At 38.7% G+C, this 144,179-nt stretch overlaps 4 protein-coding genes and 1 pseudogene across 6 annotated transcripts; 2 read left to right on the top strand and 3 right to left on the bottom strand.

Moving 5' to 3' along the window:
- Nucleotides 1–36,968: 36,968 nt before the first annotated feature.
- RNF113A (ring finger protein 113A) lies at nucleotides 36,969–38,217 on the bottom strand. The gene has a single exon (XM_077146668.1). The coding sequence runs from the start codon at nucleotides 38,049–38,051 to the stop codon at nucleotides 37,026–37,028; it is 1,026 nt and encodes a 341-aa protein (XP_077002783.1). The 5' UTR covers nucleotides 38,052–38,217; the 3' UTR covers nucleotides 36,969–37,025.
- Nucleotides 38,218–38,245: 28 nt separating this feature from the next.
- On the top strand, nucleotides 38,246–42,848 carry NDUFA1 (NADH:ubiquinone oxidoreductase subunit A1). Its single transcript, XM_077146669.1, has 3 exons — nucleotides 38,246–38,454; nucleotides 39,332–39,421; nucleotides 42,689–42,848. The coding sequence occupies exons 1-3, from the start codon at nucleotides 38,353–38,355 to the stop codon at nucleotides 42,707–42,709; spliced, it is 213 nt and encodes a 70-aa protein (XP_077002784.1). The 5' UTR covers nucleotides 38,246–38,352; the 3' UTR covers nucleotides 42,710–42,848.
- A 33,808-nt stretch (nucleotides 42,849–76,656) lies between these two features.
- AKAP14 (A-kinase anchoring protein 14) lies at nucleotides 76,657–94,939 on the top strand. Of its 3 annotated transcripts, none has more exons than XM_077145968.1 (6): nucleotides 76,657–76,785; nucleotides 79,514–79,677; nucleotides 79,767–79,858; nucleotides 90,994–91,173; nucleotides 93,404–93,456; nucleotides 93,993–94,200. In XM_077145968.1, exons 2-6 carry the CDS (start codon nucleotides 79,560–79,562, stop codon nucleotides 94,072–94,074), a joined length of 525 nt encoding a protein of 174 aa, XP_077002083.1. In that variant the 5' UTR covers nucleotides 76,657–76,785; nucleotides 79,514–79,559; the 3' UTR covers nucleotides 94,075–94,200. The 3 variants fall into 3 exon arrangements, with proteins under 3 accessions (XP_077002083.1, XP_077002084.1, XP_077002082.1); XM_077145969.1 differs by lacking the exons at nucleotides 76,657–76,785; nucleotides 93,993–94,200 and adding exons at nucleotides 76,867–77,026; nucleotides 94,858–94,939; XM_077145967.1 differs by lacking the exon at nucleotides 76,657–76,785 and adding an exon at nucleotides 76,868–77,026.
- A 1,158-nt stretch (nucleotides 94,940–96,097) lies between these two features.
- Nucleotides 96,098–139,913, bottom strand: NKAP (NFKB activating protein). Its single transcript, XM_077145966.1, has 9 exons — nucleotides 139,409–139,913; nucleotides 136,756–136,836; nucleotides 109,561–109,631; nucleotides 109,226–109,366; nucleotides 107,043–107,106; nucleotides 105,770–105,879; nucleotides 105,597–105,672; nucleotides 100,055–100,204; nucleotides 96,098–96,977 (listed from the first exon to the last, which is right to left on the bottom strand). Exons 1-9 carry the CDS (start codon nucleotides 139,795–139,797, stop codon nucleotides 96,803–96,805), a joined length of 1,257 nt encoding a protein of 418 aa, XP_077002081.1. The 5' UTR covers nucleotides 139,798–139,913; the 3' UTR covers nucleotides 96,098–96,802.
- Nucleotides 121,561–122,794, bottom strand: LOC143670455 (transmembrane protein 106B pseudogene; annotated as a pseudogene).
- Nucleotides 139,914–144,179: the final 4,266 nt, after the last annotated feature.

Genomic DNA, 144,179 nt, shown 5'->3' with positions numbered 1-144,179 from the left:
ATTAATTAACGGAAAAAAAGAAATTAACCCAACATTTAGAAATCATACCATTCTATCTACATATGCAATCAATAATTCTTAACATCATCACATAGATGCATGATCATCGTTTCTTAGTACATTTGCATCGGTTTAGAAGAACTAGCAACACAACAGAAAAAGATATAGAATGTTAATATAGAGAAAAAAATAAAAGTAATAATAATAGTAAAAAAAAAAATTTTTTTTAATTTTTTTTTGCATGGGCAGGCACTGAAAATCAAACCCGGGTCTCTGGCATGGCAGGTGAGAACTCTGCCTGCTGAGCCACTGTGGCTCGCCTTGGATGTTACTTTAACCCACTAAGTTTCCATTAATTTGTTGCACAGAAATTAAAAAAAAAAAACTAATACAGAGCTGATTCTATAAATACATGTAGATAGTATGTGGCTATTAACTTTTTAATGTAATTTGTGAAAACTAATATCATAAATTTCAAACTCAAAGAGCAAAAAAGTAATTGTTTGGGAAAAAATTTACTCTCCAGGAAAAGATGATATTTTAAAGCCATTTGTTGTATTTTGCCTTCTTTAACTATATAACTCAAGTTATCAGTGTAGAGCATTGTATAATATACAGCCATGATATTGTAACTCATAAATGATTGTGACCCCTAATACCTTTTTCCCAGGAGACCTAGAAAAAATTGCAACAATAGCTAGTGATTATAAGATAATTATATTAAGCTATTATGAAAGGGATATCACGAATCTTTATTTAAATGTAAAAATTCATATATAATTTAGACTTGTACAGTGACAGACTACTTGATAAAAATAGTTTTAATTAAGATTGGGCTACAATATTTAGTATTACATACCATACAAATTAATCTAAACCCTTATGGTAAAATTGCCTATTTGTTCATCCATATTTTATGTATTCTTACATATTAAATGCCTTTAATTAACTTTACCAACTTTTCTGTGTAAAAATCTCCTGTTGGAAATTTATGCTCCTGTCCCTCACTAAATACTGATAGTTTGACAGCCAGCAGCTGTGCTGTCTTTCTTTTGCTATGAAATACAAAATGACATTCATGGGCTTATACCCCTGAGATTGATGGTATTATTATTCAAGATTTTCTGGAGTATTTCAGAATATGAGTCCTTAAGATATAACCCGGTCTATTACCTCAGTACATGTTTTTACAACTATAAAATCATCATGCTTTTCATTTGTGGTGGTTGACGTGACAAGCTGCGGGGTATTTTCAATGATGTTTTAAGTTCCATTTTTCAAGTACTGAGGATGCCTTTCGTTTTAATAGTACTTTTTTTTCCTTTTCTGTTCCTTAGATGGGTAAGGTCAACCCAATTTTAAGTCTCCTTTATTTTATTCTGTGAGGGCTACTCAACTAAGAACACTTCTTACTTTGAGAGATTCTTTTTTTTTATCATTCCATTCTACATATATAATCAGTAATTCACAATATCATCACTTAGTTGCATATTCATCATTTCTTAGAACGTTTACAACAATTCAGAAAAAGAAATAAAAAGACAACAGAAAAAGAAATAAAACAAAAACAGAAAAAAAAAGATTATACATACCATACCCCTTAACCCTTGCCTTCATTAATCACTAGCATTTCAAACTAAATTTATTTTAACATTTGTTCCCCCTATTATTTATTTTTATTCCTTATGTTCTACTCATCTGTTGACAAGGTAGATGACAGGAGCATCAGACACAAGGTTTTCACAATCACACAGTCACATTGTGAAAGCTATATCATTATACAATCATCTTCAAGAAACATGGTTACTGGAACACAGCTCTACATTTTCAGGCAGTTCCCTCCAGACTCTCCATTACACTTTTTTTAATTTTTAAATTTTATTTTTTAAAATACCAAAAAACACCCAAAAATGCAAATGTTCCTATTCTGATCATTCCATTCTACATATATAATCAGTAATTCACAATATCATCACATAGTTGCATATTCATCATCATGATCATTTCTTGGAACATTTGCATCTACTCAGAAAAAGAAATAAAACGAAAACAGAAAAAAAAATTATACATACCATACCTCTTACCCCTCCCATTCATTGATCACTAGCATTTCAAACTAAATTTATTTTAAAATTTGTTCGCCCTATTATTTATTTTTATTCCATATGTTCTACTCATCTGTTGACAAGGTAGATAAAAGGAGCATCAGACACAAGGTTTTCACTATCACACAATCACGTTGTGAAAGCTATATCATTATACAATCATCGTCAAGACACGTGGCTACTGGAACACAGCTCTACATTTTCAGGCAGTTCCCTCCAGCCTCTCCATTACATCTTGGATAACAAGGTGATATCTACTTAATGCGTAAGAATAACCTCCAGGATAACCTCTTGACTCTGGTTGGAATCTCTCAGCCATTGACACTTTGTCTCATTTCACTCCTCCCCCTTTTGGTCAAGAAGGTTTTCTCAATCCCTTGATGCTGAGTCTCAGCTCATTCTAGGATTTCTGTCCCACGTTGCCAGGAAGGTCCACGTAAACAGAGGGAGGGTGGTGAGTTTTCTTGTTGTGTTGGCTGGAGAGAGAGGCCACATCTGAGCAACAAAAGATTCTCTTAGGGGTGTCTCTTAGGCCTAATTTTAAGTAGGATTGACCTGTCCTTTGTGGGGTTAAGTTTCATATGAACAAACCCCAAGACTGGGGGCTCAGCCTATAGGTTTTGTTGTCCCCAGTGCTTGTGAGAATATCAAGAATTCAACTTGGGGAAGTTGAATTTTCCCCTGTTCTCACCATTCCCCAAAGGGGACTTGGCAAATACTTTTTTATTCACTGATCAGATGACTCTGGGATTTATAGGGGCATCACTTTGGACAAACCAACAAAATCTCATGTCCTACTCAAGGTTCCATGTACTTATGGTGTTCAATTAAGCTGTCTGCATAAGTTGTATTAGGAAATGCACTAGTCAAAATATAAATTTTGTACCAAATAAACATTTTTGCTTTAGTGCTTTGAGAGATTCTTAACATTTTTCTGAATATACATATTTCGGTATAATAGTTTATAACAGTTATAATTGTATTATTCCTTCCCTCCACTAAATCTTGCTTTGATGGATTAATATTGATAGTAGAAGGCTGGAGAGTCTCTGGTTGGTTGTCACTTGTGTTTCCTCCCACATTCAAAATGTATTTCTGGTGTGCATGGGGGTTCAGTGGTAGAATGCTCACCTTCCATGAAGGAAACCTGGGTTCGATTCCCAGTCCATGTACCTCCAAAATATGTATATATATTTCATAATCGATAATAGTAGATTTGCGTATGTACTGTTAAAAAACCTAGTTCTACAGATTTGTTGAATGGAATTTATATTTGTAAATAAATAAGTTTTTAAAATAAAAAAATTTTTAATTAATTAACAAAAATAGTAGAATTAGGGTGCATGGGTAATTTGGTGGTAGATTGCTCACCTTCCATGTGGGAGACCAGGGTTCAATTCCCAGACCACCCTACCTCCCCGCATCCCAAAAACAGGGTTACAGAAATAGTGTTATCATCAATTGGGACTAGTTTTCTATACCAATGCAAGTGTTGTGGTGATGTGGTATATGGGAATTCTCTTTTTTATGCAGGACTGTACTGTAAACCCACAACTTCTCTAATTAAAAAGAAATGTTAAAGGCTAAACAAACAAACAAATTAATAATGGTGAGTTAAAAAATGAAATCCTTTAGATTCACCAGCTAAGAACAGGGTATTCAAAATATGAAAGCTTTATTTTGATATTAAGATCAATAAGTTTAGATTGAAAGGGATTGTATAGACCTATAGGTCAGATTGATTAACACTAGAAATATAAATAAGTTCTTGCACGAACTACTTCAATGGTCTGATTCTTGTACGAAGAGTGTTTAAGTTCAGGATATAAGGGGAAAACTGCTGTTGCATGCTATGGATATGTTTAACAAGAAAATATCAGTAGTACCACAGCAACACCAGGAGTAAATAATGGGGAGAGGGAGAAGTGTTAAGGGGAGGTTTAGATTTCCTATTTGGTGGATGTATGTTTATTGGTTCTTTTTCTCTTGGGTACAGTGAAATTATCTAAAATTGAGAGTATTGATGGACTGTGGACTTTGCACATTATACATGATGCCTAATAAATGCAGGTTGGCTCAAGGATGCACTGACTGAGAAGTGATTGGCAAATGACGGTATATACATATGATCGAATATTGTACTGCTACAAAAAGGAACAATATTGTGAGGCATGTAACATTGTGAATGAACCTGTGAGACATTTGGTGAGGCAAAATAAGCCAGAAACAAAAGCAATTATTGTATTGTCTCATTTAGAAAATGCTTATTAGAAAACAGGGCCTAGATTGTAAGCTCTTGTAGCAATCAATTTTGTTCAGAGTGGTAATTATTATTTCTGGAATTTTAGAGGTTATTCTATACATGTATAACCTGGTATTGCGAGATAAAAATGAAGGTGATCAGGTCAGGATTAAGGTAATTCAGAACACAGGTGTTAGGAAGATATTGTGTATATTTTAGAACTTCACCTACTCTTTGAAACCAAAGGACAAAAGGTTTATTTTGTCCAGAACCTTAATTTTCTGTAGCATATAATCTAACTCAACCTGTCTAGATAGCTCATTTAAACAATTGAAACTCAGGAAGCCCAGAAGAAAAATAAGGGCCTTTAATCCTGTATGGCTTAATGTAATGCCTGGATATATCCCAGAATATATTAAGCAGATAATCAAAAAGTATTGGCAAAGTTTCTTGAGGAATGGGAGCAAAAATATGGAAGTATTAAACTTTACCACCAGGGAAACCCCTGATACTGTGTCAAGCATTAGGGACACCCAAATTAATAGGCCAAGCCCTTGATCTTGAGGCTTGCTCTTGTGAAGCTTATGTATGTAGCAGAAAAGCTTAGCCTACCTATAGGTATGCTTAAGTGTTACTTCTGCAGGACCTCTTTTGTTGCTCAGATGTGGCCTCACTCTCTCTAAGCCCAACTCTGCAAGTGAAACCATCGCCCTCCACCCCTACATGGGACATAACATGCAGGGGTGAAAGTCTCCCTGGCAATGTGGGAGAGAAATCCCAGGGATGACTCTGGCCCTGGCATAGTGGGATCAGCAATGCTATCCTGACCAAAAGGGGGAAAAGAAGTCTAACAAATAAGGTATCAGTGGCTGAGAGAGTTCAAATAGAGTCGAGAGGCTACTCTGGAGGTTGCTTTTATGCAAACTTCAGTTAGACATTGCTACCTATCATAACTTGCCAAACCCCAACCAAAATCATTGCTGCCAATCCTAAAGAACACCTAGGGCAATATATAAGATTCTGCAAAGGTTCCATGCACTAGAGTAACTTTCCAGAAACCTACTACCTCCATATGGGTTCCTGGACCAGATAAGTTCTGAAACGTAGAGGGACCGGCCCTTCCAGAATATCAGCTAGTTCCATCTCCCTACCCCTTATTATTGACAGCCTTCCAACTTGAATAAGTTGGAATGGGCATAGCCCAAATACCTCTAAAGAGTGGGAGAAAGATCAAAGGTGATGGTGGAGTTACACAGAGATGGTCGGGTTTAACAAATGAGTAAGATTGTTGAATCATTATATTGATCACTCTTTTAGTCTCCAATATCTTAGAACAGCTAGAAGTCAAAACCTAAAATTATGAAATTGTAACCCATACCAAATTCTTAAATCTTTTCTACAACTAATTGTTGTACTGTACTTTGAAACTCATTGCTTTTTTGTATATATGTTATTTTTCACAAAAAAAAAAGGAAAAAGTGATTGTCATGGTCAGGTTCATGTGTCAACTTGGCCAAGTGGTAGTACCTGTTTGTCTGGTTGGGCAAGCGCTGGCCTGTCTGTTGCAATGAGGACATTTCATTGAATTAAATCATGATCATGTCAGCTGCATCCACAGCTGATTCCATTTATAATCAGCCAAAGGGGAGTGTCTTCTGCAATGAGTAATGCTTAATCTAATCATGGGAAGCCTTTTAAGCAAGATTCAGAAGAGACAGGCCCTTCCTGCTTCGGCTGGCAAGCCTCTCCTGTGGAGTTCATCCAGACTCTCCATTGGAATCGTCGGTTTCACAGCCTGCTCTGCAGATTTTGGACTCTGCATTCCTGCGGTCACGTGAGACACTTTTATAAATTTTATATTTGTGAGTGTTCCCTGTTGATTCTGTTTCTCTAGATAACCCTAACTAATACATCTTGGTACCAGGAGTGGTTCGTTCGTTCCTTCCTTCCTTCCTTCCTTCCTTCCTTCCTTCCTTCCTTCCTCCCTTCCTCCCTTCCTCCCTTCCTCCCTTCCTCCCTTCCTCCCTTCCTCCCTTCCTCCCTTCCTCCCTCCCCCGTCCCTCGCTCCCTTCCTCCCTTCCTTAAAAAAAATTAACAACAAACGAACATAAGCATTAACATATGATCATTTCGTTCTACATATATATCAGTAATTCACAATATCATCACATAGTTGCATATTCATCATTTCTTAGAACATTTGCATCAATTCAGAAAAAGCAGTAAAAAGACAACAGAAAAAGAAATAAAATGAAAACAGAAAAAAAATAGATTATACGTACTATACCCTTTACCCCTCCCTTTCATTGATCACTAGCATTTCAAACTAAACTTATTTTAACATTTGTTCTCCTATTATTTATTTTTATTCCATATGTTCTACTCGTCTGTTGACAAGGTAGATAAAAGGAGCATCAGACACAAGGTTTTCACTATCACACAGTCACATTGTGAAAGCTATATCATTATTTGATCATCATCAAGAAACATGGCTACTGGAACACAGCTCTACATTTTCAGGCAGTTCCCTCCAGGCTCTCCATTACATCTTTTTTTTTTTAATATTTTATTTTTTTAACTGCTGAGTAGTTTTCCATTGCACCACGTTTTATTGATATATTTACTTGTTGAGGGATATGTGGGTCATTTCCAGTTTTCAGCTATTATAAATTTAGTTGCTATGAACATTCATCTTTGTGTGGCTCCTTATCTCATTTCATCCTTACAGTAACCCAGCAAGGTATATGAGTCCACTCATTTCTTTTTGCAGGTGAGGAAGCAGATGCCCAAAGAGGTTAAGTAACTTGTCCAAGATGCAGTGGTATGAGGTGACAAGGTGAATGCAGTCTAGATCTCTCAGTCCTTAAAAACTACAGGGTATTAGACAAATAACACCAAATAATGCACCCTTGTTAGAAAACTAGTGTTATCATGTGGAAGGGCATATGAATATTTCTCACCGATAAGCTTTGGGCCACGGTCAAATTAAAAATGTCAAATAAAAATTTGATATGTTTATTTTTCATGAGAAGATGCTGTTTTGACTCTTACGCAAATTACTAGAAAAGGAAAGTGAGTTGGCCTGCTTCCGTGTGCTGGCTTAGGTGAGACCACCGGGACTTTAGAATAATCAAGATCAGAGTTAACCACTTTGTTTGTCCTGTGCTTAAAGCTCAGTGCTGTTGTGGATGATACTGGAAAATGCAACCCCATTTTGTAGGCTTGGCAGAGGCAAAAAGCAGCAGGGATCTCACGTAAAGCATGTAAGCTGCCAAAAATCTCAATTCTCTGTGATTTTATTGGGTCTTAAATTTTCAATTAATTCTGGTCATTAGGGGCTGAACCTGCCCTTTGATGGGTTTCATCACAGGCGGAGGCCCATAAAGCATCACAGTTTCTGCAAAATGGTGCCTTACTATCCCTTTTTTTTAATTTATTTTTTTATTAATTAACGGAAAAAAAGAAATTAACCCAACATTTAGAAATCATACCATTCTACATATGCAATCAGTAATTCTTAACATCATCACATAGATGCATGATCATCGTTTCTTAGTACATTTGCATCGGTTTAGAAGAACTAGCAACACAACAGAAAAAGATATAGAATGTTAATATAGAGAAAAAAAATAAAAGTAATAATAATAGTAAAAAAAAAAACAAAAACAAAAAAAAACCTATAGCTCAGATGCAGCTTCATTCAGTGTTTTAACATGATTACTTTACAATTCGGTATTATTGTGCTGTCCATTTTTGAGTTTTTGTATCTAGTCCTGTTGCACAGTCTGTATCCCTTCAGCTCCAATTACGCATTATCTTACCCTGTTTCTAACTCCTGCTGGTCTCTGTTACCAATGACATATTCCAAGTTTATTCTCGAATGTCGGTTCACATCAGTGGGACCATACAGTATTTGTCCTTTAGTTTTTGGCTAGACTCACTCAGCATAATGTTCTCTAGGTCCATCCATGTTATTACATGCTACATAAGTATATCCTGTCTTAAAGCTGCATAATATTCCATCGTATGTATATACCACAGTTTGTTTAGCCACTCTTCTGTTGATGGACATTTTGGCTGTTTCCATCTCTTTGCAATTGTAAATAACGCTGCTATAAATATTGGTGTGCAAATGTCCGTTTGTGTCTTTGCCCTTAAGTCCTTTGAGTAGATACCCAGCAATGGTATTGCTGGGTCATATGGCAATTCTATATTCAGCTTTTTGAGGAACCGCCAAACTGCCTTCCACAGTGGTTGCACCATTTGACATTCCCACCAACAGTGGATACGTGTGCCTCTTTCTCCGCATCCTCTCCAGCACTTGTCCTTTTCTGTTTTGTTGATAATGGCCATTCTGGTGGGTGTGAGATGATATCTCATTGTGGTTTTGATTTGCATTTCTCTAATGGCCAGGGACATTGAGCATCTCTTCATGTGCCCTTTGGTCATTTGTATTTCCTCTTCTGAGAAGTGTCTGTTCAAGTCTTTTTCCCATTTTGTAATTGGATTGGCTGTCTTTCTGTTGTTGAGTTGAACAATCTCTTTATAAATTCTGGATACTAGACCTTTATCTGATATGTCATTTCCAAATATTGTCTCCCATTGTGTAGGCTGTCTTTCTACTTTCTTGCTGAAGTTCTTTGATGCACAAAAGTGTTTAATTTTGAGGAACTCCCATTTATTTCTTTCCTTCTTCAGTGCTCTTGCTTTAGGTTTAAGGTCCATAAAACCGCCTCCAATTGTAAGTTTCATAAGATATCTCCCAATATTTTCCTCTAACTGTTTTATGGTCTTAGACCTAATGTTTAGTTCTTTGATCCATTTTGAGTTAACTTTTGCATAGGGTGTGAGATATGGGTCTTCTTTCATTGTTTTGCATATGGATATCCAGTTCTCTAGGCACCATTTATTGAAGAGACTGTTCTGTCCCAGGTGAGTTGGTTTGACTGCCTTATCAAAGATCAAATGTCCATAGATGACAGGGTCTATATCTGAGCACTCTATTCGATTCCATTGGTCGATATATCTATCTTTATGCCAATACCATGCTGTTTTGACCACTGTGGCTTCATAATATGCCTTAAAGTCAGGCAGCACGAGACCTCCAGCTTCGTTTTTTTTCCTCAAGATGTTTTTAGCAATTTGGGGCACCCTGCCCTTCCAGATAAATTTGCTTATTGGTTTTTCTATTTCTGAAAAATAAGTTGTTGGGATTTTGATTGGTATTGCATTGAATCTGTAGATCAATTTAGGTAGGATTGACATCTTAACTATATTTAGTCTTCCAATCCATGAACACGGTATGCCCTTCCATCTATTTAGGTCTTCTGTGATTTCTTTTAACAGTTTTTTGTAGTTTTCTTTATATAGGTTTTTTGTCCCTTTAGTTAAATTTATTCCTAGGTATTTTATTCTTTTAGTTGCAATTGTAAATGGGATTCATTTCTTGATTTCCCCCTCAGCTTGTTCATTACTAGTGTATAGAAATGCTACAGATTTTTGAATGTTGATCTTGTAACCTGCTACTTTGCTGTACTCATTTATCAGCTCTAGTAGTTTTGTTGTGGATTTTTCCGGGTTTTCGACGTATAGTATCATATCGTCTACAAACAGTGATAGTTTTACTTCTTCCTTTCCAATTTTGATGCCTTGTATTTCTTTTTCTTGTCTAATTGCTCTGGCTAGAACCTCCAACACAATGTTGAATAATAGTGGTGATAGTGGACATCCTTGTCTTGTTCCTGATCTTAGGGGGAAAGTTTTCAATTTTTCCCCATTGAAGATGATATTAGCTGTGGGTTTTTCATATATTTCCTCTATCATTTTAAGGAAGTTCCCTTGTATTCCTATCTTTTGAAGTGTTTTCAACAGGAAAGGATGTTGAATCTTGTCAAATGCCTTCTCTGCATCAATTGAGATGATCATGTGATTTTTCTGCTTTGATTTGTTGATATGGTGTATTACATTAATTGATTTTCTTATGTTGAACCATCCTTGCATAACTGGGATGAATCCTACTTGGTCATGATGTATAATTCTTTTAATGTGTTGTTGGATACGATTTGCTAGAATTTTATTGAGGATTTTTGCATCTATATTCATTAGAGAGATTGGTCTGTAGTTTTCTTTTTTTGTAATATCTTTGCCTGGTTTTGGTATGAGGGTGATGTTGGCTTCATAGAATGAATTAGGTAGTTTTCCCTCCACTTCGATTTTTTTGAAGAGTTTGAGGAGAGTTGGTACTAATTCTATCTGGAATGTTTGATAGAATTCACATGTGAAGCCGTCTGGTCCTGGACTTTTCTTTTTAGGAAGCTTTTGAGTGACTAATTCAATTTCTTTACTTGTGATTGGTTTGTTGAGGTCATCTATGTCTTCTTGAGTCAAAGTTGGTTGTTCATGTCTTTCCAGGAACCCGTCCATTTCCTCTAAATTGTTGTATTTATTAGCGTAAAGTTGTTCATAGTATCCTGTTATTACCTCCTTTATTTCTGTGAGGTCAGTAGTTATGTCTCCTCTTCCATTTCTGATCTTATTTATTTGCATCCTCTCTCTTCTTCTTTTTGTCAATCTTGCTAAGGGCCCATCAATCTTATTGATTTTCTCATAGAACCAACTTCTGGTCTTATTGATTTTCTCTATTGTTTTCATGTTTTCAATTTCATTTATTTCTGCTCTAATCTTTGTTATTTCTTTCCTTTTGCTTACTTTGGGATTCGTTTGCTGTTCTTTCTCCAGTTCTTCCAAGTGGACAGTTAATTCCTGCATTTTTGCCTTTTCTTCTTTTCTGATATAGGCATTTAGGGCAATAAATTTCCCTCTTAGCACTGCCTTTGCTGCGTCTCATAAGTTTTGATATGTTGTGTTTTCATTTTCATTTGCCTCGAGGTATTTACTAATTTCTCTTGCAATTTCTTCTTTGACCCACTCGGTTAAGAGTGTGTTCTTGAGCCTCCACGTATTTGTGAATTTTCTGGCACTCTGCCTATTATTGATTTCCAACTTCATTCCTTTATGATCTGAGAAAGTGTTGTGTATGATTTCAATCTTTTAAAATTTGTTAAGACTTGCTTTGTGACCCAGCATATGGTCTATCTTTGGGAATGATCCATGAGCACTTGAGAAAAAGGTGTATCCTGCTGTTGTGGGATGTAATGTCTTATAAATGTCTGTTAAGTCTAGCTCATTTATAGTAATATTCAGATTCTCTATTTCTTTATTGATCCTCTGTCTAGATGTTCTGTCCATTGATGAGAGTGGTGAATTGAAGTCTCCAACTATTATGGTATATGTGTCTATTTCCCTTTTCAGTGTTTGCAGTGTATTCCTCACGTATTTTGGGGCATTCTGGTTCAGTGCGTAAATATTTATGATTGTTATGTCTTCTTGTTTAATTGTTCCTTTTATTGGTAGATAGTGTCCTTCTTTGTCTCTTTTAACTGCTTTACATTTGAAGTCTAATTTGTTGGATATTAGTATAGCCACTCCTGCTCTTTTCTGGTTGTTATTTGCATGAAATATCTTTTCCCAACCTTTCACTTTCAACCTATGTTTATCTTTGGGTCTAAGATGTGTTTCCTGTAGACAGCATATAGAAGTATCCTGTTTTTTAATCCATTCTGCTAGTCTGTGTCTTTTGATTGGGGAATTCAGTCCATTAACATTTAGTGTTATTACTGTTTGGATAATATTTTCCTCTAACATTTTGCCTTTTGTATTATATATATCATATCTGACTTTCCTTCTTTCTACACTCTTCTCCATACCTCTGTCTTCTGTCTTTTCGTATCTGACTCTAGTGCTCCCTTTAGTATTTCTTGCAGAGCTGGTCTCTTGGTCACAAATTCTCTCAGTGACTTTTTGTCTGAGAATGTTTTAATTTCTCCCTCATTTTTGAAGGACAATTTTGCTGGATATAGGAGTCTTGGTTGGCAGTTTTTCTCTTTTAGTAAATTGAATATATCATCCCATCATCCCACTGTCTTCTAGCTTCCATGGTTTCTGCTGAGAAATCTACACATAGTCTTATTGGGTTTCCCTTGTATGTGATGGATTGTTTTTCTCTTGCTGCTTTCAAGATCCTCTCTTTCTCTTTGACCTCTGACATTATAACTAGTAAGTGTCTTGGAGAACGCCTATTTGGGTCTAATCTCTTTGGGGTGCACTGCACTTCTTGGATCTGTAATTTTAGGTCTTTCATAAGAGTTGGGAAATTTTCAGTGATAATTTCTTCTATTAGTTTTTCTCCTCCTTTTCCCTTTTCTTCTCCTTCTGGGACACCCACAACACGTATATTTGTGCGGTTCATATTGTCCTTGAGTTCCCTGATACCCTGTTCAAATTTTTCCATTCTTTTCCCTAAAGTTTCTGTTTCTTTTTGGAATTCAGATGTTCCATCCTCCAAATCACTAATTCTATCTTCTGTCTCTTTAAATCTATCATTGTAGGTATCCATTGTTTTTTCCATCTTTTCTACTTTATCCTTCACTTCCATAAGCTCTGTGATTTGTTTTTTCAGTTTTTCTATTTCTTCCTTTTGTTCAACCCATGTCTTCTTCATGTCCTCCCTCAATTTATCGATTTCGTTTTTGAAGAGGTTTTCCATTTCTGTTCGTATATTCAGCATTAGTTGTCTCAGCTCCTGTATCTCATTTGAACTATTGGCTTGTTCCTTTGACTGGGCCATATTTTCAATTTTCTGAGCGTGATCCGTTATCTTCTGCTGGCGTCTGGGTATTTAGTCAGATTTCCCTCGGTGTTGGACCCAACAGGTTGAAAGATTTTTCTGTGAAATCTCTGGGTTCTGTTTTTCTTATCCTGCCCAGTAGGTGGCGCTCGTGGCACACGTTTGTCTGCGGGTCCCAGCAGTAAAAGGTGCTGTGGGTCATTTAACTTTGGAAAACTCTCGCCGTGGGGGAGGTTCGCCAGCCGAAGCGGCTTGGAAGAGTGCCAGCCGGCCCAGGGGTCTGAACGCGGGGAGGGTCGCCGGCCGCCGCAGCCTGGGAGAGCACCCGTCCGAATTTCCTAGTCGGCCCGGGGCGCCAAGCGTGGCGGGAGGGCACCAGCCGCCGCAGCCCGGGAGAGTGCTCCATTCCCAGCCGGATCGGAGAGTCATGTGTTTGGAAGGGACCCCCCCCAGTCACCGTTCTCCGCGGTCTGGGGATTTCCGATCCAATTCTCTCAGTTGGTCTGGGGGGCCGCCAGCCGCCGTGGCTTGAGGGGACCGCCTGTCCAATTCTCCCAGCCGGCCCGGGAAGGAGGAGGGGAGGGACTCTGACTGCTTGCCGCCTCACCCGGGAAAGCCCGCGCTCCTCGGCGATCTCACCGGAGCTGGTTCTCCCATACAGTCAGCCATTCCAGGATGGGGTACGCTGTCTTTTTGATCTCTGTCATGGCTCCAGGAGCTGTTCTGTATCGTTTCTGCTCCCCTAGTAGCTGTTCTGGAGGAGGAAAGTTGAGGATGGCAAGGCTGTCGAGGACGGTGGCGGAGGAGCTGGTAAAGGTGGAAGAGGGCACGGTGGTGGTTGGAGAGCCACTGGAGTAGGAGTCGTCTACACTTTTGTTCTGCGTGCCTCACAGCCCTGAAGCAACACTTACCAGCAGAGGCTGCCCAGAACCAGCCACCGGGGCCTGGTGGTGCTGCCCAGAGGAATAGGGAGACACGAGCACGCAGCAGCTGTGAGAAGCAGCTCACCTGATAAAACTCCTGCAGCCGGTTCTTCTACAGGTTTTCTGGGTGGTCCAACGGCGAGCCCACTTTGGTGGCGCCCAGCAGGACCGCGGCACCCCGATGGCCTCTCGGCCCGCCACGGTTCTTCGGCGCTGCCCGGCCGGTCTCGGAGGCAGCCGCTGGGCATCAGCCGCTCCTGGGGGCGGCCCCGCAGCGCATCGCGGTGGACGGAGGGCCGGCACGGAGCCGTTAGATTCCTGCCTCTCAATTCAGAAAAAGAAATAAAAAGAAAACAGAAAAAGATTCATGCATACAATACCCCTTACACCTCCCTTTCATTGATCACTAGCATTTCAATCTACTAAATTTATTTTAACATTTGTTCGCATAATTTATTTCTTTTTAATCCATATGTACTTTTAAAAAATATATTTTTACTGAGAAATCTTCACATACATACAGTTCATCCATAGTGTACAATCAGCGGCTCACAATGTCATCACATAGTTGTGTATTCATCACCATGATCCTTTTTAGAACATTTGTGTCACTCCAGAAAAAGAAATAAAAAGAAAAATTAAAATACTCATATATCTCATATCCCTTACCCCTCCCTCTTATTGACCATTAGTATTTCAATCTACCCAATACTTTTTTTTACCCCTTATCCCTCCTATTATTTATTTATTCATCCTTATTTTTTAAATCATGTGTCCATAACCTGGATAAAAGGAGCATCAGACACAATGCCATTTACTTTTTAATAAGTTTAGAGTTAAAAAGTAACTACAGGGAGAGACAAGCTTCCCAGCCAAGGCGGCCGGCGCCACACTTTTGCAGGCGGCTTCGAGTCCGCGACTACAAGTCTCGGATCAGAGGGCTATCCAAAGTCTGGGCTGGCAAGTCTGATTCCGAGTCTTGGCTGCGGCGAGACCCCCGAGCGGCCGCAGCTGCGGCGGTCCGAGCTAATCCCTCCCTCCTTCCAGGGCTGGCTGAGAGACTCGGAGAGACAAGCTTCCCAGCCAAGGCGGCTGGCGCCACACTTTTGCGGGCGGCTTCGAGTCCGAGACTACAAGTCTCGGATCAGAGGGCTACCCAAGGTCTGGGCTGGCAAGTCTGATTGTGAGACGTGGCTGCGGCGAGACCCCCGAGCGGCCGCAGCTGCGGCGGTCCAAGCTAATCCCTCCCTCCTTTCCGGGCCGGCTGAGAGTATCGGAGAAGTAAGTTCCCCAAGCTGAGGCAGGCGGCACCCTTCTTTTGCGGGCGGCTTCGAGTCTCGGCTTTAAGTCCGCGGCTACGAGTCCCGGATCAGAGGGCTATCCAAAGTCTGGGCTGGCTAGACTGACTGCGAGACTCGGCTGCAGTGAGACCCCCGAGCGGCGTGCGATCTCCCGATCAGCGGCAGCTGCGGTGGTCCGAGCTACTCCCTCCCCCCTTTCCGGGCCAGCTGAGAGTATTGGAGAAGCAAGTTTCCCAAGCCGAGGCAGGTGGCACCCCTCTTTTGCGGGCGGCTTCGAGTCTCTGCTTCGAGTCCGCGGATACGAGTCTCAGATAGGAGGGCTATCCAAGCCGCGGAAGCCCCCCCCCACGGGAGGCTTCCTGGTCCGGTGGGGAATCCCCCAGGCCCGCTGCGGCCCGCAACCAGCCACAGGGTCCCCTCAAGCCGCGGCAGCTGACGCCCCCACCACGCGCGGCCCCTGAACCAACGGAGAGATTTGGATCCGAAAGCCCCAGGCCACAGAGATCGGTGACTGGGGGAGACCCATTCCAAACACTTGAGACAAACGTGTGCCACGTGCGCCACGTACTGGGCAAGATAAGAAAAACAGATCCCAGAGATTTCACAGAAAAATCTTACAACCTTGCTGGGTCCAACACCCAGAGAAATCTGAATAAATGCCCAGACGCCAGCAGCAGAAGATAACTGTCCACGCTCAAAAGATTGAGAATATGGCCCAGTCAAAGGAACAAACCAATGGCTCAAATGAGACACAAGAGCTGAGACAACTAATCCTGAATATACGAACAGAAATGGAAAACCTCTTCAAAAATGAAATCGATAAATTGAGGGAGGACATGAAGAGGACATGGGCTGAACATAAAGAAGAAATAGAAAAACTGAAAAAACAAATCGCAGAACTTATGGAAGTGAAGGATAAAGTAGCAAACATAGAAAAAATAATGGATAGTTACAATGATAGATTTAAAGAGACAGAAGATAGAATTAGTGATTTGGAGGATGGAACATCTGAATTCCAAAAAGAAACAGAAACTATAGGGAAAAGAATGGAGAAATTTGAACAGGGTATCAGGGAACTCAAGGACAATATGAACCGCACAAATATACGTGTTGTGGGTGTCCCAGAAGGAGAAGAGAAGGGAAAAGGAGGAGAAAAACTAATGGAAGAAATTTTCACTGAAAATTTCCCAACTCTTATGAAAGACCTAAAATTACAGATCCAAGAAGTGCAGCGCACCCCAAAGAGATTAGACCCAAATAGGCGTTCTCCAAGACACTTACTAGTTAGAATGTCAGAGGTCAAAGAGAAAGAGAGGATCTTGAAAGCAGCAAGAGAAAAACAATCCATCACATACAAGGGAAACCCAATAAGACTATGTGTAGATTTCTCAGCAGAAACCATGGAAGCTAGAAGACAGTGGGATGATATATTTAAATTACTAAAAGAGAAAAACTGCCAACCAAGACTCCTATATCCAGCAAAATTGTCCTTCAAAAATGAGGGAGAAATTAAAACATTCTCAGACAAAAAGTCACTGAGAGAATTTGTGACCAAGAGACCAGCTCTGCAAGAAATACTAAAGGGAGCATTAGAGTCAGATACAAAAAGACAGAAGAGAGAGATATGGAAAAGAGTGTAGAAAGAAGGAAAATCAGATATGATATATATAATACAAAAGGCAAAATGTTAGAGGAAAATATTATCCAAACAGTAATAACACTAAATGTCAATGGACTGAACTCCCCAATCAAAAGACATAGATTGGCAGAATGGATTAAAAAACAGGATCCTTCTATATGCTATCTACAGGAAACACATCTTAGACCCAAAGATAAACATAGGTTGAAAGTGAAAGGTTGGGAAAAGATATTTCATGCAAATAACAACCAGAAAAGAGCAGGAGTGGCTATACTAATATCCAACAAATTAGACTTCAAATGTAAAGCAGTTAAAAGAGACAAAGAAGGACACTATATACTAATAAAAGGAACAATTAAACAAGAAGACATAACAATCATAAATATTTACGCACCGAACCAGAATGCCCCAAAATACGTGAGGAATACACTGCAAACACTGAAAAGGGAAATAGACTCATATACTATAATAGTTGGAGACTTCAACTCACCACTCTCATCAAGGGACAGAACATCTAGACAGAAGATCAACAAAGAAATAGAGAATCTGAATATTACTATAAATGAACTAGACTTAATAGACATTTATAGGACATTACATCCCACAACAGCAGGATACACCTTTTTCTCAAGTGCTCATGGATCATTCTCAAAAATAGACCATATGCTGGGTCACAAAGCAAGTCTTAACAAATTTAAAAAGATTGAAATCTGACACAACACTTTCTCGGACCATAAAGGAATGATGTTGGAAATCAATAATAGGCAGAGTGCCAGAAAATTCACAAATACGTGGAGGCTCAACAACACACTCCTAAACAACTAGTGGGTCAAAGAAGAAATTGCTAGAGAAACTAGCAAATACCTCGAGGCGAATGAAAATGAAAACACAACATATCAAAACTTATGGGACGCAGCAAAGGCAGTGCTAAGAGGGAAATTTATTGCTCTAAATGCCTATATCAGAAAAGAAGAAAAGGCAAAAATTCAGGAATTAACTATCCATTTGGAAGAACTGGAGAAAGAACAGCAAGCTAACCCCAAAGCAAGCAAAAGGAAAGAAATAACAAAGATTAGAGCACAAATAAATGAAATTGAAAACATGAAAACAATAGAGAAAATCAATAAGGCCAGAAGTTGGTTCTATGAGAAAATCAATAAGATTGATGGGCCCTTAGCAAGATTGACAAAAAGAAGAAGAGAGAGGATACAAATAAATAAGATCAGAAATGGAAGAGGAGACATAACTACTGACCTCACAGAAATAAAGGAGGTAATAACAGGATACTATGAACAACTTTACGCTAATAAATACAACAATTTAGAGGAAATGGACGGGTTCCTGGAAAGACATGAACAACCAACTTTGACTCAAGAAGACACAGATGACCTCAACAAACCAATCACAAGTAAAGAAATTGAATCAGTCATTCAAAAGCTTCCTAAAAAGAAAAGTCCAGGACCAGACGGCTTCACATCTGAATTCTATCAAACATTCCAGAAAGAATTAGTACCAACTCTCCTCAAACTCTTCAAAAAAATCGAAGTGGAGGGAAAACTACCTAATTCATTCTATGAAGCCAACATCACCGTCGTACCAAAACCAGGCAAAGATATTACAAAAAAAGAAAACTACAGGCTGATCTTTCTAATGAATATTGATGCAAAAATCCTCAATAAAATTCTAGCAAATCGTATCCAACAACACATTAAAAGAATTATTCATCATGACCAAGTAGGATTCATCCCAGGTATGCAAGGATGGTTCAACATAAGAAAATCAATTAATGTAATACACCATATCAACAAATTAAAGCAGAAAAATCACATGATCATCTCAATTGATGCAGAGAAGGCATTTGACAAGATTCAACATCCTTTCCTGTTGAAAACACTTCAAAGGATAGGAATACAAGGGAACTTCCTTAAAATGATAGAGGGAATATATGAAAAACCCACAGCTAATATCATCCTTAATGGGGAAAAATTGAAAACGTTCCCCCTAAGATCAGGAACAAGACAAGGATGTCCACTATCACCACTATTATTCAACATTGTGTTGGAGGTTCTAGCCAGAGCAATTAGACAAGAAAAAGAAATACAAGGCATCAAAATTGGAAAGGAAGAAGTAAAACTATCACTGTTTGCAGACGATATGATACTATACGTCGAAAACCCGGAAAAATCCACAACAAAACTACTAGAGCTAATAAATGAGTACAGCAAAGTAGCAGGTTACAAGATCAACATTCAAAAATCTGTAGCATTTCTATACACTAGCAATGAACAAGCAGAGGGGGAAATCAAGAAACGAATCCCATTTACAATTGCAACTAAAAGAATAAAATACCTAGGAGTAAATTTAACTAAAGAGACAAAAGACCTATACAAAGAAAACTACAAAAAACTGCTAAAAGAAATCACAGAAGACCTAAACAGATGGAAGGGCATACCGTGTTCATGGATTGGAAGACTAAATATAGTTAAGATGTCAATCCTACCTAAATTGATTTACAGATTCAATGCAATACCAATCAAAATCCCAACAACTTATTTTTCAGAAATAGAAAAACCAATAAGCAAATTTATCTGGAAGGGCAGGGTGCCCCGAATTGCTAAAAACATCTTGAGGAAAAAAAGCGAAGCTGGAGGTCTTGCGCTGCCAGACTTTAAGGCATATTATGAAGCCACAGTGGTCAAAACAGCATGGTATTGGCATAAAGATAGATATATCGACCAATGGAATCGAATAGAGTGCTCAGATATAGACCCTCTCATCTATGGTCATTTGATCTTTGATAAGGGAGTCAAGCCAACTCACCTGGGACAGAACAGTCTCTTCAATAAATGGTGCCTAGAGAACTGGATATCCATATGCAAAAGAATGAAAGAAGACCCATATCTCACACCCTATACAAAAGTTAACTCAAAATGGATCAAAGAACTAAACATTAGGTCTAAGACCATAGAACAGTTAGAGGAAAATGTAGGGAGATATCTTATGAATCTTACAATTGGAGGCGGTTTTATGGACCTTACACCTAAAGCAAGAGCACTGAAGAAGGAAATAAATAAATGGGAACTCCTCAAAATTAAACACTTTTGTGCATCAAAGAACTTCATCAAGAAAGTAGAAAGACAGCCTACACAATGGGAATCAATATTTGGAAACGACATATCAGATAAAGGTCTAGTATCCAGAATTTATAATGAGATTGTTCAACTCAACAACAAAAAGATAGCCAACCCAATTACAAAATGGGAAAAAGACTTGAATAGACACCTCTCAGAGGAGGAAATACAAATGGCCAAAAGACACATGAAGAGATGCTCAATGTCCCTGGCCATTAGAGAAATGCAAATCAAAACCACAATGAGATATCATCTCACACCCACCAGAATGGCCATTATCAACAAAACAGAAAATGACAAGTGCTGGAGAGGATGCGGAGAAAGAGGCACACTTATCCACTGTTGGTGGGAATGTCAAATGGTGCAACCACTGTGGAAAGCAGTTTGGCGGTTCCTCAAAAAGCTGAATATAGAATTGCCATACGATCCAGCAATACCATTGCTGGGAATCTACTCAAAGGAATTAAGGGCAAAAACTCAAACAGACATTTGCACACCAATGTTTATAGCAGCATTATTTACAATTGCAAAGTGATGGAAACAGCCAAAATGTCCATCAACAGACGAGTGGCTAAACAAACTGTGGTATATACGTACGATGGAATATTATGCAGCGTTAAGACAGGATAAACTTATGAAGCATGTAATAACATGGATGGACCTAGAAAACATTATGCTGAGTGAGTCTAGCCAAAAGCTAAAAGACAAATACTGTATGGTCCCAATGATGTGAATCGACACTCGAGAATAAACTTGGAATATGTCATTGGTAACAGAGTTCAGCAGGAGTTAGAAACAGGGTAAGATAATGGGTAATCGGAGCTGATGGAATACAGACGGTGCAATAGGACTAGATACAAAAACTCAAAAATGGACAGTACAATAATACCTAATTGTAAAGTAATCATGTTAAAATACTGAACGAAGCTGCATCCGAGCTATAGGTTTTTGTTTTGTTTTGTTTTGTTTGTTTTGTTCTTATTATTATTACTTTTATTTTTTTTCTCTATATTAACATTGTATATCTTTTTCTGTTATAATGCTAGTTCTTCTAAACCGATGCAAATGTACTAAGAAACGATGATCATGCAGCTATGTGATGATGTTAAGAATTACTGATTGCATATGTAGAATGGTATGACGTCTAAAAAAAAAAAATGGTCAGCACAATACTGCCTAATTGTAATGTAATTATCTTGGAACGCTGAATGAAGCTGCATCTGATCTATAGGTTTTTTTTTGTTTGTTTTGTTTTTTTTTCTCTTATATATTTTTGTACTTTTTATTTTTATTTGTGTTTTCTCTCTGTGTTATCACTTTATTTCTTTTTCTGTTGTAGTGCTATTTCTTTCTCTAAATCGATGCATATGTACTGAGAAATGATGACCATACACCTATGTGATGATATTAAGAATTACTGATTGCATATGTAGAATGGATTGATTTCTATTGTTCTGTTAGTTAATTTTTTTAATTAATAAAAAAATATAAAAATATAAAAAAAAAGTAACTACAAATTACTGCAATGTGCTTTGAAATTTTTTACTTTTTTGTATATATGTCATTTTTCACAATTAAAAATATATGGAAAGGGAGAAAACTAGAATAAACCCTGAAATGCTGGCTTAAAAAAAAAAGTAACTATAGCATTCTCCTAAACTATATATGGAGTTTTCAGTGCTTCAATTTTTCCCATCATACCACCTACTTTTCCTCATTATTGTGTGAGATATTTGGGTTTCATTTTTTGAATCTCCTCTTTTTGTGTATTAAGAGTTTGTACTCTTTCAGTTTGCCAACATAATTAGCAAAGTCTTTGCTCACCATTGCTGTTTTTTGCTCTCTTCCCTTTGAGGTTTTGATTTCCTTCTTGCTAAAATATTTGTTATAATTATATCTGTGTGCCTATGAATAGTAAATACCCACATTCTTTATATATCTAAAAATGTTTATATTTCTCATTTTTAAACAAAAATTTAGCTGACTACATTTAGCCAAGTATCCATCAAATCTTTCCTGACAATCCTTTAAAATTTTTCCAGCCATTTCCTGCTCCAGGTGATCTCAACCCTTTTACCTATTCTGTCCCCATAGCACATACTGTATAATTCACCTATTTATTATGCTTAATGTTTGTTTCCTGACTCCCCACAAGAATGTCAATTTCATGAGGCATGCATTTCTGTCTGTTTCACTCACTGATATAGTCTAAGCATTTAGAAAAATGCCTGGCACATAGTAGGTGCTGAGATTATTTTAAGTGAACTTACTGCACTTTCTGAATTTGTTAAATAAATAACTGTAGAATTCTTGAGTCTATATTCTATATTTTTATTTTCTTCAGTACTTTGAAGATATTATTCTGTCTTCTGATATCTTGTTTTTATGTAGTAGTAGTCTTTCTTCTATTGTTTTTTTGTTTCTAATCTACCTTTACTCTCTTTTAGCTTTTAAGGGTTTGTTATTGTTTTTTATGCTCTGTAGTTTCACTACAATGTGTCTAGGTGTGGATTTGTTTTTACTTATCCTGCTAAGTATCTGAGATAGCTTCTTTAGTTTGAAGACTTCCTTTACATCTGTAAACTTCTCTGTCATTATCTCTTCAAATAGTTTCTGTTTCCCATTCATTCTATTATCTTCTTCTTGAATCCTTATTAGAGACTGAGCTTTTCATTCTCTCTTCCAAGTATCTGGGTTTTCTTTTACTTTTTCTGTTCATTTCTTGGCTGTGTTCATCCTTTCTACTGGTTTTATATTTTTCTTAAATTTTTTTTTAGATTTTTTAAAAATTTATTTTAAAAAATTAACTAACACAACATTTAGAAATCATTCCATTCTACATATGCAATCCCCTCATTTTCTTAAATTTTAATGACACCTTAATTTCTAGAATTTCTGTTTGGATATTTTTCACATCTATCTTTTTTTAATGCTTTGATATTGTTTTATGGTTTCTATTTCTTCCTTTTTCCAAAGACTCTTTCGATTGCTCCATTATCTTTGGTTCCTTGGGTATAAATGATCCTTTTTGTTGCCTCTTCTGTCTTCTGGCTCCCCTTCAAGGCAGTTCACATCCTGGCGTGGTCTGTAATCGTTTACTGTGAGCTCATCTTCAGTGGGGTGTGCTCTCTGCAGGAGTCCCATGTGCTGCGTATGAAATGTTCTTACCAGAACAATTTTGTGTGCATCTATTGGGCCTCATGGTTCCTGCCAATTTCAGAACTGTTTTAATATTGTTCTTATTGTTACTGTTATTTCTCAGGTTGAATGACTCTGCACTTTGGAAGTGTGAGGAATTTGGACCCTACACCCAAGCATCCTTTGGCAAGGTGCATCCTTGGTGTTGTACCCACCTTTTGCATTGCTCTATTCTTGCACAAACTACCTTGTGGCATCCTGGGCTTCTGTTTTGTTCTTTAATCCAATCTTTTCTGTTTTTGGTCTTCCCAAATCAAACATTTATGATTAAGTTCAGGTGTATTTTAAATAAGATAAAAGATAATTCTTTCTCCATATATAAAGTCAGAATACATGAAGTCAAGGATAGCTATGGTGGCTTCATGCTCATCAGGGACACAGCCTTTTTTTATTTTTGCTCTGCCATCCTCAGCATTAGGCTTCTGCCTCATGGTCCAAAATAGGTGCTTGAGCTCCAGCCATTGCATCTGCATTCTAGCCAAAAGGAAGGTGGAAGGCAAGAAATACATGCCTCCTTTCTTTAAGGACACACACTACTTCTACTTGCATCACTCTGATAGGACTTAATCTGTAATGGAAGCTGGGAAAGGTAGTTTTTAATCTAAGCAGACAGCAAATCTCCTTTTATTTAAGACAAAGGACAGGAAGAAATATGGGGGGAAATTAATAGGTTCTGTCACATTCACTAAATTTTAAAACTCTTAAGAGTGTGGAGATCAAGCTTTATATTCTTTATGAAGTACATTGCTCACAAGGAGCTAAATAAAAATCTCTTAATGATCATGATGAATCCTTTCAGGAAGCATTTATGCAGTACCTATTTTATACTAGATATCATTTTAGGCATTGAGGTTGCAAAAATGAAATGAACACAGGAAGCAAAGACTTCACTCAAGGGATGTTGCTTTAAGCAGTTATTTGAACCATTAACAAAAGTTGTCAGGCAGAGGAGGGAGGGGGAAGACATTCCAGGCAAAGGAAAAAGTTCATGGAAATTTGCAGAGGTATGAAACAGTAAGACACATTAGGAACTGCAGGTATCTGGTATACCTAGACCAGTGGTTCTCAGCCAAGAGTTATTTTGTTCCCCAATTTAAATTGGGCTAAGCCTGGAGACTTCAACAATTCTCAAAATTTTTGCCAATCTTGTTTATTCTATTACTGAAGGACTTTAAACAGCAGAATTACATGATGAAATTGGCGTTTTAGAGAGATCCCTCAAGTAGCAGTGGCCTGGATTAATAGAAGAGAGTGAAACAGTGAGGATAGAAGGGTGAGCTAGGGTGTTCTCAACTTCTTCGCATCACATTGTCTCTTTAATCCATTTTGGTAATATTCACACCTCCATTAAACCTCAGAATCCATACTAGCCAAGGTCGGCCATGCCCTCCCCTTGCATTGTCAAATCCAGTGATCAGTTTTGAGTCATCATCCTGGGCCTCTTGGCAGCATTTGACATAATCAAGAGTTGCCAGGCAAGAGTTGCTGGGAGTTGCCAAGAGTTGCTTCCTCTCAAGAGTTGCCAGGAGGACAAAGTAACAAACATATAGTCCTTCTGGAAACTCTTACTTTCCTTGCTTCTGGAACACCAAGCTCTTTTATCTCACTAGCCAGTCATTCAGTCCTCAGAGCCTTTTGCTGGCTCCTCCTTTCTCCGTCCTCTAGAGGTTGGAGAGCTACAGGGCTCAGATGGCCTCACACTCTGCGCTCACTCCCTTGGGTTCTCATCTGGTCTCAGAACTTTAAATGGCCCCTCTATACAGACATCTGCTGCTCTTATCTCTGCTCTCAGTTCCAGACACACGTATCTAACTGTTTCCTTAACAGCTCCCCCGGAGGTCTAATAGACTTGTGACTCTTAGCATATCCCAAATTAAGTCCTCCTGAGCTTCCCCTCCAAAGTGGCTTTCTGTCTTCACCACCTCACTTAATGGCAACTCCATCTTTCCACTTGCTTGCGTGAAAACCTAGGAGTCATTCTTAACTTCTCTCTCTCCTCTCACACTCAACATGTAATCTTCAGCAATCACTTCCCATCCTACTTTGAATGAGATCTCCACTCTTTGCCATGACCTACAAGGCCCTGCTGTCTCACCCACCCCATCCCCTACCAAACTCCTTCTACCCTCCAAACCCGTCAGGCTGCTCCAGCCCCTTCCCCCTCCTCCAGCTTTTTTGTTCATTGATTAAGCCAAGCAAGCTTCTGCCACAGGGCCTTTGCACTTGCGGTTCCTTCTTGGCGGGATCTTTCCCCATTCATCTGTGAGGTTTGAGGTTTTCCCCCTCAGTTCGTTCAGTTTTGTGTAAATGTGCTTGATAAGGTAGGTCTTTCCTGAGCCGTCACTGCATCTAAAATAGCCCCCTTTGGGCCCTCTCTGTCCTCTTCCTGTGCTTTTTTTTTTTCACCCATAGGCATACCGTAGACATTTTTTCTTCCATGTCTATCTTCCCAACTGAAACGCGTGCTCCATGAGTTTAGAGACTTGGTTTGTTCACTGCTTTCATCCCAGCCACTTAGCACAGGGCCTAGAACATATATGCTGATTCAAAGAATGAATCAGTCTGATCATGCTCCTCCTCTAGTTTATAATCCTACAGTGCTCCATCATATGTCTGTGCCTTTGCCCATCCTGTTCCCTCTGCTTGGAATGCCCTTCCTCCTCCAAGTCTGCCGGGCAAACTCTTACTCATCCCTCAAGATCTGGCCCAGCTGTCACCATCTTTGTGAAGTCCCCCATGTCCCCAGGCAGAGTTAGCCAGTCTTTCCTAAGTGACTCCACATCATCCGCTACATGCCTCTATTAAAGCCCCTCGCTCAGGGGGGTTGTCTATCTGTCTCCTGTGGTAAATTGTGAGCTCCCTGAGGGCAGGTGCCATATCTTCTCATCTTTTTATCCCCAGTGCCTAGCCATGTGCCTGCCCAGATAAAGTAAATATATAGCAAAGTTTTGCTGACTGAATTAATAAGTGAACCAATAGATGAGGGCAGAAGGATGGAAGAAGGGAGAGAGAGAACCATCTCTTTCCTCAGGAAACCCCTCACTAGGGAAGTTCCCCTATACTCTAAACTGACCCTGACAACCTGCCCCCTAATTCAGACTTTCTAGAAACAAGTGCTACCCTCTCAGCCACAATGACTTGTGTTTTTTGTTTTTTTTTTCACATGGGCAGGCACCAGGAATCGAACCCAGGCCTCCGGCTCAGCAGGTGAGAACTCTCCCTGCTGAGCCGCTGTGGCCTGCCCAATAATTCATTCTTCTTTTTTTTTTTTTCATGAGCAGGCACCGGGAATCGAACCCAGGTCTCCAGCCTGGCAGGTGAGAACTCTGCTTACTGAGCCACCGTGGCCTACCCAGACACAATGACTTCAATTTCCAAATTCCAAAATTAAGACAAACAATCTGATAAGTTTGACTGTGTTTTTCTATTGATGAGATCAAGTAAGGCAAATACTAAATATATAATTTGGAGCTGGAAAGCAGAAGGTGAATTTAGCAAAAGCCATAACAATGGAATGGTGTATTTGTCAGGATAGGTTAGGCTATGTTGCAATTTCACACAATACTATAAATCACATTGCTTAAAATAAACTCCAGCTCACCCAATGTCTGCAGGAGGTCCAGGCAGAACTCTTCAAAACAACCTCTTCTGTGGATGAATTAGTAATTGAATACGCCCCAATATTTTAGCTTCATCATCTCAACTTGATTTACTTCAGCTAGGGAAGAGAGAAACTGGAGAATCACATCGGGACTTTGTGTAGGTATTACTTCTGTTCACATTTCATTTGTCAGACCTAGTCATGGGGTGCTTTGTAATGCAAGGATATTGCATAGTTTACTCTCCCCTGTGCCCCAGAAGGAAGCAGAATAGGATATTGGTAAACATTAATAATGTCCACCAGAAGTGGTAAGGCCAGAAGATGATCTATGGTGAACTAAAGAGTAAATGAGATTGTTGGTTTGTCTAGGTTAGTGTGATGCCCCAATATATTCAGGGTAATTTGGGCAGTGAATAAAGAAGTATTTGCAAAGTCTCCTTGGGGGAATGGGGAGAAAGGAGGAAATATTCACTTCCCCATTTGGAGAACTTCTGATATTCTCGTAAGCAGTGGGGACAACCAAATCAATATGCCATGCCCTTGATCTTGGGGTTTGCCCCTATGAAACTTATTCCTGCAAAGGATAGGCTAAGCCTACTTAAAATTATGCCCAAGAGTCACCCCCAGAAAACCTCTTTTGTTGCTCAGATGTGGCCTCTCTCTCTTAACCAACTTAGCAGGTGAAATCACTGCCTCCCCCCACCCCCCATGGGACATGACTCCCAGAGGAGTTAGTTTTCCTGGTCCTGTGAAACAGAACTCCTGGGATGAGCCAGGAGCTGGCATCAAGGGATTGAGCAAGTCTTCTTGTCCAAAAGGGGTAAGAGAAAAATGAGGCTGAATAGTTTCAGTGGCTGAAAGATTTCAAGTAGAGTTGAGAGGTCATTCTGGAGGTTATTCTTATGCATTATATAGATATATCCTTTTTAGTTTATGGTGATTTGGAGTGGCTGGAGGGAAGTACCTGAAACTGTTGAGCTGTGTTCCAGTAGCTTTGATTCTTGAAGACTATTGTATAAAGGTATAACTTTTAAAATGTGACCATGTGACTGTGAAAACCTTGTGTCTGATGATGCTTCTTTTATCCAGGGTATGGACAGATGAGTAAAAAATATGGATAATAAATAAATAATGGGGGGATAAGGGGTAAAAATGGGTAGATGGAAATACTAGTGGTCAATGAGAGGGAGGGGTAAGGGGTATGGGATGTATGAGTTTTTCTTTTTATATGTTTCCTTAGAGGGATGCACATGTCCTAAAAAAATGATCATGGTGATAAATACACAACTCTGTGATGATATTGTGAGCCACTGGTTGTACACCATGTATGGGATGTATATGTGTGAAGATATGACATAAAAAATATAGAAAAATAAAGAGTAAATGGGAGGAGAGATGGATTTACAGCATGGCAGCATGCGGAGCTCCACAGACCCATTTCCCAGTGAAACTGGTGAAAGTTATTTGAAAACAATCATTTAAAGTCTCTGGAAATGGTCCTAAGGGTATATACCAAATGAATAAATATATATTCAAGAAAATGCACTAAAATTCAGTAAGACATAAGAAAAAATAATTGGTAAGACAGCAAGAGTCTGTGGTATTTGAACCAAGACTACTCTCTCCCTTCCCCTCCCCTGCTCAGTAAGACAGAAGCTCCTTTCCAGACCTGTACAGCCAAAAACACAGAGTTCCTTCTTTCCCCACTCAAAGTTGGAAGGCTTTCTTCCCAGTAGGGTGAAGCAGGACGTTAGCATTCAAGCAAAGTACTGAAGAATAAATTCAGCTGGTAGGCGCGGGCTCCCTTCTATCCACCCATTACTGGTGGAACAGAGGCTCTAATTTGAGCATGTTGCCTGTGAGAATAATAGGGCCCCAGTGCCCCATGCCCCAGCTCATAAACTGATGTTCTACCACAGGAGAGGCAAACTGAGAGGACATGGCCACCACACCAGGTACTCAACTCCTAAATCTGGGTGTTACTCACAGAGAAGCATGACGTTGTCCCCAACTCCAGCTGCAGAGCCTTGTCTCAGACAGTTTGCCTGGGACAAGTAGGCCTTAAAACAGATAGTACCTTAGTCTCTTCCCCAAAGAACTGGCTTCATTTTCTACAGAGTAGACAAGTTCAAGCCTCGAATTGCCCTCAAAAACAATGGAGGTCATGATATTTGTGGATTCATTGGAGATAAAGGCTAAATTATAGGTCAGCTAATTTGTGAGAAAGAACTGGGTAGAGACCTGGGATGAGCCTTCTTGGGGTTAGAACAAATCAATACTGCCTTCAGGAACTTTTCCTTCAAAGGAGACCTAATTTGATCCAGTTATTATGTAGAGCAATTTATGCATGAGGGCATTCTTGAAAGCAACAGAGGAATCAGCCTGCAATTAGTGAATTTTAACATCCAAGACTTGCCCATGGAAAAAGAAAGGTGTGTGTGTATTAAGGAATAGACTTCTCTAAAATAATCCAGCCAGTCATTAAGCAGATAAGCATTAAATAGGATCAAGCTCAGGATGGGGGAGGGAACCAAATCTAGAATTGCTTCAAATATATTATCTAAAATGTCCATTTTCCAACAAAAAATTATGAGACATGCAAAAAACAAACAGACAAAAAACGGGAATGTATGACCCACTTCACCACATACACTAGGGTGAAAAGCAAGCAATGGAAACTACCTATGAGAGGAATCAGATGTAAGATTTAAAAGCAAAGACATCAAAGTAGACATCAAAAACATATTAAAATAACGAAAGGAAAGCATGATTAAAGAAGTAAACGAAGGTATGTGACAATGTTGCATCAGATAGAGAATTTCAGTAAAGAAACTGAAATTATGAAAAAGAACTAAGGGCAGGTATCAGTGGCTCAGTGGCAGAGTTCTCACCTTGTGCTGGAGACCCAGGTTCGATTTCCCGGTGCCTGCCCATGCAAAACAAACAAACAGACAAAAAATTAAATGGAAATTCTGGAGTTGCAAAGTACAATAACTAAAATGAAAAATTCACTAGAGTGGCTCAACAGTAGATTTGAATTGACATAAAAAAGAATTAGTTATCTTGAAGACAGATCAGTTGACACTGTGCAATCTGAAGAATATAGAAAAAACAGAATGATGAAGAACCTCAGAGAAATGTGTGACACCATTACACTGCACAAATATATGTGTAATGGGAATACCAGAAGGGTAGGAGATAGAGAAAGGAGCAGAACAAATATTTGAACATGTTCAAAGTGCTCAAATTAAAAACAGCTAACCATGAATCCTATATCCAAGAAAGGTATCTATTCTAGTTTGCTAGCTGCCGTAATGCAATATACCAGAAACAAAATGGCTTTTAAAAGGGGGAATTTAATATGTTGCTAGTTGTGCTGGTTTGAAAGGATGTATGTCCCCTAGAAAAGCCATGTTTTCATCAAAATCCCATTTCATAAAGGTAGAATAATCCCTATTCAATACTGTATGTTTGAAACTGTAATCAGATCATCTCCCTGGAGATATGATTTAATCGGGAGTGGTTGTTAAGCTAGATTAGGTGATGACATGTCTCCACCCATTTGGGTGGGTCTTGATAAGTTTTTGGAGTCCTATAAAAGAGGAAACATTTTGGAGAATGAAGGAAATTGAGAGAGAGCAGAGAATGCTGCAGCACCACGAAGCAGAGAGTCCACACCTAACGACCTTTGGAGATGAAGAAGGAAAGCGCCTTCTGGGGAGCTTCATGAAACAGGAAGCCAGGAGAGAAAGCTAGCAGATGACGCTGTGCTCGCCATGTGCCCTTCCAGCCGAGAGAGAAACTGTGACTGTGTTCACCATGTGCCTTTTCACTTGAGAGAGAAACGCTGAACTTCATCGGCCTTCTTGAACCAAGATATCTTTCCCTGGTTACCTTTGATTGGACATTTCTATTGACTTGTTCTAACTGAGACATTTTCTTGGCCTTAGAACTGTAAATGAGCAACTGATTAAATTCCCCTTTTTAAGAGCCATTCTGTTTCTGGTATATTGCATTCTGGCAGCTAGCAAACTAGAACACTAGTTTACAGTTCTAAGGCTGAGAAAATGTCTCAATTAAAATAAGTCTATAAAAATGTCCAATTTAAAGCATCCAGGGAAAGAGACCTTGATTCAAGAAGGCCAGTGAAGGTTAGGGTTTCTCTCTCAAGTGAGAAGGCACATGGCAAACAGTCAGGGTTTCTCTCTCAGCAGGAAGGGCATATGGCAAACACGGCGTTGTCTGCTAGCTTTCTCTCCTGGCTTCCTGTTTTATGAAGCTCCCCAGGAGGCATCTTCCTTCTTCATCTCCAAAGGTTGCTAGCTGGTGGACTCTGCTTCTCGTGACTATGTCATTCTTCTCTGCTCTCTCTGAATCTCCTGGCTTTCTCTCTTGTTGTTCTTTTTTATAGGATTCCAGTAAAGTAATTAAGACCCACCTGGAATGAGTGGAGACATGTCTCTACCTAATCCAATTTAACACCCACTCTTAAGCAAGTTACATCTCCATGGAGATAATTTAACTAAATAGGGATTTTAAAAAATGGCTGCCTTTACAAAATGGGATTAGGATTAAAACTTGGCTTTTCTAAGGTACATACATCCTTTCAAACGGGCACAGTATCTTTCAAAAATGAAAACAAAATAAAGACATTCCCAGATAAACAAAAACAGATAATTTTTTGCTGGTAGAAATTCTTCAGGCTGAAAACAAATGACCCCAGATGGTAATTAGGATCCACAAAAAGAAAACAAACAAAAAAACCAAACCAACAGAGAACATGGGTAAAGGTGTTATATAATTGTAAAAGACCATAAAGAAAGACTCCTTTTTTTCTCTTAATTGATTTTAAAAGCACTTTTTAAAAACAATGTGCATATAGTGTATTGTTGGGCCTATAACATAGAAATACAATATATTTTCCAATAACAGCACAAAGGAGGTAGATGGGAGTAAAGCTGTATTGGGCTAAGGAAATGACTCTACATGGTAACTAAAATCTGTGGGAGCAAATGAAGAGAATCACAAATGAAAAATAAGATGATTAATATAAGTAAATATATAGATGCTTCTCTTTCTTCTCTCACGTCCTCTAAAATAAAATCACACTGTGCCGGTTTGAAAGGATTATGCACCCTAGAAAAGCCATGTTTTAATCCTGATCTATCTTGTGGAGGCAGCCTTTTTTTAAGCCCTATTTGGCACTATAGGTTGGAAACTTGATTAGATTATCTCCATGGAGATGTGGTACACCGAATTGTGGGTATTAACCTTTGATTATAGGGAGATGTGACTCTACCCATTCCAGGTGGGTCTTGATTCGTTTATTGGAATCCTTTCAAAGAGGAGACATTTTTGACAAAAAGCTTGAGGGCCATGAGATCCATGAGAGCTACAAACCACGAGAGCCCACGCATGCAGCGAGACCTTTTGAGATGAAGGAAAACGCTCCTGGGGGAGCTTCATGAAACAAGAAACCTGGAGAGAAGGCTAGCAGATGTCGCCATGTTCACCCTGTGCCTTTCCAGTTGAGAGGGAAAAACCCTGAATGTCCGTTGGCCTTTCTTGAGTGAAGGTAACCTCTTGTTGGTGCCTTAGTTTGGACATTTTTATAGACTTGCTTTAATTGGGACATTTTCGTGGCTTTAGAACTGTAAACTAGCAACTTACTCAATTTCCCCTTTTAAAAAAGCCATTCCATTTCTGGTATATTGCATTCCAGCAGCTAGCAAACTAGAACAGTATCTTTTCCTGGATGCCTTAGTTTGGACACTTTCACCTCCTTAGAACTGTAAACTTATAACTTATTAAATCCCCCCAAAAGCCATTCCAGTTCTGGTATATTGCATTCTGGAAGCTTGCAAATGGACACATATACAAAGTAACAATTATAACAATGTACCATTGGGTTGATAACATTTGTAGACATAATGTGTATAACAATAATGCCACAAAAAGAGAGAAAAGGGAATAGAGCTATATGAGTAATGTTCTATATTTTACTGGAATTAAGTTAGTATAAATCTGAAGCTGATGCTGATAAGATGTATATAGTAGTCTCTAGAACCACTATTAAGGAAATAACTGTCTGTGGAGTTTGATTATTTTAATAAAACCTGACCTCACCATAAGAATCAGAACTGCATTCAGTAAAGAAACACAGGAGGATTCAAGAAACATAAGTTCCGACTCAACTACAAAGAGACCAACCACTCAATTTAAAAAATGGGCAAAGGATATGAATAGACATTTTTCCAAAGAACATAAACAAATGAACTGTAGGTAATATGGAAAGAATGTCAACATTGTTCTTTATCAGGGAAATGCAAATCAAAATCATAATGAGATGCCACTTCATACCCTCTAAGATTTCTATAATCAAAAAAGGGATAATAACAAACTTTGATGAGGATGTGGAGAAATTGGAATACTCATACGTTGCTGGAGGGAGTGTAAAATGTGCAGCCTCTGTGAAAAACAGTTTGGCCTTTCTTCAAAATGTTAGACATAGAGTCACCATGTGACTCAACAGTTCTATTCCTAGTTATCTCCTCAAGAGAAATGAAAACATGCGTGCACAGAAAAACTTGTACAGGAAAATTCATAGCAGCATTATTCACAATAACCAGAAACTGTAAACAACCCAAATGTCTATCAGAAGATGAGTGTATAAACAAAGTGTGTTCTGCCATATAATGAAATAGTTTTTGTCTATATTAAGGAATGATTACTGATACATATTATGACATGGATGAACCTCGAAAACATTATGGTAAGTGAAAGAAGCCAGACACAAAAGAACAAGTATTGTATGATTCCATTTACACAAAATGCCCAAAATAGGCGAATCTGTAGACACAGAAAATAGATGAGTGGTTGCTTAGATCTGGGAGGGATGGGGTTATTAAGGGGGGGTGATTGCTAAAAGGTATGGTGTTTCTTTTTGAGGTGATGAAAATGTTCTAAAATTGACTGTGGTGATGCTTGTACATCTGTGAGCATACTAAAACGTCAGAACTGTGCACTTTATATATATATATTTTTTTTTACATGGGCAGGCACCAGTAACCGAACCCAGGTCCTCTGGCTTGGCAGGCAAGCATTCTTGCCTGCTGAGCCACCGTGGCCCGCCCTGAACTGTGCACTTTAAATAGGTGAGTTGTATGGTGTGTTGAAGTATACCTCAATAAAGCTGTTTTTAAAATAAAGAGTAAATGAAAGATGAGAAGACATAAGTATATAGTTGTTGTTGGTTTGGTGAGAGGGAAGGAGAGACAAATAGCTATAAAATCAAGCTGTGTCAAAGAAAAAACCAGTGAAGTGGTTACTGTAAAAGTTAGCAGACTGATTACCATTGTGTGTGTTGTGGGGTGAAAGGGTAGAGTCTAGAGAAGATATATGAGGGGCTTCTGGAGTGTTGCTGGTTTTATATGTCTTGACCTGGGTGGCAGTTATGCAGGTGCTCCTATATAGTTATCTGTAATAGTGCTAAAGTGTGTTTTCTGTGCTTTTTGGTACATGTATTGTGTAACACCAAAATATTAAAATAATTCACCAGGGTCTTTCTATCTCAGTAAATGGCACCAACTTCCACTGGTTGCTCAGGTCAAAAATCTTGCAGTCTCCATTTTCTTCTATACCCCACATCCAACTCCAAGTAAATCTAGTCAGTTTTACCTTCAAAATATATCCAGATTCTGACCACTTCTCACCACCACCTGGTCTGAACCATCATCTCTCACCTGGATGATGGCAGTAGCCCTCTAATTGATCTACCTGCTTCCTCCCTTGCCCTCCCACTCCCAGTTTATTCTTTTCATTGAAACCAGAGTTTCTCTTTTCGTCTCTGAGTTGAAGATATTTCTTAATGAGATATAATTCCAGATAATGAAATCCACATATTTAAAGTATGCCTTTCAATGAGTTTGAACAGATGTAGATGCCTATGTAACAAACACCCCAATTAAGATACCCCCAAGCATTCTAGAAGAATCCTTTTTTAAAGTCATGTCAGATCATGTCAGTCTTCTGCTTTAAACGTTCCAGTGGCTATCTAATAAAAGTGGAATTCTTAAAATGGCTTATACAGATGCAGTTTACCCCCTCCCTCCATTACTTCTCTCACCTAATCTTAGTCCTTTCCTCCTCTTTTAGTCTACTACCTTCCTCACCATTCCTAGGACATGTCACGCACTTTTCTGCCTCAGGGACTTTGCACTTGCTGTCTGTCTGGAATGCCCTTCTCCCAAGCTTCACTGATGTCTCTGCTCAAATGATACCTCTTTGAGCACACTCAGCACCACTCAACTCTTATCTCCTTACCCACCTTTATCCTTTATGTTTATCACAACCTGATATTATATTCGTCTTTCTGTTATTTGTCTCATGTAAGTTCTCATGGGAGCAGGGACTTTAGCTTTTGTCATGGCTGTATCTCCAGTGCTTAGCACAATGTCTGGTATATAGTGAGTACTCAAAGAAATAGTTATTAAAAGAATGAATTCCCACAGTCACAAATGTAGTTCATTCTACAGTCATCTCTCATCTTGAAATGTGCAAGAGTCTCCTGATTCCCCTGCCACAAGTCTGATTCCCCTTCTATCCATTTCTCACACTGCAGAATCATCCTTTTAAAGTTGAAACCTGATCATATCACTTCCCTTCTTAAACTCCTTTAATGGTATATCCCTTTGCCCTTCAGATAAAGTCCAAAGTTCTTAATGTGGGTAGCAAGGTGTCTTCTCTCTGGCCCTGTCTTAATACCTGGCTACTTTGTCTCTTTCTGTCAGCCATCCTGGACGGCTTTGAGTTCTTTGCTGAAGCCAATCTCTCACATCAGGTCCTTAGTGTATGCTTATCCCTCTGTCTGGGATACTTTCTCACATCACCTGTCAGGTCTTAGTTTGAGACATTTCCTATGGGAGCCTCCTCTGAGCTTTCATATTAGGTTAGCTCCTTTGAAGTCCATCTCTGATCTCATCTCTGCTCTGATGATTTTTTAGCCCTTTTCTCAGTAGGCAGTTTCTCATGTATCCCATCTTACTTTATGTATTCATTGCTATAGAATGTATCACATTGCATCAAGTGAAGTTTATGTCTCTGAACTCCTCCAAGGCTGAGATTGGGTTAATCCTGGGAGATCAGCCCACTGCACTCTTATTCTACTCATCACACTTGTCATTGCTTGTTTAATGTCCAGCTTCATATGGACAGGGCTGTGCTAACACCCCCTAAGCCAAGTGTAGTGCCTGGCACAGAGTAGCTGCTCAAAGAATATCTTTAAATGGATTAATGGATGTGGATAAAAGATTCTGTAACACAGAATTTCATGACATGAAATACATGTCATGTATTGAATTGACAATAAATTAAATAAATCAATTTACTGATCTAACCCAGATCAATACCTCTCTGGGTTTATTTATTAAGTGCTTATTGTATGCCCAGCACTGGGCTAGTAACTCAGGCAGTTCACAAACAAGCTGGGAAGACAGGTACATTGACAGGATGTGATCAGCTCTATTACAGTCTATAAGAACACAGATAGTTTCCGATTATAAAATATTAGGTTTTTGCCCCCTGCAGGTTCACAGGTTCACATGTGGCTATTACATCAGACAGACCACTTCCATCATCTATGGAATAGGGGTTAGTTACCTATAGGTGCTTCAAAGAGAGCAAGGACCATTTCCCGTGCACTAGTTCCGTGGTCCTAGCTATAAGTCCCCCAACCCAATTGTCCCCTCATCCCACCCCCCAATCACACACCTTGGCTTGGGTGTATTTTGAAAAAAGTACAGACTTCCAGGACTCCTAGCAGAGAAAATGTGTGAAAGCACTTTGTAAACTACTAAGTGATACAGAAATATGTTATAATAAATAGGTTCAGTTCTTGCTTCCAATCACAGCTTTGGTTACTTCAAGCAAATTCTAGCTCTTTTCTCAGACTTCAAACCCGCAACTCTGCAATTTATGCCAAAGGGTTCTGAAAATAATATGCTACACACAGGTAAAGTGTTTATCACAGGGCTAAAAGTCCATATTATACCTACCTCCATGCTTTTACAACAAGCCATTCAGGACACTAATTCACCACCTGCCTCCTCCTCATAGTCACTTTCCCTAGAAAGGAAGGACACTAATTAAGATTTCCAAACAGCACAAAGTATTTATTTTGAGATTTGAGAATTAGGAGAAACCTAAGTAATGGGAATTGGATCCTCATTGGGGTCTTCTGGGAAATCGGAAGCACCACCCTCTCCCGCAGCTCGATGCTTCTCCAGTTTGGCAATCAATTCTTTCGCTGGATTGAAGACGCCATTGGTCTGCTGGTCACACACATAGCAACGCGGGGTGGTGCGGAAATGCTGCAACGCACAGGCTTCGCAGAAATAATGCCTGCACTTGGTGACAACTGGATTTTGGAAGGACTGGCGACAGATGAAACACTTGAATGGTACTTCCTCATCATCGCTTCCCACTTCATAGTTTTCATCCTCATAGACACCATAGCGACCCTCATCAAGCTCACGTTCGATCTGCCACCCATGCTTGTAATCTGAGCGATCATGGAGGAACTTGCAGCTGTCTCCGAAGCCGCAGAAGCCAGTCTCCTTGTAGTCCTTACAGATGTCGGGCTGGTAATCCCAGCGCACGGTGGCACGTAGATGCTCTGGAGCTCGGATGGGGCCCTTCCTCACCATTCCGGAGGAGGCATTGCCCATAGACGTGTCTTTGGGCTTCATGTATTTCTGATAATTATTGATTCCCCGATAGATTTTGTCATCTTCCTTGCCTCTCCGCTCCTCCTGGATCTTCTGGCTACGCTCAAAGATGGCTTGTGCGTCATGCTCCTTTTCGGTGTCTAGCTCGTAGACCGCAGTCGCCCCCATATCCTCTGGCCCCACGGGTTTCGCAGAGCGGGTGGACTTGTAGACCACGCCGAGACTCTCGGGTTCATTCTCCTCCTCACTACTCGTATCGCCGTAAGCCTCCTTCTGTTTACTGCTGCCACGAGTCTTCTGTATCATAGGATTGTGGATTGTCCTCTTCTTTTCCGGGCGAACCACAGTGCTGCCTTCATCACTACTGCTGCTGCTTTCTCCCGGCTCTGGGTCGCAGACTCTGCGCTTTCTGCGGCCTGCGGCACCTTTACGTCCAGGTTTTTTGAAGAGGAAAGTGCACACCTGGTCTGTAGTCTTTCCTGGGGAAAGCTGCTCTGCCATTTTGGGGTCTCGAGTTCCTAAACGGCTGCGGCTGCTGGGTCGCCTGCGGCCTCCTCGGCACTGCACGTCGTGCGCTGGCAAAGAGACTGGTGAAAGCGGATTGCCGGAGCTGAAAGCGCGAGCGCGTGAGCGCGTTCGGACGTCCCACTTGAGCCCTACCGGACTCCGTCGCTTCCTTCGGAGACGTATATGACGCAGCGTCGCTCCCAGACTGCCGCGGAGCTTATTGGGAAAGGATCCGAGACCGGGTCATTCTTCAGTGGCACAGGAGTTGATTTTTGACTTTGGTAACCGTACTGCGATGTGGTTCGAGATTCTTCCTGGACTCGCCATCATGGGGGTGTGTTTGCTTATTCCTGGAGTGGCCACTGCGCACATCCACAAGTTCACTAACGGGGGCAAGGTAAGGCGGCTTCTCCGGCCGCCGTTCCAAAATGGACGGCGGGGTAGGAAAGCCATTAGGATCCAGGGCCTCTGTTCGAGGTCGGGAATTCCAAAGTTGGCTCTCCCGGATTTTGCTGTTGCCTAAAAGCCGAGGCTTGGGGACTGAACCCCTACAGAAGCCATATGCTATTCAATCAAGAAACAGCTAGTTACTGTGTGGAGAAAAGTGGTCAGAAGGGCAGAGCAGAGATTTGGGCCTGGAAGGACGGGAAAATAGAAGAGGTAGGTCCAAACTCCTAGGCAAACGGGAGATGTCAGTTAGTGTTGTCTCCACTCCCTCCGACTTCTAATCTCTATCCATACTTGCTCGATTTTTATTTTAATTTTGCACTCACTTCTTGGTAGCTTCTCGTTCTTCTTTCCTACCCTTAGGTTTTTCCCTTGACAGTTTTTTATTCCCTGCATTTTCTTGCAAGCCTATAGGAAGGCACTCCCAAGATCTTACTTTTTCACGTCAGGTTCTCAATTTCCCTCTCTTCGAGTTCTTCACATTATTTTTAGAGTACTGTCAGGGTATAAAACTATTTGTTTTCTGGTTTTGTGATTGCTCTTCACATGTGATCTACCGCTAGTTAGGATTCCAAAACGGCGTCAAGTAAACATTTCTTTAAAAAAAAATTTAGAAACATTGTTGCTGGTTAAAATGGATGGGTGTAAGAAGGCATAATTGCTATCTTAATTCTGAAGTTTAGTGGCCTGATTTTGGTCTTGTTAATTTGATTTTTTAATTCAATGACTATTCCATTTTTAGTATGTCATTCTTTTAAAGTTCTGACATTCACCTATTGGGTCACTCATCTTCATTAACTTCAACCGTAATTGTCTTTTATTTGTAGGAAAAGAGGGTTGCCCATTATTCCTATCAGTGGAGTTTGATGGAAAGAGATAGGCGTATCTCTGGGGTGAATCGTTACTATGTATCAAAGGTAAGAAGAGCCTGATACTTGTCACCTGCAGGGTTGAAGTAGTTCTGGTGATGTTTTGCCCAAGGTCATACAGTTATGAGGAAGTGAAGTTGAGATTTAGACTACAGCCCATGCCTTTACCCCCTATACTGTAGTTAATCTGTTCACTTGGCAGTTACATTGTTAATGACCTCATTTGTCAAAATAAAACCCTAGTAACTGTTGTCAGTTTGCAGATTTTTTTATTTGTTTATTTTGGGGGGCATGGGCAGGTTCTGGGAATCGGTCTCCAGCCTGGCAGGTGAGAATTAAATTATTTGTGAGATATTCCTGGTCTGTGTAATCCAGGAGACCGGGAGCCTTTGACATAGAGTGGTTGGTCACTGTTTTTAAAAAGATATGCAAGTGGGTTTTTGATGACTGTTTCTCTCTATAATGGTGTATAATTTTAAACACTGTAAATCCTGAGCACCCCAAAGTTTACTTTTAAAAATGTCACCTACCTTACAGTGGTGTACGTTAGTTAAAGGTACCAGAGAATCCATTAAAAGGACTCATTTGTGCACCCTGGTGGGAAATACACACGATTTAAAGATGAACAGGCTTGGATTTGAATTTCTGCTCTTCTTAGACAGGTTGGTTGGCATCTAATCCTCTGTTTCCTCATTTGTAAAACACACAAAAAAGACTATCTGATAGGGTTTTTTTTGTGTGTATGTAGGGGCAGACACCCGGAAACGAACCTCTGATAGGTTTTTGTGATGTGACAGTATTTGATAATCTGTATGAGGAACAATCAGTCAATGTATCCCTCCATTGTTAATTTCAAAGTTGTCTTTAAGTTTATTTGGTTCGGGGGCTTCAGACGATATGGACTACAAGTCAATGATAATAAGTCTTAAAATCTGTAAAAATGCTGAAATCCCAGAAACAGTACATTTTACCATCAGTTTACTGATAGCAGTTGATAGCTGTTTCTTTCCATTTGAATAATCTATCTAGAGTAAAAAACCTTTATAACCCAACACCTAACCATAGTATATTTTATGGAAAAAAATATGTCCTATTGGAAGCCAAAAGCTAGGGAAAATGCAGATTGATATCTGAGCAAACTTTTTTTTTACAAAAGAGCAAAGGATATGTGTTTTAAAACCAAGCCAAAACACTGTTTCAGTAGGCTTAAGATCTCTGGATTTTTGCCTTAAGCTACAAAGGAAGTAGACCCACCACCTTGAGGGGGATGGGTGTATAAAACAGAGGAGGCAGTATTGATAGAGGAGAGGAGGGGTTAAGATGGAATTTGGTGAGTAGTTTTCAGTCTGTGATATTGAACTTGATGGTCAAATGATTTTAATTTGACTTGAGCTGAGCCTAGTGCTGCTTCCTGGGATTTTGAATTCAGACGAAGACTAACTGAATGTACCTTGTAAATAACAGTGAAAGAATGACCTTACCCTAAGAATCCTGAGACATTATAGTAGATGTAGATGATAGCTGAGTATAAGGAGAAATAGTATCATTCTGATCCCTAAGAAATTGTGCATAGGTACTTGTTTGAGGATTAAATCACAAGCTGAGTGCAATCAAGCACCTGTGCAAATCTCTTTTGGCAACTGTCACAATAATGATAATTTAGATTTGTTTGTTGCTTTGTCTGTAAAGTGCTTTCCACCAGTTCACTTAACTTCTTTTTAAAATTACATAAGTAATTTATGAATGCAGTTTATAAGAATTTTGAGAAAACAAATAGTAAAAAGCAAAGGCTTCTCTTAATAGTCTCCCACCCCACCACTGTTTTCAACTTGATACATATCCCTCTGGACTTTTTCCCTGTATGTTCCCATGCATATGCATGCTACAAATACATAAACAGTTTTTTAAAAACTTAAATTGGATCATCCTAAACATAGTATTCTAATAATTTTTTTTATTATTTATTTACTACACATAGGTCTACCTCAGTGGTCCTCATCTGGGGGTGATTTTTCCCTCCAGGAGACATTTTGCAATATCTAAAGACATTTTTGGTTGACACATGTGTGTGTGTGGTGGGTGCTACTTAGCATCTAGTGGGGAGTGGTCAGGAATGCTGTAAACATTCCTTCAGTTTGTAGGAGAGGCCTGCACAATGAAGAATTATCTGGCCTAAAATGTCAGTATTGCTGAGACTGAAAAACCCTGATCTACATTCTTTTTACCTTAGTATAGTTATTCCATAGTTGTCCCATAGGTATTCATAGTTTATTCTCCTATGGATGACACTTGGGTTATTTCCTTTGAAAACAATTGCAGTGGAAATTCTAGTACTTGCCCTCTTTAGGCACGTGTGTGGGTATTTTTGCAAGATTAATTTTGTAGAATTAATTCCTATGAGTAGAATGCTTGGGACAAAGGTGAAGTGCCTTTTAAATGTTGATGAATACTGCCAAGTTGCCCTTTGAAGGGTCGAATCAAATTATACTACCAAATGAATTAGAATTTCTAAGAGAAAGGTTCTAAGAGTATGCAAGCTTAACTTCTCTGCAGGTGATTCTCTCTGTAATAGTTAAACAAGGTACCTGGCCTGTGTTATTTTAGTACCTGGAATAAATATCAGTGATTAATCTTTTAAGGTATAGCTTCTAAAGTATTTGGTTGTAAACTGAATCTAGGTTGTAATGGAATATTGGTTCTGGGTCTTTTGATTAAAAATAACATAGTGGCTATGAGCCTGGGCTTGGATTCTGGCTCTCTACTTTACTCATTTAGGCTAGTGACTTTGAACCTCTCTAAAACTTCATTTCCTCATCTGTAAAAAAAAAAAATTGAAATGAGGATAATAAAGTATCTATTTCATGTTAGCTGTTACTTTATAAAATGGATTTTATCTTATTTTTCTCTGACCCATTTAAGGGTGCTTTAAATAAACATCCAGTGGTAAATTGTTGCTTTTTATGTACAGTGATAGGTTTGCTCCTATCAGAAAATGAAAACTGGAAACATTATAAGTTTTTTATGTTAGTGATTATAGCATTGACTCCAGTTTATTGTTCCAGTTAGAGAAATTGAGGATGTGAAAGCATTTCTCTTCCTTTTAGGTTGATTTGGTTTTATTTTATCCTTAAATGTTTTACTGTGTTTTTCACATCTGTAAATTTGTAAATACCCAAGTACTCCTTCAAGTCCTTTGGTCATATATATATATATATCTTAACTATAATAACAGTGGATAACAATGGAAATAAGAGTACATATACTTACTTGAAGGGAACAGAATTCTCACACTGTCCTTTTTAAATTGTTTTTTAGGGTTTGGAGAATATTGACTGACTCAAGGAAGCATTTTCCTGATTGATGAAAAATAACTCAGTTATGATCACCCTCCTGGCTGAAAGCTTATACCGTGGTGTATTATGTAGCATGCAGTGTATTATATAGTGCTTAATAAAGATAAAATGAAAAAGAAAAATCAGGTTTCTTTACTTTTTAAAATACTCCTACACAAAACCAAGTAATCTACCCAATGTAGCTTTATCACTTTAATTCATATACAGACTTTTAAAACTGGAAGGCAACTGAGACTTGTAAAATTACAGACGTAATATACACCAAACACCTAACACTTTATACCAGGTAGTTGATACCATTGTTATAGATGTTAATATATTAAAAAGCATTGTTTCTTTAGAAATTACTAGGAGAATACAGGAAAAGTATTTTTTTTTCCCTAGTTCCTTTTCTGAATGAATCCTGCAGTGTTAAAAATTCCAGTTGGGACACTTTTGAAACTGAGATTGCACCTTCAACCTTGATGCATTCTGGATGGCATATGACAATATGAACTTAAACAGTGATTTTGTTTTAATGTAAAGCAGCTACAGCAGCCATTCAGTTCATTAAAATGAGAGTATACTGGCTACTTGAAATAAAAATTCCAGGTTGAAAGTAGCTAAATAATATGAACATCTGGAAAGGTATAATTGCAGTGAAGATAGTGATAATACCGTGTGTATCCATCAACACCCCAGTTGACATCAGGCCCTGTGAGTCCATGAAATTGTTTCTAGCTTACTCTTTTATCCAGATTAACATTTGAGCTGGTGAGGGCCTTAAGCAACCTGCCCTGTGTGATTTATTTTGTTGACCTCAGAAGGCACGTTTCCAGAAGGAAGGATGTGGCATTGACACTTGGAGAAATACTGTGTATCGTGCCACCTGTAATAATTAGGTGGTGACTTTTTACTATTCAAGGAAAACCCTGTTCGTGATTAAAAGCTTATGTAACACAACCATCTAGTCTTTATTAAGTGTGTCACAGACCTCATTTAGTCGATTAAGAGAACTGTCTCTGGAAAGGAAGAAAGGACAGCTAGTTGTATTTCCATTACAGAAAGGGAGTCAAGGATATAGAAGTCTTATTAACAACACTGCTAAGTCTATTACTAAATCTACTGATGTTTAGGTCTGTTATCTCCATTCTGCCTGGGCAGGAGTGGGGGTTGGTTGTGGAGGTCATCCACTAAGTTTATGTCCTTAGATGAATTGCAGGGCTGTATGGTGAGGGGCTATAAAATGACAAGTAAGAAAGAGTTGGTCAGGTTCAGTGGTAGAGTGCAAAATCTTTACTTCCTTTTTTGGGGGGGCATCTGCTAAGGAAAACATCAGGTCATGTGCAAATTGAGCCTGAATTTTTACTCTAATGCCTAGAATGAACCAGATGAGAACACTTAGAGGTTAGAAGATTATAGTATTGCTGGGTACCCTGGATGTCTTGATTTTTGGCAAGTGCAGATAGCCAAAAGAGTTTTGTTAGACCTAGTTTGACTGATCTGGTCCAGCCACCTTGAGGGCCACTGCACTCACAACCATCTGTCACCAGCTCGGAAAGCCTGTTGAAATGCTGCTTGGGATATTGTGCAATTCATTTTGTTTTACTATCTTTAATTTTTTAAATAAATACTGTATTCACATAGCTCAAAAATCCAACCATAAAGGGTATTCTGTGAAAAGACTTGCTGTAGTCTCCTGCCCCATAACCTGTCCAATTATCACATCACCCCAAAGTGTTTTTTATACACATGTGAATACAAATGCATGTCCTTGTATCATTTCTTTGTTACACAAAGGTAGGTAACAGAAGATGTTCGTCTTTATGCCACTTGTTTGGAAGAATACTGTTTGAAATTCCATCTACCAGGCAGCTACAATTATTTCTAAAATTAAACAAAATGGTCAATAGAAAAACCTTTGAATAAAGATAAAAGAAACCATACACATTCACAAGGGAAGAGATGGCCCTGCCCTTTGTTTGGGCTGCATTTTTGATGGAATATTTATTTCCCCAAAAAAGAAAAAGAATTATAGCCATTCAAATTTCAAAGAACCTTTAGATATTTAGTCCAAATTCTTTATTCCTCTGATAAGGTAACAAATGTTCAGAGATGGGAAGTGATCACTTAGCTAGTTAGTGGCAGAAAGGACTAGAATCCAGGGGTTCTGATTCCCAACCTAGTGACCCAGCCTCGAGATTTGAGGGAAAAGGGAAAGTGTTCAGTGTTAAATTTCCAGCTGATGTCTAAGCTGACTCATGAAGTTTGGGAAGGATTTAAGGAACCAGCAACTGGAGGACATTCCAAGCAGAGGGAACAGCAGGAGTATGGAGGATGAAATAGCATGGCTGTGTGGGCAAGATCTACAAGCAGTTCTGCCGAAGAACAGAATGAGAGGCAGGAAGAGGAGAGGGAAGGGACTGGAGAGGTTGGTGGGGCCCAGAGTATAAAGGGTCCTGTTGGTGTCCAAGAGGAGCTTCGAATTTCTTGAGGAGCCAATGTGGGTGGAAAGCAGAGGGGTGACAAAATTTGCATAAACCTGGCTGCTCCTCATAGGATGAATTTAAAGCAGTGGTTCTTAATCTGGGCGGCTTGCCCCCAGGAAACATTTGGGACTATCTGGAGACTTCTTTTTTTTTTACATGGGCAGGCACCGGAAATCGAACCCGGGTCCTCGGGCCTGGCAGGCAAGCACTCATACCTGCTGAGCCACCGTGGCCCGCCCTGGAGACTTCTTTTAAACCAACATTTTTTTTTAGCCAACATTTTTATTATGAACAATTTCAATTACACAGAAAAGTTGATATAACTGTATAGTAAACATCCATTTGTCTATCACCTATATTCTACAATGAACATTTTGCAATATTTGTTTTCACATCCATCTCTTCATCCCCCCCTTTTTTTTGATGCATCTCAGTGTAAGTCAAAGACATCAGTATACTTCACTCCTAACCCTAACAACTTTAGCATGCATATAATTGACTAGAGATCAACATTTGCTTATGTTTTTAAAAACAAAATTTACCCACAGTAAAATGCACAAATCAAGGGTACCATTGGATGAGTTTTGACAAAAACATATCCCTATATAATTCAAACTCCTCTCCAAATACATTCCAATTGGATTTTTCTGTATCTTCTTCACAAATTGGGAAAATTTTGTAGACTTTCAAATTTTACACAGATTGGCTATCTGGAAATTGTTGTTGAAGAAAATGTAGCTAAATTAATACCTGTTTCCAAAATTCTGTACACTGTCCCAGGCACTTTAGAAGAGTTCACTTGTGGCCCAGGCTCAAAGATGTGGGTCTGAACCAGAGTGGCCCAGGGAGATGTGGCCCAGGCCCAAATTATCCCTGACTCAGGACAATTCAGATTAACCCCAAGGTGGGCCTTGCACCTGAGAATCGGAAGAGATGATGATGGGCACTCACTGTATGGCAGGCAAAACCGCTGGAGGCAGATGTAATTCCTGCCTGCAGTCCTAGTGTGAGGAAGTGGCTGAGCTTGAATCTGCACTGGTGGTGCCTCTGCTATGGCATTTTCCGTGGAGTAAATTATGACTGTGATTTACTTTCGTTTTTAAACCATCTGAGACATTGTTCTCTCTCATTTTTAAGGCTTCTATGTGGCAGAATCTTCAGTTTTTCATTGGTTAGTTTGTTCCTATTTTACCACTCTAGAAATGCATATGGTTTGCTTAACTTCCTTGTTTCAGTTTTAGTATGTAAGTTTATAGTTTATGCCTCCTAATCGTTCCTCCTTAGAGACCCTAAACTGTTGTAGGAATTATGCAAAGCTAGTATCTTTTCTGGTAATTGGGAATTCACCAGTAAAATCCTGGAGTTAATGTGCTCAACCTAGTTCCTTAATAGGAAGTCCCTCTCTAGGTTTATAGACGGCCCTCTTTTTTTTTTTCTTAATTTTTATTTACAAAACATAAACATACAAACACGAACATTCCTAACATATGAACATTCCATTCTTGGTATATAATCAATGACTCACAATATCATCACATAGTAGTATATTCATCACCATGACTATTTCTTAGAATATTTGCATCACTCCAGAAAAAGAAACAAAAAAAAGAAAAAACTCATACATACTATATCCTTACCCCTCCTTCTCATTGACCCTAGTATTTCCATCTACCCAATATATTTTAACCTTTGTTTCCCATTTGTTTCCTATACCCCTTACCACTCCCTTTCATTGATCTACTCAATTTATTTTAACATTTATTCACCCTATTACTTATTTATTTTTAATCCATATTTTTTACTCATCTGTCCACACCATAGATAAAAGAAGCATCAGGCACATGGTTTTCACAATCATACAGTCACATTGCGAAAGCTCTATCATTATACAATCATTATAGAGGGCCCTCTTGCCACTTCTCTCAGAGTAACTTGAATAGGGTCTAAAGACTGTATATCTACCTACGCATGAGTCAGGATTTGAGTTAGGGGTTGCCTACAGCTCAGAAACTTTCATGCCACAGTTAAAAAAAGGCGGTCCATATGTAGAGAAAATTTTGTGCCTTCTAATAACCTTTTGCTTACTTGAATTTGGTTATTAAATTACTCTCTCTGAAGACAGAACAAACTCAAGTCCTTTAATTTAAAAGCAAATTAAATGAATCTTTCATGACTGCTCTATTAAATAGCTGCATTGATTAATCTCTGGTATCCCAGTGCTTTTCCAGGGAGTTATAGCAGGTTGATTTATTTTCTTATGGACAGGAGTCTTAAATACAACTGTGATTATCAAAGCCAACTCTTCCCTTTATTTAAAGACTGGCCCTATTTTCTGTCTTTAGGGCCACTCTGACTCTTTATCTCAGGATGTTTCTTAGTTATCACATAGACCTGGCAAGTCGCAAGGCAGGTTTTCAATATTCAGTACTGTTTCCAGAAATGCCACAGCATTTTCAGAATAAAATGAACCCTGTTTAATTTATTTAAAATTCATAGCACTTGTCATAGATTGGAGACTAAAGAGAATAAATAAATGTGATATGGGACCCTGGATTAGAGCCTAGAACAGAAAAAAGAACATTGGTGGTAAAATGGTGAAGTTGGAATAAAGTCTGTATTTTAGTTAATATTATTGCACCAATGTCAATATCCTACCATGGTACTGGTTATGTAAGATGTTAACATTAGAAGCAGCTAAGCAAAAGGTAAATGAGAATTCTTGCAACTTTTTTTGTGAGTCTAAAATTATTTCAAAGTGAAAAGCTAAAAACAAAACGAAACACTGTTCTAGGATCATCTACTGTTTGAGACCAAAGGAAGAAAGGTTTATTTTGTTCATAAGCAAAATTTTCTGTAGCATGAAATCTAACTCAACCTGTCTGGCTAGATCATTTAAACAACCCAAACACAGGAATCCCAGAATAAGAACGAGGGCCTTTAATCCTCTATAGTTTAATGTAATGCCTGGATACATCCTAGAGTATTTTAAGCAGATAATCAAAAGGTATTGATAAAATCCCTTGAGGGAGCGGATAAAAATATGAATTATTAAACTTTACCACCGGAGAAACCCCTGATATTGTGTCAAACATTTGAGACACCCAAATCAATAGGCCAAGCCCTTGATCTTGAGGGTTACTCTTGTGAAGCTTATGTATGTAGTGGAGAAGTTTAGCCTACTTATGGGTATACCTAAGAGTTATTTCCAGAGGACCTCTTTTGTTGCTCAGATGCAGCCTCACTCTCTCTAAGCCCAACTCTGCAAGGGAGATCATTGCCCTCCCTGCTACATAGGACATGACATCCAGGGTGAAAGTCTCCCTGGTGGTGTTGGAGAGGAATCCCAGGGATGAGTCTGGCCCTGGCACCATGGGATCAACAAAGCCATCCTGATCAAAAGGGGGAAAAGAAGTGTAACTAATAAAGTATCAGTGGCAGAGAGAGTTCAAGTAGAGTCAAGAGGCAACTCTGGAGGTCACTTTTACAGAAGCTGTTGTTAGATATTGCTACCTACCATAACTTGCCAAACCCCAACCAAAACCATTTCAGCCAATCCTAAAGAATACCTAGGGTGTTATTTAAGATTCTACAAAAGTTCCATGCACTAGGTAACATTCCATAAACTTACAACCTCCAGATGGGTCCCGGGACCAGATAAGTGCTGAAATGCAGAGGGCCCAGCCTCTCCAGAACATCACATAGTTTCATCTCCCTACCCCATATTAGTCACAGCCCCTTCCAACATGAATAAGTTAGACTGAGCATAGCCCAAATACCCCTAAAGAGTGGGAGAAAGATCAAACGTGATGGTGGGGTTATACAGAGAACATAGGATTTAACAAACGAGTATGAGTGCTGAATCATTATATTGACATTTCTTGTAGTCTCCAGTATCTTGGAGCAGGTAGAAGTAAAAACCTAAAATTGTGGAATAATCCATACCAAACTCTGAAATCTGTTCTACAACTAATTGCTGCAATGTGCTTTGAAATATATTGCTTTTTCTATATATGTTATTTCTCACAAAAAAAGAAAAAAAAATTCTTCTAGCCTCCAGTGTTTTGGAGCAGTTAGAAGGAAAAATCTGAAATAGTGGAAAGGTAACCCATAACATACTCTGAAATCTGTTCTGTAACTACTTGTTGAAGTGTACTTTGAAAATCATTGCTTTTTCTTTCATTTCTTTGTATATATGTTATATTTAACAATAAAAAACATTTTAAAAATACAGTTTCAAATTGTTGGGAATTATAGATTTGGCCCTTCTTGAAGCTCCTTGAGACGATGATGATGACATGGGATGTGTCAGCATACTAACTGCCTGCAGGAACCAGTCATGGAAATCATCTCACTTGTGTGTCCATTCTAACACTGCCCGTTTAATGTGATCTAGTAAGGTCCATAGAAGATAGCAGGTTCTCTTGAGAAGAGGAAGGAATTTGGGTTCATGCATGGATTTCAGTGCCTCTTTTAAATTTTCTTTTTTTTTTTATCTTTATTTTCAGTGCCTCTCATGCCACTTAATAGTGGTTTCAATTTGGTCAGTCAACTTGAATTTTCTGAGTCTTTCCTTCTTCAACTGAATATTGAGAGTATAATACCTCACCCCACAGGTGATTTTAAGGATTAAATGAGGTCCATGTATGTGACTGCACTATGCAAAATGTTGATTTTGAGTATTATCATAAAGAATTACTTATAGCAAAAAGATTCCCCAGGTTCAGGGATTATATGTTAGGCTGTTTCTCCCTAGGTGATTTTCTCTAGGTTAATTGACTGTTACATTTAGTGCAGTCAGATCCATAGGTGATGTATTTAAAGTTGTGTTTGTATCATATCAGGTCTTTTATCATTAATGTCTTCAATCTGAACTTGGGAGGCTTTTTTAAAAAGTTTTTTTTTTTGTATAGTATAACACATATACAAAGCAAAGAAATAAAAAAGCAATAGTTTTCAAAGCACTCTTCAACAAGTAAGTTACAGGACAGATCCCAGAGTTTGTCATGGGCTACCAATCGATCTTCTCAGATTTTTCCTTCTAGCTGCTCTAGAATATAGGAGGCTAGAGGGCTTAAATATTTTTTTTATCACCACAATCGGCTTTTTTTTTGAAAAATAACATATATACCAAAAAAAAGGAATAAATTTCAAAGCACAGCACCACAATTAGTTATGGAACATACTTCAGAGTTTGGTATTGATTACAGTTCCACAATTTTAGGTTTTAACTTCTAGCTGCTCTAAGATACTGGAGACTAAAAGGGATATCAATTTAATGATTCAGGAATCATATTCATTTGTTAAATCCTAGCTTCTCTGTATAACTCCGCCATCACATTTGATCTTTCTATCCCTCTTTTTAGGGTGTTTGGGCTATGGCCATTCTAACTTTTTCATGTTGGAAGGGTCTGTCAATAATATGGGGTAGGGAGATGGAACTATCTGATGTTCTGGAGAGGCTGGGCTCTCTAGGTTTCAGGACTTATCTGGACCAGGGACCCACCTGGAAGTTGTAGGGTTCTGTAAAGTTACTCCAGTGCATGGAACCCTTGCAGAATCTTATATATTGCTCTAGGTGTTCTTTAGAATTGACTGGAATGGTCCTGGTTGGGGGTTGACAGATTATGATAGGTACAAAGGCAGTTTTGGCACTGATATAGTGCAGAAACTTCACTGGAAGTTGAAGAACCTGAGGACAAAGGTTATGTGCTTCACATGATCACTACTGCAGCTGAATGGTCCATGTCATTTTCCTTCTTTGTTTTTTTCCTAACTTATATCTGTGATTTTCAGAAAATATCTTTACGGGTGGAAGCCAGGATAACCTCTTGACTGTCTTAGCCACTGACACTTTATTTTGTCTCATTTCTCTCTTCCTCCTTTCAGTCGAGAAGGTTTTATCCCTGCAAAATCTGCCTGAGGCTGTCTATTGCCTAGCACGTTCAGTTTCATGGCTGTTTACCATGTATTGGTGTTTTATTTGTTTTTTTTTTCTTAAATCCTGCTCTTTTCCAGTGACAGTCCTGTCATTTCCAACATCTGCTTCCACAAACTCTCTTGGTTTGGATTTTTGGGTGTGCATACACTGTTGCTATGCAAAGAAAGTACAGCATAAGGTGGTCCAATTTGGGGGCTTTGTGAAAAATCACTTAACTATAGTTTTGCTGGTCTATTTCTGCACTCTCGATTCAATTCCATTGGTCAATGCTTCTATCTTTTGCCAGTACCATGATTTTATTATTATTAATAAATTTTGTACCAAATGAACATTTTTTTGCTTTAGTATCACACATAAATTGAAATTTTAAAATATTAATTACCATCTATTTTCAACACCCTGCAGTAATTACATTCCTTTGTTCTTCCTCACGCAAAAACATTTTTAAAATTTGTACATTTAGTCACTATCATTACACACTCTAGGCATTCTTAGAGTATACCATCTCAGTCTTTATTGTCTATCTTTCTTTCTGATTTCATTTGTGTCTTAGGCCTAATTTTAAGTAGGCGTAGCCTATCCTTTGCGGGGATAAGTTTCATATGAACAACCCCCAAGATTGAGGGTTTGGCTTATTGATTTGGCTGTCCTCGCTGCTTATGACAATATGAGGCCTTCTCCAAATGGGGAAGTTGAATTTTCCCGCTTTCTCACCATTCCCCCAAGGGACCTTTGCAAATACTTTTTCATTCACTGTTCAAATCACTCAGGGATTTATCAATACATCTCTCTGGATTATTGTGGTCTTGATCTGAATTTCCCTTATAGCCAATTAACATGTCTCTCTTCATTTGCTTTTGAGCCATCTGTATTTGCTCTTCAGAAAAATGCTTATTCATATCTTTAGCCCTTTTTTTTATAGCTCAGATGCAGCTTCATTCAGTGTTTTAGCATAATTACATTACAGTTAGGTATTATTATGCTGTCCATTTTTGAGTTATTGTATCTAGTCCTGTTGCACAGTCTGTATCCCTTCAGCTCCAATTACCCATTATCTTACCCTGTTTCTAACTCCTGCTGGTCTCTGTTACCAATGACATATTCCAAGTTTATTCTCGAATGTCGGTTCACATCAGTGGGACCATACAGTATTTGTCCTTTAGTTTTTGGCTAGACTCACTCAGCATAATGTTCTCTAGGTCCATCCATGTTATTACATGCTTCATAAGTTTAGTCTGTCTTAAAGCTGCATAATATTCCATCGTATGTATATACCACCATTTGTTTAGCCACTCGTCTGTGGATGGACATTTTGGCTGTTTCCATCTCTTTGCTATTGTAAATAATGCTGCTATAAACATTGGTGTGCAAATGTCCGTTTGTGTCTTTGCCCTTAAGTCTTTGAGTAGATACCCAGCAATGGTATTGCTGGGTCGTATGGCAATTCTATAGTCAGCTTTTTGAGGAACCGCCAAACTGCCTTCCACAGTGGTTGCACCATTTGACATTCCCACCAACAGTGGATAAGTGTGCCTCTTTCTCCGCTTCCTCTCCAGCACTTGTCCTTTTCTGTTTTGTTGATAATGGCCATTCTGGTGGGTGTGAGATGATATCTCATTGTGGTTTTGATTTGCATTTCCCTAATAGCCAGGGACATTGAGCATCTCTTCATGTGCCTTTTGGCCATTTGTATTTCCTCTTCTGAGAGGTGTCTGTTCGAGTCTTTTTCCCATTTTGTAATTGGGTTGGCTGTCTTTTTGTTGTTGAGTTGAACAATCTCTTTATAAATTCTGGATACTAGACCTTTATCTGAAATGTCGTTCCCAAATATTGTCTCCTATTGTGTAGGCTGTCTTTCTACTTTCTTGATGAAGTTCTTTGATGCACAAAAGTGTTTAATTTTGAGGAGCTCCCATTTATTTATTTCTTTCTTCAGTGCTCTTGCTTTGGGTTTAAGGTCTCTTCACCTTTTTGACAACATCTTTTGAGGTGCAGAAGCATTTGATTTTGAGGAGTTCTCATTTATCTATATTTTCTTTTGCTGCTTGTGCTCTGGGTGTAAAGTTTAGGAAGCTACCTCCTATTACTAGGTCTTAAAGATGTTTCACTACATTTTCTTCTAGACGCTCTACAGTGCTAGTTCTTATATTTAGGTTTGTGATCCACTTTGAGCTGATTTTTGTATAGGGTGTAAGATTGGGGTCCTCTTTCATTCTTTTGGCTTTTTTTTTTTTTTTTTTTTTGGTATGGGCAGGCATCAGGAATCAAACCTGGTTCTCTAGCATGGCGGGTGAGAACTCTGCCACTGTGCCACCATCGCCTGCCCTCTTTTGGCTATTGATCTCCAGTTCTTCCATGCCCATTTACTGAAAAGACTATTTTGTCCCAATTCAGAGTATTTGGGGGCCTTGTGAAAAATCACTTAACTATCATTTTGGTGGTCTATTTCTGCACTCTCGATTCAATTCCATTGGTCAATGCTTCTATCTTTTGCCAGTACCATGATGTTATTATTATTATTATTTATTTTTTTAAATACCAAAAAAAACCACCAAACGCAAACATTCTTAACTTATGATCATTCCGTTTTACATATATAGTCAGTAATTCACAATCTCATCACATAGTTGCATATTCATCATCATGATCATTTCTTAGAACATTTGCATCAATTCAGGAAAAAGAAATAAAAAGACAACAGAAAAAATTTCATACATACCATATCCCTTACCCCTCCCTTTCATTGATCACTAGCATTTCAAACTAAATTTATTTTAACATTTGTTCCCCCTATTATTTATTTTTGTTCCATATATTCTACTCATCTGTTGACAAGGTAGATAAAAGGAGCATCAGAGACAAGTTTTTCACAACCACACAGTCACATTGTGAAAGCTATATCATTATTCAATCATCCTCAAGAAACATGGCTACTGGAACACAGCTCTACATTTTCAGGCAGTTCCCTCCAGCCTCTCCATTACATCTTGGATAACAAGGTGATATCTACTTAATGTGTAAGAATAACCTCCAGGATAACCTCTCGACTCTGTTTGGAATCTCTCAGCAATTGACAACATGTCTCATTTCACTCTTCCCCGTTTTGGTCGAGAAGGTTTTCTCAATTCCCTGATGCTGAGTCTCAGCTCATTCCAGGATTTCTGTCCCACATTGCCAGGAAGGTCCACACCCCTGGGAGTCATGTCCCATGTAGACAGGGGGAGGTTGAGTACCATGCTGTTTTGACCACTGTGGCTTTATAATAGGTTTTAAAGTCAGGGGCTGTTAATCCTCCCACTTCATTCTTCTTTTTAAGAATGCTTTTAGCTAATCAGGGTCCCTTTCCCTTCCAGATGAATTTGGTAACTAGCTTTTCCAAGTCTTCAAAGTAGGTTTTTGGAATTTTGATTGGTACTTCTGTAGATCAATTTGGGTTGAATTGTCATCTTAATTATATTTAGCCTTCCTATCCATGAGCAGGGAATGCCTTTCCACCTATTTAGATCTTCTTTGATTTCTATTAGCGATGTTATGTAGATTTCTGTGTACAAGTCCTTTATGCCCCTTGTTAAGTTCTTGATTAATCCTAAGTACTTGATTCGCTTAGTTGCTATATATATATATATATATATTATTTTTTACATGGGCAGGCACCGGGAAATGAACCCGGGGCTCTGGCATGGCAGGTGAGAACTCTGCCTGCTGAGCACTGTGGCCCTGTTGCTATTTTGAATGGAATTTTTTCCTTACCTGACTCCTCAGTTAGGTCATTGGTTGTGTAAAGAAATGTTACTGATTTTTGTACAGTAATTTTATATCACACCACCTTGCTGAATTTGTTTATTAGCTCAAGTAACTTTGCTGTAGATTTCTCAGAATCTTCCAAGTATAATATCATGCCATCTGCAAATAATGAGAGTTTTACTTCTTCTTTCCAATTTGGATGCCTTTTATTTCTTTGTCCTGCCTGATGCTTAGCTAGAACTTCTAGCACAATGTTGAATAATAGTGGTGAAAGTGGGTATCCTTGTCTTGTACCTTATCTTAGGGGGAAAACTTTCAGTCTCTCTCCATTGAGTACAATGCTGGCTATTGGTTTTTCATATATTTCCTTTATCATATTGAGGTAGTTACCTTTGATTCTTATCTCTTGATGTATTTTTAACAGAAAAGGATGCTGAATTTTGTCGAATGCTTTTTCAGCATCAATCGAGATGACCATGTGATTTTTCTCTTTCAATTTGTTAATGTGATTTATTACATTAATTGATTTTCTTGTGCTGAACCATTCTTGCATTCCTGGTATAACCCTCACTTGGCCATGTTGTATAATTCTTTTAATGTGTTGGGTTGGATTCAATTTGCTAATACTTTGTTGAGAATTTTTGTATCTACATTCATTAGGGAGATTGGCCTGTAGTTTAACTTTCTTATAGCATCTTTACCTGGTTTTGTATTAAAATGAGTTAGCTATAGTTCCTTTTTCCTCAATTTTTTTGAAAAGTTTGAACAGGATTGGTGTTTGTTCTTTTTGGAATGTTTGATAAAATTCCCCTGTGAAGCCATCTGGCCCTGGGCTTTTCCTTGTAGGAAGATTTTTGATGACTGATTGAATCTGCTTAGTTATAATTGGTTCGTTGAGATCTCCTATTTCTTCCTGAGTCAGTGTAGCTTGTGTGTTTCCAGAAATTTGTCCATTTCATCTCATTTGTTTGTTGGCATATAGTTGTTCATACTACCCTCTAATGATTTCTTTTATTTCTTCAGGGTCTGAGGTTATGCATCCCTTCTCATTTCTGATTTTATTTGCATCCTCTCCATTTTTTGTCAGTCTTGCTAGTGGCCCATCAATTTTATTGATTTTCTCAAAGAACCAAATTTTGGTTTAATTGATTCTTTCTATTGTTCTTTTGCTCTCTTATTCATTTATTTGTGCTCTAATTTTTGTTATTTCTCTTCTCCTATTTGCTTTGGGGTTAGTTTGCTGTTCTTTCTCAAGTTCCTCCAGGTGCGCTGTTAAGTCCTCAATGTTTGCTCTTTCTTGTTTTTTAATATAGGCATTTAGGCAATAAATTTTCCTCTCAGCACAGCTTTTGCCACATCCCATAAATTCCAATAAGTTGTATTCTCATTAGTCTCCAGATAGCTACTGATTTCTCTAGCAATTTCTTCTTTGACCAACTGGTTGTTTAAGAATGTGTTATTTAATCTCCATGTATTTGTGAATGTTCTCACTCTTTGGTGGTTATTGAGATCCAGCTTAATTCCATTGTGATCAGAGAAAGTGCTTTGAATAATTTCAATGTTTTTAAATTTATAAAGACCTGTTTTGTGTGCCCCAGCATATGATCTATACTGGAGAATGTGCCATGAGCACTAGAGAAGAATGTATATCCTTGTGCTTTGAGGTGCAATGACCTATAAATGTGTGTTAGGTCTAATTCATTTATCAAGTTATTTAAGTTGTCTATTCCCTTATTGATCTTCTGTCTGGTTGTTCTATCTATAAAGGAGAGTGGTGTATTGAAGTCTCCTACTATTATTGTTGAAACATCTATCGCTCCCTCCAATTTTGCCAATGTCTGTTTCACGTACTTTGGAGCTCCTTGATTGGGAGTATAAACATTTATGATTGTTATATCTTCTTGGTGAATTGACCCTTTAATTAGTATATAGTGTCCTTCTTTGTCTCTTATGATGTCTTTACATTTAATGTCTATTTTGTCCAATATTAGTATAGCTACTCCTGCTTTCTTTTGGCTACAACTTGGATGAAAATCTTTTTCCATCCTTTCACTTTCAATTTATTTGTATCCTTGTGTCTAAGATGAGTCTCTTGTAAGCAGCATATATCCCGATTGTATTACTTAATCCATTCTGCCAATCTGTATCTTTTTACATTCAAATTTATTACTGAAGAGGTGTTTCTTGAATCCCTCATCTTGTCTTTTAAAATTTTATTTGTCAGATCTATATATTCTTTTCCCTCTTTCTCTTTTTGCTCTTTAAGTTACCCTTACTGGTACTCTTCAATTCTGTGCCCTCCTCTAGACCTCCCTCTGAAGTCTTTTTTTTTTTCAGCCAGCAGAACTCCTCTTAGTATTTCTTGTAGAGCCAGTTTCTTTTTGATAAATTCTTTCAGGACTTCTTTGTCTGTGAAAACTTTAACATCTCCCTCAGTTCTGAAGGCCAGTTTGGCTGGGTACAGAATTCTTGGCTGGAAGTCTGTCTCCTTCAGGATTTTAAATATATTATACCACTGCCTTCTCTCCTCTGTGGTGGTAGTTGAGTAATTTGAACTCAGTTTTATGTGGTTTCCTTTGTATGTAGTAGATTGTTTTTCTCTTGCTGCTCTCAGAATTTTCTGCTTCTCTTCAACATTTGACAGACTATGTATCTTGGGGAAGTCCTATTTGGATTTATTGTGTTTGGCATTCATTGGGCTTCTTTGACTTGTATAATTATGTCCTTTGTAAGGGTTGGGAAACTTTCCCCCATTATATCCTCAACTACTCTTCCTAGGCCTTTACTCCTCTCTTCTCCTTCTGGGACACCACGATTCTTATATTTATGTGCTTTGTTTTGTCGATCATTTCCCTGAGGTCCAATTCAAATTTTTTCATCTTTTTTGCCATTTGCTGTTTTCAGTGTTCGAAGTTAGTTATCCTGTCCTTTATATCAGTTATTCTTTCTTCTGTGTCTTTAAATCTCATGTTGTTGGCCTGTAGTATGTTTTTTTATTTGGTCAACAGAGTCTTTAATTTCTGTGATATCTGCTATTTTTCTACGCATTCTTTCAAATTCCTCTTTATGCTCTTTTACTGTCTTCTTGATCTCTTCTATGTCATTTGCCAACCCACTTATTTTATTAAGTAGAGTTGTATGAACATCTTTGATTTGTTGTTTCAATGTCTGTGACTCCTCTGGTGTTTTAATTTGGTCATTAGGCAGGGCTGAATCTGTCAGCATTGTGAAATGCTTAGTGATCTTCTGTTGTTTTTGTGGCATGTAAGTATCTTGATAGATTTACTTTGGGAGTTGATTTCTTTCAGTAGTCTAAGGCCTTGTGTTTGCGGGATGGTTGTACAGCAGGGAGCAGGGCATGGGGTGGGGGCACAACTGTGCGGTGATTCATTTATGGACAGGTATAGGCGCAGGTTGGGGATGTTACGTTGGTGCTTGTGAATGTGGGCGCCCAGCAGCCAGGGAGGATGGAGCTGTGCAGGTGCACTGGTCTAGGGTTGTAAGCCTGGTGTTCACTGGTATAGGGTGCAGGGCCCTTTGTGCACATGCGTGGAGCTGTGGAAACAGGTTGGTGTTATGCCTTCATTTGGTGGGGGCGGATGTGACCCGGCTGTGCAGGTTAGCACTTTCTCAGAGCTGGGAAGTACGACTGAGGGCCGTGAGCATGCCTCGTTTGAGGATTGCCGTAAACTGACGTTCCCAGAGCTGAATGACGTGATTTGGGACCATGGACATGTGGGGACCTAGAATTGCCTTAAACGAAGATTCCCAGAGCTGCGGGGCATGACTGGAGGGCCGTGTGCATGGGGTCTAGGAGTGTTGTAAACTATGTGGAGAGCTTGGTGGGGGTGGAGTGAAGCTGTGCGACACTATGCGGTGGGGGTAGCCTGGGTATGGAGGTTAGCCATAGCCTTTTTGTGGTGACAACAGCCTGCAGGGAACAGGGAGGGGGAGGTGGGTCGGGCTGCACTTGGGGTGGGGGTGTTGGGCGGGGTGATTGAAGCTCAGGGAATGGGAGGGGGTGAGGGGGTTCAGGTGCATGAGGATAGCACTCACTTGGGGTGAGATGCATGTCATGGGAAAGTGCGCTGGTGAGGGTAGCACGTTCAAGGAACATAGCCTGGCTTACTTCCTCATTCCTGGCTGGGCTCCGTGGCTGCGCTGGGCTCCAGCTTTCTGCTTCTCAGTTACTTGGCCTCTGCAACCAAGCCATTGTAAGGAGTGCAGAAGGCTCTCCTAGGTCAGTTGCACTCGTGAATCGCCATCTGTCACCCTCCTGTCCCTTCTCTAATTTTTCCGTGGGGTAGGGCTTAACTAGACCTACTCTGTTCTGCCATTTTCCCAGAAGCCCACTTCTTTTATTAAGTAGACTTACATGAACATCTTTGATTAGTTCCACCGTCTGTGTCTCCTCTGATATTTTAATTTAATTGTTAGGGTGGGCTATATCTGTCTGCATTGTGATATGCTTAGCGATCTTTTGCTGTTTTTGTTGCATGTAAATATCTTGATTGATTTACTTTGGGAGTTGATTTCCTCCAGTAGTCTAAAACCTTGTGTTTGTGGGGTGGATGTGCAGTAGGGAGCAGGGTACAGGGTGGGGCACAACAGTGCAGTGATGCACTTCAGCGCAGGTAAAGATGCAGGCTGGGGATGTTATGCTGGTGCTTGTTACCATGTGCGCCCAGTGGCCAGGGAGGATGTGGCTGTGCGGGTGCACAGGACTGGGGGTGTAACTCTGGTGTGCGCTGGTCTAGAGCACAGGGCCCTTTGTGCACATGCGTAGAGCTATGGCAGTGGGTCAGTGTTCTGCCTTCATGGGCTGGGGGCGGATGTGACCTGGCCGTGCAGGTCAGTGCTTTCTCAGAGCTGGGAAGTGTAACTGAGGGCTGTGTGCACGTGCGGGTCTAGGAGTACAGTAAACTTATGTTCCCAGAGCTGAGGAGCATGACTTGGGGCCATGCACATGCACGGACCTAGGAGTGCCATAAACTGATACACAGAGCTGGGGGGTGGGGTGGCATGGTGAGGTCTGTGGCACTATCCTGGGTATGGAGGTATGCACCCGCAGCCTTTATGCACCAGCAACAGCCTGCAGGGAGCAGGGAGGGCAAGGTAGTGCTCTGGAGGAGTGCAGAGAGGTGGGTTGGGTTGCACTTGGGGTGGGGGTGTAGGGTGGGTATGCGTGCTTGGGTTTGTTGGGCGGGGGTACAGGAGCATGGGGTGGGGGTGAGTTGCCAGTCTTGAGGCTGCGCTGGTGAGGATAGTGTGTTCAAGGAATGCGGTTTGGCTTACTTCCTAGTTCCCGTCTCCCGGTCCATGCACTCCTGTGGGCTCAGCGCTTCCGCATTAGGCTCCATCTTTCTGCTTCTCAGTTCCTCAGCTTTTGCAACAAGGGCCACCCTATGGGGTGCAGAAGGCTCTCTCCCAGGTCATTTGCACTCTTGAATTGCCCTCCTTTGCCCTCCCATCCCTTCTCTAAGTTCTTCTTGGAGTAGGGCTGAACTCAATCTACCCTATTTGGCCATCTTCCCAGAACTCCCAAGTCCATCTGTTTTTATTAGGAAAACTATAGAGTTCTTGGAAGCCCAACCTAATAGTATTCTGCTTACATAGTATTTAGAGACTTTTTTTAAAAAAGAAAAATCATATATTCATCTTAGGAAGTGCAGAAACAACATTTGACAAATTTCAACTTCTATTTATGTTAAAATTCTCAGCTGACTAACAACAAAAGGAAACCTCAACTGGATAAAAGGTATCTGCAAAATCATTTCATTACTATCATACTTAACAGCAAATACTGAAAGCTTTCCCCATGAGATCATGAACAAGGGAAGACTGCCAAACCTTACCAGACTATTCAAAATTATTTTGTAGGTTCTAATAAATTCTATAAGGTGAGAACAAGAAATAAAAGTGAGGTAGAGAGGGAAAAGTAAAACTCACTATGAGCAAAAACTATGATTGCCCATGTAGATAATCCCCAAAATCTACAAAAGAAATTAAAACTAATCAATGAGTTTAGCATACCCTAGGAAATAAAAATGATTCAGAAAAATCAATTGTATTTCTAGACATCAGAAATGGACAGGTGGAAATGATTTTTTTTTAATTTTATTAAAAAAAATTTTTTAATTGACAAGCCAAAACAACATACAAACATGAACATTCTTAACACACAAACATTCCATACATGGTGTACAATCAATGGTTCACAATATCACCACATAGGGAAATGATTTTTAAAAATCAGTATTATTTACAATGTCAATAACACCACCAAAAAGTGAAATACTGAGGTACAGATCTATATAGATGCAAAATATGTATGCTGAAAATAACAAAACACTGATAAAGAAGACCTAAGAAAGGGAGACCTATACTGTATTCATGGATAGGAAGATAATATTGTTAAGATTTCAATTATTCCCAAATTGATCTATATGATCAATGGAATTCTGGAGACATTTTTAATAGTCACACCTCCCGGTGTTGGGGGATGCAGCTGTACTGACATCTAGTGGGTAAAGGTCAGCAATGCTTCTGAACATCGTACAATATACAGGACAGCCTAACACAACAAAATTTTACCTAGGCCAAAATGTCAATATGTTGATGCTGAGAAACCCTGACTTAAAATGTACTCGGGTGAGGGTGCTGGAATGAAGACTGAAAATAAGAAGACCAGTTAGGGGGCTGTGGCAATAGTGTGGACTTGGGATGATAATGGCCCAAATCAGGGCAGTGGCAGTAAGGAAGGGGAGATAAAATCAGCAGGTGCCATGGTGTTTAGCTGGCCTGGAGAGGAAAAATTCTTCAGTGACCACTAGGTTTCTGATTAGGGTTGCAATGAGCACACTGCTAACCTCAGCATGAGAATTTCAGTGGAGAAGTAAGGGCAGATGCCAGACTGCAATGGGTTGAAGGGGAAGTAGGGAACTGGGAGTTGCAAATGTAAATACATTTTTTAATTCTTGCAATATGAATACAGAACAATATCCTAGAGATATCATTAAATGAAAGAAAGCAAGACACAGAATAGTATGTACGCTACCTCTTATATAATGAAAAAGAAGAAAAACACTACATATATATACATATTCACACACATGTATACACACATAGACTTAGTATATTCATAGAGCATCTGTGGAAGAACACTGTTAACACAATGGTTACCTCTGGGAAGGGGAAGCTGTGGCTGGGAAACAGGAGTGGGAGACTTTTTTTTTTAAACTTTTAAAATTATTTAATATACCACACATACAAAGCAAAGAAAGAAAAAAGCAATAGTTTTTAAAGCCCTCTTCAACAAGTAGTTACAGAACAGATCCCAGAGTTTGTCATAGGCTACCATACCGTCATCTCAGACTTTTCCTCCTAGCTGCTCCAGAACATTGGAGGCTAGAGGGAATATTTTTTTATCATCACAATTGACCTTTTTTCTTTTTTTGTGAAAAATAACATATATACAAAAAAGCAATAAATTTCAATGCAACAGCACAATTAGTTGTAGAGAGATTTCAGAGTTTGCTATGGGTTACAATTCCACCATTTTAGGTTTTTACTTCTAGCTGCTCTAAAGTACTGGAGACTAAAAGAAGTATCAATATAATGATTCAGCATTTATACTCATTTGTTAAACCTTACCTTCTCTGTATAACTCCACCATCATCTTCGATCTTTGTATCAGGAGTGGGAGACTTTTTTATCAAGTTTTTTGAGGTATAGTTTACAAGACTTTGCACCATAGACTCTTTTGTTCTCTCTGAATTGAGCCTTGTGACAAAGAACAAAACGCATTTTAGTGTATTCCTTATGTATTTTGGGGCATTCTGGTTCGGTGCGTAAATATTTATGATTGTTATGTCTTCTTGTTGAATTCTTCCTTTTATTAGTAGATAGTGTCCTTTGTCTCTTTTAACTGTTTTACATTTGAACTCTAATTTGTTGGATATTAGTATAGCCACTCCTGCTCTTTTCTGGTTGTTATTTGCATGAAATATCTTTTCCCAACCTTTCACTTTCAACCTATGTTTATCTTTGGGTCTAAGATGTGTTTCCTGTAGACAGCATATAGAAGGATCCTGTTTTTTAATCCATTCTGCCAATCTATGTCTTTTGATTGGGGAATTCAGTCCATTAACATTTAGAGTTATTACTGTTTGGACAATATTTTCCTCTACCATTTTGCCTTTTGTATTATATATATCATATCTGACTTTCCTTCTTTCTACACTCTTCTCCATACCTCTGTCTTCTGTCTTTTCGTATCTGACTCTAGTGCTCCCTTTAGTATTTCTTGCAGAGCTGGTCTCTTGGTCACAAATTCTCTCAGTGACTTTTTGTCTGAGAATGCTTTAATTTCTCCCTCATTTTTGAAGGACAATTTTGCTGGATATAGGAGTCTTGGTTGGCAGTTTTTCTCTTTTAGTAAATTAAATATATCATCCCACTGTCTTCTAGCCTCTATGGTTTCTGCTGAGAAATCTACACATAGTCTTATTGGGTTTCCCTTGTATGTGATGGATTGTTTTTCTCTTGCTGCTTTCAAGATCCTCTCTTTTTCTTTGACCTCTGACATTCTAACTAGTAAGTGTCTTGGAGAACGCCTATTTGGGTCTAATCTCTTTGGGGTGTGCTGCACTTCTTGGATCTGTAATTTCAGGTCTTTCATAAGAGTTGGGAAGTTTTCAGTGATAATTTCTTCCATTAGTTTTTCTCCTCCTTTTCCCTTCTCTTCTCCTTCTGGGACACCCACAACACGTATATTTGTGCGCTTCATATTGTCCTTGAGTTCCCTGATACCCTGTTCAAATTTTTCAATTCTTTTCCCGAAAGTTTCTGTTTCTTTTTGGAATTCAGATGTTCCATCCTCCAAATCACTAATTCTATCTTCTGTCTCTTTAAATCTATCATTGTAGGTATCCATTGTTTTTTCCATCTTTTCTACTTTATCCTTCACTTCCATAAGCTCTGTGATTTGTTTTTTCAGTTTTTCTATTTCTTCTTTTTGTTCAGCCCATGTCTTCTTCATGTCCTCCCTCAATTTATCGATTTCGTTTTTGAAGAGGTTTTCCATTTCTGTTCGTATATTCAGCATTAGTTGTCTCAGCTCCTGTATCTCATTTGAACTATTGGTTTGTTCCTTTGACTGGGCCATATTTTCAATTTTCTGAGCATGATCCGTTATCTTCTGCTGGCATCTGGGCATTTAGTCAGATTTCCCTGGGTGCTGGACCCAACAATTTGTAAGATTTTTCTGTGAAACCTCTGGGATCTGTTTTTCTTATCCTGCCCAGTAGGTGGCGCTCGTGGCACACGTTTGTCTGCGGGTCCCACCAGTAAAAGATGCTGTGGCTCCTTTAACTTTGGAAAACTCTCGCTGTAGGGGGGGTCGCCAGCCGAAGCAGCTTGGAAGAGTGCCAGCCGGCCCAGGGTACGAACGCGGGGAGGGTTGCCGGCCGACGCAGCCCAGGAGAGCACCCATCTGAATTTCCTAGTCGGCCCGGGGTGCCAAGCGTGGCGGGAGGGCGCCAGCCGCCACGGCCCGCCCGGGAGAGTGCACGTTCCCGGGGAGTCATGTGTTTGGAAGGCCCCCCCCCCGTCACCGTTCTCCGCGGCCTGGGGATTTCTGATCCAATTCTCTCAGTTGGTCCGGGGGGCCGCGCGTGGTGTGGGCACCAGCTGCCGCGGCTTGAGGGGACCGCCTGTCCAATTCTCCCAGCCGGCCCGGAAAGGGGGAAGGGAGTGACTCCGGCCGCTTGCTGCCCCGCCCGGTGAAGCCCGCGCCCCTCGGCGATCTCACCAGAGCGGGTTCTCTCAGCCAGCCAGCCATTCCAGGATGGGGTACGCTGTCTTTTTGATCTCTGTCGTGGCTCCGGGAGCTGTTCTGTATCGTTTCTACTCCCCTAGTAGCTGTTCTGGAGGAAGAACTAAGATCCGCGCGTCTTACTAAGCCGCCATCTTCTCCGGAAGTCCAAAATGCATTTTACAGACAGAATAGGAAGTACTCCTATAAGAAACATTTTTAGGAAGAGGAGACATATTGGGGAGCAGTGATATGCAGGATCAAGGTGGATTTTTTTTTAAATAATATTGAATACATTTTACTATATTTATGTGCTGAGGAGAAAAAAGCAGTGAGGAGAAGTTGGATATCAGGGAAAGGTAACCACTGTGGAAGGACAGCGAACAAGAGCAAAGGTGGAATTAAGAAGTGGGGAACATATCCTCTGAGAGTAAAGGACAACAGAAAAGATTGGTTATCATTATACATAAAGGTATAGATGGAAAGACGGGACTTAGAGGTCATCCAGAACTGCTGGCCTTACTTTTCTCAGTTAACCAGGAGACAAGGTGGGCCACTGAGAGTGAGAAGATAGGGTTGGGCAGGGAGGCTAAGCAAGGGTAAAGGCTTAATAGAGTGGTGAGGGGAACAGGAAAGGAGGCTGACTGAATAATGAGTAAAGAGGTTACTCCCAAATACTGAGTACGCAGCTCACGCTCAAGGCCATGACTTCCCTAGAAGCACCACCAAGGTACAGGTTTGCAATTTCCTCCAGCAGAGTTCAGCAACCCAGCTGTAGAAGTAGAGAATGTGGATGTAGGGATGGAGCCAGGGTTGGATACTTGCTGCAGGTCTGGGAGGGAAGAAGTACAGGGAGTGAGGAACTTGAGCTGTTAGGAAAGGGGAAGGGGTCAGGTGACTGAACTATGAGGTCCACAGATGGATAAACAGAAGAGGCTGGGGACCTTGGAGAAAGTAAAATCAAGGTCTCTATGATGTAGAAGAGCAGACACAGTGGGATGGGGGGATTGGAAAGCTGCTCAGAGAGAGAGGGTAGAATTTGAAATTTCCTAGATGGAAGAGGTCTGGATGGTGACGAGATCCAGGGCTTGGCCATGGGTAGGTATACCTGGTGTTGATGGTGATGATGATCTCTGGAGTGGAGGAACAATGCTGAAGTGTCATTGGGAGGGACAGATAATTTGATTATGCTTGGGAATTCTTAATCAATCAATTGTAGGATGGTTCTACTATAATTCATTTTCCTTCAGTACCATGCTTTATCTACCTTTAGCCACATTTGCAATAACAAGCATTTTTTTTTTTTGCATCTGAGTTAATTATCCACCTTTGCAGAAAGTGGAGAGCACCTCTTTCTGCAGGGCACAGTGTGCCACATGTCCCACCACATTCCTTTCTTCATCCTCTGCATTCCGCACTAGCAAAAACAAAATCACTTAAGAACATAAATACCTTTCGTAAGAACATGTATTCCATTTAGAAGAGGGTTAGATTTTACTTCCAGCAAGTAGCTGGAGTGTTTCTTGGCTATGCTGGCTCTATCCAGCAGAAAGGTCCTGTCCTGTATTAACTGGTACTTGGCTACAGGGGACCTGGGGAGTAGAGTTCATATCCAGCCCTTCCTCACCCTCCCACCTCGACACTGAATTTCTCTCAGAGAGAAGACTTGCAGGTTCCATTTTTATTTCTTTCTAGGGGGATTGATCTTTTTAACATATACTTAAAATTTTTTTCTCATATATACTTCATTGTGAAAAAAACATATATACAAAAAAGCAATAAATTTCAAAGCACAGTGCAACAATTAGTTGTACAAGAGATTTCCGTTTGGTGTGGGTTACAATTCCACAATTTTAACGTTTTACTTCTAGCTGTTCCAAGACACTGAAGACTAAAAGAAATATCAGTATAAAGATCCAGCAATCATACTCATTTGTTAAATCCTATCTTCTCTGTTATAACTCCACCTTCTCTTTGATCTTTCTCCCACTCTTCAGGGGTATTTGGCCTATGCCCATTCTAACTTTTTCATGTTGGACGGGGCTACCAGTAATATGGGATAAGGGGATGGAACTAGTTGATGTTCTGGAGAGGCTGGCCCCTCTACATTTGGGACTTATCTGGCCTATGAACCAACTGGAAATTGTATATTTCTGGAAAGTAATCATAGTGCGTGGAACACCTAGATAAAGCCTTAGGTGTTCCTTAGGGTTGGTAGGAATGGTTTTGGCAAACCGTGATAAGAAGCAATGTCTAGCTGAAGCATGCATAAGAGTAGCCTCCAGAGTGGCCTCTCAACTCTATTTGAACTCTCTCAGCCACTGATACCTTATTTGTCACAATTCTTTCCCCTCTTTTGGTCAGGAAGGCGTTGTTGATCCCACGGTGCCAGGGCCAGGCTCATTGCCTGGAAGTACGGGGATTGATCTTAATTTACTGAAGCAACTTTCTAAATTTCAGGAACTTTTTTTAATGGAGACAAGGGGGAAAGAGGTACGGCATGAATCACTATAGCACACTTATGTGCCAGGCCCTGTGCTGGTTTCTTCAGTTAATTTAAAAGTCTTGTTGTTCTGGGGGGCTCCCCACCACTCACATTAAATCCAGTTTTCCTTTTTGAGACTTATAAAATGATGTAAGTAATTCATTTTTCACTTTGTTAAAAATGGATATGACTTGCATGTCACTTGATATTTTGTCCCTGTGGATAAAAGAATTTCCATATTTAATTTCTGGGTTTCAAGATATTATATAGATCAGCCAGTGTTTAGAACCATATGCCAGCTTTGCATTCAAGTTTCTATACTGAAAACAATTCAGATAATGCAAAGAAGTTTTATGAGCACTAAAATTCTGACCCACAGCATAAGCACTCCTCCATCTGAGATTTAGGTCTTCGTAGAAAGTGAAATCATCTAGGACAGTTATAAAACAATCCAAGCCAGAGAACTAAAGAAGCAGATGTTTCAAGGGAAAAACTGTCATGCTCCTTCCCCAACATATGAAATTACTAATGATTACAAAAGAAAATAGCAGGGTCTCTATCAAAGAACACACCAGGAAGTGTATGTAAAAAAAATTCCAACTTTTTTTTTTCCTAGATACTCAGGAGTATCTGGGAACAATTCCTTTTCCTTCCCCTCAGAAAGCTCTGGTTCTTTTTTAAAATTTAGGTCTCAGATTCTCCCTTGGTTCACATAAACATGAACGTTATCCCTTGCTTTGAAGCACTTGTTCCTCCAAATACAGTTTCCCAACTTACTTGTGTGTAATGTAACCTCATGTAGAAAAATCAAATAGTAAAAATTTCTTTTCCAAATAGTTGATCTGAGATATGGAGACACAGAATGTCATGAGGACCTTACCTCATGGAGTCAGAAGACTCCACCACCTGTGGGTGATGTGATCCTGGGTGAGTCCATTCACTACTGTGAGCCTCAGCTCCTTTATTGGAAAATGAGGACTGTATGTGTTCAACATACATACTTGGGTTTCTGACACTATCTTGTGAAATAATGGAAGCACAGTAGTTTATAACTGCACAGCTCTGACCCCTGTGAAAAATGGAATGAACAATAACTACACTAACACATTAATTTGCTTGTGAACAATAACTACACTAACACCTTAATTTGCTTCAGCTTGAGCTTTATTCAGGGAACTATGATGAAGAAAAAGAGGCCAAGTGAGGTATGTTGACATACCAATAATCCTTTGTGGTGAAGAAGGGAAACTGTAGCAAGCAAGTCAAGGCCAACAATAGTCTGCTGACAATCACCAGATAGCCCAGACCTTGCACAAATATCCTGTTCCCGCCGCTTGCTAATTAAGTGACTGTTGCCTGCCCATTGATACTCTGCCCTGGTTAACCCATATGCTCCCTCACTGCCCCCTTCCTTTAAACAGCCATATAAGTTGCTTCCAAAGCCCAGCTTTTTGAGTAGAACCTGTGTTTGGTACTGCTCCACATGCATGCTGCTTTTGCTCAATAAAACCTATTTATTATTTTAGTAGTAAACTACTCTGGTGTTTTCTTCTTTAGGAAAGTTGGAACTTCTGTTCCTAGATCTCCAGTTGCTTAAAATTTAACACCCCCACACTGGCAGATGCCCCAAAGGCATTTACTCAAATGTGATGTTGGGAGGACCCTCAGACCCACTACTAGCCAAGTATAGGTGGTGGCATCCTTCTCGGGTCCCCATTAAAATTAATGATCTCTCCTCAGGGGTTTCCACAGTCCAACAAATCAAAACAGACAGAAGTAAGTTGAATGAAGGCACTAATTATTCTGAAGGTGTTTTTTGAAAGCAAGAAAGAAAAATGCAGTTTAATGTCAGTGAGAATTCAGTGCCTGGGTACCCTTCCCAGCTCTTGCTGCTTGCTCTGTACTAAGGGAAGGTGGCAAATGCCTGGGGTCGAAGCTGGTCATTCTTACCAGGAAGCTTCTGGATGAGAGCAAGGGGTGGGGAGTCAGAGTTAAACAACATTTGGTTTTCGAGATTTAATATCCCTTGATAATTTTGTGACCTGACAACTAAAGCTTTTTTTACTCTACTTCTTTGAGAAATAAGACACATGGAACAATTATAGGGTTTTGTCTTTATCAACAATGTAGATGTGGATTCAGATAGTAAAAGAGACTGGCAGTCAGTTTATTGGTTTGGGTCTGGCTATGCTTATGCAACAACTGCTCCCCAACTCATCACACACACCCTTCCTCCCATTCCTCTAAGCAAATATTTCATCTCTGTGGTGAGCATACACTGGAATATTCTTTTGATACACTCTTTTTTGTTTGTTTGTTTGCAGAGGAAACAGAAGAGCAGACCTTTGTGGCCTGCAGCACACTGAGCTGGGGGGCTGAGAATCTTCTTAAAACCTTCACATTGTGATACATTTTTGGTAAAAGACAGAGAAAGAGAATTCTGTACAGAATAAATCAATCCACTGCTGTGTTTGCATAATCTTTAACCATTAAGAGTTTCTTTGGCATATTTGTGTATCCTGTCTGTCTGCTGTTAACTCTAATATAGATACTTCTCATATCCCTCAAAGTTTCTTCTACAATGAAGATTCAAATAACCGTTCTTCGGATTTTCACAAATCTTGATTCAGGATTAGAGACAGAATTGTTCTTTTCAGGGCACCACTAAGAAAATGGCCCAGCAGATCTATTTGTGAGTTCAGGTGTGGGAACCCATGTATCTATTGTTTTATTAGTTGGAAAGCATTTTGTATTAACTGTTGTTTTGTTTGTTGGTAGGTACTTTCCTCAGTTCGAGAACACATGGAAGGAGTTAATATTTTATTTGGGCCAGAAGGTACTCAGGTAACAAAATTAAAAACAAGTATGCAAATTTGATTATGAGTCTCAAAGAACTGTAATTCCAAAGACAGTAGAAAGAAGGTAGAGAAGACAATGAGAATATTGAATTGCCTCAAGAAAACAATGATTTTCCATGTGTTTAAAAGTTTCTCTGGTATATCTTGTGAACTCTCCTGTGTGCCATCTAACACCTGGCTGTCAGGGGAATGCCTGTTCTCTTAGGAAGATAGGTATTCCTTCTAGGACTATTACATTTTATTTCTAAACACCAGAGAGCTTGTCCCCCAGAGACCACTCTCCTCTCTTACCTCTAAGAACTTGGCATTCAGGATGGGACTTACTAGCTCCTGAGGCAACTGTGGAGTTTTCAGCCCATGCCTGTAAGAATGGTCCACTGTACTTACGGCCATAGATCTGACTGAAAAAAGAGCACACAGTCATCACCATCAGGATGTTGGCCATTTGGGGAACAGTTCTGCCATAGTATTTTTTTTCTATGCAAGGCACTCAAGAGAATGGCAGCTCAAGTATGGTCGGAATGTTTACAGAGGTGTTCATGGCATCCTGACTCTCAAAAATCCCCCCACCTGGGAATGCCCGGCAGAGTCCTCAGAGCCTACTGGTTTTGGTGTGGGAGGAAGAACATTTGCTTGAGAGAGGTCCTGGGCTCCTACCACCACCTTCCCTTTCCTGGGGCAATCTTTCTTAGACCCTGCCCAAATCTAACTTTGCCTCAAGTTCTGAGTCAGGAAGCATTGCTCTATCCCCTGCTTTCAATTGTTAATGATCTTTTCAGATAAGGTGCTTTTTCTCCTCGACTTATAAGTGCATGGGGTGGGGGACCTTGTCTTATTCAGATTTTCTTCCCCACAGTACTTGACATCTGAGCATTCTGTGGGCACTCAAAAGATATGTGCTGGCTGAATGGGTTCACTTGACAAGAAGACAATGTCAGCATTTAGGACTTCATTGCTGAGAGTTGTCAGTGGTGCTAGATATAGGTGGGAAGGAGAAAAGAGAGAAGGAGGGAGAAGGGGAAAGAATACAAAGATAAATATGGGAAGAGGTGATAGTGTGAGCATGAGGGTATGAGGGGAGAAACTGAGAGGGAAAGAAAATGACTGAAGGTGGAAGGAATACAAGTCAAGGCCCAGGGTGCAGAGGCCCAGGGTGCAGAGGCCCAGGGAGAAGGCCCCCAACTTGAGCTCCATCTCCTCTTCCCCTGTGCTCTGATGCACACCATCCCTGCCTAGGGGCTTTTCTGTTAGTGTTCCTCAATTCTGGGAGAAGCTTACAGAGTGGAGACCTGCAGGAGTCTCCAAAGCAGTTCTCTCTAGTGAGTACAACATCCTTGATATAAACTCATCTCCCCACTTCTTAGAGGCAGGGTAAGTGAGCAGCAGGCCCTTTCTATCTCTTGATATAAACTCATCTCCCCACTTCTTAGAGGCAGGGTAAGTGAGCAGCAGGTCCTTCTCTGGCCATCTGTCCAGGTTGAGGCAGCCCTGAGAAGCACAGGCAAGCAGGGCAGGGCACAGCATGCCCAACTGGAATATTGGGCTCCTGGGGAGCAGACCGGATGCATACTCACTGTGAAGAAGCTAACTGAAATCAACATTTTTAAAATTAATTTTTAATTTAAAAAAAAAATACCAAAAATCACCAAACGCAAAAATTCATAACTTTTGATCATTCTGTTCTACATATATAATCCATAATTCACAATGCCATCACATAGTTGCATATTCATCATCATGATCATTTCTTAGAACATTTGCATCTATTCAAAAAAAGAAATAAAAAGAAAACAGAAAAAAATTCATATATACCATATCCCTTACCCCTCCCTTTCATTGATCACTAGCATTTCAAACTAAATTTATTTTAACATTTGTTCCCCCTATTATTTATTTTTATTACATATGTTCTACTCATCTGTTGACAAGGTAGATAAAAGGAGCATTAGACACAAGGTTTTCACAATCACACAGTCACACTGTGAAAGCTACACCATTATACAATAATCCTTAAGAAACATGGCTACTGGAACACAGCTCTACATTTTCAGGCAGTTCCCTCCAGCCTCTCCATTTCCTCTTGGATAACAAGGTGATATCTACTTAATGTGTAAGAATAACCTCCAGGATAACCTCTCGACTCTGTTTGGAATCTCTCAGCCATTGACACTTTGTCTGATTTCACTCTTCCCCCTTTTGGTTGAGAGGATTTTCCCAATCCCTTGATGCTGGGTCTCAGCTCATTCCAGGGTTTATCTCAATCCCTTGATGCTGAGTCCGAGCTCATTCTCGGATTTCTGTTCCATGTTGCCAGGAAGGTCCACACCCCTGGGAGTCATGTCCCATGCCATGTGAGGGCAGTAAGTTTGCTTGTTGTGTTGGCTGGAGAGAGAGGCCACATCTGAGAAACAAAAGAGGTTCTCCTGGGGGTGACTCTAAGGCCTAATTTTAAGTAGGCTTGACCTATCCTTTGTGGGGTTAAGTTTCATATGAACAAATCCCAGGATTGGGGGCTCAGCCTATAGCTTTGATTGTCCACACTGCTTGTGAGAATATCAAGAATTCAACTTGGGGAGGTTGAATTTTCCCCCGTTCTCACCATTCCCCGAAGGGGACTTTGGAAATACTTTTTTATTCACTGTTCAAATCTGGGATCTAATGGGGTATCACTCTGGACAAACCAACAAAATCTCATATCTTATTCAAGGTTCCATGTACTTATGGTGTTCAATTAAGCTGTCTACATAAGTTATATTAGTAAATTCACTAGTCAAAATATAAATTTTGTACCAAATAAACATTTTTTGCTTTAGTCTCACACATAAGGTAAAATTTTAAAAAATATTAATTACCACCTATTTTCAGCACCCTGCAGTAATGACATTCCTTTGTTCTTCCTCATGCAAAAACTTTTTAAATTTGTACATTTAGTTGCTATCATTATACACTCTAGGTATTCCTAGACTATACCATCTCAGTCTTTATCATCTATCTTTCTTTCTGAAATCATCAGCTTTTAATGGAAATCTGGTATTCTTCTTGAGAAAGAAAAAAAAAAACTAACCCTAGCATCTGGGAGCCAATCTGACATTTACAGCTGGGTTCCAACGTTAGCAGCTGGCCTGGCACTCAGAGGTAGGCAAGTTATTCTCCTGTTGGACATAAACAATCTCAGAGAATACAAACATCAGACATGGTCACTCTGAGACCAAGAAAAAATAAGACAAAACAAGACCACTTTGTGGTTATTTTTTTCTAAGTATAGACAACAGCAAGGAACTGCATAACTCAGAATATACCAAATATTCCTCTCTTCCAGCTAATATGAGTGACTTTTACTTCTTTACTAATTACCATTATAGCCTTGTGGTGGTCAGGCTTTCCTATATTTAAGATTTACCGAGATACACTTTCTTTTTATTTATTTATTTATTTTAATTTTTTTTATTAATTAAAAAAATTAACAAAACATTAAGATATCATTCCATTCTACATATACAATCAGTAATTCTTAATATCATCACATAGCTGCATATTCATCATTTCTTAGAACATTTGCATCATTTCGAAAAAGAAATAAAAAGACAACAGAAAAAGAAATAAAACGATAATAGAGAAAAAAAGATTGTACATAACATACCCCTTACCCCTCGCTTCCATTTACCACTAGCATTTCAAACTAAATTTATTTTAAAATTTGTTCCCCCCTATTATTTATTTTTATTCCATATGTTCTACTCTTCTGTTGATATGGTAGAAAAAAGGAGCATCAGACACAAGGTTTTCACATTCACAGAGTCTCATTGTGAAAGCTATATCATTACACAACCATCTTCAAGAAACATGGCTACTGGAACACAGCTCTACATTTTCAGGCAGTTCCCTCCAGCCTCTCCATTCCATCTTGGATAACAAGGTGATATCTACTTAATGCATAAGAATAACCTCCAGGATAACCTCTCGACTCTGTTTGGAATCTCTTAGCCATTGACACTTGGTCTCATTGCACTCTTCCCCTTTTTGTCGAGAAGGTTTTCTCAGTCCCTTGATGCTGAGTCTCAGCTCATTCCAAGATCTCTGTCCCACGTTGCCAGGAAGGTCCACACACCCCTGGGAGTCATGTTCCACGTAGACAGGGGGAGGGTGGTGAGTTTGCTTGTTGTGTTGGCTGGAGAGAGAGGCCACATCTGAGCAACAAAAGAGGCTCTCTTGGGGGTGACTCTTAGGCCTAAATTTTAAGTAGACTTGACCTATCCTTTGTGGGGTTAAGTATCATATGAACAAACCCCAAGATGGGGGCTCAGCCTATAGCTTTGGTTGTCCACACTGTTTGTGAGAATATCAAGAATTCAACTTGGGGAAGTTGAATTTCTCCTTGTTTGCACTATTCCCCGAAGGCGGCTTTGCAAATACTTTTCCACTTACTGATCGAATCGCTCTGGGATTCATCCGGGGATCACTCTAGACAAACCAACAAAAACTCATGTGCTACCTGAGATTCCGAGATACACTTTCTGTCAAAAGTTCCCACTTTCTGACAAAATCCAAATGGTGGTGAACCTCTACTTTCCTGGACCACCGCCAAAATGACCCAACCAAAGCTGATTCCTATAATAGGTCCTTTCTAACACCCTCTTACCAAGATGGTGTATGTTTTCCCTCACTGAAATGAGCAATAAACCCAACTTGTTCAACTACAGGTGTTTCCTTGTGGTCTTTGGCTGGAAGTACTTGGTATTGACATTCCCTGTCTCAGAAACAGCACCAATTTTCAGTCATTTGTTCAAGACCTAAATCTAGATATCATTCTGTAGTGGTCCTTCTCCTTCCTGCCCAAAGCAAACCTATTAACAATAATAACAGCTTAGTAGCCGTTCTTGATCACATCTCCCTAGGATTTAATTTCCAAATATCATGTACTCCTTTTTTGTTAAAATGCAACTTTATTGAAATAACCCTTGAACCACACAATCCATCTGAAGTATACAATCAATGGCCCACAACACCATCACATAGTTGTGTACTCATCACCACAATCAACCCTAGAACCCTTCCATCACTCCAGAAAAAGAAAAACTGAAAAAGAAAACCCAAAACATCCATACCCTCCATACTCCCCTGCCTACCTCGGTATGGCACCCTTGTCACTGCTGATGAAAGAATATCAAGATACTACTGTTACCAAAATACAGTTTGCAACAGCTACATTCCCTCCCATATACCACTCTACTATCAACTCCGTGCAATAGGGTCACACATTTGTTCTAGTTCATGAAAGATCCCCTTCACATTTGTACAGTTAATCACAGATATCGTCCAACACAAGATTCACTGTTATGCCTCTAAACTTCTCCTTTCTATCACATTCACCCATATTTCAGCACTGTTAATTACATTCACAATAATGTTCTATTCATTTCCAAACCATGTACTCCTTTTTTTCTAGTACGTAAATCAGTGTTTGATGTCTTCCTCCCATTAAAATGAAAGGTCCTTCTGGGTAGGGACCATGCTGGCCTTGCTCATACATACAGGGGACCTGCTGTATCTCTGGGGCTCCAGAACAGGGCCTTATACATGGCAAGGATCTTCTGCTATGCTCTCTTTGTTACCTGTTTCCTTGTATACTTGTTGGCTGTACCACACAGGGCTGTAATAAATGCCTTTAATTGCCTGAATGTATATAAGTATAAAATAATCCCCCACTATACAATATAAGGCTCAAAGAAGTGAAACACTGCCTAAAGTCACAGAACTAGTAAGTGGCAGAGATGGGGTTTGAAACCCTCCAGAATCTGTGCTCTTCCTACTAAGCGACACTGCCTTCCACACATCCCCCACACCCCACACCAGTTGTGTCCTTACCTCTCCAGGCCACATGAGCAGCAAGTTCTCTCTGTGAGCAGGACCTCAATGTGGTGGTATCTTCCAGATGGCAAGCTCAGCATTTCTTTCTGGACCAAGAGGACACTTAACAAAGCGCTTTCCTTTAGACCAATTGTCTTAAGGTTAGAAACAACTCCATAAGCCAAGCCTAGTGTTTAAGGGCAGGGATTCCTGGACTTGGGGACTTCATAAAGTAATAAAACTAATCAAATAAAACAGGGTCATCCTGACATAGAGTGGACAGTTTTTCATTTCACCACTTAAGGCCATTTAAAAGAACACTTTATAGTGAGAGTAACAGCAGCAACAACAACAGGAATAGTAGTTAAACCTTATAGAGAGAGCTTATGATGTATCAGGCACTGTCTTTGCTCTTTCCATGAATTATCTGATTTAATCCTCATAAAAATAAGGCTGTAGGCATTATTATTATCTCCACGTTATAGACAAGGGAATTGAAAAACAGAAATGTACGCAAACTGCTCTTGAGTCTCTGCTCAAAACCATTATGCTATCTTCTCTTCACCCTTGTTTCATAAAAGATATCTTTGAAAACAATCAAGTCTACAAAAGAAGCCCTAAAATCAATTCAAAGCTCAGTCAGTAAAGTCAGTTCTGGGTTTTAGTCAGGCAAATGAACACTCTCTCTGCCTCAGTTTGTTTAACCATAATATAAAAGTACTAATCCCTACCTCATAAGGCCATGGTGAGCAGTAAATGACTTCACAAACCCTGAGTGCTTAACACACTGATGGGCACATACTGCCAGGCTTTTTATGACTATTTCTCCTGGCACAACCCTACAAGATCATCTGCTGCTAGTTAGAAATTGGATGTCAATCCTACAGATTAGTCCTGCAATTGAGGTCAGACAGCTGCTGTGACAGATAGTCTCCCTTCTTTCCTCCTTTCCTTTTCTCCTCCTTGATTGACCTGAAGCAGGCAGAAACAGTTGGGCTTGGCTTCTCACTGGTGGAAACTGTCGTTGCCCTAGCAGCACCCATAAACATTCCTTCAGGGAACTCTGGTGAAAAGCTGCTGAGAGACTGTTCTGAGGCCTCCCCAGCTACCGCTGCTCCTTCTCCAAACAAGGATCTGGTCACACAGGTAGCAGGGTTTGTTAGGGATGGGGGAGTCCACAAAAAGGTGATTTATGCCCACAGATATGCGAGGATCAAATTTCAGCTTCCAAGGCCCTGCCCCTACCCTCTTACTGGAATGCTAGGCTCCAAAGGGAAGGTCTTAAGGGGATCCTTCTGTGGATAAAGTCCTCCCCTCATTTGCTTGGTTTTGATGGTCATAGAATTGGCTTCTAATCAATTCATCAGGAGTCAATTTGCTGAACTAGTCAAGTCACTGAACTACCAAGTCAAAAAGGGGCCCACTCTCTGAAGGATAAAGTTGATGCGTGGTTAATTCACCACAGCCTACCAAATTTACTGATTTACCAAAAATTTTGTTGCTGTTGTCTCTAACTGTTTTCATCAATTCTCTTTGGCTAAACTGACATGGCCTAATGGCGGTGGAGAATCCATTTCATAGGTTTCTGGGCCTTCAGATTGCCTGCCCTCTGCCCTTATCTCTTCTGGCTCTGGGATGGGCAACATAGTACAATTGTTTTCATTTGACTCTCTCCATCTAGGCCCCCAGGGTACTGAGGCAGTGGCAAACTGAGCTTAATATGATAATATGAAGACCTAAATAAACACTGGTCAACATAATTACAGGAATGCCCAAAACCTGTTCAAACCATTCTTGACTGATGGTTATGGGAGCTGGGTTACCTTGGGGAGAATCTACTACACCCACCTTGGGACAAGCCATGATGTGCAGAAAGGGAACAGAATTGCCCTTTTTTTAAAAGAAGCCCAGAGACAGTAGTCACATTCTGGACTTCAGATGGAAATGTGATAATAGTCCCCTACCACCTTCCTGAATCTTGGAGGGAGGAGAGCACTGTAGTTAAGAGCACAGGCTGTGGAGTGAAACCATTTGGAAGTTTAGTTTGTTTTCCTCAATGTCACATGGTAATAAGAGTCCTTCTTGGTATCAGCGTCCTAACAGGAAGTAGTTGGCATACTGAAAGGGTTAAGTAAAGGAAGTATTTACAAAGGTGTGGGCAGAGTATGGGGAAATAAGGAAAATGTAGCCTTTAAGGGTTAGTAAGACTGAGGTCTGAAGGGTTGAGGGGAAAGAATAGCTACCTTTACCAGACTGAGCATTTGAGTAGAGAGCCTCCCTGAGAGAAAGCTGTGACCTTTTCAATGCAGCAGGCCATGGGTGACCTGTAGGGAGAGAGTCATGGGGGAATATTTACCTTGACCTCAACTTCTCCCTTCAGCCTGATAAACATATTGATGTTGTTCACTCAAGTCAGCCTCCCAGGGCAGAAAGCAGCATGAATGGGTGGAGAGTAAACCTAGAAAGGCAAATGGAAGGTATCCAGCACATTTTTTCATAGTGCTGTGGTGATGATGAGATGTAACGAGGTGCATAAATGCCCCCAAATTGAAGTTGTTATTTATAGAAAAAGAAAGAGCTCCCTTTGGAGAGAGAGATCCACTTTCATGGAGTCCCCCAGTGCAAGGACTGCCTGCAAGGAATTTGTAACTGTGCTGGAAGTAACTGATTTCTCACAAGTGAAGAGACTTAAGAAGTAGCAGGGATAAAAAGAGAGAATCCAAGACTCAAGATAAAAATGTACAAAAGATTGAAAATGTGCAGAGACTTCTAGCTCTGTGATAAACCCTTGTTCACAGCCCTGACAACCCCAATTTTTACTATCTTAATAGATGCTAGAGGCATTTGGGCAATTTTAATTAGCATTTATGATGAAAACCCTTAGTAGAATAGGAATAAATGAATATATATTTTTAAATTTTATTTATTTTTGAATACTTTCTTGATGTGAAAATCTCAAACTATAAACCAGCATCATACGTAATGGTATAAGACCAGAAGGCATGCTCATTGACGTGTCAGACACAAAATAAGGATACTCATTGTCTCCACTACCATTTAACATTTTCTGGAGGCAGTAGTCAATGCTAATACTTATAGAGAGATATATTTCAGGAAAAGAGGTGGTAAAATGATGGTTTCTTGTAGATGATACAATTGTATGCCTGGACAGCCCAAGAGAATACAGTAAAAAACTAACCCCTTCTATGATGCATTGCGTCCCATCATTTTTAGTTCCTTTATCTTTATCTTTAAACATCCAGGTTCCCTCAGTCATCCAAAGGAGGGGTTGGGGTTCAGTCAAAGGCTCAACTAGAAATCAATATTGCTAGAACTTCAAAGAGGTTAGGAATCATTCTCCTACATCTTGCCTCAAGCCTTTCTGGTTTTGAGAATCTGAGCAGCCAAGCACAGAGGATACACAGTGAAATCTCATTCCTATCCCTAACCAGCATTCCCCTCCCTAGAGGCAACCACTGTTTCCTATTTCTTGTGATTCTTTCAAACATAGTCTGTACTTACTTGTATGAGCATATGCATGCATGCACAAATTGTACAGATGCACACACACACACACAAAGATTAACTTTTAAAAAAAAAACTTTTCATAGAGTAACTTATTTTTTTTTCCAGGCAAAAGAAAGTGGATGTAAGTAAAAATTTTCAAAGTCAGAAAAGAATGGAGGTGAATACAGATTCTACAAAGCAGACAACAATGGAAAACAACTGTGAAGTGGATGAACTAGCTCAAGCTATAGCTGAAAATGCCATCTTTGCTGCTATTAAGACCATGGAAGGTAGTGATCCCCATTGGGTGTCTAAACAATTGTCTCATTATATAACTCCACACAACCAGTCAACTAACCATTTTACACATTGTTTGCAGAAGCTGAATATCCTGTCAAAAACATCAAATGGATCACGCACGGTGAATTCACAGTGGAAACAGGACGTGAGCAAATTGAGGAGTACATTTCAGTAAGTTAGTTGAACTACTCCAGTTTGGTACACAAGGGCAAAGAACACCAAAATGGCTCGTTTCATCAAAAGTTTGAAGTCCAGAAAACCCAGGAGATATCAAAGGTGACGAGTTAATATTGTCTCCATCTGGGTTCCAAATTCAAGGTGTGATATTCTTTGAAGGTGAAAAGCACAATCATATTTCCTTGTGTTAGTATCACCATAATCATACCTTACCCTAGGAAAATCTGTTATTTCCAGTTAACAATTTGCCCATGCTGCTGCATTAAGTGGGGATCTAGTGGCCTAACAAAAGAGATGCTCTTCCAAATAGGTATTCTCTACCACCAACTTTAGAACGCTCAGGTTAACAAGGGGGATGCAAATGGATCAGTCATTTTGATTTAGCTTTGGAATATATTTGCCACACAGATAGATGCACATGTTCATGAATTCCTTTTATTTTTTGCACCTGTGCCTAGATCTGACCATTCCTATGGGTTACTTTGGCAGTACTGGCGAAAAGGTACTAGGTCCTTTGCATAACTGGTGGGATGGATAAAGAATGGCTTCAAATCCTTTGTCATAGCTTCCATGGGAGGGATGAGGTGAAATTGGTGGGGGAAAATTCCCCCACTTTGGCATGTAGTTTCCAGTTGTCTCTGTTCCTCTGGCTAGCCCATCAAAGCCTTTGCCCTCAGAGCAGTTTCATAGGCCCTAGGAAGGCCTGATCAGGTGGGAAAGAGGCGAGGCCTGGGTTTTCTAACTCCATACCCTCTATTGAGGCTCCATTGGGCACAAGTCGGGGTTATCAATAGGAGGGGTATATAAAGCACAGTAAGGAGGAATGATGCAAAGTATTAGTCACTCTTGGGCTTTCCTGCTCTGGAGCATGCCTCCATTTGGGGTTGGGCTAAGGCCCCTGCCAGCTGCACCCAGGGTTCCTGAATCACATTGATTTAAAACAGGGAGGAAGGAGGAAATTTCTCCCCTGGAGAGCTAGCTGGTTGCTTTGAGTAAATGTGATCTGAACACCACCCCCACTTCAACACCACTTTTTACTCTGACCCCATTACTTACTATCTTCTCTCCTTTCATGTTCTTCACTTCTGCCACACTTGCCTCCTGCTATTCCTCAATTTCTAGACATCTTACTGCCTCAGGGCCTTTGCATTTGCTGTTCCCTCTGCCTGGAACATTCTCCCCTGAAATAGTCTCATGTCTCACTGCTTAACCTCCCTTCAGATCTTTGTTAAAAAGCCACCTGTTCACTGAGGCCTTTCCTGGACACCTCATCTAGAAATGCAATCCTCCCCCCTTCCCTGCCTTAGCACTCTCACCACCTAAGATACCAGAGTTATGTATTTATCCTATTGCCTTTCTTCTACCACCAGGACATATGGCCCATGAATTCTGAGACTTTTTTCACTCTGCTCTGTCCCAGTCCCAAGAAATATCTGGTACACAGTTGAGGCTCCATCATGAATACATGAATGGATTTATTCTCTCCATACTATTATTTCTTCACAGATGAAAACAGAGACCTGAGTATTTGTCTCACCAACTTCACTGGGCTGTTGTGAGGACAGAGGTGATTAGAGAGTAGAAGGTGACTGAGAAGCTAAAAGCTTTCTATAGCCTATTACAGCAAATCATCATTTCCCAGCACCAATGAAGCAGTGAATCAGAGAGGTCAGGTCTAAGGCCAGGCACTTGGGTGAAAAGCTTCCTCAGGCTCATTACAAATATCCCAGAGTTCACCACATAGCAGGAAATGGTAAATTTTAGGAGGTGCCATCTACTGAGCTCTTGCTGTGTGTCAAGCACTACTAAGCACTTCACATAAATTGTCTTCATTTAATCTTCACAATAAACCTATGTATAGGTACATCATTGTAGCCATTTTTTACAGGTGAAGCACCAGAGGCTCAGAGAGATTGTGCAATTTCTTGTGGAAAATCTTTCCAATTAAGTTGCAGAATGAGGTTTTGATCTCAGGTTGATCGGATATACACTTTCCATCATAATAGGAAAAGTACTTTTTGATGACAAAAATAAAAAAGGTCATTATTAATAGACAAAGAAGTAATACAATAAGATTAATACCCAGAACCCACTTAATAATTCATTTAAAAAACTGAGCAGACAATATATGTAACAGGAAACATAAACAATCATGCATAGTCTTATTATCAATGAAAAAAGCAAATTCAAACAATTTTAAGGTATTGCAACATGCCCAGCTAAGAAACTGGCAAAAATGCATAGGAAAAATTAAACCTGGTGTCAGAAGGTTTGTGTGTCTGTAGGTACAATCATTGGCTCATTCCCTTCAGGAATGTAATCTGGCAATAAGAATATGCAAATGGGTTCTTTTTAAGAGAAAAACTGAAACCTCCCCAATGTCTGACATAATTACTTTTATAATAAAAATGAAACATACGATGATAAGCCATTGAGCAGCAAGACACAAAGCAGAAAATGGAAGTTTCCCCTCTACCCACACAATACCCAGTTCTACTCCCTCAAAGGTCACTTACCATTGATAACAGTTTTGTGCATCTACTTCCAGGCACCTGTTGATTTTGAGTGTCCAATAATATGTGATTTACTAAGCCATCCTTGGTAGAGTAGCACAGAGAAATATTGTTTCCTGGAAGTGAGTATATGAAGCAGTGTTATGTAAAAATGAAAAAACACATGAATAATACACTCACTGGAGCTACATGGAAGTCCATTCCCAAAATACTGATAAAACTTGGAGGAATGTGGCTGATGGAAAAAGTTGAATTCAACATTGTGTTTAAGGCTACATCAGTTTATATATATACACACACAGCCACGTGGAGAGGAAGACGATCTCAGAATTGAGGTATCTGGTGGAATGGAGAAAGGACAAGCTAACTGCTCAGGAGCCCTGTGTACCACTACTAACTGGTGCGTTAGACTGTCCTTACCCAATCCAGGCCCCTGTACCCTTGTCTGCGAAGTGAGGGGTTTCATGACATGATTCCTAGGAATGAACATTCCTGCTCTACAAACTCTGTGATTACGTGATAGAAGAAAACATTAGAACTGAAACAGTATATTGAGGAATGTATAAAGGTTAAAAAATAAAAAGCCATGCTCCAACAGATCTCAAGGGGTAGAGGGGTGGGCTCCTTCATTATAAGGAATAATGAATGACATAAGTAAGAAGATACAGTTCCCAATTGCAAGGAATTTAGACTCTAGTGCTTTTCTCTGGGTGACTGAAATGGCCAGTTGGGTACAAGTTTGAAATAAAGTTAAACCAAGGGAAAAGGTCTTTTTTTTTTATAAGGAGGGCCTAAAATCTTTCTGCCATCTCCTCCCATACTCTCTCTCTACATCAACGGGATTATAAGACTATCCCACATTGTTGCTTCTGTGAACTTTCATTTTAAGTCAGGCTCTTCTTTGATTCAGAGGATACTTTGTTCCAATAATCAGCCAAAGGAGGTCCAATTGGATTAAATTTGTTGAATAACTATTACATTCAAGAATGCAACACACCAGCGATGGATTGGTTTTTAATAAAAGGGGATTTATTTTGTCAGGTCTTCAGAGGAAAGGCAGCTAACTTTCCACTGAGGTTCTTTCTTACGTGGGAAGGCACAGGATGGTCTCTGCTGGCCTTCTCTCCAGGCCCCTGGGTTCCAACAACTTTCCCCGGGGTGACTTCTTTCTGCATCTCCAAAGGCCTGGGCTGAGCTGCAAGTGTTGAGATGAGGAATGCTGAGCTGCTTAGGCTGTGCTTGACAACTGAATCTAACTACCACAACAAGGCATCAAAATTGGAAAGGAAGAAGTAAAACTCTCACTGTTTTCAGATGATATGATACTACATGTCAAAAATCCCAAACAAAACTACTAGAGCTAATAAATGAGTACATCAAAGTGGCAGGTTACAAGATCAACATTCAAAAATCTGTAGTGTTTCTATACACTAGTAATGAACAATCTGAGGGGGAAATCAAGAAAAAAATTCCATTTACAATTGCAATCAAAAGAATAAAATATTTAGGAATCAATTTAACTAAAGAGACAAAAGACTCGTACAAAGAAAACTACAAGAAATTGTTAAAAGAAATCACAGAAGACCTAAATAAATGGAAGAGCATACTGTGTTCACGAATTGGAAGATTAAATATAGATAAGATGTCAATTCTAGCTAAATTGATTTACAGATTCAATGCAATACCAATTAAAATTCCATAAACTTACTTTTCAGAAACAGAAAAACCAATAACCAAATTTATTTGCAATAAATAGCTAAAAGTATCCTGAGAAAGAAAAATGAAGTTGGAGGTCTCACGCTACCTGACTCTAAGGCATATTATGAAGCTACAGTGGTCAAAACAGCATGGTCCTGGCATAAAGATAGCTATACTGACCAATGTAATTGAATAGAATGTTCAGATACAGACCCTCTCATCTATGGACAATTGATCTTTGATAAGGCAGTCAAGCCAACTCACCTGGGACAGAACAGTCTCTTCAATAAATGGTGCCTAGAGAACTGGATATCCATACGCAAAAAAAAGAAAGAGGATCCATATCCACACCCTGTACAAAAATTAACTCAAAATGGATCAAAGACCTAACTATTAGATCTAAAGCCATAAAATGGTTAGAATAAAATGTAGGGAAATATCTTATAAATCTTACAATAGGAGTCATTTCCTAGACCTTACACTCAAAGCACGAGCACTAAAGAAAGAAAGAAAGAAATGGGAACTCCTCAAATTAAACTCTTTTGTGCATCACAGAACTTCGCCAAGAAAGTAAAAAGACAGCCTGCACAATGGGAGACAATATTTGGAAATGATATATCAGATAAAGGCCTAGCATCCAGAATATATAAAGAGATTGTTCAACTCAACAACAGAAAGACAGATAACCCAATTACATATTGGGCAAAAGACTTGAACAGACACTTCTCAGAAGAGGAAATACAAATGACCAAAAGGCACATGAAAAGATGCTCAACTTCCCCGGCTATTAGGGAAATGCAAATCAAGACCATGTTCTTTTAAACCATTCCTGTGGTAGTACACTTATTGTGGGTGGGACCTTTCAGTTAGGATATTTCAATTGAGATGTGACCCAGCCCATTCAAGGTAGGTCTTAATCCTTTACTTAATCCTTTGTGAAGAGGATAAAAGACAATAAAAATCCCAGAAAGCAGAGAGATGAAACTAAGTGAAGGACACAGAGAGAAATGCCAGAGAGATGCTGAAGACCCACAGGACACAGAGAGCTGAGAGGTGTCCCCGCAGATGCGAAGAAAGGACCCACAGAAGCTGAAAGAGAAAGCCACTGAAACCAGAAGCTAAACCCAGGAGAGAAGGACTAGCAGACTCTGGTCATGTGCCTTTTCATGTGACAAAGGAACCCAGAAGTCAGCAGCCATTCCTCAGAGAAGGTATCCACATATCCTCTTGTTGATCCCTTAATTGGGCATTTCCATGGCCTTAGAATTCTAACTTGTAATTTAATAAATCCCCATTGTTAAAAGGCAACTGATTTCTGGTATATTCCATTTCGGCAACTTATTAAACTGAAACAGATTTGGTCCAGAGAAGTAGGCTGCTGTAATTTGCAAATACCAAAAATGCTGGAATGGCTTTATAAATGGGTAAGGGAAGGATTCTGCAATAATTGTGAGTAGCTCAATAGAAAAGGCCTAGCTTGCTTTCAAAAGACTATTGGTGGAATAAGTACATGGAACCGTGAGTAAGGCATGAGATTCTGTAGGTTTGTCCAGAGTGATGCCCCAATAAATTCCAGAGTGATGTGAACTGTGAATAAAAAAGTATTTGCAAAGTCCCCTTGGGGGAATGGCGAGAAAGGAGGAAAATTCAACTTTCTCATGTGGAGAATTCCAGATATTCTCACAAGCAGTGGGGACAATTAAAGCAATAGGCCAAGACCTCAATCTTGGAGTTTGTTCATATGAAACTTACCCCACAAAGGACAGGCTAAGCCTACTTAAAATTAGGCCCAAGAGTCACCCCCAGAGAACCTCTTTTGTTGTTCAGATGTGGCCTCCCTCTTTCAGCCAACACAAGAAAACTCACTGCCCTACCCCTTTTAACGTGGGACATGACTCCCAGGGGTGTAAACTTTCCTGGCAATATGGGACAGAAATCCTAGAACGAGCTGGGACTCAGCTTCTTGACCAAAAGGGGGAAGGGAAAAATGAGACAAAATAAAGTATCAATGGCTGAGAGATTTAGAGACTAGAGGTTATCCTGGAGGCTATTCTTATGTATTATATAGATATCACCTTTTTAGTTAAGGTATATTGGAGAGGCTGGAGGGAAGTGCCTGAAGATCAAGAGTGAGTTCCAGTAGCCATGTTTCTTTCAGATGATTGTATAATGATATAGCTTTCACAATGTGACTGTGTGATTGTGAAAACCTTGTGTCTGATGCTCCTTTTATCTACCTTATGGAAAGATGAGTAAAACATATGGATTAAAAATAAATAAATAATAAGGGAACAAATGTTAAAATAAATTTAGTAGATTGAAATGCTAGTGATAAATGAAAGGGAGTGGTAAAGGGTATAGAAAAAAATAGGGGAAACAAAGGCTAAAATATATTGGGTAGATGGAAATACTAACAGTCAATGAGAGAGAGGGGTAAGGGGTATGGTATGCATGATTTTTTTCTTTTTCTTTCTTTTTCTGAATTGATGCAAATGTTCTAAGAAATGATCACGGTGATGAACATACAACTATGTGATGATACTGTGAACTATTGATCATATATCAAGAATGGAATGATCATATGGTAAGAATGTTCTTGTTTGCTTGTTGTTATGTTTTAAAAAAAAGACTATGGTAGAAATATGGACTTTAAAGATACTTCGATGTGGCCTTAGACAGAAATGATGAATGTGTCATTGCAAACTGGAAGAAAGACAACCCTTGTTTTAAAGTGGCAGAGAACTTGGCAAAACTGAGTTCTTTTATCATATGGAAGGTAAAATTTGAAAGTGACGAGCTGAATATTTAGTTGAAAAGATTTCCAAATTAAATGTGGAAAATGCAGCCTGGCTTCTCCTTACAGTTTATAGTAAAATGTGAGAGGAAAGAGAGAACAGAACTTAAGGGTATAAAGAAACCAGAAATTGACAGTTTGGAAAATTCTGAGCTTTTGGAAAATAAGTGTCCAGAGGATAATGTCTCACGTGAGGATTTAACCAAACATGGAACCTGTCAGCCATTTTAGGACAAATCAGGTTTGGAAAGAGTTATGCAGAAAGGGTTTGTGGATGATAAATCAACAAGTTTGTTTTAGGATCTGTGTAAATGGAACCACTACCAGCCTGGATTAAAAGAGACAGACTGAAGGAAAAATGACTTCAAAGGTAGAAACATGAAAGCTGGGGTCTAGAGTCAAGTAACCTCTGGCCAGAACGTGGGTCAGAAATCCTAGAATGAGCTGGGACTCAGCACCAAGGGATTGAGAAAACCTTCTCGACCAAAAGGGGGAAGAGCGAAATGAGACAAAATAGTGTCAATGGCTGAGTGATTCCAAACAGAGTCGAGAGGTTATCCTGGAGGTTATTCTTATGCATTAAATAGATATCACCTTTTTTAGTTACGGCATAACAGAGAGGCTGGAGGGAACTGCCTGAAAATGTAGAGCTGTGTTCCAGTAACCATGTTTCTTGAAGATGATTGTATAATGATATAGTTTTTACAATGTGACTGTGTGATTGTGAAAATCTTGTGTCTGATGCTCCTTTCATCTAGGATATGGACAGAGAGTAAAACATATGGATTAAAAATAAGCAAATAATAGGGGAACAAATGTTAAAATAAATTGAGTAGATTGAAATGCTAGTGATTAATGAAAGGGAGGGGTAAGGGGTATGGTATGTATGAATTTTTTTCTGCTTTCTTTTTATTTCTTTTTCAATTCAGATGCAAACGTTCCAAGAAAGGATCATGATGATGAATATACAACTATGTGATGACAAAAAGAATGTTCATATTGTATTTTGATTGGTTTTATTAATAAAAATTTAAAAAAAAGAAAAAAAGAAACCTCTGGCCAGGAGAGTGGACCCAGCCATGCATGTGAAGAGGGCGAATTTGTCCCAGAGTTTGCAGAGGGTGGGCCTTCCTTCCTATTGTTCAGGAAGAGTATTACCACCTCAGTCCTTTCAGATGCCTGGGGAATTGAGGGGACCTCGGCATTCAGGAAGAATGCTTTTACCCCAGGTCTCAGAGAGAGTGGAGCACATTCCTCAGGGACTGGGGAGAGCCTGGCCACCACCCCATTGTTCTAAGGGGTTTGAGAGTATGCCCCAAAGATGGCAGAGTCCAGCTGCCACCCAGATACTTGAGGAGGCTGGGGCCGAGAATGGTCATTTCCTAAGGCTTGGAGATTTTGGAGTCCTCACCCCAGTGTTTGGAGAGAGCAGGGCTGCTATCCAAGCCCTTGGAGAGGGTGGGATTCCACTCTCTCAAGCCCTGAGGAGAAAATGTCATTGTATAGATGCCTCTCAGACTTTGAAATCTAATGTAGTTCGCCCTGCAGGTTTTCAGAATTGTTTGGGACCTTTGAACCCTGTTTTCCTTCCAATTTCTCCCTATGGAAATGAAATGTTTATCTTATGAATGTCCTTCCTTTGTATATTGGAAGCAGATAACTTGTTCTGAACTTCAAATAGCCACAGCCAGAGAAGAATTTTGACTTATGACTATGCCTGTGTGCTGGTTTGAAAGGATATATGGACCCTAGAAAAGCCTTGTTTTAATCAAAATCCCATTTCATAATAGCAGAATAATCCCTATTCAATACTGTATGTTTGAATATGTAATTAGATAATCTCTCTGGAGATGTGATTTAATCAAGAGTGGTTGTTAAACTGGATTAGGTGATGACATGTCTGTACCCATGTGGGTGGGTCTTGATAAGTTTCTGAAGTCCTATAAAAGAGGAAACATTTTGGAGAATAAAAAGAGATTCAGAGAGAGCAGACCAGAAGGACATAGCCATGAGATACAATGCCCACCAGCCAGCGACCTTTGGAGAAGAAGGAAAATGCCTCCCGGGGAGCTTCATGAAACAGGAAGCCAGGAGAAGAAGCTAGCAGATGATGCCGTGTTTGCCATGAGCCCTTCCAGATGAGAGAAGAACCCTGACTGTGTTTGCCATGTGTCCTTCCACTTGAGAAAGAAACCCTGAACTTCATTGGCCTTCTTGAACCAAGGTATCTTTCCCTGAATGCCTTCGATTGGACATTTCTATAGACTTGTTGTAATTGGGACATTATCTCAGCCTTAGAACTGTAAAGTAGCAACTTATTAAATTCCTTTTTTAAAAAAAATGCCATTTCATTTCTGGAATATTGCATTCCAGCAGCTAGCAAACTAGAACAGCTTGTAACTGATTTTGATGAAACTCTGTACTTCATATGTTACTGAAATAAATGATTTAAGGATTTTGTGATATTGTGATGGAATGAATGTATTTTGTATATGGAAAGAACATGTCTTTTTGGGGCCCAGAGGGTGGTGTGTGTTGGTATGAATTTGTTATGTATCCCAGGAAGGATCATGTTCTTTTAATCCATTCCTGTGGGAGCAGATGTATTGTGAGTGGGATCTTTTGGTTAGGCTACTTCAATTGAGATGTGATTCAGCCTATTCAAGATAGGTCTTAATCCTTTACTGAAGTCCTTTGTGAAGAGGATAAAAGACAGTAAAAGCCCAGAGAGCAGACAGATGAAACCAAGTGAAGGGCGCAGAGACAGAGAGAAATGCCTCGGAGATGCTAAGAGAAGACCTGCAGGACACAGAGAGCTCAGAGAGGTGTCCCTGGAGAAGCAAGCGAGGACACACGGAACCTAAAAGCAACAGAACCTGGGAGTGAAGTGCCTTTCCATGTGACAGAGGAACCCTAGATGCTACTGACTTTTCTTCAGTGAAGGTATCCTCTTGCTGATGCCTTAATTTGGACATTTCCAAGGCCTTAGAATTGAAATTTGTAACTTTTAACATTGTTAAAAGCCAACCCATTTCTGGTATATTACATTTTGGCAGCTTTAGCAAACTGAAACACCACCCTATTATGAACACCTTGCATTAGTGTGGCACATTTGTTACAACTAACCAAAGAACAGTTTTATAATTGTACTGTTAATGATAGCCCATCATTTACAATAGGACTTGCTGTTAGTATTGTTCAGTCCTACTACCAAAGGTCTTTGAGCTGGGCTGATATGATTGAAGCTATACTGAAAAAAAATAAACTGGCTTCAGTATGGGTGATGGTTTGGGGAAGTAAGGCTGAAGACACAGAGTCTAGATAGAAGGTTCTTACTTGAGTCCAGGTGAGAAACAATAAATAGCTAAAGTAGAAAAGTGGCAGTGGCAATGGAGAATGGATAAATGTGAGACCTATTTGGGACTGAATAAACATGACAGAAGGTTAATATATATAGAATTAATGAAGTTAAAACTGAATGAATGCTGGTACTTTTAATAATGCAGTTAACTTTAGTTGTGTATTTCCATGATAACTCCAATAGGCCCAGGCTAGGAAGCTATTCCCAGGACGTGTTCTGTTTCTAGACTCTCTTCATCAGCAAGATTTATGCTATAGCAGGGGGAAGATTCTCCAAGAGTACAAACAGGAAATAGTTCCCCTACTGCCTGACTCATTCCTCTTCTATTCTCATTCTATATGTCACCCATGGCTGCAATGAAGTGAGTTTGATTTTCGCAAACAAGTTATGAAATCAGCTCATTAATTTCTAGTCACACCTTCAAGTCTCCCACGGTGGGTGAGCAGATTACATGTTCTAAGTGTCTTCTTATTATTTCCCAGTTAATCAAACCTGGTTCCCAAGTTAGGATCTAGCACAAGGTCTGAACCAAATTTCAAGTGATATTTGCATTATTCACTTTTCATTTCAGCTCCACCTTTTCTTTCCTCCACCCGTGGAGATAATAGGGGAGTTGACTCTAGTTTGGATGCCAATCAAAATTTAGGAATGGACTCCAGAAGCAGGGCCATTACTCCTAGTATCATGCACTACCTTTATCTAGGGGACTTGGAAGGAAGACTTTTTCTTTCTTTGGATGCTTTTTCATTTTTCTACTAAACAGACTTGGGAATTTCAAGACTACTGGGTGCACTACTCAGAGTTTATACAGAGGAAAGACTTACATCACACCTTCTACTACATCTACTGTGTACGCTGGAGCATCCCAACTGCTCGGAAACCCATGGCACAAGTCACTGCTGCTGTCTACTTCATCATCAAGATCACCAAAGGCAAACCTGCTGTAAGCTCTTCCTTTTCTGCTCTGTTCCTTTCAGACTTCAATGAGATGGAGGCATCTCTTGTTAAGGTCACTGATGCCCCCCACTTTGTTAAATTCAGAGGTCATATTTTATGTTCTTATCTTTCTTGGCCCATCTACAGCACTTGCCATAGTTTATCACTCTCTCCTCATGAAACGTTTTCCATTTGACTTCCAGGCAGGTTTTCCTCCTGCTTCACTGACCATTCCTTCTCAGTCACTACTAGTTTCTCCTCCTCTCACCAATCTCTTCATGCTAAAATGCCCCCAGACGCAGGCTTTGGACCTCTTCCTCTATCTCACTTCCTTGGTGATTTTATCTGATCTCATGGATTTAAATACCTCCTATAGAATATGATTCTTAAATTTATCTATCAGTCCAGGCCTCTCCCACTAGGGTGTTTAATAAACATCTCAAACTTACTGAATCCAACTTAACTTCTGATTTTCCTTTCTAAACCTCACCTACCTGCAGTCTTCCGCAGCTGACAGCCAAATTCCCCGGCATTATCCTCAACTCTTCTTTTTTTCCTAATCTCTTTCATCCAGTCCATTAGGAAATTCTATTGGCTCAACCTTCAAAATACATCCATCCAAACATTTTCTATCACTCCACTTCTACCAAGACACCATCATATCTTACCAAGAATATTTCAAGACATAATAGCCAGAGTGAGCCTTTTGAAAGGAATTTATGTCACTCCCTGTTTAAAACTTCCCGACAGTGCTTCTCAAACTTTAAAATGCATACAAAGCACTTAGGAATCTTTTAAAATGGATTCTGATTCAGTAGGTCTGGGTTGGAGCTTGAGACTCAGCATTACTAATGAGCTACCGGGTGATGTGATGCTGCAAGTCTACAGACCACACTTTGAGTAGGAAGAGCCTACAAGGCCTTGTGTAACCTAGCCCCTTGTTAGATCTATCTAACTATCCTTTTCCCCTCACTTACTATGCTCTAGGCAGTGATGATCTTGTTACTCTTCAAAAAAGCTGCTTTGCAATTGGTGTTCCCTCTGCCTGGAATGCTCTTCTCTAGGTGTCTGGATGGCTCACTTCTTTACCTTCTCCCCTGCACTTCCTATTCCCTTCCATGCTGTTCTCTGTAATATGTTATTAACTTCTAATAAGTCTATAAAATTTATTATCTTGTCATTGTCCTACCCACCCCCCACCCCCGCCCCGAACGAAAACTCTGTGATGGCAGGAATTTTTGTCATGTTGTAAAACAGGGCCTGGCAGGTAGTAGCTCTTAAGAAATCCCTGAAAGAATGACTGCTTGTAGCCACTCAGTAGGCCCTGAATAAGAAATATGTTGACTTGATAGCCGGTATGGAAGGAGTCAAAATATTCATGAATGCAGGGAAAGTGTCCTCAGAGGAGCAGGGCTGGTACCATGCATAATGTTTGGAGCACAACAGTCATAAGAAAATGTGATTTTTCCCTTTGCCTTCACATCTTTCCACAAAAGTTATCTGAGGCTCAGCCTGACTCTAAGGCTTTATACAAGGTTATGTGGCAATACATAGTCAGTGAACCAACTATGTCCTGTTTTTTTATCTATTCAGTTTGAAAGCTAGAGTAATCTGAAGAGGTCAATTATGTGGAGATCTCACTTTTCTTGGTCATATACCCCTCCATCAGCCATCCTGCTAAGTAGCAAGGTTAAAAATCAGGAAGTAAGGCTGGTGGAGATGAACAATATCATGACTAGAGACTATACAGACAACACTTGGGCAAACAACTTGTACTCAAAATTCCAAATATTATTGTGAGGGGAGAATGGGTGGGAACTACTGAGATAACATTACAACCTATATTTTTATGCTGCTTTAAAAAATGTTTTCAAACATTGTTCACCGATATTATTTCATTCTCATGCCATTCCTAGGCGGCAGATACTATCAGTTGAGTAAACTGAAGCATATAAAGAAAGCACTTATTCGAGCTCCTATTAATGAGGAGCACAGCTCTACAAGCCTCTCCCCAGATACTTCTCCAATTTTGTTGAGATTCTTATGGTATTTGTCACCAGAAAGATCTTTTGGGGAACAGAAGTTTGAAGAGACAAAGAATTACCACCTACAGATTCCTAATTTATAAGACGAATTCTAGAAATTCATAAATTGCTGATATGGACAAGTATAGAGGTAGAAGAATTAAAATGCTGGTAAGATTGCTTTAGGCTAACAACTGTCCTCTTTTCTCTTAGGATTCACCCATTGATGTCTCTTATGTCTTTGAGGCCCAATCATTAATTCACAGGTAATAAACATTTGGAGACTTATTTAAAAGGGTAGGGGAAAGGTCATCATACTCCAGGAATTCAGCAGGGCCACAGCTACAGCTATCTTACATAATGGTAACTTTTATTCTCCTTTGGACCACCTAGCCCATTAGAATGGGCTGAAAGTAGAGGTCTGCTATTGTTCTAGAAAACAGTGTTTCTTAGGGTCAGGTTTTTCAGTGATTAGAAACTTGAGGATTAGTTGCTGGAGGAGGGTGGTTGTCATGTCTATCGTTTCCATGGGAAACTTCAAAATCACATGTAATTAAATCATGTATAATGTATAGTAGCTCTCTTACAGAATCTTTACATATAAGCTCATTAATCCTTCACTGATTAGGCCTAAAGAACAGTAAAGGATAGACAGTCACCCTTTCCTCCTTACTCTACCCCACCAAAGAGGCTTTTTGCTTATTAGGAATATAACAGAATAAACAGGAAACAGGGAATCCCTGGCTCAATGTGTTGTTTGATTTTAAGAGGCTTTGTTATGTTTGTCTTTCTTCCTCTGCAGACCAGGAACAATTCGCTTTCGAGAAAAATGGTTGATGGATATTATTGAAGCCAAAAATATTTTAATAGAGTCAATCCCCTAATAATTAAATTGTATTTTATACTTATGGGATATTTTAGGATTGGATTTCCAATCAGAATGTACTAAAAATAAGATACTGCACATCAATCCACAGAATATTTATTGAACAATAAATTTGTGGCATACAATCCAGCTGTATATATTTTTTGCATTTATTCATTTTCCATTCTGTAATTTTTCCAACACAATAGCAGAGTAATCAGTAAGTTGTTTCCTAGTTTCTAAAAGGTTTTTCCCATTACTATTTGTATCGCTTCAGAGTGTTACAGGTACAGAAACTGAATTTAGAGAGTTGCTAAAATCCACTTGTTAGCTTAAACTAAAATTGGCACTTGGCTGCTTGTTTCCTCATCTGAGCCCAAGCCTCCAGTCCAAATACATCTCTTTATGGGCACAACTGGGGAAAAGCAAAATGGCAACAGTTCTATAGCTTATAACATAACTAGTCAGAAAGATCCATTCATTTACTGTGAGTTAAGGCTCCCTGCCAACAATACGTTTTGAAACTTTGAAACTGGGCATGCTACCTTCTATAATATACCATCACAATCAAAATGGGAGCAGGATGGCTTAAGGATTGGGGGCACTTGAAATAGGGATGGATTCATTCACCAACCTTACTCATTTGTTGTCTTCTTCCCATCCTCATACCAGATCATCACTTATTCTTACCACTCCTGTGAGGCTGTCTTGCCTAGCTGCAAAGTTTTAAAACACCAAAGACAAAATTACATTACACTATGAGTGATTACTTACAAATATGTCTGAATATGTATTTACATAGACAATTATTGGAGAGGAAAACAGAAGACTGAAAACAGCTGATGCTTCTGAAGGTGTTCTTTGATAGATCTTTCCCTAATAAGTCCTGATGAAAGAAATGGTAAGGTTCTGAAATAAATTAATATTCTTTCTCTCATTTACTCAACAAGCATTTTTAAGCAGGTGAATCAAATGAAAATCACAGTATTCACATATACCACAAAACTGTTTTATTTTAACTACCTTGTCTACTGAAAATTAGAGAACATACTCATTCAGTCCCTAGAAACCAGTAACAAAAAAAAAACGGTCTTAGAGAATAGAATCTTAAAATGGGGATTATGAAATCTAGATTTTATAATATAGGGAAGTAGATGAATTAAGACTCATGGGTTTGAGACCTTGTGTCCTTTTATTTGTTGGAAACTACAGTTTTATTAGGCTAGGCAGCAACTATGGTTAGGTATAGATAATACAAATCACTTCAAATTCTGGGGTCATAAATGTTACTAAATGTGGATTAAAGGTAGACATTTTATTAGAATATAGGTTAAACAGTAAAAGTCTTTATCTATACTTTGAAACATGAATGCCTTTTTAAGAACTTTGGGGAAAAAACACTTTAAGCTATTACAAGGCAAAGGGTATAGTCAGAACTTCACCATCATCCATATAATTTAAATTTATCCTAGGCATATATAAATAATAATGTAGCACAAAATAACCTTAACAAAAACAGCCCAAACTTCCAGTGCTCTTCCCCTTTCACTCCTATGACCTAACCAAAATTTAACAAAATAAAGGAAGGAAAAAGACTGTGATCTCATAGTCCCACAATTTTCCACTTCTCCCAAACTTAAACGTCAACAACAGCCATATAAAAGTGATAATGTGAGGGGATTCTATACAATGTCAAAGATGAAACTGAATGACAGATGTAAAATAATAAACTTAAAGGCTTAATAATTTTTAAAATGAAATCTGCTTATTACATAAAGAGTGGACTTAAAAATGTTTAATATCACATTAGTTTCATCCTTATGAAACTAAGTAAAAACACTGCTTCATTACATTTCCCCTATCAAATTCCCGACCACAGTTGACTCCCATTCTTTTTAGATGTCATACTATCTTCAGAGCACCTACTTATATTGGCACAACAGTATCCTTCCCAAGATTTTATTTTTTAAAGAACCATTTTTAAGTGACTTAAGAGTTTTAAAAAACTAACATTCACATTTTCAATTCAACAAGTCAATGGGTTAGTTCACTTTTTGGTTTATTTGTTGTTTTTGGGGTAGAGGTAGGGGCTAAAACCAGAATACATCACATTTAGGGCAGACTATATACTGTATTATACAAGTTAATTTTCAAATTCCAGATATGCCTTTTCTAGTAATGCCTTCGTTTCATTTTATGCCTCCTGTATGTTTCTATCAAGTCCATTTATAACACACCCAAAATAGAGTAACAACAATTTCCTTCACAAGCTCCATTGGGTGGGGAGAGGGTAGGCATCATGTAGAGCTAATAGAAGCACACCTCATGGTGTGAGAGTTTTCTCATCTCACTGAAACTTTCTCTCCATGCCACCTCTCTCAATTCAGGAGGATTTAATTTATAATTTGGATGTTTAAACCAAAAAGTTATGGCCAATCCCAAATCACCCACAGAACCTGTTAAAGTTGTTACCACTAAGCAGCTTTCTTTTTTTTTTTTTTTTTTTGCATGGGGAGGCACAGGGAACCAGACCCGGGTCTCTGGCATGGCAGGTGAGAACTCTGCCTGCTGAGCCACTGTGACCCGCCCAATAAGCAATGTTTAATTGAAGGACTGAAATAATTAAATAGAAGGCACAGTAGCACTGTAAAGCTTTTTCAGATCATAATAATCGTTTTGTCTGTGTGCATGGAACCCAAACTTTCTTTTTAGTTGTTTTAAGCGTTTGCTGAACAACCAGGAAATCTTTATTTGTCATCCTTCCCTTTGGTCTTTCTGTATACCATCTCTCGAAAACTGGCCAGAATCTTGTTCTCTCTCTTTCGTCTCTCTTCTTGGTTAAAGGATGCAAGGGCTCTCTTCTCATCAGCACTATAGATCTGGTTCTCTTTGCGCAGTCGCACAGCCTCCATTCGGCGATGCCTGGAGATAATTTTATTTTTGGCTTAATTTTTCAATAATTATTCTCATAATACTTGCTCACTAATTGTTTCTTTATACAGAATGGTCTATTTTAAAAGCTGACAAATAGAAACTGTGTTTTTTTTTTTTTTTAACATGGGCAGGCACCGGGAATCGAACCTGGGTCCTCTGGCATGGCAGGCAAGCATTCTTGCCTGCTGAGCCATCATGGCCCGCCCAGAAACTGTGTTTTCTGAAATGGGTTAAATTTTCAAAAGATCATTCAAGTTATGTGCCAACATGTCCTTTGATTCTAGTATTCAAATAATCTCTGATTTTCTGTCAACATAGCGAATATCATTCATTTCAAATACTAAAGGCATAAGTCTAGTTCCACTGTTTATAGGAAAATGAACAAATTACTAAATTTCCAAGGTGATATATCCATTTGCTTTTGTGGAATTGATAGAAGAATAGATGAAAGATTAACTTGTTATCAATCAGGGAAGCTCTAATTTATCATACAATCCAAAGAACCAAGTCTAAATCTACAGCTGAAGAGAAGTTTTGGTAAGTGGAATTAACTTTTTTAGAATCTACTAGGGGCTCAAAGAAAGGATAGACAAGATTGAGTACATGGGACAAATCAGGAAAGAGGAGGGGTGAAGGCAGAAGACTATGATATCACCTTCAAAAGGTCTGTTTACTTAGCAAAAAAACTTCATGAAAATTTGCCTCTTTTATATATTTGTACCCAATCTTATAGAGTCAGTTCAAGGTGAGGCTTGAGCAAAGTCTCTAAAAATGGAGAAAACTGGGTAGGGAGAAGAGAGGAGAATCATTTCAAATTGATTTGGAGGTGGGGGAATGGTAGGATGGAGAATTAAGGAAATGAGACTGTACAGTTAGGTTGCTTAGAATATAATGAGTAGAGTAGTCTGTCTGAGGCAGAAGGTGCTATGTTAATGGTGTGTAATAAACATCTATATACACATCTCCTAGTACACAGGAAAGATGTTCTCTTGGGTATCTAGGTATGCAGTTGCAGGATCATAAAGCATATGAAAAATCACCTTTACAAGATGATGCCAAACTGTTTTTCAAAGTGGTTGTACCAATTTACATCACCACTAACAATATTTAAGAGATCCTGGAGATCCATAGCCTCTCAAATGCTTGGTATTGTTAGAATTTTGAACTTTTGTCTATCAAATGGGTAGAAAATGGTTTTTCACTATCATTTTTACTTCCTCCAGTGATGAACATCTTTTTGCATATGTATTGGCCATATGTGTTTCTTCATCTGACAAAATGCCTATTTGTGTCATTTTCCCATTGGTGGTGGTGGTTGTAGTTGTAGCTATTCTTTAAATGTTCTCACACTATCAGCTGTATATATATTTTTAAGCTCTTATCCCAGCTTTGTAACTTGTCTTTTTCCTTTCTTTCAGGAGTCTTTTGATGAACAAAAGTTCTTACTTTTAATCTAGGCAAACTTTTGAATATTTTATTTTATGGTTAGCACATTTTATGTCTTCTTTAAGACATAATTCTCTACTACAAGGTCTAAAAGATATCTATCCATATTTTCTATTGAGTGGGTTAAAACTGTTTTTGACATTTAAGTCCTTAATCTAGCTGCACTGATCTTTATAAATGGTGTGATGCAGGGGTCTGCATTCATCCTTTTTCCATATAGATAATCATTTTTTCCTGCTCCATTTACTGAATTGTTTCTTCTTTCCTCACTGACTTGATATGCCATCCCTTTCATATACAAAAGTTCCACACATGCATGGCTCTGTACTTGGACCATTATTTTATTTTCTTCAGAATTGCCTTGGCTACTCTTGGCCCTTTATTCTTACATGTAGAACCTGCTTATCAAGTTCCACGAATCTCTGTTGTGATTCTGATTGGAACTCAATTGAATTTACAGATCAATTTGGGAAGAACTGACAACTTTACAATGTTGTCTTCCTGTCCATGAACATGGTCTCTGTCCATTTCTTTACATCTTCTTTAATTACTCTTAATGTTTTATAATTTTCCCTGTAAAGGTCTTAGACATCTTTTGTTAAAGTCTTCCTAAGTAACTCCTATTCTCTGGTACTATTATAAATGTTGTTTTATTTTAAATTCTGTTTTTTTAATTGTTTGTTGCTGGTACATAAAAATGTAATTGATTTTCATGTATTAGTTTTATGTCTAATCATTTGTTAAATACTCCTATAATTTATAATTCGTCTGAATATTCTTTGGGTTTTTTGACATAACAATCATATCATACATAAAGAGTGATAGTGTAATATTCTCCTTTCTAATCCATAAGACTCTATTTCCTTTTTCTTGTCTTACTGTACTGGTCCTCAAGTACAATGTTTTCAAATGTTGGACCTCAGAATTTCAAGATTCTGGAAGTGCTTCAGGAGTTCTATAAATATTTGCCTCCAATTTCATTTAAAATATTTATTCACTTAAAAAACTTTACAAAATTTTCTAAAATTCAAAATTAAATTTCTTCTTAGTCCTGATGCTCTATTAGCTCACTCTCCTGGCTATTCCTAGAACCTTGCTTTCTCTTCCCTAATTTTATATTTATTCTTCCATGTTGAATGGAAGTCTGTCAAATCTTTTTCTGCTATTCATTCTCAGAACCCCTGAGTCCACAGAGAACTGGAGGCAAACTTAGAAACCAGGAAAAACTATCATATGCAAATGCATCCATAACTATCAAAATGCCATATTCCTCATGGCGCAGTGATAAAAACAGAATTTAACTATATTTAACTAATTTAATTATATCCTTCAGTAGATAAAATATCTGTTACAAAACATCAACTAGGAAAGACTACTGGAAAGCGTGAGTCCTTGAAGTTGGAGATACAGCTGAGGTTGAGGTTGAGTTACATATATACTTGAATTTTAGACATAATAATTATATTGATACCAATAAAGCACATGTTAAATCAATAGTCATGCTCTATCTTTCATCAGGAATGTTCACTTAATGAAAATCAATAAAAAATTTATACTTTTGGTAGTAAAAAAGAAGAAATATGTAGCCATGTAAATTGACCTCAATGCCCAGAACATACCTGCTACCACTCATTACGTAACCTGAGCATTCAAATGATGCAATTTCTTCACTTGTCAAGCCAATTTCACCTCTTCGTGGGATACGTTTTCCAGCTTTTACATATTCAGCCATAGCTGCACCTTCACCAGGTAACAGAGCATGGCCATAGCTACAAAGTAATTCAGAAAAGGTTCATCAACCATCTCAATATAAAAAGATCATCATCTAAAGAGAGCTCAAGATTAACATTTTATCTCAGAAAGAAACAGGGATAGCAGTGCTGAGCAGGAGCATGCTAGGAGGTGCCCAATGTGAATTACTTTATTTAAATTAGTGAACACTGCCCTGTGACCTACATAACTAACCCAGAAATGCAGAGATACCTTAGAAGAAGATAAAATTAATGTTAGTAAGTGTAGATTCCTGGTTTACAGATTATGGATTAATTTATTTCTATAAGTAATACCTTTATTGCTTTTGCCTCCAGCTAAATCCCTTTCCATTCAATTATTTAAAAAAAGTAATGATAGACTTCCGGGTCAAGATAGCGGCTTAACAACGTGCACATTTTAGTTTCTCATCCAGAACAACTACTACATAAACAGAAACAGTACAGAACAGCTCCTGGGGCCATGTCAGTGACCGGACACACAGCGTACCCCAGTCTGGACCAGCTGGACCGGCTGCGAGCACCCCCCCAGAATCGTGAGTTCCCAAAGCTGCGCCGGCCAGCGCCCCTCCCCCACACGCCACTTCCCAGAGAAGAAAGGAAAGTACTTTACCACCAGCAGGGACCGGGCACAATCAAACGCCAATTGTGGAACTAATTAACAAATTCTGACTACTAAAAATAGGCCCCCAGCTTAGGTGAACCTGATCAAAGCGGAGGTTGCTCATTTTTGCCCCGGTGCCAAGGGGGCAGGACTGACAGAAAAAGGGGGAAAAAAAAAAGAAGGAAACAGAGGTTTTTGTGGCTGTGTATGTACAAAGGCTTGACTGCCTCTAGATACAGCGGCAGGACTTTTCAGGCTGCAACTGCCCCAGGCATAGGCAGAAGTCAGCTCTTTTGGGGGCTTATCTGGAGCCTGTGCTTTCCCCAGGGGAGGGGTGAAGCCCCACCCAGGTGGAATCCCTCCATCAAGGAATTCAGACACCAGGGCTTGGAAATTTGAAGCCATTAAAACGAGCCTACAACTTCTCCTCTGTCTCCACCATGCTCCCAGCAGGGAGAGTCTGCCAAAGTTAAAGGTACTGGATCATCTTATGCTGGTGGGACCTGCAGTCAGACAAGCACCACATACTGGGCAGGATAAGAAAAAGAGTCCAGAGACTTCACAGGAAAGTCTTTCAACCTGCTGGGTCTCACCCTCAGGGAAAACCGACGCAGGTGACTCTTTCCTCCTGATAGGAGGCCAGTTTGGTCTGGGAAAATCCAGCTGGAGTCTATAATATCTAAGTAGACCCCCCTAAGTGCGTGTGAGGGAAAGGCAGCACACAAGCAGGGCAAGAAACAAGAAAACAAGAACTGAAAAATTCTCCTCTGTTAAACAAAACTTAAGCTAAAGGTCCAGATAAAGCTGAATGGAATGTCAAAGAACAGATAGACAACAAATTCATCCAGCAAGAAAACCTTAAATTCATCTAGCAAGAAAATCCTAGATAAAAGAAGTGAAAGGAATCTCCAGAATAAACCAATTAAGGTAATTAAATGCCTAGACACCAGCAAAAAATAACAAATCACACAAGGAAAATTGAAGATATGGCCCACTCAAAGGAACAAACCAACAATTCAAATGACATACAGGAGCTGAAACAATTAATTCAGAATATACGAACAGACATGGAAAACCTCATCAAAAAACAAATCAATGAATTGAGGAAGGATATAAAGAAGGCAAGGAAAGAACAAAAAAGAAGAAACGGAAAGTCTGAAAAAACAAACACAGAACTTACGGGAAAGAAAGACACAGTAGAAGAGATGAAAAAAAACAATGGAAACCTACAATGGTAGATTTCGAGAGACAGAACATAGGATTTCTGAACTGGAGGATGGAACATATGAAATCCAACAAGAAACAGAAACTATAGGGAAAAAAAAAGGAAAAATATGAGCAGGGACTCAGGGAATTGAAAGACAATATGAAGCGCATGAATATACGTGTTGTAGGTGTCCCAGAAGAAGAGAAGGGAGAAGGAGGAGAAAAACTAATGGAGGAAATTATCACTGAAAATTTCCCAACTCTTATGAAAGACTTAAAATTACAGATCCAAGAAGTGCAGCATACCCCAAAGAGAACAGATCCAAATAGACACACTCCAAGACATTTAATAGTCAAAATGTCAGAGGTCAAAGAGAAAGAGAGGATCTTGAAAACAGCAAGAGAAAAGCAATCCATCACACACAAGGGAAGCCCAATAAGACTATGCTCAGATCTCTCAGCAGAAACCATGGAGGCGAGAAGACAGTGGGATAATATATTTAAATTATTAAAAGAGAAAAATTGCCAGCCAAGAATTCTATATCCAGCAATATTGTCCTTCAAAAATGAGGGAGAAATTAAAACATTTTCAGACAAAAAAAATCACTGAGAGAATTTGTGACCAAGAGACCAGCTCTGCAAGAAATACTAAAGGGAACACTAGAGACAGATACAAAGACAGAAGAGAGAGGTGTGGAGAAGAGTGTAGAAAGGAAGACTATGAGTAAAGGTAAAAAGAAGGAAAATTAGACATGACATATAAAATCCAGAAGGCAAAATAGTAGAAGAAAGTACTACCCATGCAGTAATAACACTGAATGTTAATGGATTAAACTCTCCAATCAAAAGACATAGACTGGTAGAATGGATTAGGGAATGGGCCCCATCTATATGCTGACTCTACCCAAAGGACACGAGGCCAAGGACACAAATGGACATTTACACACCAATGTTTATAGCAGCATTATTAACAATTACCAAGAGATGGAAACAGCCAAAATGTCCATCAACAGACAGCTGGCTAAAACAAACTGTGACATTTACATAAGATGGAATATTATGCAGCTGTAAAACAGAATAAAGTTATGAAGTATGTAACAACATGAATGGACCTTAAGGACATTATGCTGAGTGTGATTAGCCAGAAACAAAAGGACAAATACTGTATGGTCTCACTGATATGAACTGACATTAGTGAATAAACTTGGAATATTTCCTTGGTAACAGAAACCATCAGGAGATAGAAATAGGGTAAGATATTGGGTGACTGGAGCTGAAGGGATACAGATTGTGCAACAGGACTGAATATAAAAACTCAGAAATGGACAGCACAATATTACCTAACTGTAATACAATTATGTTAAAACACTGAATGAAGCTGCATATGAGAATGATAAAGGGAGGAGGGCTGGGGCATAAATGAAATCACAAAGACGATAAAGACTGAGATAGTGTAATCTAGGAATGCCTAGAGTATATAATTATAGTGACTAAATGTACAAATTTAAAAAATGTTTTTGCATGAGGAAGAACAAAAGAATGTCATTACTGCAGTGTGCTGAAAATAGATGGTACTTAAGAGTTTAAAATTTCAACTAATGTGTGAGACTAAAGCAAAAAATGTTTATTTGGGACAAATCTATACTTTGACTAGTGCATCTTCTAATATAACTTACGTAGATAGTTGATTGAACACCTTAAGTACATGGAACTTTGTATAGGACATGAGATTTTGTTGGTTTGTCCAGGTGATGCCCTGATGAATCCCAGAGTGATTTATCAGTGAGTGGAAAAGTATTTGCCAAGTCCCCTTCGGGGAATGGTAAGAACGGGGGAAAACTCAACTTGCCCAAGTTGAATTCTTGATATTCTCACAAACAGTGTGGACAACCAAAGCTATAGGCTGAGCCCCCAGTCTTAGGGTTTGTTCATATGAAACTTAACCCCACAGGGGATAGGTCAAGTCTACTTAAAATTAGGCCTAAGGGTCACCCCCAAGAGAACCTCTTTTGTTGCTCAGATGTGGCCTCTCTCTCCAGCCAACACAGTAAGCAGACTCACCACCCTCCCCCTGTCTATGCGGGACATGACTACCAGGGGTGTGGACCTTCCTGGCAGTGTGGGACAGAAATCCCAGAATGAGCTGAGACCCAGCATCAAGGGATTGAGAAAACCTTCTCGACCAAAAGGGGAAAGAGTGAAATGAGACAAAGTGTCAATGGTTGAGAGATTCCAAACAGAGTCGAGAAGTTATCCTGGAGGTTATTCTTATGCATTAAGTAGATATCACCTTGTTATCCAAGATGTAATGGAGAGGCTGGAGGGAACTGCCTGAAAATGTAGGGCTGTGTTCCAGTAGCCATGTTTCTTGATGATTGTATAATGATATAGCTTTCACAATGTGACTTTGTCATTGTGAAAACCTTGTGTCTGATGCTCCTTTTATCTACTTTGTCAACAGATGAGAGGAACATATGGAATAAAAAAAAAGGAACGATACACCTCTAATTAACATACTTTATAGTTTTATAATTAATAAGAAAGCTATACAGTAATAATTATCTACTACCTTTGATTCAAGGGGACTTAAAAGCCTCTATCCCTTCATTCAGTTCACTGAGTGCTTTTTGAATACTTATTAAACTCAAAGCTTTTAATCCAAAAATAAATATCTTTCTTTTGGAGTTTAACAGTTAATACGGATATAACTGCAATACAAGGTAGAATATATTAAAAGAAACAGAAAATTCTGTGAGGATTAAAGAGGGGGTAGAAATCACATGAAATTGTGAAGGGGAGTTATAGGGAATCCCATATCCCCCTCCTTTTGAAAAGGCTTTGTAGGATGATGTGATGGTTAAATTCATGTGTCAGTTTGTCCAGATTATGGTGTGGTGTACAGTTGCTTAGTCAAGCAAGCACTGACCTGACTTTTACTGTGAGGATATTTTGTGGACTTAAATCATCAGTAATTTGATTGCATCTGTGGCCGATTACATCTACAATCAATTGAGAAGACTGCCTTCAAGAATAAGAGAAGTCTCATCCAATCAGTTGATGGCCTTAAAAGGAGAAATGATGGTTTCAGCAGTCAGAAGGGGGAATTTACATCTCTACTTCAGGCAGCCAATTTCTCCAAAGGAGTTCATAGAAAACCTTCATCAGATTTCCCAGCTTGCAGTCTGCCCTGTGAAATTTGGAATATGCTCATCCCCAGTCACATGAGCCAACTCCTATAGAAAAAAATCTCATAATATTTACTACATATATATATATCCTGTTGGTTCTGATCCCCTAGAGAACCCTAATACAGATGGTAAGGATTTTAACCGGAAGAAAGTGGTAGCTGAGAAGGGAAAAGAGAGCAGGGAAGAGAAGGGAAGGCATGTTGGAGGAAGAAACAAGCTGAACAAGACACAAAAGTGGGTGCACAATAAATACGGGGAACTTTTAGTGGTCCCAGCTCTCTTGGGGTTCAAGGTATACATAACAAGTAGTGGAGGGAGATGAGGTTGGCAAAGTTAAGTTGGGACTATAATTTTTGGAAGGTACTTTAGATATTGTAAATATACTACTACTTACTTCAAAGGTTTATCATCTTGAGAGGCAAGTGTTTTTGGAGCCTCTGGTCCAATTAAATCTGAGGGTTCTTCAGGTTCTGCACAAAAGATGTTCAGAAACATATTAACATTTTGATTAAGTGGTTAATTTAATATTTCATCCGTTCTGAGTCAAAGTTTTTTTGAAGAATTTACTTGATCGATCCTTCCAGGGATTCTCAAGAAATTCTTCTTGGGAATCTTTAGAGCTGGAATCACTGTTCTCTTTTCTATTCTTTTTAGACTTCTTTTTCTTGTACTTCTTCCTGTAGTGATTATAATTTGATACAAATTGGCAATATTTCCACGTTAAAGGGCATCTTTTTTTCAAGACGATGCAGAGCAAGACTGATTAAAATGATTTGAATTCCAGCAATGAAATACAATTTTCATGTTGTAGAAAGATGAATGAAACAAAGCAATTAAAACAAGCTCTTACCAATTTGAGTATCATTAATTTAAAAAGTAACAGATGAAAATAAGTAAAATATGTTTAAATCCTTGGGTTCATAATGATACTAAAACAATACACCTCATTAGCATCTATATCCTTTGGAAGACATTAGGAAATTAACTCATTATTTTGAAAACAAAGCCAAACAATTATCCTCTCCTTCCTATACAATTTGTACTTCAGAGTAACCAAACAGTTGATGAGGGTAAGCTTCTCTTACAGAATTATTCTACCTAATAAATGAATGACAAAATTAGACCATCACTACTTTGCAATCATTAATGCAAAATAAGGATCAAGTCAATGACCATCAATGGCTGCAAATATGACAAAAGAAACAACTAGACATGATCTGTCTCCAGATGGAAGTACAGAGCACTGCCTATATACTATTCTTGCCAAAAACTCAAATCTGAACCTTGTCAGACCTCTAGACCTAACTACCAACTTACAGGAAATAGAGAGGACAGAGAATATTTTAATGGGACACTGTAAGAATGTAATCAGCAAAATGCATAATGCAGGAAATTCTACAGGATAAATGATCTGGATTCTTCATCAAAAAATTACAAGAACAAAGAGGGAAAGGAAACCTATCACTTTAAAGAGATCTAAGAGATATGACATATCAACCAATTGTAATTTATGGATACTATTTGGATCCTGACTTCAACTGTAAAAAAAAAAAACTGAGGAAAATTGAGGAATTATTGTTAAATTTCTTCAGGCAAAAAAAATGGTATTGTGGTTATAGTTTTTTAAAAAAGAGTGCCTATCTTCTGGAGAAAAATGATGAACTTGTATCTGGTAATGTTTTCAAAATAATTGGGGGTGGTGGAGATTACCCAGGAGTTAACTGTTCAAGATGGAGAATTGGTACATGGGTTATCACTACATTATTTTTTGTAATTTTATATACATTTGAACTTTTCCCTAATAAAAAATAAAGCAAAAAACAAAAAACAAAAAACCGACGATCTGTGTTTCTTCTTCTTTTCCTTTTTCTTGGCTTTCTTCGTTCTCCTTTTTGTATCTTCACCTGCAAATTGAAGCACATTATAATTGGGAAAAAAATTAACTATTCCCTAAACCCTTCTGAATAGATTAATACCCTATTGCTGTCCCATTTGTTGCTCTAGAGAAATTAATTAATTCAACCCTTTATTGCTATTTTTCAGGAATTGTGCTAGGCACTGGGAACACAAATATTGAAGTCACACTAGGTATGAGATGATAAAGGGGGATTATTTTCAATTTTATTGCATGAAATAATGGCATTGTGGTTAAATAGGAAAATGTCCTTATTTTTTAGAGATGCATACAGAAATATTTAGGATTGAAGTATGATGATATTTGTAATTTATGTTGAATACCTTAGGTGATAAGTTTATGGTATTAATTATATATTCTCTTTACTTCCTGGAATGTTTGAAGACTTTAATAAAAAACAAAAACAAAAACCTTTGTGTATGTTGTATGTTAGAGAAAGGAAGATGTTTCCCAGGAGTTTGGTCTACTGAAGAGATAGGTAAGTAAAGAGATAAACAGAATCCGCAGTGACAAGAAAGCATGGAGAGCTGTGGGCATACAGAGGGGTCTGAAACTCAAACTGATTTGGGCAGAGTGGTTAAGGAATGGTTAGCCAGAAAAAGGTGACTCTTAAGCTTGTTCTTTTTTTATCTGAAGACTATTTTTTCTTGTTTAAACAATAGGAGGCATTGTCTAAAACAATAATGAAGGAGATGGTCAACATACACGATAAGTATATTGGTCTGATAAGACATAGAATCATCTAGGCAGATTACACAGTTAAAAACCTTTTATAGCTTCTGACAAAGAGCAAACAAATAATCCAAGAAAACACTGTCATTTTAACAGAGTAAAAACCAAATTCTTGTTTTGCATGAAGATACATCTGATAACAAAACTATTAAAAATCTTATAAAACTAACATTTTACCCAACCTTAACCACAACCAATAAAATTTACTTCCAATGAGACTTCTACAACTTTCTATATCTATCTATTTGGTCCTACACATTCCTGCAAAAACATTTCCTGCATACTTTACATATTTAAATTATCAAAAAAGATCTAGAAATCAATCTTCATGCCAACATCCTACAAAACACAATTCTTCTTATTTTTTTTCTTTTTTGTGAAAAATAACATACATACAGAAAAAGCTAGTTCTTTTTAAAATCAGTTTTATTACAAAAGTAACGCATGTCCATTGCTGAACTGAGTAAGCCAAGTTGGTAGAGGGAAAGACAGGTATAGGCAGACGGACTCTCTGTAACACCAAAGGAGTCATGAGGAATACTGAGAAAATAGGAAATTGTTCTCAGACTTCAGAGGATGGTTAAACAGAGAGTGACAGGTTATACAGGATTAGAGAGGAATCAAGTAGGTGTGAACTTTACCCTGAAGGCTATAGAAAACTACTGAAGGAATTTAAGTAGGGGACTGAAATGCTAAAACTTTTTTTAAGTCTTTCAGCAGTAAGGAGGAAGAAAAGTGACAATGGGGGCCAGAACACCCGGGTGGCACCATAGGAAAGGGCACCTTCATGTAATGTATCAACCCCAGAGGAGGCACCTCTTGTCAATCATGAGCCAGGAAAGGGCACAGAAAGATGGCTTTTTGTGATGTGCCATCTGTGAAGGAGTGCATTCTATAAACTGGCAGTCAGCCTAAAAGGGTGCTTCATAGTGATCCTTTTGAAAACAGCAGGAAGGTACCCTTTGGTTATAAGAACTAAACAAGAAAACATTGTCATTTTAACTAAACACCCACGGGGCTAATGTAGCCTTGTGTGGCTTGGTTTGGCATCACATGCCTTGTAAAATCAACGTACAACCCACCCAGAGTCAGGTTGCTTAGGTCCGAATCTTAATGGTGTGACCTCGGAATGTAATAATGTATAACCTACTCTGTGCCTCCATTTTCCCATCTATAAGGTGCATCCTACAGTTATTCTATGTATTAAATGGTAAAACTGAAGATAAATCAGTTAGCACAGGGCCTGGCACAAAGTCAGTGGACACTCAAAAAATCTTGGGTATTATTTTTTGTTTTTAAGAAATTTCTTCTAAAATAAGTTTTAAGAAGTAAAATAGCTTTGAAACAAGGCTTATGAACCACATTGTCTTTCTTACCACTAGAGTCTGTTTCAGAATCAGAGTCACTGTCACTATCGTCAGAATACTTCTTATGTTTTCGTTTGGATGATTTTTTCTTTCTTCTTTTCTTGGACCTTTCTTTTGAATGACTAGATTTCTTCTTCTTCTTTCTTTCTTCTATATAAAATACAAATAAAACACTAACTTCTAAAGAACTAATTCTAAGTAACAAACTTAATGTACTTGGAATACTAAAAAGGAATTGTGATGGGCAATTTAATTAAAAACAAAGTCTAATGTTCAACTATTTATAAACTTATTTCTTTAAACAACCCCCTCCCCCCAAAAAACCCTCTGTATTTAAAAAATACCTTCTGAAGTAGAAGCTGATGTAGTACTTTTCTTTGGCTCTTCATCCTCTACTGGTGTATGTTCATCAGAGCTGAATTTAAAGAAAATGGCTGTTAAGAATTAGAGAAGTGATCAAACATGGACCACAGAGTATAAAATTATGGTCTTAGGGCAGGCCATGGTGGCTCAGCAGGCGGAATTCTCACCTGCCATGCTGGAGACCTTGGTTCAATTCCCGGTGCCTGCCCATGCAAAAAAAAAGGTCTTAAAATGTTTCCAGAATGATAATGACTTTCCAGCAGTACAGCCTTTTTTGGGGGGGTAAAAGTACAGTTTAAGGGTCTACAACTCCCATATTTACATAATAATTACATTTGCATAATGATTTAGAATTTACAAAGCGCTATTCAAACTGAAAGTAACATGGAGGATTTATATTTTCAGAAGAAACCACAAGGCATGGTAGGGACATAGGAACCAGACAAAAGAAACTGGAGTTAAGGGGACAAATGAACTAAACAAACTGTATGAGGGACTTCCGTGAAAATGGAGGAATAGGGAGAGAGATGCAGGGCCCACTCCTCTCTCAAGAGCAGTGAGTAGACAGGCAGAAACTGTCCAAATAAACTGTTCTGGGGTTCTGGAGTCAAGGCAAGTTCTGTGCAGTATTCAGGAAAGTATATGAGGAAGAGACCGAGAAACCGCAATTATAGACTGTGAATAATTCTGTCCATGGCTCCTGGTACCCACTCCCCACCCTTGAGGCAAGCAGCATTTGGCAATCCACTCCTTGCCTGGCAGACTGCTGCAAACTGTGATGGTCAAGGGAGTCTTCTGCCCCAAGTACAGAGGGGGACAACATCCCAGTACTGATCCAGCTGTTCTAGCTTGACCTGGTCAGGTGTCCCTGCACCATAGTTCCAACCAGTCAGAAGCAGAACTGGCAATGTGTCATAAATAGTCTGCCTTCATATGGCAAAGAGGAATAGGTTGGTGGCTGAAGAGCACCATCTGCTGGGCAGGTCACAAAAGCGCACTTTTAGGGAACTGTCAAAAAGGAGGTTGTGTGAGAAGAGGGCCAGCTGCTGGGGAGGCCAGGAAAGTGCAACTTTGGGAAGTAGAAGGGAAAAAAAGACTTAAAAAAAAAAACGTTTAAAATTGTATAATATAACAAATATACAAAGCAAAGAAAGAAAAAAAAAGCAAGAGTTTTCAAAGCACTTTTTAACATGTAGTTACAGGACAGATCCCAGAGTTTGTCATGGGCTACCATACAATCCTCACAGATTTTTCCTTCTAGCTGCTCCAGAGTATAGGAGGCTAGAAGGAATATTTTTTTTTATCCATACAATTGACTTTTTTTTCTTAAAAAAGATTTTAGAAAAAAAAAAAAGATTTTAGAGTCTTTCCTGACCTCCCCAGGGCCCTTTGGATCTGGTCTATGCCTCAGCTTTGGGTACCTGGCCCTGTTTTGACATGGACATACAGACAAATCAACTGTCAAAGAAGATCCCTAACTAAACCCAATTAATGACAAAATCCTAGACAAAAGAGAGAAACCGACCTCCAGAAAAAAAAAAAAATCATCAAGATAATCAGATGCCCAGATATCAGCAAAAAACTGCAAGGCAAACCAAGAAACAGGAAGATATGGCCCAGTTAAAGGAACAAATTAAAAAGTTGGAGTAGATACAGAATTTGCAACAACTAATCAAAGATGTTCAAACAAATCTCCTAAATCAATTCAAGGAGATGGCTAATAAGATAAGGGGTATTAAGAAGGCACGAGGTGAGCATAATGAAGAATTTGAAAGCATGTAAAGAAAAATAACAGACCTTATGAGAATGAAAGGCACAACAGATGGAATTTAAAATAAACGAGAGGCATATGACAACAGATTTACAGAGGCAGAAGAAAAAAATAATGAGCTAGAATACAGAGCATCTGAATTCGAACAGAAAGAGAAAAGAATGGATATATTTGAGCAGGGTCTCAAGGAAATGATTGACAACACAAAGTGCACAAACATATGTGTCATGGCTGTCCCAGAAGAAAAGGGAAAAGGGGCAGAAAGGTTATTTGAGGAAATAATGGCTGAAAATTTTCCAACTCTTAAAAAACACTTAAATATGCACATCCAGAAGGGCAATATACTTCAAACAGAATGAATCTGAACAGATCCACCCCAAGAAACATACAAATCAGACTATGTACACAACCAAGATAGAGAATTCTGAAATCAGTAAGAGAAAAGTGATTCACCAAACACAAGAAAGCCAAATAAGTGCTAATTTCTCATCAGAAAATATGGAGGAAAGGTAGTGAAAGGTTCTGAAAGAAAAACTACCAGCCAAGAATTCTTTACCCAGCAAAACCCTCCTTCAAAAATGATGGAACAGTTTTAAATGATCACAGATAATAGAAGGTGAAAGAGTTTGTCAACAAGACACCTGCCCTACAAGAAATACTAAAGGGAGTTTTGGAGGCTGAAAAAAAAGACAGGAGAGAAAGGCTTGGAGGAAAGTGTAGAAATGAAGATAATCAATAAGGGTAACTAAAAGGATTAAAAGAGAAAAATATATATATGACAAATAAAAGCCAAAGGATAAAAGGTTGAAGTGAAGTACTGCCTTTCCAGTAATAATACTTGATGTTTTTTTTAACCTTATACTGATTATTTATATCAAGAGAATTTCAAGAGTATAATTGATGTATTTGATGGACACAAATTTTATTCTGTCACACACAATTACAGGAGCACAGTTCAACTGAATGAAAATATAGTTGGCACTGAGGGGTGCTTCTATTCATTTATTACTATCATAAGCATGTTTTGTTACAGGAACAACAATGATAATTAAAATTACAGAACTGCTCAACTTGTAAATTTAGTAAGTGGAGGAGGCAACTACATAATATAAACAGAGACTAAGCGCCCAAACATATTTTCACATTTTAGATTATTCTTCATTCTATAACTAGAATTGAGGGCTAGAATCTACTAGTAATATCATCGTTCAAATATCCCTGGCCAAGGAGTTCAAGTCAACAAGCATTCCAAATCATTTTCCAAAATCTTATTTAGTTTATTTTAAAAAGAAATAAATGTCAAAACACACAAGGCATGGCTTGCTGATATGTTATGCTTAAAACAAGCTGTTAAATGATGAAATCTGCATCTAGAAAAAATACACCTTTTACGACTTGGCATTTGTTTCACCTTACATGATAATCAAGAAATGAGTAGCCGTTATAGCACTTATACCCAACTATATCTAATACAGTATCTCCCAGACTTCCAGTTTCTAAAATTCTAGAGGAAGTGGGACAATTTGAACTGCTAATACTCTACATGGTAGTAATATTACCTCTTGGCCATTGGCCCAATACTAAACCTGTTTTTCAGTATACAAAATATGCTGAAAATATTTCTCTTCAACACATTTCAATTAATGTAATTAAACAGAAGGTGACTATTCCCTTCTAGAAAAGTTAGATTTAGGTATGAAAATCTTGCCATATAGTTGTTAAATTAATTTATGGAACATTTTTAGGGTCAAAGACCATACTATATTCTTCAATTTAGAGCCTGTGCTAAATGCACGTAAAAGTAACTACAAACATAAACACATTAGTCATTTAAAAAACGAAAACTACTATTTTTATCCCTATAGTACCTTTATAAATGTATCACTTGCTTTTATGCAAATTAAGGATAAATTTCAAAACTCTACTTTGAAATTTATATGCCTACTATGCACAAAAATATACGCATATTAGTTCTAATCAGAAATTTTAGCTATGTGAAAATTTTAACTTTGAAACAAGTAATTGTGTACAGAAGTTAAATTTTTGATCCAAGCACATCTCAAATATATTGTTTTAATGTAAAAAAAATTTTTGATGAAAACACTTCTGTCTTTTTAGCCCATTCTCTCATAAATGCAATATTTTCCTTAAAGTAAAATAGTTTCAGATGAACATTTGACTTAAACTCTGATTTTGTGAAAAAGAAATAAAATTATTCACCCTTACTGCTACTTTCAGATGTGAGATGTTATTACATTATAGTAAATACTATAATGCTTATAACCTAATAACTTGAAATTCAATTTATACTGCTTATCAAAGATGACTGATATACATTTGTAAATTTAAAATTCTGGATCCTTTAAAAAAACAAAATTTCTGTCTAACATGTAAATATGGTATCTTAAAAATCAATGCGGGACTTCTGTCAAGATGGTGGCTGAGCAATGTGCATGTTTTAGTTCGTTCTCAAGAACAACTACTAAATAACCAGAAACAGTACAGAACAGCTCCTGGGGCCACGTCAGTGACTGGACACACAGCGTACCCCAGTCTGGACCAGCTGGACCAGTGCCAGCCGTCCCAGAACCGTGAGTTCCCCAAGGCGCAGCAGCCGGCGCCCCTCCCCCACAGGCTGCTTCCCAGAGGGGAAAGGAAAGACTTTACCAGCAGCAGAGACTGAGCCCAACCAAACGCCAATTGTGGAATTAATTAACAAATTCTGACTACTAAAAATAGGCCCCCAGCTCAGGTGAACCTGCTCAAAGAGGAGGTCGCTCATTTTTGCACAGGCTCCAGGGGGCAGGGCTGATGGAAAAAGAAAAAAAAAAAAAGGAACAGGTTTTTGTGGCTGTGTTTCTACAAAGGCTTGACTGCCTTTGGATTCAGCGGCAGGATTTCTCAGGCTGCAACTGCCCCAGGCATAGGCAGAAACAAACTTGTTTGAGGGCTTATCTGGAGTCTGTGCCGTCCCCAGGGGAGGGGTGAAGCTCAACTCAGGTGGAATCCTTCCCTCAAGGAATTCAGACACCAGGGCTTGGTAATTTGAAGCCATTAAAACAAGCCTACAACCTCCTCTGTCTCCACCACACCCCCAGTACAGCAAGTCTTCCAAAGTTAAAGGTACCCACATCATCTTATGCTGGTGGGACCCGCAGGCACACAAGCGCCACCTACAGGGCAGGATAAGAAAAACAGAGTCCAGAGACTTCACAGGAAAGTCTTTCAACCTGCTGGGTCTCACCCTCAGGGAAAACCAACACAGGTGACTCTTTCCTCCTGACAGGAGGCCAGTTTGGTCTGGGAAAATCTGGCTTGGGTCTATAATACCTAAGAAGACCCCCCTAAGGGTGGGGGGAAAAAGGCACCATACAAGCAGGGCAAGAAACAAGAAATAAAGAACTGAAAAATTCTCCTCTGTTAAACAAAACCTAAGCTAGAGGTCCAGAAAAAGCTGAACTGAATGTTAAAGAACAGACAGACAACAAATTCATCCAGCAAGAAAACCCAAGGTAAAAGAAGTGAAAGCAATCTCCAGAATAAACTAATTAAGGTAATTAAATGCCTAGATGCCAGCAAAAAATAACAAATCACACAAGGAAAATTGAAGATATGGCCCAGTCAAAGGAACAAACCAACAATTCAAATGACATATAGGAGCTGAAACATTTAATTCAGAATATATGAACAGACATGGAACACCTCATCCAAAATGAAATCAATGAATTGAGGGAGGATATAAAGAAGGCAAGGAATGAACAGAAAGAAGAAACTGAAAGTCTGAAAGAAACAAATCACAGAACTTATGGGAATGAAAGGCACGGTAGAAGAGATGAAAAAAACAATGGAAACCTACAATGGTAGATTTCGAGAGACAGAACATAGGATTTCTGAACTGGAGGATGGAACATCTGAAATTCAGCGAGAAAAAGAAAATATAGGGAAAAAAACGGAACAATATGAGCAGGGCTCAGGGAACTGAATCACAATATGAAGCGCATGAATATACGTGTTGTGGGTGTCCCAGAAGGAGAAGAGAAGGGAAAAGGAGGAGAAAAACTAATGGAGGAAATCATCACGGAAAATTTCCCAACTCTTATGAAGGGCTTTAAATTTCAGATCCAAGAAGTGCAGCGTACCCCAAAGAGAATAGATCCAAATAGATGTACTCCAAGACATTTACTAATCAGAACGTCAGAGGTCAAAGAGAAAGAGAGAATCTTGAAAGCAGCAAGAGAAAAGCAATCAATCACACACAAGGGAAGCCCAATAAGACTATGCGTAGATTTCTCAGCAGAAACCATGGAGGCAAGAAGACAGTGGGATGATACATTTAAATTACTAAAAGAGAAAAACTGCCAACCAAAAATTCTATATCCAGCAAAATTGTCCTTCAAAAATGAGGGGGAAATTAAACATTTTCAGACAAAAAATCACTGTGAGAATTTGTGACCAAGAGACGAGCTCTGCAAGAAATACTAAAGGGATCACTAGAGACAGATATGAAGGCAGAAGAGAGAGGTGTGGACAAGAGTATAGAAAGGAAGACCATGAGTAAAGGTAAAAAGAAGGAAAATTAGAAGGACATATAAAAGTCAAAAGGCAAAAAGCCCGGGCAGTAAGAATACTGATGTTGATGGATTAAGCTTCCCAATCAGGGGCATGGACTGGCAGAATGGATTAGGGAATGGGACCCATCTATATGCTGTCTCTACTCAAAGGACATGAGGGCAAGGACACAAATGGACATTTGCACACCAATGTTTATGGCAGCATTATTTACAATTACCAAGAGATGGAAACAGCCATCATATATATGATGGAATATTATGCAGCTGTAAGACAAAACAAAGTTATGAAGTATGTAACAACATGGATGGACCTTAAGGACATTATGCTGAGTGAGGTTAGCCAGAAACAAAAGGACAAATACTATATGGTCTCACTGAGATGAACTGACATTAGTGAATAAACTTGGAATATTTCGTTGGTAATAGAGACCATCAGTAGATAGAAATATTGTAAGATATTGGGTAATAGGAGCTGAAGGGATACAGATTGTGCAACAGGACTGAATATAAAAACTCAGAAATGGATAGCACAATACTACCTAACTGTAATACAATATGTTAAAACACTGAATGAAGCTGAATGTGAGAATGATAGAGGGAGGAGGCCTGGGGGCATAAATGAAATCAGAAAGAAAGATAGACAATAAAGACTGAGATGGTATAATCTAGGAATGCCTAGAGTGTATAATGATAGTGACTAAACGTACAAATTCAAAAGATGTTTTTGCATGAGGAAGAACAAAGGAAGGTCATTACTGCAGGGTGCTGAAAATAGAAGGCAATTAATATTTTAAAATTTCAACTTATGTGTGAGACTAAAGCAAAAAATGTTTATTTGGTACAAAATTTATATTCTGACTAGTGCATTTCCTAATATAACTTATGTAGATAGCTTGGTTGAACAACGTTAAGTACATGAAACCTTGGGTAGGACATGAGATTTTGTTGGTTTGTCCAGAGTGATGCCCTGACGAATCCCAGAGTGATTTGATCAGTGAGTGGAAAAGTATTTGCAAAGTCCCCTTCAGGGAATGGTGAGAACGGGGGAAAATTCAACCTCCCCAAGTTGAATTCTTGATATTCTCACAAGCAGTGTGGACAACCAAAGCTATAGGCTGATCCCCCAGTCTTGGGGTTTGTTCATATGAAACTTAACCCCACAGGGGATAGGTCAAGTGTACTTAAAATTAGGCCTAAGAGTCACCCCCAAGAGAACCTCTTTTGTTACTCAGATGTGGCCTCTCTCTCCAGCCAACACAACAAGCAAACTTACCACCCTCCCCCTGTCTACATGGGGCATGACTCCCAGGGGTGTGGACCTTCCTGGCAACATGGGACAGAAATCCTAGAATGAGCTGAGACTCGGCATCAAGGGATTGAGAAAAACCCTAGAATGAGCTGAGACTCAGGATTAAGTGATTGAGAAAACCTCCTCGACCAAAAGGGGGAAGAGTGAAATGAGACAAAGTGTCAGTGGCTGAGAGATTTCAAACAGAGTCGAGAAGTTATCCTGGAGGTTATTCTTACACATTAAACAGACATCACCTTGTTGTCCAAGATGTAATGGAGAGGCTGGAGGGAACTGCCTGAAAATGTAGAGCTGTGTTTCCAGTAGCCATGCTTCTTGATGATGATTGTATAGTGATATAGCTTTCACAATGTGACTGTGTGATTGTGAAAACCTTGTGTCTGATGCTCCTTTTATCTACCTTGTCAACAGACGAGTAGAATATATGGAATAAAAATAAATAATAGGGGGAACACATGTTAAAATAAATTTAGTTCGAAATGCTAGTGATCAATGAAAGGGAGGAGTAAGGGGTATGGTATGTATAACTTTTTTTTTCTGTTTTCGTTTTATTTTTCTGTTGTCTTTTTATTTCTTTTTCTGAATTGATGCAAATGTTCTAAGAAATGATCATGATGATGAATATGCAACTATGTGATGATATTGTGAACTGCTGAGTATATATGTAGAACAGAATTTTCATATGTTGGGAATGTTTGTGTTTCTTCCTTGTAATATATATTTTTTAATTTAAAAATTAATAAAAAAATAAAAAAGGGAAACATTTTCATTATACTAAAGAGCTACAAAATAATAAAATATCCTAATAGCATTTTTGAAAATACCACAAAAAATCTCAAATTCTTACAGCAAAAAATATATTTTTACAAATGAAACATATTCAAAGGCTGGAAAGATAATATACTAATTGATAAAAGCAATGATGCTTGAGTCAAAAGGCCTAGCTTGAATCCCAAATCTGACACTTTCTAGCTGATGCAAATTTCTTAAATTTGTTAAATCTCAAGTTTTAGATGTAAGATGGGAGACAATAACTCCCATTTTGAGGACTGTTTTGAGGAAAAGATCATGTACATGAAAAGACAGCACAATATCTGAAACACATTAAGTCCCTAATAAATATTGACTATACATACTAAGCAGTGATTTACTTTGGGGTCAAATATTTTCTGAAATAAGATATCTTTATATAAAGAACTTTTTATTCTAAGAATTTTAAACAAACCAAAAAACACAAGAACAACGAAAAGGTGGGGGAGAATAGGGGGCATACCTGCCAGTTAGGTATTACAGAATTATATTACAATAATCATGAGACTAAGAACCACAAGTCTCCTAATTTGTTATTTTCACTGTGTCTTGGCAGTAACTTCCTATCTATTTTAACACTGCATTGTGCCATTTTCAAAACACATTCAGAAGATCTAAAACGAATTATATTTTATTCTCATAAATTTTTAGAAAAAATAATTACCATATTGGCCTAAACAAACAAAAAAAGGCCTAGAAGAGCTGCACACAAATAAAACTAGTCATACAGACGTTATATACTAGAATAAAGATGGTTATTTGGGAATTTCAAGCAATTTATCTGGTACCTAATATTTTCACATTGTTCCTACTTCAAACCTCAAATACATTAATCTTTATTTTTTATAAATCATCTACGATAATGTATTAGTTATGTTATTGGAGTGATCAAGGGATACTAAATTTTTTTTTTCTACATGGGCAGGCACCGGGAATTGAACCTGGGTCTCCGGCATGGCAGGTAAGAACTCTGCCTCCTGAACTACCATGGCCCGCCCAAGGGATACTAAATTTTAACAAAATATTTAAGCTATCGATTTTGCTCCAAAGTCTTATGTATTTATTCCCCATTAAAAAATTTCAAATACTAACTTAAAAGCTACCAAAATCTGAGTCCATCAGTACTGTTTTGATTGTCAACTATTAACTATATTAAAATTTTCTCTAATTTTGAATCGTACTAACCTGAGTCAGGTAGGGTTATACACTAGATATTTTAAATGATGAAGCACAGATGCGGGAAACACAAAAACTACATCTGGTCCCAATTAAACTAGTTACTAAATATGTGATCATCAAGTTTCCCAACTTCTCCATACTTCTCCTTTCTAAAAAAAGATGAAGGCCCTATCACCCTCTTTTTTCTGACTCACAGGATTGCGGAGATCATGTAAGTCCTGAAAACTGAAAAATGCCATATAAATGTCCTTACTCTGAAGTTTTCCATAGTATTGAATTTGGTTAAAAAACAAAAATAATCTATTAGGATGAAAGTTAAGAACATTATTCTTTAGAAATATCAGAAAAAAATTGTGTAGCATCTTTGCCACGTCTTCTGGATCAGGTCTGAGAGCAGTATGCAAAAAAGTATCTATGCCCATTCTCATTACCACTTAAAAACACAAAGTGGTAATTGACCTAAGAGAAGAAAAATTAAATGCTAATTCACACTTTCTGATTTTTTTTTCCCCCTCTATAACGCTGTTTCACCCAAATGCATTATTATAGTTCAGGCTTATCCTGGCAGTTACTTAACCCCTTCATGACAATAGTCAAAGATGATCTATGTTTCCTCTACCACAGGTTTTTTACTTGTTCTAAATTCTAGCTTTTTCTGATAACCCCCGCGGAAATTGTTTGTAATTTAAAAGATGATGAAAAAGATTAAAAAGTAAGTCACTTAAAGCAAGTATTCCCTCTACTTTCCTGCCTCTATAGCTGATCATATGCATGCACTCTAAAAGTCTATAAGGACTACAAATCAGGAGAAAATCCATGTTTAATTTACATTATATAAATTTCCAGGTATGCAGAAACAGATTTGGAAGTTTGGGATATAGGTGATTGTTAAAAGTCACAAGAGCACAATTTTTGAGGCAAAAGGGGCCCCAGAACATACTCACTAAAAAAATGTTGAAAGGCAGGGAATGAGGGAAAAATGGAAAAGTGAATGATTTGAAAAATATGAGTAAAATCAATACATTAGAGAAGTCTGCAGTTTCAAGAATGAGAGTAGTCAGCAAACAGCAGAAGAAAAAAGAAAATATAAAAATTATGACTGGACTAGAAAGTGCATAATAAATTAAAGAGGTGATTTTGGTTTAATAGTAAGGATGGGTGAGTTAGTAATGGATAAAGGGAAGACTAAGAAATAAGGAAAAGAAATTAGACAACACATAATACCCATTTAAAATGTTCACTCAGGAAAATCTGGAGAAAATAATATGAAAGCTCAGAAAAATGAGCATGTTTCAAGGTAAAAGAAAGGGTTTCATTAGCTCTAAATTATTAAACATAGATTATGTTTGATAGTTCAGAGACAAAGGACCTGATAAATAGGCTGTTCCAGACCCAAGTCAGACATATGATGGGAAGAGGACAACTAAATTCTGTCACTAGGAAACAGAAATAAATTAACCTCAAGCCATTTAACTTTTTTTGGTGTTATACTTAGCCCCTAGCATAGTGACATGCCTTTTAAAAAGACATGAAAAGGCAAAAAGGACCAGATGGAAATGCAATGAAAACATAACTTGAAAAAAAATTTAAATAAAATTAAAACTAAAAGTAGAAAACTTTCACAATGTAACTGCATCATATCCATGTAATGAGCAAAGTGATTAAATTTTTAAAAGCATAATATAAAGTTTATTTTGATAAAGTCCTCATCATTTAATGACAGGATTTCGTATATAATTTCTACCAAGGAAATATTTTCCTACTGTAAAATATCATAAAATTGAAGACTTGGGTACCTATTAACTGTGATAAACCAGGGTCTTAACAATTCTTTAGTATGAAAAAAGCAACATAAAAAAAGTAGAACATCAATATATTTCAAATTTACATTATGCCAGATGCAATATGTAATTGGAACCATATTTGCATTCTACAGATTTCTGGATTTCATTTTCCTGTTTTATTTCTTTTCATGAGCTTACTTTAATTTTGAGTTTATAGCACTTTGACATTTATTAAAGCTGTATAAAGCCATGCATAGATTATTTACAATAGTGTACGTTAAATGACTATATTTGAAGATCACACAAAACTTCACAAAACTATACCTAATACGAATACATTCTTTAGGGACTTCAAAAAAATTTTAGGTACTTAATTTCACAAAGATTATTTTGGTTTCTAAGAATTATGTAAGCACTGGCTTGAAATAAGACTGACGAAAGTACAAATAATCAGAATTTCAACACATAAAAAGCTAAGAACTTTTAGCTAAAAGCTAAAATATCCAAGTAGTTGAAATATTACCATGGACATTTATAAAAAAGGAAAATGAGGTTTTAAAAGTCTTCCATGAATAACAGACTCTCAGGAAACTCTATTAAAGATTCAGAAATAAAGTTTCTTGAATTGTATTCATGACCAAAATTATATTTCAGTAGTGACTGGAACTTTAAATTTTAAATAATTATGTATTGCCCTAGAAGGGAAGTCCCAATTTTCCCCTTTGTGGGGAGTGGGAGAGAAGAAAACAAATTGGTAAATTTAGACTAAGGTAAAAGATTCTGGTACAAATATATCATAACAGCAGAGTGAAGACTGGAATAACTGCAAGTCCACACATTTTTAACTGTACTCTTAGAAGCAAAGTGTAAACTTCAGGTTTTTCCAATTTAAGATCTCCTGTTAGGAAGTATCTCAACTTTCAGAGTTTTGAAAATATCAATAGGTATTTCTTCTTTTCCAGCTGCATCTCTTTCAATTATTAGTGTTGTGGCTGAAGTATATTTAGATATTCAGACTGGCCCAAATGATAAGTTGTGTTTCTTCCACAATCAACACACTGGCACTTCTCCTGGGATATCTGCTCAGAGTGTCCAAAGTATGTTGTTGTCACAGTAACTTGCATCATGAGTACTATATTATGCACTTTGATGGATAACAATGTACAGAAATCAAACATATAACTCATTTCAGTAGGTACTGTATAATCAATCGGTTTCATATCAAGTGGACCCATATTGGTTATGTTGTTTAGGGGTGCCTTTCCAATAACTGTTTTTGAAAACTGAACTTGTGCAGTGATGTGTTCAACTTCAAAAGAGTAATAGTTATTGTTTGTTATATTCACTGTGCTTGTGATATTTAAATATTTTGTACGCTTTTGAACATCATTACTGACAAAGGCCGATTTTACTCCAATGTATTTCACATCGATAGAACAAGGGAAAAGGAAAACACCGCCAATCCAGAAAGGAGCAGACAAACATAGAAGCCATCACATAAAGCTTTGTTCTTCTTGGTCTTAACCTCTGATCACTGTATCGGATCAATGCCACAAGTTGGTTTTCTTGTCCTCTAGGAATTCTTCCTATTCCTTGCCAAGTGGGGCAAGCGACACTATCTCTTCCTATGAATTCCACATATGGAGACTGAGAGACAACTCCATTTCTTCCGTCTTCATTATAGGTTTCATTATTAACTAATCTAGTCCTCATATTTTCAGTTGATGTAACTCCATCACAAGTATCTTTTTCACTTGAATGCAAGGGTAAATGAGAAAAAGATTTCCCCATATCGGCAAGCGGGGTACTGCGCAGTTCCCGGCTGCTCCGAAACAGAGATGCCTGAGGACCGGATCACGGCTGCACTCCGGGGCAAGGGCTAGAGTCCGGAGGTGGAGCGCCAGCGGCTGCGGGCTGGGGACGGGGGATGCGGGAGGGGTGCACATCGACCACTAGCATTGACTGTTAATGGCTTAAACTCCCCAATTAAAAGACACAGATGGCAGAATGGATAAGAGAAATATGATCCATCTATATGCTGTTTACAAGATACTCATCTCAGACCCCAAGATACAAACAGACTGAAAGTGAAAGGCTAGAAAGCATATTCCAGACAAGCAGTAACCAAAAATGAGCTGGGGTAGTGTGCTGGTTTGAAAGGAAGTATGCCCCCTAAGAAAAGCCATGTTTTAATATAAATCTCATCTCTTAAAGGTAGAATAATCTCTATTCAATACTGTATATTTGAAACTGTAATGAGATCATCTCCCTGGTTGATGTGATTTAGTTAAGAATGGTTGTTAAACTGGATTAGGGGATGACATGTCTCCACCCATTTGAGTGGGTCTTGATTAGTTTCTGAAGTCCTATTAAAGAGGAAACATTTTGGAGAATGAGAGATTCATAGAGACTCAGAGAGAGCAGAGAATGCTGCAGCACCACAAAGCAGAGAGTCCACCAGCCAGTGACCTTTGGAGATGAAGAAGGAAAACGCCTCCCGGGGAGCTTCATGAAACAGGAAGCCAGGAGACAAAGCTGGCAGATGACACCGTATTCGCCATGTGCCCTTCCAGCCGAGAGAGAAGCCCTGACTGTGTTCGCCATGTGCCTTCTCACTTGAGAGAGAAACCCTGAACTTCATCGGCCTTCTTGAACCAAGGTATCTTTCCCTGGATGCCTTTGATTGGACATTTCTATAGACTTGTTTTAATTGGGACATTTTCTCGGCCTTAGAACTGTAAACTAGCAACTTATTAAATTCCCCTTTTGAAAAGCCACTCCATTTCTGGTATATTGCATTCTGGCAGCTAGCAAACTAGAACAGGTAGCTATACTAATAACAGACAAAACAGACTTTAAATGCAAAAATGGTATGAGACAAAGAAGGACATTAAATATTAATAAAAGGGGCAATTTACCAAGAAGAAATAACATAAATAAAAGAAATAATCATGCATATATGTATCTATGCACACAACCAAGGTGCCCCAAGTACATGGGGCAAACACTGACAAAACTAAAGGGAGTAATAGATGTTTCTACGATAATAGTGGGAGACTTGAACACACCGTCATCAATAGATAGAACACCTAAACAGAGGATCAATAAGGAAACCTAAATAATATGCTAGATGAACTAGACCTAACAGACATATACAGAACATTCCACCCCAAAACAGTAGGATATATGTTTTTCTCAAGTGCTCATGGATGATTCTCGAGGATAGACCACACGTTGGGTCATAAAACAGGTCTTAATAAATTTTTAAATTTTGAAACAATGCGAAGCATTTTCTTTGATCACAATGGATTGAAGCTGGAAGTCAACAGGCAAAGAAATGGAAAATTCACAAATATATGGAAGTTAAACAACACACTCCTAAACAATCAGTGGGTCAAACAAGAAATTGCAAGAGAAATCCGTAAATATCTCGAGGATGAATGAAAATGAGAATACAACATATCAAAACGTATGGGGTGCAATGAAGACAGTGCTGAGAGGGACATTTATAGCCCTAAATACCTACATTAAAAAGGAAGAAAGAATTAAAATCAAAGACCTAACTGATTACCTGGAGGAATTAGAGAAAAGAACAGCAAATTAATCCCAAAGCAAAGAGAAGAAAAGAAAAACGAAGATCAGAGAAGAAATAAATGAAATTGAGAACAAAAAAACAATAGAGAGAATCAACAAAACCAGAAGCTGGTTCTTTGAGAAGATTAAGAAAATTGAAAAACCTGTAATTAGACTGGCAAAGACAAAAAGAGAGAAGATACAAACAAAAACAGAAATGAGAAGGAGGTCATTACCACTGAAACCCTAGAAATAAAAAAGGTCATAAGATGATAATATGAAAAACTGTATGCCAACAAACTAGACAACTTAGATGAAATGGACAATTTCCTAGAAACACACAATCAAACTACACTGACTCATGAAGAAATATAAGACCTCGACAAACCTATCACAAGTGAAGAGATGGAATTAATCATCAAAAACCTCCCAACAAAGAAAGCCCAGAACCAAATGGCTTCACAGCTGAATTCCACCAATTATTCCAAGAAGAATTAATACAATGCTGCTCAAATTTTTCCAAGAAATTGAAGGAGGGAAACCCAAGATCATACCAATACTATAATCAGATAAAGATATCACAAGAAAGGAAAATTACAGAGCAATTTCTCTAATGAATATAGATAGAAAAATCCTCATCAGAATACTTGTAAATCGTGCAGAGTTCTTGCCTGCCATGCCAGAGACCCGGGTTCGAGTCCCAGAGCCTGCCCATGCCAAAAAAAAAAAAACAAAAAAAACTTGCAAATCGAATCCAACAGCACATTAAAAGATTATACACATGATCTATGAGATTTTATTCTAGGTATGCAAGGGTGATTCAACATAAGAAAAGCAATTAATGTAACATATCACATTAACAAATTAAAGGGGAAAAACCAAATGATCATCTTGATTGATGCAGAAAAGGCATCTGACAAAGTCCAGCATCTTTTTTTTATATTTTTATTGAGAAATCTTCACACACATACATTCCTATGTGGTGTAAAATCAATGGCGCATAATATCATCACATAATTGTGTATGCCTCACCATGATCATTTTTTAGAACATTTGCATCACTCCAGAAAAAGAAATAAAAAGAAAAAAAAGAAAAAAACTCATACATACCATATACCTTATCCCTCCCTGTCACTGACCACCAGTGTTTCCATCTACCCAATTTATTTTACCCTTTGTCCCCACTATTGTTTATTTATTTTTATCCATATTTTTAACTCATCTGTCCATACCCTGGATTTAAGGAGCATCATATACAAGATTTCAATCATACAGTCATACTGTAAACATTATATCTTTATACAATTGTTTTCAAGGATCTAGGCTACTGGAACACAGCTCAATAGTTTCAGGTACTTCCTTCTAGCCATTCCAATACACCATAAACTAAAAAGGGATATCTATATAATGCATAAGAATAATTTCCAGGATAACCTCTTGACTCTGAAATTTCTCTGCCACTGAAACTTTATTTTGTCTCATTTCTCTCTTCTCCCTTTTGGTTAAGAAGGCTTGCTCAATCCCTTGAAGCCAGGTCCCGGTATCCTGCGCTTTCTGTTCCATGTTGCCAGGGAGATTTATACCCCTGGGAGTCATGTCCCATGTAGAAGGGAGGGCAGTGAGTTCACCTGCTGAGGTTTAGAGAGGCCATGTCTGAGCAACAAGAGAGGTTCTCTGGGGGTGACTCTTAGGTCTAATTTTAAGTAGGCTTAGCCTATCCTTTGCAGGAATAAGTTTCATAGGAGCCAACCTGAAGATCAAGGGCTCGGCCTATTGATTTGGCTGTCCCCACTGCTTGTGAGATTATTAGAAATTCTCCAAATGGAGAAGGTGAATATTTCCTCCTTTCCTCCCATTCCCCCAAGGGGATTTTGCAAATACTTCTTTATTAACTGATCAAATCACTCTGGGATTTATTGGGGCATTACACTAACCTGGATAAACCAACAAAATCTCACGCCCTATTCAAGATTCCAGGTACTTACAGAGTTCAACTAAACTGACCACATAAGTTAAATTAGGAAATGCACTACCCAAAATATAAATCTTGCACCAAATAAACATCTCTCCCTTTAGTCTCATCCAGAAGTTGAAGTTTTAAAATATGAATGATACCATCCTATATCCAGTCTTCTGATATACCTTACTTGTATCCAGATCAGCTTTATTCATATCTTTACTGGATGTCTGATCACTTTTTCAACTTTTTAAACAATTCCTGTATGGGGTACTGCTGATTTTCATAGTTTCATAGCTCTAACTCAGAGCCTCAGGTATCATATAAATGCCCATAGTTTCTGGGAATGACCAGGTTATATACAAACAGCTAAGTATCTTAGAATTTAGAAATAACAGTTACACCTCCTGAATATAAGTGACTGCTGTAAGAACTTACAATCTAGGAACCTTTACAATAGGCCCCAACCTGGCAACCCATGTTCTTGACTTTAGTTCATTGAGTTTTTATATTATAGTTAGTCCATATGATTGAGGCATGATAATATTTGTCTTTCTGTTCCTGATATTTCATTCAACATATAGTCCTTAAGGTTCATACACCTAGTTGCATGCCTCACAACTTCAATCCTTCTTGTGGCCGCTCAGTATATACTACCCCATAGTTCCCAATTCCATTCCTCAGTCATTGTACCCTTAGGCCACTTCCATCCATTGTGGATCGGGAACACTGCTGCCATAAACACCAGTGTGCAAATGTCCATTCATGTCCTCATACTCAGTTCCTCCAGGTATATACTGAGCCATGGGGTTTCAGGAGCACACCAACATCCTTTCTTGATAAATACACTTCAAAGGATAAGAATAGAAGAAAACTTCCTCAAGATGATAAAGGGCATATATGAAAAACCAACAGCTAACATCTTACTCAATGGTGAAAGACTGAAAGCTTTCCCTCTAAGATGTGGAACAAGACAAGGACGTCCGATCTGACCTCCGATTTTCAACATTGTGCTAGAAGTTCTAGATAGAGCAATTAGGCATGAGAAAGAAATAAAAGGCATCCAAATCAGAAAGGAAGAGGTAAAACTTTCACTATTTGCAAAGAATGTGATCTTATATTTAGAAAGTCCTGAAAACTTTATGACAAAACTATCAGAGATAATGAAAGAGTTCAGTGAAGTGGCAGGATACAAGAAAACCAGCAGTATGTGAATACACTAGTAATGAGCAATGTGAGGAGGAGATCAAGAAAAATAATTCCACTTACAATAGCAAATAAAACAATCAAATATCTAGGAGTAAATTTAACCAAGGATGTAAAGGACTTATATTCAGAAAATAACAACACATTGCTAAAAGAAATGAACGAAGACCTAAATAAATGGAAGGACATTCTGTGCTCATGGATTAGAAAACTAAATGTCATTAAAATGTCAATTCTATCCTAACTGATTTACAGATTCAATGAAATCCCAAGCAAAATTCCTGGGAAATTATCAAATTTATTTGGAAGGGCAAAAGGCCTCTAATAGCCAAAGACATCTTGAAAAAGAATGAAGTTGGAGGACTCACACTTCCTGACTTAAAGCACATTATAAAGTTATAGTGGTCAAAACAGCATGATACTGACATAAAGACAGGCATACTGACTGATGGAAATGTACTGAGAGTTCAGAAATAGACTGTCAGATTGACGGTCAATAGATTTTGTTTGTTTGTTTTTGATGATACTTATAAGTGTTTACTAGAAATGGTAAATTCACACAGATAACAGATTCCAGATTACTGGGGGAGGGTGTGATGGTGGGATGGGGAAGGGAGCATATTGGCTAAATTTTTTAAAAGATTAAGTTAATAAATCCATTCCATGTTCACTTAACATTTCTTTGTGGGCAGAACCTACTTATTGAGAAGTAAAAGCGAAATAAAAATAAAAATAATCAGTATCACTAGGGGAAAACACCCTATTCCCCCTCTTTCTTCTGTACTGTTTCAGGTATCAATCAATAGAGTAGCTATCCTCACTTGGGTGCAGACCCCGTTCGCACCTCCTTCCTCTGTGCTTTTCCATATGTCAATAAAGAAATTTCCATATATCAGTTAAGAAGTTTCCCCATATATCAATTAAGCCCCACACTCCATTAGCCAGCCCTAGCCTCCGCTATTAAACAGGGCGCTGTCGTGCCTTCAGGATATACAAAATGTCACAGAGTTAAAGTCTTCACACTCCGAGGGGACATCACTCTTGCCACCAGCCCATGCCCTTGCCTAAATAAATGTGTAAATACTGCCCAAAAGGGAAGCTGAAGAAAACGGCACCAGTGTGCCCGCCAGTGCCTCTAAGAAGGGGGCATCTCAGCCCCTGAGGATAAAGAATGAATTCACCCCTCTAAATTGGGGGTGGATGAGTCCCTTGTTCTAAGATGACAGATTGGTAGTTCTGGGCATGGCAGTTTATGTGCTGAAGACTTCCATTTATTCCAAAAAGGCAAATTATGCTCATTCTGCGGTGGAAGGAAGCTTACAGCTCATCCCCATTAATTCTTTTTTTTAAATTTTTTATTAATTAAATAAAATTACAAGAAAAAACATTCCCAACACACACACTCAGCAATTCACAATATCATCACATAGTTGCATATTCATCATCATGATCATTTCCCAGAGCATTAGCATCAATCCAGAAAAAGAAATAAAAAGACAACAGAAAAATATAACAAACAGAAAAAAAAATTTTACAGGCCATACCCCTTACTGATCCCTTTCATTGATCATTAGCATTTCAAACTAAATCTATTTTAACATTTGTTCCCCCTATTATTTATTTTTATTCCATATGTTCCTCTCATCTGTTGACAAAGTAGATAAAAGGAGCATCAGACACAAGGTTTTCACAATCACACAGTCACAATCATCATCAATAAACATGGCTACTGGAACACAGCTCTACATTTTCAGGCAGTTCCCTCCAGCCTCTCCATTACATCTTGGATAACAGGGTGATATCTACTTAATGCATAAGAATAACCTCCAGGATAACCTCTTGACTCTGTTTGGAATCTCTCAGCCATTGACACTTTGTCTCATTTCACTCTTCCTCCTTTTGGTCGAGAAGGTTTTCTCAATCCCTCGATGCTGGGTCTCAGCTCATTCTAGAGTTTTTCTCAATCCCTTGATGCTGAATCTCAGCTCATTCTGGGATTTCTGTCCCACGCTGCCAGGAAGATCCACACATCTGGGAGTCATGTCCCACGTAGACGGGGTGGGGGGGGTGAGTATGCTTGCTGTGTTGGCTGGAGAGAGAGGCCACATCTGAGTAACAAAAGAGGTTCTCTTGGGGGTAACTCTTAGGCTTAAGTTTAAGTAGGCTTGACCTATCCCCTGTGGGGTTAAGTTTCATATGAACAAACCCCAAGACTGGGGGATCAGCCTATAGCTTTGGTTGTCCACAGTGCTTGTGAGAATATCAAGAATTCAACTTGGGCAAGTTGAGTTTTCCCCCGTTCTCACCATTCCCCAAAGGGGACTTTGCAAATACTTTTCCACTCACTGATCAAATCACTCTGGGATTCATCAGGGCATCACCTGGACAAACCAACAAAGTCTCATGTCCTATACAAAGTTCCATGTACTTAAGGTGTTCAATCAACTATCTACATAAGTTATATTAGGAGATGTACTAGTCAAAGTATAGATTTGTCCCAAATAAACATTTTTTGCTTTAGTCTCACACATTAGTTGAAATTTTAAAATATTAAGTACCATCTATTTTCAGCACCCTGCAGTAATGACATGATTATTCTTCCTCATGCAAAAACATTTTTAAAATTTGTACATTTAGTCACTATCATTATACACTCTAGGCATTCCTAGATTACACCATCTCAATCTTTATCGTCTATCTTTCTTTGTGATTTCATTTATGTCCCAGCCCTCCTCCCTCTATCATTCTCATATGCAGCTTCAGTCAGTGTTTTAACATAATTGTATTACAGTTAGGTAATATTGTGTAATAGATAATATTACCTAATCTGTATCCCTTCAGATCTGTTGCACAATCTGTATCCCTTCAGCTCCAATTACCCAATATCTTACCCTATTTCTATCTCCTGATGGTCTCTGTTACCAAGGAAATATTCCAAGTTTATTCACTAATGTCAGTTCATATCAGTGAGACCATACGGTATTTGTCCTTTTGTTTCTGGGTAATCACACTCAGCATAATGTCCTTAAGGTCCATTCATGCTGTTACATACTTCATAACTTTATTCTGTTTTACAGCTGCATAATATTCCATCTTATGTAAATGTCACAGTTTGTTTAGCCAACTGTCTATTGATGGACATTTTGGCTGTTTCCATCTCTTGGTAATTGTTAATAATGCTGCTATAAACATTGGTGTGTAAATGTCCATTTGTGTCCTTGGCCTCGTGTCATTTGAGTAGAGACAGCATATAGATGGGTCCTGTTTTTTAATCCATTCTGCCAGACTATGTCTTTTGATTGGAGAGTTTAATCCATTAACATTCAGTGTTATTACTGCATGGATTCTGGATTTTATATGTCATATCTAATTTTCCTTCTTTTTACCTTTACTCATAGTCTTCCTTTCTACACTCTTCTCCACACCTCTCTCTTCTGTCTTTGTATCTGTCTCTAGTGTTCCCTTTAGTATTTCTTGCAGAGCTGGTCTCTTGGTCACAAATTCTCTCAGTGATTTTTTTGTCTGAAAATGTTTTAATTTCTCCCTCATTTTTGAAGGACAATTTTGCTGGATATAGAATTCTTGGTTGGCAGTTTTTCTCTTTTAATAATTTAAATATATTATCCCACTGTCTTCTCGCCTCCATGGTTTCTGCTGAGAGATCTGAGCATAGTCTTATTGGGCTTCCCTTGTATGTGATGGATTGCTTTTCTCTTGCTGCTTTCAAGATCCTCTCTTTCTTTTTGACCGCTGACATTCTGATTATTAAATGTCTTGGAGTATGTCTATTTGGATCTATTCTCTTTGGGGTATGCTGCACTTCTTGGATCTGTAATTTTAAGTTTTTCGTAAGAGTTGGGAAATTTTCAGTGATAATTTCCTCCATTAGTTTTTCTCCTCCTTTTCCCTTCTCTTCTCCTTCTGGGACACCTACAACATGTATATTCGTGCGCTTCATATTGTCTTTCAATTCCCTGAGTCTCTGCTCATATTTTTCCATTTTTTTCCTATAGTTTCTGTTTCTTGTTGGATTTCAGATGTTCCGTCCTCCAGTTTAGAAATCCTATGTTCTGTCTCTCGAAATCTACCATTGTAGGTTTCCATTGTTTTTTTCATCTCTTCTACTGTGTCTTTCATTCCCATAAGCTCTGTGTTTGTTTTTTCAGACTTTCAGTTTCTTCTTTTTGTTCTTTCCTTGCCTTCTTTATATCCTCCCTCAATTAATTGATTTGGTTTTTGATGAGGTTTTCCATGTCTGTTCGTATATTCTGAATTAATTGTTTCAGCTCCTGTATGTCATTTGAATTGTTGGTTTGTTCCTTTGACTGGGCTATATCTTCAATTTTCCTAGTGTGATTTGTTATTTTTTGCTGGCGTCTAGGCATTTAATTGCCTTAATTAGTTTATTCTGGAGATTGCTTTCACTTCTTTTATCTAGGGTTTTCTTGCTAGATGAATTTGTTGTCTATCTGTTCTTTGACATTCCGTTCAGCTTTATCTGGAACTTTAGCTTAAGTTTTGTTTAACAGAGGAGAATTTTTCAGTTCTTGTTTTCTTGCCCTGCTTGTGTGCTGACTTTCCCACACACACACTTAGGAGGGTCTACTTAGATATTATAGACCCCAGTCAGATTTTCCCAGACCAAAATGGCCTCCTATCAGGAGGAAAGAGTCACCTGCATCAGTTTTCCGAGGGTGAGACCCAGCAGGCTGAAAGACTTTCCTGTGAAGTCTCTGGACTCTGTTTTTCTTATCCTGCCCAGTATGTGGTGCTTGTCTGACTGCAGGTCCCACCAGCATAAGATGATGCAGTACCTTTAACTTTGTCAGACTCTCCCTGCTGGGGGCGTGGTAGAGACAGAGGAGAGGTTGTAGGCTGGTTTTAATGGCTTTAAATTACCAAGCCCTGGTGTCTGAATTCCTTGATGGAGGGATTCTACCTGGGTGGGGCTTCACTCCTCCCCTGGGGAAGGCACAGGCCCAGATAAGCCCCCAAAAGAGCTCACTTCTGCCTATGCCTGGGGCAGTTGCAGCCTGAAAAGTCCTGCCGCTGTATCCAGAGGCAGTCAAGCCTTTGTAGATACACAGCCACAGAAACGCGTTTCCTTCTTTCTTTCCCCCCCTTTTCTGTCAGTCCTGCCCCCTTGGCGCTGGGGCAAAAATGAGCAACCACTGCTTTGATCAGGTTCACCTAAGCTGGGGGCCTATTTTTAGTAGTCAGAATTTATTAATTAGTTCCACAATTGGCGTTTGATTGTGCCCAGTCCCTGCTGCTGGTAAAGTCCTTTCCTTTCCTCTCTTGGAAGCGGCCTGTGGGGGAGCGGCACTGGCCGCAGCAGCTTTGGGAACTCACAGTTCTGGGGGGTGCTCGCAGCCAGTCTAGCTGGTCCAGACTGGGGTACGCTGTGTGTCTGGTCACTATCGTGGCTCCGGGAGCTGTTCTGCACTGTTTCTGGTTATTTAGTAGTTGTTCTGGAGGACGAACTAAAATATGCATGTTGTTAAGCCGCCAACTTTACCCAGAAGTCCCCATTAATTAGGTCAATAGATTTTTGACAGGGCTCCAAAGTCCACTCACCTAGGACAGAATAGTTTCTTCACAAATGGTGCAAGAAGAACCAGATATCTATATTCAAAAGAATGAAAGAGGACTCCAATCTCACTCCCCACACAAAAATTAACTCAAAATGGATCAAAGACCTAAATATAACAGTCGGGACCATAAAACTTATAGAAGAAAATGTAGGGACGCATCTTTAAGATTCTGTGGTAGATGATGGTTTCTTAGACTTTACACCGAAAACATAAGCAATCAAAGAACACAGATAAATGGAAACTCCCCAAAATCAAATAGTTTTGTACTTGAAAGGACTTTTCAAGAAGGTAAAAAGGCAGCCTGGGAAAAATTATTGGAACCACATATCTGATGAGGGTTTAATATCCAGAATATATAAAGAAATCCTACAACTCAACAATTAAAATACAAATAACCCAATTTAAATATGGGCAAAACACACGAATAGACATTTTTCCAAAGAGGAAATACAAAGGGCTAGAAATCACATGAAAAAAATGGTCAACTTAACTATTAGGGAAAAGCAAATTAAAACCACAATGAGCTATTTCATATCTACTAGAACAGACACTATTAAACAAACAGGAAACTACAATTGCTGGAAGGGATGTTGAGAAATAAGAACACTTATTCACTGCTGGTGGGAATGTAAAATGGTACAGCCTTTGTGGAAGACAGTTTGAAGGTTCTTCAGGGAGTGTAGAACTGCCAAACGATCTGGCAATCCTGCTACTCAGAATATACCCAGAAGAACTGAAAGCAGGGATGTGAACAGATATTTGCACACCCATGTTCATAGTGGCATTATTAACAATTGCCAAAAGATAGCTGCAAACCAAGTGTCCATCAACCGATGAATGGATAAACAAAACGTGATATATAAAGGAACATTATGCAGTAGTAAGAAGGAATGAAGTCTTGAAGTAAACAACAACATAGATGGACTTGAGGACATCATGTTGAGTGAAACAGACACAAAAGGACAACTATTATATGACCTCAATAATATGTACTAATTATAATATGCAAACTCATAGATATAAAATCTAGAATATAGGTTACCAGGAGATAGAATGAGGCTAGAGAATGGGAAGCAGATGCTTAATATGTGCAGAATTTTTAATTAGGTTGGATTTAAATGTTTGGAAATGGAAAGAGGTGATGGTAGCACATTACAATGAGTATAGTTAACAGTTCTGAATTGTGTGTGAATATGGTTGAAATGGGAAGTTTAGAGTCATGTATGTCACCAGAAGGAAAGTTAGAGGTTAAAACATGGGACCGTGCAACACAGTGAATCTTGTGGACTCTGACTGTGACTAATAGTACATATTTCTGTCATGAAATAGAACTAAATGTACATCATTATTACAAGAAGTTAATAAAATAGTGGTACAAGGAGTTTAATAATAGAGTCATATATAGGAAAAATGAACCTATTGCAAATTTATGGACTATAGGTAGTAATATTTTAATATCCTTTCATTTAACAGTAACAAATGTTCCACACCAATGCTAGAGGTCAGTAATGGAGGGGATAGAGGGTAACGGAGGTATATTAGTTAGGGTTCTCTAGAGAAACAGAATCAACAAGAAATATCCGTAAATATAAAATTTATAAAGTGTCTCATGTAACCATGGGAACATAGAGTCCAAAATCTGTATGTAGGGCAGGCTGTGAAGCTGATGACTCTAATGAAGGGTCTGGAGGAACTCCACAGGAGAGGCTCACTGGCCGAAGCAGAAAGAGAGCCTGTCTCTTCTGAATCCTCCTTAAAAGGCTTCCAGTGATTAGATTAAGTATCACTCATTGCAGAAGACACGCCCCTTGGCTGATTACAAATGGAATCAGCTGTGGATGCAGCAATGCGACCATGATTTTATTCTATGAAATGTCTGCATAGTAACAGACAGGCCAGCACTTGTCCAACCAGACAAATAGGTACCACCACCTGGCCAAGCTGAAACATGAACCAGACCATGACAGGAGGTTTCACATTTGCTTTTCCTTTCCTATTTTTTTGAGTAATGAAAATATTCTAAAATTGACTGTGGTGATGAATGCACTATAACCATTGATCGCATACTTTGGATGGATTGTATGGTGTAGGAATATCGCAATAAATCTTCATTAATAGGAAAAAAAAAAGAAGGAATGAAGTCCTGATGCATGCAACAACATGGCTTAACCTGGAGGACATTATGTTGAGTGAAATAAGCCATTCACAAAAGGATGAATATAATATGATCTCACTAATATTAAATATAATGAGCAAACTCATGGAGCTATTATCTAAAATATAGGTTAACAGAAGATAGAATGAGGATAGAGAATGGGGAACTGATGCTTAATTTGTGCAGAATTTTTTTCAAAAATATTTTTATTGACAAAACAACATACAAACACAAACATTCTTAACATATGAATATTCCATACTTATGTACAATCAATGGTTCACAATATCATCACATAATTGTATAATCATCACCATGATCATTTCTTAGAACACTTTGTTAGAATTTTTTAAAAGTTGACTGTAAATGTTTGGAAATGGATAGAGGTGATGGTAGCACAGTATTGTGTATGTAAAAACAGCATTGAATCATGTGTGGGATTGCTGTTGAAAGGGGAAGTTTAGGGTCATGTGTATCACTAGCAGGAAAGCTAGAGGATAAAACAAGGGATTGTATAACTTAGTGAATCCTGTTGTGCATGATGGTATTTAATAGTACAAATACAGGAATGTTCTTCCATGAATTAGAACAAATGTATGTCACAATCACAACGTGTTAATAATAGGATGGTATATGGAAAAAAATGTACCTCAGGCAAACTACAGACTACAGCAAACAGTAATATCTTAATGTTCAAATGTTAAGAAAGGTACTACACCAAAGCTAATTGTCAATAATAGGGGGTATTTGGGGCACAGGGTTTTTCTTTTGGAGCTAAGAAAATGTGGTGATGTAAGCACAGCTCTGTGATTATACTGAGAGCCATTGATTGTACACCTTGGATGGACTATACGGTGTGTTTAGAATTGTGTTGGGGAAAAAAAGCAAAAATCTATGGGTATATTCACTTTAGGAAATTTTTTTGTAATGTTAATATGTGGTATGTAATCTGCTACTGGATTGAGAAAATAATTCAAAATAATACAAATGTAGTATTTATTTTAACACCAAACACTTTTATGAATGGAAAGGAATACTCTCTATATATTATAATTTAAATAAAACAATTAGAATGCTAAAACCCACTAGCAACATGTTTTAATTTTTAGGTATGTTCCATGTTTTTTAAATTTAAGGGATAAAATAGTTTAAATCGCAAGAAAGAAAAAAGTGAGATGCATTTTTAAATTCTTCAGTTAAAAATTCTGACAAAAGACTCCGGATTTACACAAATCTTACGTTAAAAAAATATATTTTAACCACTTACTCTGGTTCAGGATTCTTTGGAGAAAGTCCCCATACTTCAGGTGCTCCCAATTCTCCAATCCTCTCTCTCTCACTTAATCTCCTAGAAGATACAGGCATAAATTATAACTCAATAGTTGTATTCTGTTTTATATATGTAGAATCCAATTCAACAGAATCCAGTTAAGTCCTATTTTCACTTTACTTTTCAAACTTTAATAAAAATTTCGTGGAAATGTAACCTCAACACTTAGGATTTCGTGTTCTGAAAGTACTTTCAAATGGTAAAGACACAGACAGCCAGAGCTGTCTGTGACCAGAAATTCCGTTTGGGAGGTTGTCAAATGCATCTCTTCAGCTCAATGCATGACACAGCTCCTAATTGTTCATCTCATCTTCTGCAATATATTACAGCAACTGGTTTACATTTGGAAATAACTTAGTTTATTTATACCTATTTATGAAAAGAGAGAGACATTTCTTCTAATTTGGTGAAAGCACCAGTTTTCAGAAACCCAGGAATTAAGGAAGACAATAAAAATGAAGCATTACAAATGGAAAATAAAGGGAAATCTGAAAATGAAAGAAAAGTTTTAGGTGACATGTACTCAGTGATATACAGGGTTTGTTCCCTCTCTCTGCTTTTCCTTTAGTTTCTTTTGGGAAAATGAGTGTATTTTCTATCTACTCATTGTAGGACACTACTTTTTCCATGTTCTGTTTAAAAATCTTTGCGGTTTCTCATGTTTTAATTTTTGCTGTTACTCATAAACTGAAAAAAACTCAAACCTTAAGGCTCAATCCTTCAAATTATATCAGCATGTTGCTCCATTAAAAAAAAAAAAAAGAAAACCGGCGGGCCGCGGTGGCTCAGCGGGCAAGAGTGCTTGCCTGCTATGCCGGAGGACCTCGGTTCGATTCCCGGCCCCAGCCCATGTAAAAAACAAACAAACAAACAAAATATAATAAAACAAGAAAATGTTTAAAGATGTTTCCCTTTCTTCCTTCCTTCTCTGTCTTTCCTTCCCTTCCTCCCTTTAAAAAAAAAAAAAAAAAAAAAAAGAAAACCCTTATGTAATAAATACAACTGGTTTGGTAGTGAAGAAATGATTTTTTACTTCGTTTTTCAGAGAAAAAGGTGATATAACTATGCTGAGTCAGACTCAGGGGGTTTCCCACTTCAAGAAGCAGACAATCTAAAGCAAACATATTTATAAACATACTTGGAATATATACAAATGGGGGAAGGATGCCAGCCAGATTGGAAAAGGCTTGCAGTCCTGTCCTCATTCTATTTCATCTTAAGACGTTCTCTTAAGATAACTTATTTTTCTTCTAAATGCACAAATGCAAATTTAATCCATGCAGTTTTTACATCTTTTGGTTAGGATTCCGCAAGAAGCAGCGGTTTGCTTTTGTACTGACACAGACTGGGGAGACCTTTCTGAAAAATTTAACTTGGAGAGGTATGTTTCCAGCCTAACTCAGGACTGTTTTTTTTTTACGGCTCCCAGACAAAAAACACAAATAGCTAACACTTACAGAATGTTTATTATGTTCCAGGCACTAAGTCATTACAACAGTCCTAAAAGCCTTAGTAATATTTTTATCCCTTTTTAAAGGTGAAGAACTGAAGCTCAGAGAGGTTAAGTAACTTGCCCAAAGTCACACAGCTATTAAGTGGCAAAGCAGGGCTTCAAACTGAGGCAGTCTGATTCTGGAGCCTGTCCTCTTCATCACTATGCTTTATTACCTTCTAGTGCTGGAAGAAAAGAATCATGAAGACATCTCCCAACTATCGGAACTTTACCTGCCCCTCAATGCTTGTAGTCGCTAAAATTTTCATTTCTTAAAACCACACAGTGCATGTAAAGCACTTAGCACGGTGCCTGACACAATCTAACTAAAACAATAACAACAACAAAAAAGAACATTAGATATTATTAAGAATTACATAGCAATAATTATAATCGTTTTCCTTCTCCTTATTAAACCATTCATTTTTTTCCCCACTCAAATACTCATTCTCCTTAGAGGACACCTGACCTCACCCTTGCCTCATTTTTCAGTCAAGATTGTGACCCTTTAACGTGACTTTCCTCAAGGTAGCCTCATTCACAGCTTTGCAGATCACTTTTCCAACATTCATTCAATCATCCTTTCTCAATAGGTCTCCCTCCTCTCCAATTTAAACTCCCAATTATGCATCCTGTTATCATTGCAAACCTAACTGTTCATTCAACAAGCAGCAATTGAGCACCTACTAAGTGCCAGGTACTGTGAATTCCGTGATGAATAAAACAGGTCTCCTCCTTTCTACGACCTCAGTCTAGTGGGGGAATAACACCATGCTCACGAACGATAATGACACAAGGCAAGTCAATTCTATAATTCCAGGTCTTCGCGCTTGGCCGTGTCCGCTCCAAGCCAGGAGTGAAAAGGGGTGGAGGGAAACCAGGGCACTGTATGAATAGATCAGAGGATAGAAGATGAGTGAAAGTTAAGGAAGATAAAGGGCGAATTAAGGGTTTGCCGTGGGTGTTTTGAAGGGATGGAAATGGGCGCAAGGCAGGCAGAAGGAGCGAAATGCGAACGGTCAGAAGCGATATGAAAAGTGAAGGAGGCTCTGAAGGCAGGTGGGCTCATGCAAGAGAAGGTGCGGTTGTCTCACTCACTTCTGCCGCAGGCTCTCCTCCCTCTCCTTGTCCAGGAGGCTAGGCCACGGTTTATCGCCCCCGTACGGACGCGAGTAACCGCCATAGTAGGCAGACGAAGAAGCCGAAGCGAAGGGGGTGCTGCGAAGCCCAGAAGAGCGCTCTCTAGACCGAGAACGCGAGCGGGAGCGGTAGGAATAGTTTCGGGAGCCTTGGCTGAGACTCCCCAGCTGATGTCCGAGGCCATTCCGGTCCCCAGACCGAGGACAAGAGCGCGAGCGCGAGCGGCGGCCCCGCGGGGAGCGGGCGGCTTTGCTGGGCTTGGGGCTCTTCGACAAACTGCGACGCTTCCCGGCGGAGCCCGAGGCTTCCCCCTCCGGGCTCCGCGAGCGGAACACCGGAGCCATCATTGCCGCTGGGTTCCTGTAGCTGCGGAAGAAGGGGGCGCTCTCGCGAGTCTGGAAAGATCTCGATCGCCTTGCCTCAGATAACCCGCCGCCTCGCTACAGCCCAAAGCCCAGCAAACCTTGGAAACAGTTCCGGGTACGTCAACAAAATCCTTCCCCGGGTCCACTATTCTTCCCGCCGACGAGACGTGATAATGTGTATCTATGTAAACAAGCCGGCGGAGCAACCGATTCCGTTCATCCTTCCAGACTGCATGACGCTCCTGAAGTGTGAGATGGACAGGGGACCACGGCCTTTTTCAACCTGGAGCTTGAAATACCTGAAGGAAGGACAGCAGGCCACAGAATACGTTTCACGGAGTGGTTGTATCAACAAGACAGCCAATTCTGCTTGTATTTCAGGTGCTTTCGAATACGTACATGTGTCTACATAAAATATGTGTACATTTGATATATAATGTATGTGTAAACAATTTTATACATAGAAATTTGTCTATTTATATGTGTGTGTGTATATATATATATATATATTTATTTATATATGCATTTATATTTGTTTTTTTTCCAAGCCCAAACAAAATAAGGAGGGGTTATCGAGATTGTTGATGAACTCCAATGTTTATGTCTCTTACCACCTAAGTAAGCTTAGAGAGCACAAGTGTTAATGACCTAAGTCAGACTCGGGGGGTTTCCCACTTCAAGAAATGGGAAATACTTCTGATATACTTAAGTTTGCAGCCCAGAGAAAATCTGTACATTTATCACCAGGAACCCATCTCTTAAGTTTGTAGTCTCCATCAGTGTGCCTCAGGAAAAGAAAATTGTAATCCCCCTCCTTGCCCAACCTTTTAAACTAGTCCTGTCATATACTAGCCCAACAATATGTAGCTAATGGTTAGTGTTTCCACTTATTTTTGAACTGATTTATTTTTTTAATTTTTTTGCATGGGCAAAAACAGGGAATCGAACCCAGATCTCAGGCATGGCAGGCGATAACTCTTGTCTGCTGAGCCACTGTGGCCTGCCGTTTTTGTCTTGTTTCTAAGTGAAAGCATTCTAATACTAGTTATGCTGATTTTATCTTATTTTATTCTATTTTTTTACTACAAAAAAAATTTTTTTAAATACCAAAAAAACCCGGGTAAACGCAAACATTCCTATTTTGATCATTCCGTTCTACATATATAACCAGTAATTCACAATATTGTCACATAGTTGCAGATTCATCGTCATGATCATTTCTTGGAACATTTGCATCTATTCAAAAAAAGAAATAAAATGAAAACAGAAAAAAAATTACACATACCATACCCCCACCCCTCCCTTTCATTGATCACTAGCATTTCAAACTAAATTTATTTTAACATTTGTTCCCCCTATTATTTATTTTTATTCCATATGTTCTACTCCTCTGTGGACAAGGTAGATGATAGGAGCATCAGACACAAGGTTTTCACAATCACACAGTCACATTGTGAAAGCTATATCATTATACAATGCTCTTCAAGAAACATGGCTGCTGGAACACAGCTCTACACTTTCAGGCAGTTCCCTCCAGCCTCTCCATTACATTTTTAATTTTTTAAACATATGATCATTTCATTCTACACATATAATCAGTAATTCACAATATCATCACATAGTTGCATATTCATCATCATGATCATTTCTTAGAACATTTGCATCAATTCAGAAAAAGAAATAAAAAGACTACAGAAAAAGAAATAAAACGAAAACAGAAAAAAGTATTAAAAAAAAGTTATACATACCATACCCCTTACCCCTCCCTTTCATTGATCACTAGCATTTCAAACTAAATTTATTTTAACATTTGTTCCCCCTATTATTTATTTTTATTCCATATGTTCTACTCATTTGTTGACAGGGTAGATAAAAGGAGCATCAGACACAAGGTTTTCACTATCACACAGTCACGTTGTGAAAGCTATATTATTATACAATCATTGTCAAGACACATGGCTACTGGAACACAGCTCTACATTTTCAGGCAGTTCCCTCCAGCCTCTCCATTACATCTTGAATAACAAGGTGATATCTACTTAATGCGTAAGAATAACCTCCAGGATAACCTCTCCACTGTGGAATCTCTCAGCCATTGACACTTTGTCTCATTTCACTCTTCCCCCTTTTGGTCAAGAAGTTTTCTCAATCACTTAATCCTGAGTCTCAGCTCATTCTAGGATTTCTGTCCCACATTTCCAGGAAGGTTCACACCCCTGGGAGTCATGTCCCACGTAGACAGGGGGAGGGTGGTGAGTTTGCTTGTTGTGTTGGCTGGAGAGAGAGGCCACATCTGAGTAACAAAAGAGGTTCTCTTGGGGGTGACTCTTAGACCTAATTTTAAGTAGGCTTGACCTATCCTTTGTGGGGTTAAGTTTCATATGAACAAACTCCAAGATTGGGGGCTCAGCCTATAGCTTTGGTTGTCCACACTGCTTGTGAGAATATCAAGAATTCAACTTGGGCACGTTGAGTTTTCCCCCGTTTTCACTATTCCCCAAGGTGGACTTTGCAAATACTTTTCCACTCACTGATCAGATCACTCTGGGATTCATCAGGGCATCACTCTGGACAAACCAACAAAATCTCATGTCCTACCCAAGGTTTCATGTACTTACGTTGTTCAACCAAGCTATCTACATAAGTTATATTAGGAAATGCACTAGTCAGAATATAAATTTTGTACCAAATAAACGTTTTTTGCTTTAGTCTCACAAATAAGTTGAAATTTTAAAATATTAATTACCATCTATTTTCAACACCCTGCAATAATGACATTCCTTTGTTCTTCCTCATGCAAAAATAGTTTTAAAATTTGTACATTTAGTCACTATCGTTATACACTCTAAGTATTCCTAGATTATACCACCTCAATCTTTATTGTCTATCTTTCTGATTTCATTTGTGCCCCCAGCCCTCCACCCTCTATCATGCTGACATTCAGCTTCATTCAGTGTTTTAACATAATTGTATTACAGTTAGGTGGTATTGTGCTGTCCATTTCTGAGTTTTTATATTCAGTCCTGTTGCACAATCTGTATCCCTTCAGCTCCAATTACCAAATATCTTACTCTATTTCTATCTCCTGATGGTCTGTGTTAGCAATGAAATATTCCAAGTTCATTCACTAATGTCAGTTCATATCAGTGAGACCATACAGTATTTGTCCTTTTGTTTCTTGTTAATTTCACTCAGCATAATGTCCTTAAGGTCCATCCATGTTGTTACATACTTCATAACTTTACTCTGTCTTAAAGCTGCATAATATTCCATCGTATGTATATACCAGTTTGTTTAGCCATTCGTCTGTTGATGGACATTTTGGCTGTTTCCTTCTCTTGGTAATTGTAAATAATGCTGCTATAAACATTGGTGTGCAAATGTCCGTTTGTGTCCTTGCCCTTATGTCCTTTGAGTAGATACCTAGCAATGATATTGCCAGGTCATATGGCAATTCTATATTTAGGTTTTTGAGGAACTGCCAAACTACCTTCCACAGCGATTATACTATTTGACATTCCCACCAACAGTGGATAAGTGTGCCTCTTTCTCCATATCGTATCCAGCACTTGTCATTTTATGTTTTATTGATAATGTCCATTCTGGTGGGTGTGAGATGATATCTCATTGTGGTTTTGATTTGCATTTCTCTAATGGCCAGGGAAGTTGAGCATCTCTTCATGTGCCTTTTGGCCATTTGTATTTCCTCTTCTGAGAAGTGTCTATTCAAGTCTTTTGCCCTCTTTGTAATTGGATTGGCTGTCTTTTTGTTGTTGAGTTGAACAATCTTTTTATAAATTCTGGATACTAGAACTTCATTTCATGTCGTTTCCAAATATTGTCTCCCATTGTGTAGGCTGTCTTTTTACTCTCTTGATGAAGTTCTTTGATGTGCAAAAGTGTTTAATTTTGAGGAGTTCCCATTTATTTCTTTCTTTCTTCAGTGCTCTTGCTTTGGGTGTAAGGTCTATAAAACCGCCTCCAAGTATAAGATTTATAAGATATTTCCCTACATTTTCTTCTAACAGTTTTATGGTCTTAGATCTAATGTTTAGGTCTTTCATCCATTTTGAGTTCACTTTTGTATAGGGTGTGAGATGTGGATCCTCTTTCATTCTTTTGCATGTGGATATCCAGTTCTCTAGGCACCATTTATTGAAGAGACTGTTCTGTCCCAGGTGAGTTGGCTTGACTGTCTTATCAAAGATCAGTTGTCAATAGATGAGAGGGTCTATATCTGAACACTCTATTCAATTCCATTGGACAATATATCTATCTTTATGCCAGTACCATACTGTTTTGACCACTGTAGCTTCATAATATGCCTTAAAGTCAGGAAGGGTGAGACCTCCGACTTCGTTTTT

The sequence above is a fragment of the Tamandua tetradactyla genome, chromosome X, assembly GCF_023851605.1.
Source record: "Tamandua tetradactyla isolate mTamTet1 chromosome X, mTamTet1.pri, whole genome shotgun sequence".
Lineage (NCBI taxonomy): Eukaryota > Metazoa > Chordata > Mammalia > Pilosa > Myrmecophagidae > Tamandua > Tamandua tetradactyla.
This window is presented reverse-complemented; position numbering and strand designations above follow the sequence as displayed.

Bases quoted from the DNA above. Each gene is read 5' to 3' on its own strand.
- NKAP (XM_077145966.1), bottom strand. From the start codon at position 139,797: ATGATGGCTCCGGTGTTCCGCTCGCGGAGCCCGGAGGGGGAAGCCTCG. The intron at 109,632-136,755 runs GTAAGTGGTTAA...CTTTAAATTCAG, and splicing joins CCAAAGAATCCTGAACCAGA to CTCTGATGAACATACACCAG. The intron at 105,673-105,769 runs GTAAATTCTTCA...TCTTTTGTGCAG, and splicing joins TCCCTGGAAGGATCGATCAA to AACCTGAAGAACCCTCAGAT.
- AKAP14 (XM_077145968.1), top strand. From the start codon at position 79,560: ATGGAGGTGAATACAGATTCTACAAAGCAGACAACAATGGAAAACAAC. The intron at 79,859-90,993 runs GTAAGTTAGTTG...TCTACTAAACAG, and splicing joins AAATTGAGGAGTACATTTCA to ACTTGGGAATTTCAAGACTA. The intron at 91,174-93,403 runs GTAAGCTCTTCC...CTTTTCTCTTAG, and splicing joins TCACCAAAGGCAAACCTGCT to GATTCACCCATTGATGTCTC.
- RNF113A (XM_077146668.1), bottom strand. From the start codon at position 38,051: ATGGCAGAGCAGCTTTCCCCAGGAAAGACTACAGACCAGGTGTGCACT.
- NDUFA1 (XM_077146669.1), top strand. From the start codon at position 38,353: ATGTGGTTCGAGATTCTTCCTGGACTCGCCATCATGGGGGTGTGTTTG. The intron at 38,455-39,331 runs GTAAGGCGGCTT...TTTTATTTGTAG, and splicing joins AGTTCACTAACGGGGGCAAG to GAAAAGAGGGTTGCCCATTA. The intron at 39,422-42,688 runs GTAAGAAGAGCC...ATTGTTTTTTAG, and splicing joins ATCGTTACTATGTATCAAAG to GGTTTGGAGAATATTGACTG.